The sequence below is a fragment of the Coenobita brevimanus genome, chromosome 48 (genome assembly GCF_032717465.1).
Source record: "Coenobita brevimanus isolate Jiangsu-jjx chromosome 48, ASM3271746v2, whole genome shotgun sequence".
NCBI classification, from domain to species: domain Eukaryota; kingdom Metazoa; phylum Arthropoda; class Malacostraca; order Decapoda; family Coenobitidae; genus Coenobita; species Coenobita brevimanus.
The window spans coordinates 12,512,853-12,657,031 of record NC_137001.1 but is presented as its reverse complement, the minus strand read 5'-3'; positions in this window follow the sequence as shown (position 1 = coordinate 12,657,031).

The following is a 144,179-nucleotide window of genomic DNA, read 5'->3' as shown; positions in this document are numbered from 1 at the left end:
GAGAGATGGCCGTGTTTGCCGGAAGTAGGGCATGGCCTAACTTCAACGGTCAACGGAAAGAAAGTGAACGATATAGGCTCACAATAAATCACTCAGTGAAAGCACTAATGTCGTGGATAAGAATGATCATTTGTGAAACAGTGAGAAATGTTCTGAAAACCATCCCGATCGGAGTGAATACGAGGACGGTTGAACTGAGTGATGCCCAGTGGGAATTCCACTAGAATTCGTGGTTTTCTCACTAAAGTACAATGTCACGAATTTATAAATACGCTCGTGCGAATTCATGACATTACGCCCCATCAAAATCAAATTTTTCTTCAGAAAAATTTTTGATATACATACATATAAATCCTAACTCAGTCACACAAGATTCACACTGTCGTGTATGTACTATCCTGGTACAGGGGAAAATCACAGTCGCCCATGAGAGTAAAACCCTCATATTTACGTTAATAGAAGCAAGCTTGAGGGAAAAACTCCGTGATGACGGTGAAATATTCTGTACTCAGATCAAACTGAGCGAAAACTTCGCTACATTTACATTAACAACTAATTGTTATGTAATGTGATGTATACACAGTGTAGGTGTGACAGTTGTGGTGTAACTGTGCCTACGTGTAAAATTATATAATACAAATCAATAGTAAATAGAGACGACGAGGCAGAAGAGAAGAGGTGGTAGCATGTGGAAGAGACGATCAGATGATCTGCTCGACAAAATTGCTACACCTGCCAGCTGCACCTGCAAAAGCAATCAAGGTGGAACATCAAAAGTGTCAGTGTGACATACAATTTTTAATAAATTACAATTTCTCTCTGCCATATAGTCAGTACTTAAGTTACAAACAGTACACTATTATTTTGTTAATGGATACATTATTAACTAGGAAACGTAGTCCTTGGATTGCTCAAATCTTTGAGGACCCCTGTAGTTTACTAGTTAAACCTACATTGTTAACCAGGAAACGTGCTAGTCCTTGGATTGCCCAAATCTCTCAGAACGGGCAGTTTACTGGTTAACCTACATTATTAACCAGGAAACGTGCTAGTCCCTGAATTGCCCAAATCTCTGAGAATGGGCAGTTTACTGGATAACCTAACTCTACACTTACAAATAATAATGGCAAGCTGAGAATCCCTACGCAGTCTAGGACAGGTCACATTTTAACACCCAACATTGGTGTGAACACTCATGTGGATAATGTGCATTCTCCGGGAATCCTCAGACAGGCCCACAGCTCGAGATACTCCACAAGGTAATTCAGACACAGTCTCGGATTGTTTCTATGGGGGTCTCGAACTTCCCCTTAACCTACGGTACACATGGATATACAGGTCCTGGACATAATGTGTCCTTTGTGGCCAACGGGCGACATGTCAGGTCTGCACCCACATCACCACTGCCCTCTCTTTCAACTGACTCTGAGATTATGGGCGTGGATTCAAATGGCACAGGAAGGATACATCCCTGACTGGTGGTAGGTTGACACACATTGCAGGAACGCACAAACTCATCTATTTCCGGTCCCATTCCTGGCCAGAAAAAGTCAGCACGGATATGGCCCTGGGTTTTCCTTTTGCCCATGTGACCTCCTGAGGCTGAACAACAACCCCATTCTAACACTGCTTGGCAGTACTTAGCGGGAACGACGAGCTGCAGTCGAACCTCGCCCTGGGGTGTTCGTGACTCACGGTACAGCCGTCCTTGTTTACGAAGGAACTTGGCTTGACCTCCCCGTGAATACTTAATCACTCTACCTTTCTGTTTCTTCCGCAGGGCAGCAAGTGTCGGGTCAGAATGTTGTCCTTGGACAACATCTTGGCTATAAAGCAGATCTTGCAGTGATGCAATGGTCACAGGGGTGACACACTTCGAAGCCTCGGCCGTGGCTCATGTTACTGCAGCCGAAGTCTGAGTAGCGTCATCTATGGTGCAACTATACTTGGCACCGGATATGTTGCCTATAATAAGGTCAAGTAAAGGTTCTGGCATGACAACAGCTAGTGTCGTATCAGTGTGAAATGGAGATGCCACCTGGATACGTGTCTCAGGGAACAATCTCACTGATCCATCAATAAGCCGAGCTTGGATCTGTCGACCTGTGTACTCCTCAGGCTGAACTAGACTCTGCCTGACAGAACAACCTGAGGAACCATTGTCTCTCAGGACCTTTACAGAAATGCCTCCCACAAACCCTGGCTGAACAAGGAAGGCACTGTTACCTGTGGGAGGGCCTGTGGAGGAAGCAGCCAGCTACTGATGAGGCTGCTGAATAAATGATGCAGCAAACATGGTGCCCTGAGAATTTGATACCTGAGGGGTCGTACTCACTGTCTGGGGAGATGGACCGTTGACCACCTGTGGAGGAGGGTTCACTGTCACTTGGGGACTAGTGAACTGTGGGGAAGTACCTGTGCTGCTGGGGACGACACCACCATACTGTTGTTGAAGAATGAAGGCTGTGTTCGCCTCCTGCCTCCGATACACTGGTGCTGTCGCTGAAAAGGATTGTCCTGACTGTCAATTACTTGGCTGATATTGCTGCTGGTTAGGGTACTGCTTGTCTTACCATTTCCACTCAGGTTTCTGGGTGTTTATCCCCTGGTCCTTCTTCTGCGGTTTGTTTGGACCTTGACCATTATTCTGAGAACGACCTTGATGCTGGGGTTCAGTCTGAGATGGTTTCCCAGATTTGTCAGCTTTCCTGTTCCAGGTGTGTTGTTTACGAGTTTGATACCTGTATGCAGTGAAGAATGCATCAGCCTTCTCCACCATTTGGCTTGCATCCCTTACCTGGCAGATCTTAAGCTGAGCCATAAGCTCAGCAGGCAACGACTTTTCTAGCTGAGTGCGCAGCATAAGGTCAATTATCCCCTCTTGCGTGGGAGGAGTTTCATCTTTCTCCATCCACTCATCTAAGTATGCAGTAAGCCGATCGAGGAACTGAACAGCAGTCTCCTTTTCAAGGAGACGCACCCTTATAATCTGACTCCTGGCATCGTCAACTGTGAGACCGTACGCTTTGATGAGTGCGGTCTTCATCATCTCATATGTGAGATTATCTTCACGAATTCTGTGGAGAATATCGATGGCAGGGCCCTCAAACAAGCTAAGAAACTGGAGCCGCTTAGCTGCCTCATCCAGCTGGTACAGCTGAGCCATGTCTTCAAAACGAGCTATGAATGGCTCGATTCGCTCGCCTTCCTTGTATGAATGAAGCTTGATGTGTGGGGTCGCCAGGACATGTGCAGGGAGAGCGCCTGTGGAGCTTGGGTTAGCTGCACCAGATGTGTCTGAAGCCAAGGAGTCTCATTTGAGCTTCAACATCTAAAGTTCATGTTTCTCACGTGCCTTGTGCTCAGCACGTTCATGTTCTTGTTCTCTCTCTCGTTGTTCTAGCTCGTATTCACGTTCTCTCTCTCGTTGTTCTCGATCGTATTAACGTTCTCTTTCACGTTGTTCTTGTTCGTGTTCACGTTGTTCTCACTCGTGTTCACGTTCTCTCTCGTGTTCCTCACGCTGAATTCGATGCTCTTCACGAGCATCATTCTCACGTTGCTGCTCGTAACTAAACCGAGAGAGGATATATTCCTTTATTTGTTCGGGGTCAGTAAGCCCCATATCTTTGGCTTCCTGTACATATATATTAGTAGTCATAATGCTAACTCAACTAAGGCTGAGTAGACTAAAGACTGAGTACTGACTGCTATTTTGCAGACAAATGCCAATAATCAAAAGTAAAGAATATAGGCACGGGTTGGTGGTGACCAGTTTTATCTAGTTAAAGTGGTAAAGAAAGAAAATTAAAAAAAATGCAACTGACTGGGAAAACTATTACGTAAAATTAATAGAAATGAATCATAAACCACCAGTAAGATAGTGCCTATAGACTTTAATGATAAATACCTAGGTGTGAGTGAGTGAGTATTATCTCGTTAAGAACTTTAGAGCTAGGAGTTAATATCCTAGAATGAGGTCGCCAGATGTCACGGGGTGATGTGAAATTATGAATTATAAATGCTGGATGTTACTTGAAAATAGAGACAAGGAATTAACTTGTGAAAATCAAGCAGTAAGTTTTACTTTATGCTCGCTTACTTCGCCAATTCTCTAAAGACGAGAATTTATAAAGTTTGTTAACAGTACACAGCAGAGAATAATTACTCACGCATGCTGTTTGTTAGTACTGTTAGCCTCTTGAAAAAGTGACTCCACCCCAGACAATCAATAACTAATGCTAATAATAATAAACAGGTTCTTGCCGGTGCTTAACTCCTGGCTGGCACAACGGATTTAAGTTTGATACAAAAGAACTGGCCTAAGTACCAGTTATGAATACTGTAAAGAGTTCGTGCAAACTAGGAGCAGCAACTAAAATAAGCTTAATGTGGAGAAATAAAACACAATTCTAATTACATTAAGCTCAAAGAAAAAAACTGTAAATTTATTGATTATAATAAAATAAATTTACGTTACATGAATTTCAAAATGAATTCAAAAGAATACAGTAACTTGCTCATCCAAAAGCTAATCGAGCTTAAGCCTAGAAAAATGAACAGAAATACTAGTCAGTGGAGGGGAACCAAATGAAAAGACTGGGCGCCTGTGATGAACATCAAACGCTGCAATTTGCTGCAAGCCCTCTTCGCTAATTCACCGTCTAGGTGGAGATTCAGGAACTTGCTGTACAATGGAGGTGCTGCTCTACACTGGGCACAAACGGTCCTACCCTCAAGGTGATTCAAAGCTGAATGACTTCAAACTATGAAAGGGGGCGAGAGATGGCTTTGTTCGCCGGAAGTAGGGCGTGGTCTAACTTCAACGGTCAACGGAAAGAAAGTGAACAATATAGGCTCACAATAAATCACTCAGTGAAAGCACTAATGTCGTGGAAAAGAATGATCATTTGTGAAACAGTGAGAAATGTTCTGAAAACCATCCCGATCGGAGTGAATACGAGGACGGTTGAACTGAGTGATGCCCAGTGGGAATTCCACTAGAATTCGTGGTTTTCTCACTAAAGTACAATGTCACGAATTTATAAATACGCTCGCACGAATTCGTGCCAGAAGCATGTGTAAGGGTTAATGGGCATCTATGTGAGTGGTTCACGATCGGTGTGGGCGTGCGACAAGGTTGTGTGACGTCCTCATGGTTGTTCAATATATATATGGATGGGGTGATGTGAGAAGTAAAAACACGAGTAACAGAGAGTGGGATGGCTTTGGTAATGAATGGTGATAGATGGAATATCTAAAATTTGTTGTATGCTGATGATGCAGAACTGCTTGCAAGTACCAGACAAGAACTTGATAGACTAGTGCAGAGTTTTGCTGATGTCTGTGAGCGTCGTGCCTTGAGAGTAAATGTAGTGAAGAGTAAAGTGATGGTTATTGAGAGAGAAAGTGACTCCCAGTGTGATGTCACAGTGAAAGGAGACTGGAATTGGTGAGAGAGTTCAAATACTTGGGTACAGTGATAGAAAAGAGAGGAAAATGTGCAAAGGAAGTTGATAGTAGAGTGAAACAAGGAAGAAAAGTGGCTGATGCAATGAAGGCCTTGATAAGAAACAGAGGCTTGAGTGTCACAGTTGCACGAGGCTTACATGAAGGAGTGTTAGTGTCAACCCTAACATATGAGTGTGAGACTTTGGTGTGGCATGAAAATGAGAAGTCAAGAGTAAGAGCAGTGGAGATGGGACTGCTGAGGAATGTATGTGGTGTACAGTGGATGGATAGGATACGAAATAATGTGATTCGTGAAAGGTCTGGGGTGAGGAACTAAGTGGACATCAGAATCAGAGTGTCCTGAGATGGTATGGTCATGTGGAAGGAAAGGAAAACAACAGAGTGGAGAAAAAGGTATTCCTGAGCGAATTTGAAGGAGGGAGGAGGCGATGTAGGCCAAGGAGAAGGTGGAAAGATATGGTGGATGAGTGTGTGAGGAAGAGTGGTTTGGAAGTCGGTGAAGCTAGGGAACTGACAAGAGATCGAGCTGGCTGGATGAATTTCGTGAGGAGAAGTGCATGATCAGGGATTTTGGCACCCCTTGTGAGCATGGTAGCATCTGGATTGACTCAATCGGATACGTTTGTGTGAAGCTGCAGAATGTGGTGAATGTTTCTGGCATATCCAGTAGAGCCAGGATTCCAGGAGCTTGAATAATGAGTGAATGGAAGTGTGGCCTATTTGGATTGGGCAAGTTTGTGCTGTCTGGACACTGCTTCTCCTCACCATGCCCTTGGGTGGGAAAGGAGGTCCGGATGATGATGATGATGATGATGATATAGCAAGAATAAGGGGTAACCAATGGAGTAAGAGGCTGACGGTCTGGACACCAAGAGAATGTAAGCTTACCAGAAAAAGGCCAGACAGGAGATGGAGGGATGAGATAGAGAAATTTCCAGGGAAAACGTGGCAAAGACTGGCTCAGTCAAGGAATTCGTGGAAAAGTTTGGGGGAGGCCTTTGTTCAGCAGTGGACTAGTTATGGCTGATGATGATGATGATGATGATGATGATATATATATATATATATATATATATATATATATATATATATATATATATATATATATATATATATATATATATTGTTACGGAACAGAGAAAGATAATGTACACTTTAAGTGAGAATACTAAAAATCACTACTGTCCCGTAAAGTTCCAGGTTCAAAACAAAAGAGTTAGGTAAAATTACAAGTTAAAGTTTAATGCTCAAACTAACAACAAAACATTCAGGACTCATAAGGATAATGTAATGGCAAATAAACAGGTTAAATATATGGTTAACTGCAATAGCCTCTGTTAACACGAAATTAGCGAGAGTAAGTTTATCTAAGTCAGCCCTGATAAAATGAAAATACACCAGGTAATGCTCAGTTAATGCAAGATAAATTATTACAGATACAAACTATTATCAAAAATGACTGACATAAAACCCAACATTAATCAAAAACCTCACTAGGCCTAAGAATTAACCTTATGCTACACAGTACAAGAAAAAATACAACAGTTATAATCAAATTACACACAGCTGCTAAATGTTTGAAGATTTCTTGAGCACACACAATAATAATATCTGTACAGGGGAGGACAGAGATGTGAACAAAATGAGGAGCAGATCTAAGTGGCAATGATGCAGAGACTGAGCTCATTATATAGGGGCCAGGAGAGCTTGATACAACTTGTAAGAAGGACGCGCAAATGAAGCCAACGGGACAGAAAGCTGAAAATCCCGCTCTGAATAACAGAGAGAACGACTTACTCTGCTATAACGGTAGAAGGGGGGGACTGAGGCAGAACACGCTCGTGATCAAACATGCAGCATACTGTGCGTTAAAATTACACAAAGGATGATGAAATCATAGGCTATGTAACACCTCCCCACAAAGAAAAAGAAATTTACAAAGGAAATTTCTTATTACTCTAAAACAATCTGTCTAAAATCTAGATAAGCAATCTGCAATAACATTTTCTTTCCCCTTGACATGTTGTATGTCTAATGAATACTCCTGAAGAAGTAGACTCCATCTTGTCAATCTCTGATTTTTATCTTTAAACTTACTAAGGAATTTCAGTGGGTTATGATCGGTATAAATGACTATGGGGTCAAAACCAGAACACAAATAAAATGAAAAATGCTGTAAACCCAAAATCAAGGCCAAAAGCTCTTTCTCAATAGTTGAGTAGTTCTTTTGAGGTGGAGTGAACTTCTTACTGTAATAAGATACAGGATGTTCAATACCCTGATCATCCTCTTGCAGCAAAACAGCTCCAGCTCCTGTATCACTTGCATCAACAGACATCTTAAAAGGCTTAGCAAAATTTGGAGTAGCGAGCACTGGCTGACTTAATAGAATAGCTTTAAGTTTGTTGAAAGAGGATTCACAGTTATCGGTCCAGACTAATTTAACTCCTTTTTCAGTAGGTCTGTAAGTGGTGATACGAGAATAGAAAAGTTAAGAACAAATCTCCTGTAATAACCTACCATTCCCAAAAATCTTTGTAGCTCTTTCCTACTTTTAGGTCTGGGAAGATCACTTATAACCTGAACCTTAGCTCCTGGTGGTGCAACATGTCCATCACCAATTACATACCCAAGGTACTGAACTTTAGCTTGACCAAACTAACACTTTGATAAATTAGCTACAAGATTAGCCTGAACTAAACGGTCAAGAAATTTACTGACATGGCATAGGTGATCTTTCCAGTTGTCACTGAAGATTAATACATCATCAATATAAACAACACACCCTGCCAAACCCTCTGTTACAACATTCATGAGCTTCTGAAATGTGGCTGGTGCATTCTTCATACCATACGGCATTACAGAACATGCAAAAGCCTTTCCTAGTGTTACAAAACATGAGATCTCCCTAGCACGTTCAGTCATAGGTACTTGCCAGTATCCCTTTAACAAATCAAACTTACTTATGTACCTAGCCTTTCCGATCTTGTCTATGCAATCTTCCACACGAGGGAGAGGGTAAGTGTCTGTTTTAGTTATCTGATTAACACGTCTGTAGTCGATGCAAAACCTCTGTGACCCACCTGGCTTAGGGACTAGAGTGACAGGAGAACTCCACTCGCTCTGACAGGGCTCAATCATCTTGTGGTCCAACAGGTAACCAAGCTCCTTCTGGATGAGAGGAACTTTCACTGGGTTCACACGGTAAGGAGGCAGTTTAATTGGCTTTGCGTCTCCAACCTCGACATCATGCATCAACACAGTAGTTCTTCCTGGAGTGGCACGGAACACTTGCGGGTACTCCTGCAGTAATGCCGAAAACTCCTGCCTTTCCTCGGGAGGTAGATGAGAAAGCTTAGTCTGGAGATCATTCATGATATCAGGATTCTTCCCCAAACTATCACTCAGGTTCATACTGCATGGGAGAGCTTCACTTGCAGACTCTGGTGGAACAGCTACAGTGCAGACTGGGTTATTTTCGTCCCGCCTGTGATACAACTTTAGCATGTTGATGTGACATAGTTGCTTGTTCTTTCTACGATCTGGTGTGGCGATGACATAGTTGACATCACTGAGTTTCTTCTCCACGAAATAAGGACCACTAAACTTGGCTTGAAGAGGTTGCCCATGAACTGGTAGCAGAATCAAAACCTGATCTCCCGGCTGAAAGTGGCGTAACCTGGACTTCTTATCATACCAAGTCTTCATCTTCTCCTGAGCAGCTCCTACATTCTCTCTCGCCAGCTGTAAAGCAGTGGACAGCCGTTCTTTGAACTTCATCACATACTCCATCAGGTTGACGTCATCTTCCTCCGACAGCCAGCATTCCTTGAGTAACTTAAGGGGTCCTCTTACTTCATGGCCAAACAGTAGTTCAAAAGGTGAGAAGCCCAGTGATTCATTTGGAGATTCTCTTGCAGCAAACACAACGAATGGAAGACCTTTATCCCAGTCTTTCTGATGTTCCAAACAGTATTTCTTGAGCATCGATTTGAGTGTTTGATGATATCTCTCCAACGCTCCTTGGGTCTGGGGATGGTAAGCTGAAGACGTGATCTGGGTGATGCCCAACTCTTTCAGAGACTGCTTGAAAACGTTTGACATGAAATTACTTCCCCGGTCTGACTGTACCTCCTTGGGCAGACCAAACTTTGTGAAGCACCCTAGCATTTCCTTAACCACGTTCTTTGCTGAGATGTTTCTAAGTGGAATGGCTTCAGGATAGCGAGTAGCCATATCAATCATGGTCAACACATAAGAAAATCCTGAAGAAGTCTTAGGAAGAGGGCCCACAATATCCACCAACACACGGGTGAAAGGCGCCTCAAAAGGGGGAATGGGAACTAGAGGTGCAACCTTTTCAGTCTGATTACACTTCCCCACAACTTGACAGGTGTGACAAGACTTACAATACCAGGAAACATCCCTGAAGATATCTGGCCAGTAGAAGTGTTTCAAAATGCGTGCCATAGTCTTCCTCACTCCAAGGTGTCCTGCCAAACTGGAATCATGAGCCACTCTAATGATATCCTGCCTACAAACACGAGGGATGACAACTTGATGTACAACCTCCCATTCACAGTCGGCTGATGCTGTTGGGGGTCTCCACTTCCTCATAAGTACTCCTGACTTTACATAATAACAAGTAGAAGCACCGGCTGACTCTTCTTCACTGTAAGCAGAGTTAGCTAGACCTTTCAACTCAGGGTCAGCAACCTGCAACTCAACCAACTCTTCACGAGACAAATTATCAACACTACGGGGTACTGCCTCATCTGGTGAGTGGTCCAAATTAGCAAGAAAAGTGTCAGCTAGGATAACATCATCATTATCCTTTAAATCAACAGTAACTTTAGACTTAGCCCTAGTGACAGCACATGCAGGAAACACATCAGGGACATCACAATCCTGGGACACAGCCACTGGCTCACTAGACAACTGAGGAGCTGGACACACTTGACTTCCACCAATATCATTTCCAAGTAAGAAAGTTACACCTGACATTGGGAGTGTCTCAACCAACCCAACCATAACAGAACCATTAACAAAACCAGACTCTAAATTCACTCTGCACAGAGGGACAGAGAAGTAATTATTCCCTACACCTTGTAAGATTACAGTTTCATCAGAGGAATTAACATTAGAGCCTAGAACACTGGTCAGCATAAGGGATTGGCAAGCACCTGTATCACGATATATTTTAACTGATTTCCTGTCATTACTGTCCAGAGGACTGACAAAACCATCAGACAGGAAATTAGCACATGAACTCTTGAGAGTGTTACCCACGTTACTGCTCAAAAGAGGAGCTCCATCATGAGAATTTAAGTTACCTCTCAAAGCAGGTTCAGTTAACTCAGTTAAAGAATTCTGGGAACTCTCAAGAGTGGACACTAGACCAATTGACTGAATATTTAAAGACTCCTTTTTGTTCACATCACGCTGTCTCCTGAAACATTTCTCCTTAGTATGACCAAGCTTACTACAATAAGTACATTTACTTTTCCGAAATCTAGAGGTGAAGCTGGTATTTACTTCCTGAGAAACATCATCCTTATTCTCTTTTCCTGTTACCTGTACTCTGAGTAGAGGCAACGTACTTACTCTCAGCTTTCCCTTTTTCTCTAGAATATCTCTTGTGAGTGAGAACATACTCATCAGCTAAAACTGCAGCATCAGACAAATTATCTATTCTTTTCTCATCAAGATATAGGCTTACATCTTTACTAATACACCTTTTGAAGTCCTCCAGCAAAATCATCTGCTTAAATTTGTCAAAATCAGAACCCACATTCTTAGAATTTAACCACTGCTCTAACAAATCTTCTTTGATTTTTGCATACTCAACATGGGATTGCTTATCTTGCTTGTAAGTTGTCCTAAATTTTACTCTATAAGCTTCAGGAACAAGCTCATAGGCCTTAAGAATCAAGCTCTTAACTACATCATAATTATCAGACTGATCCTGAGGCAAAGATGCATAAGTTACTTGAGCTTTACCGGTGAGAACAGTTTGAAGGAGTACTGACCAATACTCCTTAGGCCAATTAAAACCTGTAGCTACCCTCTCAAACAACTGAAAATACTTTGTCAAATCAGATTCATTAAAAGGAGGGACAAGTTTAACATTTTTAGCCACATCAAAATCATCAGAGCTAGATGATCCAGTTCCACCTTGTTTCATGTGATACTCATGGTCTGCCTGAATCCTAGCAATTTCAACTTGTGCCTGAGCCTGTACCTGTGCCTCTTGGATACGAGCATTTGCCTGAAATTCAGCCTCCTTAGCTTTTGCCTCCTGCGGGGCTAGCTGTAACTTAGCTAATTCAATCTGCGTTTGCTCATTTGGAGGAGTTACATTAAACAAGCTTTCATTAATCATGTCAACAATTTGATCTTTAGAATGATGAGAGTGAACTGCAATTCCCAATTGTTGAGCAACAAGCTTAAGTTCATTCTTTGTTCTGTTTTCTACATCCAACATTGTTTGCACATTTGACAAAAAATCTTTGGCTTCATCAAGTGTAGTAATAGTAGACATCATGAAAAAGTAACAGTCACAAAATATCAAGCAATATCCTTATGAAAATATCCTGAATATCCTGATAAGAGGTCGCCAAATTTATATTACGGAACAGAGAAAGATAACGTACACTTTAAGTGAGAATACTAAGAGTCACTACTGTCCCGTAAAGTTCCAGGTTCAAAACAAAAGAGTTAGGTAAAATTACAAGTTAAAGTTTAATGCTCAAACTAACAACAAAACATTCAGGACTCATAAGGATAATGTAATGGCAAATAAACAGGTTAAATATATGGTTAACTGCAATAGCCTCTGTTAACACGAAATTAGCGAGAGTAAATTTATCTAAGTCAGCCCTGATAAAATGAAAATACACCAGGTAATGCTCAGTTAATGCAAGATAAATTATTACAGATACAAACTATTATCAAAAATGACTGACATAAAACCCAACATTAATCAAAAACCTCACTAGGCCTAAGAATTAACCTTATGCTACACAGTACAAGAAAAAATACAACAGTTATACTCAAATTACACACAGCTGCTAGATGTTTGGAGATTTCTTGAGCACACACAATAATAATATCTGTACAGGGGAGGACAGAGATGTGAACAAAATGAGGAGCAGATCTAAGTGGCAATGATGCAGAGACTGAGCTCATTATATAGGGGCCAGGAAAGCTTGATACAACTTGTAAGAAGAACGTGCAAATGAAGCCATGGGGAAAAAAAGCTGAAAATCCCGCTCTGAATAACATAGAGAACGACTTACTCTACTATAACGGTAGAAGGGGGGGACTGAGGCAGAACACGCTCGTGATCAAACATGCAGCATACTGTGCGTTAAAATTACACAAAGGATGATGAAATCATAGGCTATGTAACAATATATATATATATATATACAGAGAGAGAGAGAGAGAGAGAGAGAGAGAGAGAGAGAGAGAGCCTCTGTGGTACAGTGGTGGAGTGTGTGTTTCGCACGCTGATGGACGCGGGTTCGCCTCCCACCAGGGTTGTAAAAACTTTGTGAAGCGTTCACTGAGCCACTGACCGCTTTGGCGGACACAAGGGGTGCTGTGGTTGAACGAGTGTCGCATACTAGTATACTTGCACCCAGTCGGCTTAAGGTGGGCCGATTACACTTGGTTCACAGACTACACAGATCCAAAGCCACTCAACATTACAATTACACTCACAAGCAATTCTCACCCTACATACAGTCTCTACCAGATGGCCTAAGCCACTGGGTAGAGATACATTGGCTGTATCGTTCCTGATTTGGAAGGGATAGACTGGTCCTGCAGTGGACCTCAACGGCTGATGATGATGATGATAATGATGATATATATATATATATATATATATATATATATATATATATATATATATATATATATATATTTATATATATAGATAGATAGATAGATAGATAGATATACAGTGTATATATACTCTGCATGCTCCAACAGCAGTAGTTCAGTAAAGGAAGGATGTTGCCCAGTGACTTGTTCTTATGGTCAGCCTTTTGGTGTACAACAACAAGACCAACTCAGGTGCGGTAAATAAACACTGGGTAGTAGTAGTATTAGTTGTTCCCTAGGCAGTCTGGCCGAAGAGCCCCGAGTCCCTTAGGAAGGCCATGGCCGAGACCGGGCTTTCCCACAGAGCTCTCAAAGAGTGTATGTTGTGTTGTTGGCGTAGGTGACTGTGTTCAATGCAGTGTTCCATAATGTGCTTAATAGTATGGGGTGCTGTGTTGCATCCTGAACAGGCATCAGCGACGGAGTCATCCAGCCTCTTCTGGTAGCTTAAGAAGACTGGATGCTGCCCACATCTCAGCCTGGCCAGGTGGACCCTGTCCTCACGAGGAAAATAGGATTCAGAAGGGTGGATGTCAGGAGGCCGTGTATGCAGCTGTGTGTTGTCTTTAAGTGACTGAATGGAGCGGCGAGTGATCTGAGTGTAGATATGCTTTTGGAAGCTGGTCTGAGGTGATCGAGGGGGGAGAGATGGCAGTATTTGTGTATGGTATCGTGTGCTGGGTGTTGTTTTGATGTTCCTTGGTGTGGGTGGATGTGCTGCCATGTACTGTAGTGGATGTTGTCGGTTTGTGGAGGCTGCAGCAAGAAACTGGGTGCCTCTCATGTCTAGGTGATCCTTGACTTTGAGGACTTTGGTTTCTTGATGTAGGTGATCTGTGGGTGTAGTAGCTGTGCAGCCTGTGATTATTTTTAGGGCCTTGTTCTGTATGGTCTGTAGAGTGTTGTAGTGTGTTTTGGTCAGGTTAAAAGCCAAGGCAGGGCTTGCATAATTCATCACTGAACGTATGTATTGCTTGTATACTGTGATGGTGGTTTCTTTGTTGTGTCCGAATGTTGTATGGGCAAGTGACCTCAAGGCATTGAGTCTTGGTGTTATTTTATTTTTAATGTTTGTGATGTGTTGTTTAAATGACATTGATGTATTGTATGTTGCAACAAGGATTTTGTGTGTGTGTGTGTGTGTGTGTGTGTGTGTGTGTGTGTGTGTGTGTGTGTGTGTGGTAGGGGAGTGTTGTTTATGGTGAGGTGTGGGATGTGACTGTGTTCTGCTGTCCAGTTTGTGAGAAGAGTCACTGTAGATTTGACGGGCTATTTTGAGCCTGTTTGTGGTGAACCATTCGTGTAGTGTGTTGAGGTAAGGTTGAATGATGTGTGCAGCTGTGTTTGCATTTTGGTGCATACATGTAAGTGTTATATCATCTGCATAGGAAGCTATGTGTATCTGTGGTCTGTGGGGTGTGGGTACATCGTGCATGTATAGGTTAAAGAGTGTAGGGGACAAAACAGATCCTTGGGGGACGCCGTTTGTGAAGTTTCTGATGTTAGAAGACTGACCGGCAAATGTTACGTGTGCACATCTGCCTGCTAAGTAGTTTGCCAGCCATCTTTTTGTGTTATTGTGCAAGTTTGTGTTGAGTATTTTGTTTGTGAGGTTGTGGCGGGGGATGGCATCAAAAGCTTTGCTAATGTCTAGTGTGATTAGGATTGTTCTGTGTGGTGGCCTAGCTGAATTTATGCCATCGAAAACTCTCTGTGTAAGGTCTGTAAGAAGGGTGTTTGTGGAGTTTAGTGGCCTAAAACCATGTTGTGACTGGGCTAAAGGAATGTGAGGTGTGACTAGTTGTAGTACCAGTCGTTCAGTGACTTTAGAGGGGGTGCAGAGGAGTGTGATGGGGCGATGTGAGGAGGGTAACGTGGGGTCTTTGTTGGGTTTAGGGATAGTGATGATATTGCCATACTTCCAGATGTTGGCTATTATGTTGTGTGAGTAGCTGTAGTTTCATATGTTGGTGAGTGCTTGGATGCCTTGTAGTCCTAGGTGTTTAACGTGAATGTTGCTTATGTTGTCTGGTCCACAGGCAGATGAGTGCTTGAGGTTGTTAATGATGTGCTTCGTCTGGTTGTAAGTGAAAGGTGTGTAATCTGGGTCTGTGGGGAACTGTCTCTTACGTCGGATGATACGTCGGTCTTCGGGATGGGGGTTTAGATGGCTGACTTTTGAAAAATGATTGATGAGAGTGTTTGCTTGTTGTTTGTTTGAAGGAATGGTGTCTGTTGTTGTGATGGCAGCGTGTGATTGTGTGGTGTTGCTGTTGGAAAGTGTGATGCTGTTTAGTGTTTTGTAGAGTTTTTGATGTTTGTTTTGTGGTCAAATGTTTGGAGGTAATTTTTCCAGTTTCGTGTTTGCTGATCTGATATTTTATTGTTTATTTGAGTGTTGAGTTCTTGTATTTGTTGTATGGTGTCTTGTGTATGGGGTGTTGGGGAGTGTCGTAGTGTGTCCCGTTGTCTGATGAGGCCTTTAATTTCTGGTGTGAAGTTGGGGTTGTGTCTCTTTCTGTTGCCTCTAGGGATGTGTCTTTTGTTTTTCGTTTTGTATAATTGTATTGAAAGTGTTCACAGCGGTGTTGATGTTTGTGATGGTTGTACTGTTTAGTGTTTCGAGATGTTGTTGTTTCAGTTACAAAGGCCTCCCAGTTGGCTCTCTTATAGTTAGTGTATGTGTGTTTGTGGCCAGCTGGGGTGATTCTGGTTTTGGTAGTGATGATGATTGGGAGGTGATCAGAACCTAGGGTTTTGACCACTCTCCATGATTTTTTTTTTTTTTTTTATGCGAGGAAGAAGGAACCAAAGGCCATGAGCCCGCAGTAACAGTTCCCTCCAAGAGAAAAAACAAAATACAATAGAGAGCCAAATTCAAGATCCGATCATTTTAAGATGCCTGGACACACTACGTTTGAAAGACTGGAGATCATAGGCAGCAGGAAATAAAGACAGAGGGAGACAGTTCCAGAGCTGACCTGTTGCATAAATGAAAGACTGGGAGTAACGGTTAACTCTTGCATTAGAGAGTTGGACAGAAAAGGGATGAGAGTTTGCTGCCAGACGGGTGCTACGTGCCCGTCGTAGAGGTGGAGGAATGCAAGCAGACAGTTCAGAGGAGCAGTGACCATTAAAGTAGCGATAGAAAAGAGATAAAGATGCAACAGTGCGGCGAAGAGACAGAGGTTGAAGGGAGTCAGTAAGAGGAGGAGAGTTAATGAGACGAAAAGCCTTTGACTCCACCCTATTGAGAAGAGCTGTATGTGGGGAGCCTCCCCACAAATGAGAGTTGTACTCCACACAGGGGTGGATAAAACCCCTGTATAGAGTCAACAATTGTGCAGGGGTAAAGAAAGAGCGGAGTCAGCTTAGCACACCCAATCTCTTGGAAGCAGATTTTACAAGAGATGTAATATGATCTTTCCAAGACAAGTCCCGAGTAAATGAAACCCCAAGCATGTTCAAGGATGATGCAGGATTAAGCTGAATATTATTAAACATTAGTGGGTATACCTGTGGAAGACCTTGTCGGGTTGATAGGTGTAAGAACTGAGTCTTAGATGCATTAAAGACAACCATATTATTTTTACCCCAGTCATTGGGGGCGAGGTTTGATGTAGTGGGGGCGAAGTTTGGGGAGCAGAAGGTGATGTCTGGAGATGATGGGAGGAAGAGGGCTTGGTGTGGGATATGGGTATGTTGGTCTAGACTGTTTAGTATGAAAAGGTGATCTGTCTGGGATTGTAGCACCAGCCCTCTGTCTGTGTCAGGGTTGTTGACATGCCAGGCCGACGACTTGGCGTTGAAATCACCACCCAGGATGATGTTGGGTATGTTAGTGATGTGGTGTATCTGTGGAGAGTAATTGTGTGGTACTGTGGGGGACGACTGGGGGGAATGTATGTGTTAGAGATTGTTATGTGTAATTTGTTGCCAGTGCGTATTTTGATTGACTGTATTTCTGTTGTGGTGTCACGTGGGGGGAGAAGTGACTTTGTGTGTGCACTGGTACCTGTAAAGTTGATTGATTTATGCACCAGGGTGATGAGGCCACCGCCACCACCGTCGGCCCGGTCTTGTCGAATGGTGTTCGCTGTCTTTATTTTCAAAATACTGTAATTACACTTAATGCTTGCCAACTCTTCTACATTTCAAACAGAGCGATATAATCTGCACTGACACTGAACTGACACTGAACTAAACTCAAATTGAAATGAGATGGAACTGACTCCCTTAAGCTTTTCGGCCTCCTTATATAAGTCGCCTACTTACTAGATCCATCTACTACATTCGCGGAGAAGCATGTGTTACCAACTTGGAGACGTCCAAAATATCCAGAGTTTCTTACACTATGTGACACTTTAAATTTTTTTAGCATACAAACTGAGATAAAATGACGTACTTTAACAAACAATCATATAACTAAAACATTAGGAAGAAAGAGAGCACAAAAATTAATATACAAGTTACATAATACCTCCACTCACAAATAGCAGGCTAACTAGCAACTCTGACACGTAACTGAAAAAATTCAAGAAATACTGAGAACCTTCCAGTACTTCCTATCTAGCAAATCCCGCATCTCAAAACTATCCCCTCCCTACTCCTTTGTTGTCCCGACAAAAGTACACAATGTATAGAAGCATATCCTTAATCTAAACTAAGCATTTAATTATACACAAAAAAATCCTTCATATTATCAGGTCTTCTCCCATGCATCTTCCAACGATGTCGCTGCTCCTCCTCATAGTCCACTCCTGGAATGTCTTGGTACTTTTCCTGATGCACTTCTTCTCATGGGAAATTGTCACCATCTTCTTGTACTTCAGCTCCTTGGTCCTCTCCAACATCCTCTGCTGCGGGAGAGCACAATTCCTCGGAGACATCCGAGCTGTACTCTTCTGGCCCGTGATACTGCACAGACGATTTACGTGTACCACCATTGGGCGAGACTTCCTGCCTTCCCAGATCTGGTATGTTATGTCTGATAAGCGGTCCAACAGAGTGTAAGGCCCGTCCCATGGGCTCTGCAGCTTTGGTGACTGTCATTTTTCCCACTGGGGGTTTTATAACCAAACTTTGTCACCATCCTTGAAGCTCACCTCATTTGCCTTGGCATCATACTTGCATTTCATCACCTCTCCTGAAAACATAAGGGCTCCTCACACTTGATGATATACCTTAGCCAGCCTTTCCTGAAGATGTTTTGCAAAGATGGAGGTGTCTGTAGGCAGCTCTTCACCAGTGGGTCTTTCCTTTAACAAGCCAACAGGTAAACGTATCTCGTGGCCCAGCATCAGTTTTGCAGGAATGTAGCTAGCAGACTCATGGAATGCAGAACAATATGGCATCAGGAACACTGGTAATTTCTGGTCCCATTCCATCTGCCCCTGTATGCAGTACTTGGCCAGTTCTTGTCCCAGGGTCCAGCTGAGTTTCTTCACAATCCTATCTGACTTGGCCTTATTGGGGTCATCCTGATCTTCTTGATTCCCAGTAACTTGCAGCTCTCATGAACACAGCAGACTCGAACATTCTACCCTGGTCTAAATGTAGCCCTGGAGGCATTCCAAAAGGACAGAAAAACTGGTCAGCCAAGACCTGAGCAACAGTGGCAGCCTCTTGATCGGGGATGGCATAGGCTTCTGGCCACTTTGTAAAGTAGTCCATGGCAACACATAAATACTGGTTTCCTCTTTCAGTGAGTGGCAGAGGTCCAATAATATCCACTGCGACTCTTTCCATCAGTGCACCCACTTTGTACAGCTGTAGATGGGTGTAGCCATTTTTCTTGGGTCCCTTCTAGGCACAACATATGTCACGGGCCCAACACAACTCTTGAACATCATGACACATGCCAGTCCAGTATAACCACTGTCACAGCCAGCTAAGACTTTTCTTCACTCCCAGGTGCCCACTACTGATCTGGTTATGAGACTCATCCAAGATCCCAGAGCTCATTTTCTTTGGAATCACCAGTTGTCAATACTTGCTAAGGCCATCAAGTGTCTCCCATTGATGCTCCAGTAGTCCATTGTTCAAATGAAGAAGATCCCATAAGCTCAGTAGCTCTTAGTCGCAGGGCTGGACTTAGAAACCTCTTCCCAAGATGGTCACATTGTATTCCACTGTAGCCACACTAGTACTGGTTGTAAATCTGCATCCTCCATCTGCATCCTTTTCAGGTCTTCTCCATCTGACTCTGGCCCTGTCACAACAGTATGACAGCAATTCTTGCCAAGATCCCATTCCTAGTAGACTGCCTGCCGTCTGTTCTTCCGTCTTCTCACACACTATCAGTCAAGGTTCTCTTGCATTTCCTCAGTGGTGGGGTTTATTGGGAAAAACTGGCTGGTTGTTGCCTCTTGTCACCAGCCTTTACTAAGTTTTCCTCATCCTTCTCGTCTTCTGCAACCTTCTTCTTGCTGTTCTTCTCATTAGGACATTCATAGCTGAAGTGTCCCACCCCACCACATGTCCAACACTCATTTGTTGCAATCGTGGATTTCCTTGAATGTTCCGTTTTTGCTGTTTCTTCCATTTGAACAATCTACCTTCTTGTGTCCTGGCTTCCCACAGACCCAGCTACCTCTTCTGGTCGTCTCCTGTTCCCTCTTCCACTAGTAGCAGTCCTCTTTCCTATGTCCTGGTTATTCGCAGTACCAGCAACTACCTTCAAATTTTTTCCCCTTCACGGACACTCAACAAGAGTTCTGACTGGTCCACCTGGTTGCGGGATATGGCTAACTTGGCAACAGCTCGTGTTTGTGTGTTTGTGTGTACATGCCCGAAAATTTTTCGAATCGCCAAGGTTCATCCTATGTACCGTATTACATTATTATATGGCCATTGTATTATGCTGTGATATAAGCTAATAAATATTGTGTGATTGTTTGGGATAATGAACTGTGCACAATACAATTTAATTAGTCTGAGAAATATAAAATAATTCTTCTCTTGTACTGTAGCGTGAACCACGATACAGGTTGAGTTGTAGTTCAGAAACAGTGGGCAAGTTTACTCACAAATGGCACGATGTAGAGGGAAGGGGGGAATATGGGAGTGGGCAGGAGCTTGGCAGGTGAAGGAAAGCGGGGTGAGGATGGGTCACGCCATATACTCCAACAATTATAAATTCATGGCCATTACTGTATATTTATTAAGGTGTCAATGATATCCTGTATCCTAAATAATAATAGACCCATTTATTTTAATTATTTGCTTTTGTATAGACAAACGATTACACACTTCAAATTACACCAAACATAGGATACCCCGTCCCTTTTTAACGGGGCAACTTGCAGCCTGCTCCATCACCTCGACTCTCTCTCTCTCTCTCTCTCTCTCTCTCTCAACTCCTCAGCTGCCTATCAGCAGACACACACACAATATCAGCTTGTGCTAATGAGTAATGACGTTGCATATAATGTTTACCTACAATTTAATAATGTTGCAAAACACATGGACAATACATAACCAGCTCACAGTACTTTTTTTTTTATGCTAGGAAGAAGGAACCAAAGGCCACGTTAACCAATAAACAATACTTATTTGCATAGTCTACGTTTCGGTAATAGTCATAGAGTAGCCATATCCACAGTGATATTGTTAATGTTAGAGGTAATCCACAGTGATTCTGTCGATAATGTTAGGGGTAAGCATGTGTTCATTGGCAGATACCAGTTAGAGGGGAGGTGGCCGCTAACACCCCTAATCCCCATAGCTACATTGGTGCGTTATAGTGTCACCGGAGAGGTTCCTGTTTCTCCAATATTGTCAGTTAAATACCATTTCTTGTGAAAAACAGAAACAGCCTATTATGAACTGTAAAAATATATTATGGAGCATATTGTGGGAGCGTTGCAGCTCTCACGCACTAGTCACGGTCCTGGTCCGTTTGTTTCAGTATTTCCACGCTGAGGTGTACAGTGTTAATGAACATGGTATTAATGTTACAATTCTTTATGCTTATTTTCATTTGGATCAAGAGAATTCAAAGCAGGATTTCATTCACTACACAGAATGTCAAATACTCGTACAGTATGTGTGTCTGATAGGTGTGGTGGGGTTGGGAGGGAGTGTAGTGAGGATGTAGTGTGGGTGCATCATATGGTAATGTGGGTGTGTGCATACGTGGCTAAGGACGTCCACGACTGATATATGAAATCTTTGCCTTTAACACTTGATGACACACCCCTAACTGTTTATTGGGTTATGTTTATAAGTTTGTAGTATATTACATAATTGTATTGTATATGATTATGTTTTGGGGGTGGAACCTGAATCATCATATCAAGACAACCACTGATGTATTAGAAAAGTCCATTATTTGATGGCATAATACAGGAATGACAATTTTTCAGGAAGAAATATTACCGTATTATAATATCCATTTAACAAATAGTGTTGTAGATGCTGCGTTTCTTAACCATAGCTTATTGGATTTCCTCTCATCTGCATATTACGTTATACTATAGCTTTGAGTTAAGCAATATATAAGTGATGTCATGATGGCTCACCCAGTGGACGTTCACATAAAACTACATCGAACAGACAGCAAGTGCAGTTTTTAGTAGTTTACCGGTATTTGTTATTGATCACCCACTGATCAGCTTATTCCCTAGAGATTTTTTAAAATCTTTATCACGATTAGAAAACAGCAGCTTAGGCATGTCAGCGGCGGCAGGATATCTAGCGACTTGGTAAGATGTTTTGAGATTTGTCGTTGTCCCAATCAAGAAAACATCATATTTTATTAGAAAAAACGTGCCATTGTAACTGGAAGTTGCGTTAAGAAATGCACATAAACGTTCCTAATTCCTGTATAAGTGCCCCTTAATAAAAATCAGGTCAGTAAGCAAAATATACAAAATGGTGTTATATCAGTTATATTCTCAGATAAGTTATAGTAAGCTATTAAAGTTACTGTTAGGTTGTTATACTGCATGGAGTAATATCCATTATAATAAGAGGATAACATACACATAAGATTTGTATGGAACCCATTTATTGGTAGGAAGTCCACCCACCCTCTTTCTCGATCACCTCCCGCAGTCTGTATGGCATAAAGGCGACGTGGTTCTGTATGAGCTGCTGCCGGTCTGTGAAGAGTTCCCATTGGGAATGGATGTGGGCCAGTAGTTCATCTGGTGTCTGTTCCCTCTCAGGCTCTCAACAGTTAAGCATATTCTCCCATATATTTTTGATTGGGTTCATGTCTGCTCCCTTACTGGACCAGCCGAGCAGCTGCAGGTCCACTCTATCTCTGAACCATTCCGAGACTCTTCTAGTCGTGTGGATGGGGCAGCGGTCCTGAACAAAAATAATAGGACCGAGAGGAAACAGATAGTTTCGCTCCTGAACTGAGGGGAGGAAAAAATCCTTCAAAATTTCAATGTATTTTTCATCAGCAAACCTATCCTAACGACGTCACCCATACCGTGGAAGCACCCCCTCCCCCAGACATTGACGGTGGTGTCTACTTTAGGCTACTCTCTCACTCTCTCTCTCTCTCTCAGAGAGAGAGAGAGAGAGAGAGAACTGATTGAAAAGCGTGGAAGAGCAGTAGGTAGATAAAAGCCAGAGTTGAGAGCTGGGTTGATCGTGTGCCTGACACTTCTCTATATGATCGTTACCAGATATTTTGTATTAATAAAATTTAATGTCAGAGAAAAGATTCTTTGGTGGCAATAACACTCAAATACATATGTATAAAATTACTGATGATATGTATAACATAAACATATTTCTATACTGTATCACTAAACCTTTTTAAAGTTATAAAATATATGCATATCAACTGATATTCATACTAATAATACGTGACGATGAAAGGATATTACAAAAACTTGAACGGATATTATCAAAACTTGCACCACTGTTTCTTAAGCCTTACGATCCCCATAAATTATACCATACAAATAGTGGATAATCAACCATAACCTGATAAATGAAGGCTTTTCCCAGTGCGTCAAAGATATTAGAAACGAAACTATATGAACGATGTGTTAATATTATATTCACGTTCAGATACCACCGTAGGAACATCTACGAGGACACTAGAAGTGAACACCACCGTCAATGTCTGGGGATGGGTGTGCAGCCACGGCACGGGTGACGTCACCAGGATAGAGGGGAGGGTCACTACTCAAAAATACATTGAAATTTTGAAGGATTTTTTCCTTCCCTCAGTTCAGGAGCGGAACTATCTGTTTCCTCTCGGTCCTATTATTTTTGTTCAGGACCGCTGCCCCATCCACACGACTGGAAGAGTCTTGGAATAGTTCAGAGATCGAGTGGACCTGCAGCTGCTCGACTGGTCCAGTAAGGGAGCAGACATGAACCCAATCAAAAATATATGGGAGAATATGCTTAACTGTTGAGAGCCTGAGAGGGAACAGACACCAGATGAACTACTGGCCCACATCCATTCCCAATGGGAACTCTTCACAGACCGGCAGCAGCTCATACAGAACCACGTCGCCTTTATGCCATACAGACTGCGGGAGGTGATCGAGAAAGAGGGTGGGTGGACTTCCTACCAATAAATGGGTTCCATACAAATCTTATGTGTATGTTATCCTCTTATTATAATGGATATTACTCCATGCAGTATAACAACCTAACAGTAACTTTAATAGCTTACTATAACTTATCTGAGAATATAACTGATATAACACTATTTTGTATATTTTGCTTACTGACCTGATTTTTATTAAGGGGCACTTATACAGGAATTAGGTACGTTTATGTGCATTTCTTAACGCAACTTCCAGTTACAATGGCACGTTTTTTCCATTAAAATATGATGTTCTCTTGATTGGGACAATGACATATCTCTAGACATCTTGACAACTCGTTAAACATCCTGCCGCCGGTGACATGCCAAAGGTGCTGTTTTCTAATCATGATAAAGATTTTAAAAACTCTCTAAGGAATAAGTTGATCAGTGGGTGATCAATAACAAGTACCGGTAAACTACTAAATACTGCACTTGCTGTCTGTTCGATGTAGTTTTATGTGAACGTCCACTTATATATTACTTAACTCAAAGCTATAATATAACGTAATATGCAGATGAGAGGAAATCCAATAAGCTATGGTTAAGAAACGCAGCATCTACAACACTATTTGTTAAATGGATATTATAATACGGTAATATTTCTTCCTGAAATATTCTCATTCATGTATTATGCCATCAAATAATGGACTTTTCTAATACATCAGTGGTTGTCTTGATATGATGATTCAGGTTCCACCCCCAAAACATAATCATATACAATACAATTATGTAATATACTACAAACTTATAAACATAACCCAATAAACAGTTAGGGGTGTGTCATCAAGTGTTAAAGGCAAAGGTTTCATATATCAGTCGTGGACATCCTTAGCCACGTATGCACACACCCACATTACCATATGATGCACCCACACTACATCCTCACTACACTCCCTCCCAACCCCACCACACCTTTCAGACACACATACTGTACGAGTATTTGACATTCAGTGTAGTGAATGATATCCTGCTTTGAATTCTCTTGATCCAAATGAAAATAAGCATAAAGAATTGTAACATTAATACCATGTTCATTAACACTGTACACCTCAGCGTGGAAATACTGAAACAAACGGACCAGGACCGTGACTAGTGCGTGAGAGCTGCAACGCTCCCACAATATGCTCCATAATATATTTTGAGAGTTCATATAAGGCAGTTTGTATTTTCCCAAAGAAATGGTTGTTCCTCAGTATGTTAACTAAAATAATTGACAAAAATGAAGGAACAGGAACCTCTACAGTGACACTATAATGCACCAGTGTAGCTATGGGGATTGGAGTGTTAATGGCCACCTCCCCTCTAAGTGGTATCCGCCATTGAACACATGATTACCCCTAACATTAACGACAATATCACCATGGATTACCTCTAACATTAATAGTATCACTGTGGATATGGCTACCCCATGACTATTACTGATATGCAGACCATACAAATAAGTAATGTTTATAGGTTATCATAACCTATAATATGAGCTGGTTATGTATTGCCCTTGTATTTTGCCACAGTATTAAACTGCAGGTACACATATATGCAACGTCATTGCTCATTAGCACAAGCCGATAATGTGTGTAAGCCTACTGATAGGCAGCTAAGGAGTTGAGAGAGAGAGAGTCGAGGTGGTGGAGCAGGCTGCATGTTGTCCGTTAATGAGGGATGGGGTATCCTATGTTTTGTGTAATTTAACCCACCGCCTGCCAGCTATTTTTAGCCCTGAAGGTCAACTCCGTGCAGACCGTTTTTTTCGACCTTTTTTTTATTTTGTTAAAGTGATAGATTTTGATGTGAAAACGATGAATTTCACCATTAAAATGCTCACTGATGCTCGGAAATGGGTTTTATTGAGTCCTGCATACTCGTATACAGGTATATCCGCTCTCTTACGCTCACCACGTAGGTGAGAGAAAGTCGTTTTCTATGTAAGGTATACTTAGGTATTTATGCTGGGAAGGTATAGCAATATTCAGTACACTTTTCTGATTACTTATTACTTCAACATCTATCACAGTTTGCATGTCTTTCTCACTGTGAATGCATTATCTTTCCTTTACTTGAAGATAGGTACAACCTGACTTCAATACATACAGTCCTGGCACTTACAAGAAGGTATTTACAACTTGACTTCACTATATGGTCCTTACATTTACAAGAAAATAATTACAACTTACATTTACGTGAAAATATTTACAAAATGCCTTCACTATGTACAGCACTGGGTGAGGAATATAGGGAGTGAGGCAGAGCAAGCATGAGGAGGGGAGTGAGTGAGTGTATGGCCTTGACAGCCTGGGGGATGGTATAAGAACAGTTACCATACATGCCTGCCAATTTTTACCCGCGAATCTTGAAAAATGTGATCACAGTGATTTTTTTTATTTTATACCATTTTAAAACAGCACTGGCATTGGCCGAAGAATTATGTCAGATCGTTTTAAAACGGCACTGGCACGCGGCGGGTAAAAGAATGTAATCAGTTGTCTATAAAAACAATGATAATATATGGGTTTATTATTACTTAGGATATCACTGACACCTTAACAAATTTACTGTAATGGCTAAGAATGCATAACTGTTGGAGTAAAAGACGTTACCCCATCTCAGCCCCCTTTACCTGCCAAGCTCCTGCTCACTCCCATACTCTTCCCTTCCGCCTACATCGTGCCATTTGTGGGTGAACTTGCCCACTGTTTCTGAACTACAACTCAACCTGTGCCGTGGTTCATGCTACAGGACAGGAGAAGAATTGCTTTATGCAACTCAGACTTTATGAATAGTATTGAGCACAGCTCATCTCAAACAATTGCAGAATATTTATTAGCCTATATTATAGCATAATACAATGGCCACATAATAATATAATACGGTACAGAGGATGAAGCTTGGCGATTTGAAAAACTGTCGGGCATGTACACTCAAACACACTCACATGTGCTGTTGCCACGTTAGCCACATCCTGCAACCAGGTGGACCAATCAGAACTCTTGTTCAGTGTACAGTACCTGCCCCTTTCTTGACTTAAAGCCTGCACTACAACCTTACTGAAAATTGGATATGCTGGATCTTATGTAAGACTCAAATTCCAGAGCCCTGGCTAGCACTTCTGGCATGTTCCTGGGTTGTGCTTGCTTCACTTGCACTTTCAGCTCTGCACTGTCAAGGGCATAGATGAACTGGTCCCTCAGAAAAATAGCTAACTAGTTCGGTGCTGCTGCAATGTACGCCTTGTGTGCCATACTCTCCAGGTCATGAGTAAGGTGCTGTAGGGATTTGACTCAGGACCACACACAGGTCCGGAATCTTGCCCTGTAAACCTCAGTCCGGTACATGGTCCCATACCTGTGCTCCAACACTTTTACTAGGCACTCATAACTGTTCCTCGCCTCCACTGACATTTGCTCAAGAATCTCAATTGTGGCACCCTTGTGGCTAAGAGCAAGCTGCACTGCCCTCTGCCTATATCATCCCAACCATTCTGATCAACAAGTTACTCAAACTGTACATGGTAAGCTTCCCAAGATGCTCAACCTTAAAATTCCTGAGGTTTCTTTCTTATTTGGACCCACATTATAACCATGCACTTCACTGGTTTTGGTGCCTAAAAACTGGGGCATCATAATTAAGCCCAGGATTACATTCTGATTATTCAACCCTGTAATGCTACCTTTAGATGCTTGGGATTCACCAAGATTCACCATACAATGTCCTTTTTTTTTTCATATGCTCCCTGTACACTAATCTCAGGCTTAGCAGTGCAAGATTTCTCTACAGCCTCATTTCTCTCCCTAATTATCTTTAGCTGGTCGTCTACATGATGTCTGCACTCCATCACGTTTTCGCATACCTCACATTTCTGCTGCTGCAGCTCAGGATATACTTCTTCCTTCAACTGTTGCCGTTCTTCCTTCATTTTCCCCATGAAAGCATCTAGCTGTCCTTTCATCCTCAGTTGTAACTCACTCTGTTGCTCCTGTTATGCATTTAGCTGTTCGCTTTGTGCTTGTAATAATTGTTCTTTGATTTCCATCCTGAGACCTTTAAGTTCTTTACTTTGGGCCTGTAATTGTACACTTTGTGGTTGTTGTACACTTTGTGCTTGTAACATCATAATAATTGCAGCCAGTGATGCCTCCTCTTGCCAAGCTTGGCACATTCTGCCTCTATGTCTGAGGTTTGACTCGCTGCAGCACTTTTCTAATGATCCAAACTCCTGACACCATTGTTTCGTCCCAGTCCCACACAGCTACAGGCTCCAACAGCAGTTGGAGATTTCAATGTTTACCACCACCTTTGGCTCACCTCTCCTTTAACTGATCCACCTGGTGAACAAGCCTGCATCATTTCTGTCCTTAACCCCTACACCGCGGGCATGTTTACCGATGTTTTGCGTGTGCCACGGGGTTATTCGGGCTCCGACAGACTGTCAAAAAATATTAGCCAAAAATCAGTTATTAGTCCTAGAATATTAAAATTACATATGCTTATGGCACATACCTTCAGCTTTCTCATGGAATGTTTGTTGAGCCTTCGTCAGTTACCGTAGGACTTGTGAAGACCTCTGAAGTTGGGTAACGAAGTCTCCACTTTACACTTCCCGACAACCCGTAATATGATTACCACAGCCAGATATTAACACTATAAACACTACTCTATGATTTTCAAGTAGTTTGGGATCCATACTCCAAAAAAAAACCCACTGTGAAAGCAATGAAAATTACGAGCGTCTGACCGTCGCACTTGCGCTAGTTCTCTCTTGGTACTCTGTCATTTATTATTCATAAAACCCCTCACACTTTATATTTCTATTACTATATAACACTTATATATATCTACAGTCTTTATCCATAAGTTTCCTTCAGTAGTACTGAGTTAATTGTCACTGTAGGGATTCAATTTCTTTCAGTAAAATACGTAGCATTCACTTTCTCGTCCTGTATACTAGCATTGAGAGTGAATGTCACTTTCATCTTCACTCTCATAACTCATATTATTCAGACATGCTAGAGTGAAACTTTCACTTTCATTACTCCTAGGGTATATACTCGTATTCTTATAATACTACTCATTTACATTTCTATTTACGTTCTCTATTTTATTTACGTTATTTACATTTCTATTTTATTTACACTGTGTTATGCACTGTCACTTGAAGTAACTTATAAAACTATTTTCCATTTTTCATGTATATTTACATTCATTACTTTCACTTGCTGTTTACACATTATTTACACATTATTTACAAGTCCACTTGCACTGTTTTACTCAATAGAAAGATCGTAGTCACTCCTTTATCAATTGTCAACCCATTACCTCTTTCCACACGAGGTTTAGTAGGGGGTAAAGGTCACAGGGCCCTTTGCATGGGCGTGAAAAAGTCCCTGAAGGCAGCAAGAAGAAACAGACGTACCTTCATGACGGGAGATGAGAGTAAACTGATAACAGAGGGCCGGGGTAGAGGCCTACTTAGGGGATATTCAGTGCTACCAATGTTAGCTCTTGAAACAGCTATGTATAGCACTGAAATGATTGGCAGAAAATCTAGACAATACATTATAAATTAGGTAGTTCCAGGTGAATGTAAATATCACTTAGGCTTCTCCCTTCCCTCCTTACATGTATATTTATTACGAAAATAGATTATACGGCATATTTCAAGGGGAAAAAAACAGCGAAAATTAGCGAACGAGTGCACGTGAGGTGTTGTCAGGTGATAATTAGCCAATTCCAGGTGTATGGCACTCTCACTTACCTTATTTCTTTCTTGTATATATTATTTGGTATAAGAATAGGGCATAGGGCTTATTTCAATGGATGAAATCAGTGAAAAATTCCAGGGAAGATTTACTTAGCATAGCACGACCGGACAGGTGAGAGGATAGTGTAATGGAGGGGGGGGAGGGAGGGGAGTCAAGAACGGGGAGAAATGACTAAATTGTCAACAATGGATGGGAGTACAGATGAGATTAGGAGTGTTGACTAGTGTTGGACATTGGCAGTACTTATAGATGATACAAGCCCCCACTTGGAAGCCCGGGTGAATTCAAAATAACACAGAATCACAAAAGCGACGCCCCGCGGTATGATCCTTTGCACCCAAGCATCACGAAAGTGACGCCCCGTGGTTAAGGGGTTAATGAGCTAGAGTAACTTCTACTGCACCCTACCCGTATCCCTGACCACCTTGGAGTGTTCCAACATACTTGACTCTTCATTACAACTAATCCTGCTTATGCGGTTAATCTTTTCTCTCCATTGGGCTCCTCCAATCGCAACCTTATCACCTTAACCTGTCCTAGCACTCCACCACGGTTGTGGATCCTTCAAAGAAAGGTCAGTTGTGGCACTTTGGAGCTGCTGTCTGAGAGGGCCTCAGGCAGTACTTTTTTTATTTTCCTTGGAATGATTATTGCTTCCATGGCTGAGAGCCATCTGAGTGTGCCATGTGCATTATAGAGGTTATTCACTAGGGAGGCGGTGGCTCAATCAGTAAAGAGGTGGCCTGCAGTCCTAACGGGCCCAGGTTCGAATCCCGGCTGGGGCAGGGAACAGTTTAAGGATTTGAATTTCATTAAATCAGGCTTTACTGATCTACCGGAAGATCCGCCAACATGTCGTAAAAATACCCCCGCTAATACCAATACACCAGTCCTGTATGAGACAGCCCTAGCATGTATTCAATATGGACTGTGGGTGTTAGCACCGAAGTGGTGACATGTAGAGGTGTATGGTATGTAGGAGGACTGCTGGGCCTTGATAGCAGGCTGGGAAGCCTATGCCCAGAGTCGGACACATAAAAAAAAAAAAAATACATTATTTTCTCATCGTCTCACTAATGCAAAAAAAAAAAAAGAAAAAAAAAAAAAACTTGATTTAATCACGGTTGTTCTAATGCTGTCCACAACAAGGAGAAGGCCTACAAAAGGTAGCGTAACCAACCCCCTCCTGAATGTCATCTCTTTTATGTTTCTGCTTGGAATCGTGCTAAATCTGTTTTTCGCTCTGTTAAAAATACTGTTGTTTCATCCATATTAAATGCTCTGAACTGTCCAACTCAAATTCTTCCCACTCCTTCTGGCACCTTGTCAAAAACCTTTCTAACATTATTATTTCATCATTCTTCTCTCCTCTTTTCCATCCTGATGGCTTTATAGCTAATTCTTTTACTGATGAAGCAGAACTCTTTGCTCAGACTTTCTCCTCCAATTCCACCTTAGATGATTCCGGCACAGTCCTTCCATCACTTCTCCCCTCTGCCTTCCTCATGGCTGACATTAAAATATCTTCAAATGATGTTTTCTCTGCCATCACTGGCCTCAATACTAGGAAGGTATATGGGCTTGATGGCGTCCCTCCTGTTGTCCTCAAGAACTGTACTCTTGAGCTTACACCCTGCCTAGGTAAACTATTCCGTCTATGTCTATCAACTTGTACCTTTCCTTCTTGCTGGAATTTCACTATCATTCAGCCTGTCCCAAAGAAGGATGACCATTCCCAGCCCACTGACTCTCCCCAATTGCTTTAACCCCTACACCGCGGGCTTGTTTACCAATGACTTGCGTGTCCCGCGTGGTTATTTGGGCTCTGACAGACTCTAAAAAAATATTTGCCAAAAATCAGTTATTAGTCCTAGAAAAATAAAATTAAATATGCTTATGGCACATACCTTCAGCTTTCTCCTGGAATGATTGTTGAGCCTTCGTCGGTTACCGTTGGACTTGTGGAGACCTCTGAAGTAGGGTAACGAAGTCTCCACTTTACACTTCCCGACAACCCATAATATGATTACCACAGCCAGATACAAACACTATAAACACTATTCTACAATTTTCAAGTAGTTTGGGATCCATACTCAAAAAAAAAAAAACACTGTGAAAGCAATGGAAATTACGAGCGCGTCTGATCGTCACACTGGCACTAGTTCGCTCTTGGTACTCTGTCATTTATTATTCATAAAACCCCTCACACTTTATATTTCTATTACTATATAAGACTTATATATATCTATAGCCTTTATCCATAAGTTTCCTTCAGTAGTATTAGTTTATTGTCACTGTAGGGATTCAATTTCTTTCAGTAAAATACGTAGCATTCACTTTCTCGTCCTGTATACTAGCATTGAGAGTGAATGTCACTTTCATCTTCACTCTCATAACTCATAGCATTCAGACATGCTAGAGTGAAACTTTCACTTTCATTACTCCTAGGGTATATACTCGTATTCTTATAATACTACTCATTTACATTTCTATTTACGTTCTCTATTATACATTTCTATTTTATTTACACTGTGTTATGCACTGTCACTTGAAGTAACTTATAAAACTATTTTCCATTGTTCACGTATATTTACATTCATTACTTTCACTTGCTGTTTACACATTATTTACAATTCCACTTGCACTGTTTTACTCAATAGAAAGATCGTAGTCACTCTTTTATCAATTGTCAGCCCTTTACCTCTTTCCACACAAGGTTTAGTAGGGGGTAAAGGTCACAGGGCCCTTTGCATGGGGGTGAAAAAGTCCTTGAAGTCAGCAAGAAGAAACATACGTACCCTCAGTTCGGAAGATGAGAGTAAACTGATAACAGAGGGTCGGGGTGGAGGCCTACTTAGGGGATATTCAGAGCTACCAATGTTAGCTCTTGAAAAAGCTATGTCTAGCACTGAAATGATTGGCAGGAAATCTAGACAATACATTATAAGTTAGGTAGTTCCAGGTGAATGTAAATATCACTTAGGCTTCTCCCTTCCCTCCTTACATGTATATTTATTACGAAAATAGATTATGCGGCATATTTCAAGGGGGAAAAAACAGCGAAAATTAGCGAACGAGTGCACGTGAGGTGTTGTCAGGTGATAATTAGCCAATTCCAGGTGTATGGCACTCTCACTTACCTTATTTCTTTCTTGTATATATTATTTTGTATAAGAATAGGACATAGGGCTTATTTCAATTGATGAAATCAGTGAAAAATTCCAGGGAAGATTTACTTAGCGTAGCACGGCCGGGCAGGCGAGAGGATAGGGTAATGGATGGGGGGTAGGGAGGGGAGTCAAGAATGGGGAGAAATGGCTAAATTGTCAACAATGGATGGGAGTACAGATGAGATTAGGAGTGCTGACTAGTGTTGGACATTGGCAGTACTGATAGATGATACAAGCCCCCACTTGGAAGCTAGGGTGAATTCAAAATAATACAGAATCACAAAAACGACGCCCCGCGGTATGATCCCTTGCTCCCAAGCGTCACGAAAGTGACGCCCCGTGGTTAAGGGGTTAACATTCTGTATTTCAAAATTTTTTGAGTCTTTTCTTAACAAAAATTTTTAAAGCATTTTTCTTGAGAGTACCTTCTTTCCGATCATCAGTATGGGTTCTGCCAGGGACAATCTTTTCACCTACCTTTCAGACTGGTTATTCCCCTTTCGGGACTTTGGCGAAAGTTTTGCCATTGCACTTGACGTCTGAAAGGCTTTTGATTGAGTCCGGCATAAATCTTTAATTTCCAAACTGCCCTCTAATGGTTTCTGTCCTATCTGCGTCTATATTTCTAACTTCCTTTCTGGTCATTTTATAGCTGTTGCTCTAGACGGCCACCTTTCTTCTCCTAGAGTTATCAATAGTGTTGTTCCTCATTGTTCTCTCCCATCACCAACTCTCTTTCTTTTGCTCACCAATTATCTAAGCTGTACATCTAAACGTATCCACTCATACGCTGATGACTCCATCCTTCACCTTTCCATTCGCTTCCCACAGCATCCATTTCAGCAGTTACATCAACAAACAAAGGATGGGGCTATGGCACACTTAAGGTCTGACTTGGCTCATATCTCTAATTTGGGGTAAAAGTAATCTCGTTTTTAATGCATCATAAACTCAGCTCTTACATGTATCAATCCTTAAAAATTTTAAACAGAGGTACCCTCTAATTTTTAACAATATCCAAATTTATCCTGCTTCATCTTAAAACATACTTGGGGTTTCATTCTCTCGGGATTCATCTTGGAAAAAACATATTACCTCTCTCATAAAATCTGCTTCCAAGAGATTAGGTGTGCTACGTCAACTCTATGCCTTCTTTATCCCCACACAGCTGTTGACTTTATTCATGGGTTTTATTCGCCCCTGTGTAGAGTACAACTCTCATGTGTGGGGAGGCTCTCACATACACGTGTTCTCAACAATGTTGAGTCAAAGGCTTTTCGTCTCATCAATTCTCCTCCTCTTACTTGCTCCCTTCAACCATTGTATCTTCGCTATACTGTTGCACCTTAGGCCTTCGTGTATGCAACAGGTTGACTCTAGGACTGTCTCCCTTGGGGAAACTAATTTCGGGCTCCTGGCCTTAAAAAAAAATAGAAAAAAAAATCAAGAATAGGAAGGATGTTGCCCAGTGAGTGGTTGTTCTTATGGTCAACCTTTTGGTGTGCAAAAACAAGATCACCTTAGGCGTGGTAAATAAACACTAGCTTCTAATGTTCACAGTCTATATTTTCCAAATAATTACCTTTTAATGCTTGCCAACTACACTTCACTGTTTTCAAGAAGTACCGGAGCTATACAATCTGCTCTGACACAGAAGTGACTCTGAACTAAACTCAAATTGAACTGAAACGAAACTGACTCCACCAGGCTCTTCCACGTCCTTGTATAAGCTCTCTATTTACTAGAATGATCTACTACATTTGTGGAGAAGCAACCGTTACCAGCTTGGAGACATCCAAAATATCTGCGGTTTCCTTACATTGTTTTTTTAGTTAGTTGTTTTCCGGGGAGGGGCACTAGCCCTCCGCCAATGAGCTAGTAATCATAGGGGCATTTGTCTTCTTAGTATAATAGGAAAATTGTATGGTAGGATACTTATTGACAGAGTTAGAGAAAGAACAGAGAGATTAGTTGGAAAAGAACAGGGAGGCTTTAGGAAGGGAAGAGGTTATGTAGATCAGATATTCATTCTTAGATCTTTAGTGGAAAAGTTTCTAGAGAAGGGAAAGAAGTTGTATGCGGCTTTCATGGATTTGGAGAAAGCATATGGCAGGGTGGATAGACAAGGATTGTGGAAAGTGTAAAGAATATATGGAGTAGATGGGAAGTTGCTGAATGCTGTGAAGAGTAAGTACGATGGTGCGAAGGCTGCAGTGGGTGTGGATGGTGAACTAAGTGAATTTTTCTCTTTGAAAGTTGGGTTGAAACAGGGATGTGTCATGTCTCCATGGTTGTTCAATCTTTACATGGATGGGGTAATAAAAGAGGTACAAGGTAGGGTAGTGGATGTTGGAGTGGCCCTAGTGAGAGAGGATAGTGTTTGGAAACTCCGTGTACTGTTGTTTGCAGATGATACTGTGTTGTTGAGTGAAGACGAACGGGCGCTGCAAGGCTTGGTGGATGAGTTTGGGAGAGTGTGTAAGAAACGGAATCTAAAGGTGAATGTAGGGAAGAGTAAAGTGATGGTCTTTGAGAGAGGTGAAGTCAGTGAATGTACAGCGAGGTTGGATGGTGAGGAATTGGAAAATGTGAGTACATTTAAGTACTTGGGTAGTGTGATGAGTAAGGATGGAGGTTTGGAGGGTGAAGTGCGTGGAAGGGTACAGCAGGGAAGAAAGGTTGCTGGTTCTTTGAAAGCAGTGATAAGAAACAGGGAAGTGAGCATGGAATCGAAAAAGTTACTACATGACAGTACTGTGATACCAACTCTAACGTACGGAAGTCAAGCTTGGACGTTGTTGGAAGGACACAAGTCAAGAGTGAGAGCAGTGGAAATGAGTTATTTAAGAGGAGCCTCTGGAGTCACATGGAGATACAGGCTGACGAATGAGGATATAAAGGAGCGTTGTGGTGTGGATGTGGATGTGGATGTGATAGGAAGCGTTATGAGGAACACACTGAGGTGGATTGGCCATGTGGAGGGGATGGAGGGTGAAAGACTGACGAAGAGAGTGTATGTGAGTGAGGTGGAGGGGGGAAGAGGGAGGGGGAGGCCGAGGATGAGATGGAGGGATGGGGTGGAGAGGTGTATGATATAGGGGGGGTGTGAGTTGGGAGCAGGACAGTGAGATGGCGAGGGACGGGGCGATGTGGAGGCGATTTGTTTGTGGCCACCCCAAACGGGATTGAGGCGTCTTGCAATAGATAGATAGATCCTTACACTGCGTAACACTCCAAATTAATTACCATACAAATTGAGATAAAATTACTTAGTTTAACAATCACATAATTAAATAATTATGGACAAAGAGAACACAAAAATTTATGTACAACTTACAAAATATCTTCACTCACAAATACCACTCTGACATGTAACTGGAAAATACGAGAAATACTGAGAACCTTCCAGTACTTCCTATCTAGCAAATCCCGCTTCTCAACAGTATGTATATGTATAGGTATACATATATGTATGAGATGGAGGGATGGAGTGCAAGGGTATATGAGAGGGTGTGTGTGAGCTGGGAGCAAGACTGTGAAGTTGCATTGGATAGGGCGACATGGAGGCAAATTGTTAGTGGCCACCCCTTACGGGATAGAGGCGTTTGGCAATAGATAGATAGATATGTATACAGATAGACAGATAAATAGACAGATGTTGCAACTGGCAGTAGCTACCTGTGTGTACGTCACTGGTTTTACATGTTCTTATGACACGGGATTTTATAAAAGATTAGCTACCTCTGTGTAGGACTTTGGTTTTAATTGTATTTATGACAAGGGATTCTGTAAAAGAGTATTCTGTACATAATGTATAGTTGTGAACTCACATAATCACAGGGTGATATATAATTGTACCTCTAGATCTGAATACCTAAAATCTCCATTAACAATTGACATAGAACTCTATTATTTGTCAGTATATCTCATGTGTTTACTTCCCTGAGAGTAAGTGTATAGATATAATTTATTATTCCCATCCATTTAATTCAGAAACATATGGAAAAAAAATTCCTTCCTGAGGATCTTTAGAGCCCTGAGAAGTTATCACTGGAGAATAATTTTCCATCTTGTCTATTATGACCTGAGAGGTATATTTCATAAAGGAAAACTAATTCTACATTACTTTTTACATTACATACAATCACAGTTAAAGAAAACTGTCATAGAATGAAGAAGCAATTTGAACTGACATTTTATGTTGAAGAAGAGGAAATAAAACTTACTATCGGAAAATTGTGAAGAGTATATCACAAGAGTTAGGGAATCAACAGAGGAATTAGTTGGAAAAGAACAGAGGAGCTTCGGAATGGAAGTGGATATTCATATGAAAGTGTTTGGTGTTAAAGATTTTGGAGAAAGGAAAAAAGTTTTATGCTGCCTTCATGGATTTGAGAGAGCATATGACCGAGTCGACAAACAAGGAATGTGGAAAATATTAAAAATATATGGATTTAATGGGAAGCTGCTGAATGCCGTGATGGGTATGTATGAAGGCACTAGGACTGTAGTACATGTGGATGGCGAGCTGTGGATGGTGAACTGAGTGAATGTTGGATTGAAACAGGGATGTATCGTGTCTCCATGGTTGTTTAATTTGTATATGGATGGAATTATAAAAAGAGATACAAAGTAGAGCATTGGATGTTGGAGATGCCGTAATGAGACGGGGCAGCGTTTGGAAGCTTCCTGTTCATTTGTTTGCAGTTGATACTCTGTTAAGTGAAGGCGAAGGGGAACTACAAGACTTGGTGAATAAGAATGGTAGAGTATGGAAGAAACTGAGTCTAGAGGTGAATGTAGAGAAGAGTAAACTTGGGATCCTCGAGGGAAATGATGTCACTGAATGGACAATGCGGCTGGATAGTGAGGAAATGGAAACTGCGAGTCGATTTTGGGTAGTGTGGTGAGTAAGGATTGGAGTTTGGAGGATGAAGTGCTTGAAAGGGTACTGCAGCTAAGAAAGGTTGATGGTCCATTGAAAGCGGTGATAAGAAGTAGGGAAGTGAGCATGAAAGTAAAAAAAAAAAAAAAAAAAAAAAAAACAGTTGCTGCATGACAGTATGACCTACACTCTAACGTAGTGAATCGAAGCTTGAACCTGGTTAGAAGGACACATATCAAGGGTGAAAGCAGCGGAAATGAATTATCTTAGAGTGGCATGTGGATTTATAAAGACAGAATGACAAATGAGGAATTGAAGGAACGTTATGGTGTTGATGTGTTAGAAGGCATCATGAGTTATACAACGAGGTGGTTTGGCCAAGTGGAGAGGATGGAGGGTGAGAGATTAAACAGAAGAGTGCATGTCAGTGAGGTGGAGACGGGGAGAAGGAGGGGGAGACCGAAGATGAGATGATGGGATGAAGTAGACAGGTATATGAGAGAGGTGGGATTAAGTTGGGGGAGGGCAGCGAAACTGAAGGGGACAGGGCGACATGGAGGCGATTTGTTTGTGGCCACCTCTTATTCTTTAAGTTGTCTGGCTATAGTTAAATAGGTAGAGTGATGTTTTGCCAACACTTTTTAATTCCTTCCTCGTCTTTCATCATCAACTTACATCCGTCTTTCCTTCAATAACCCAATATTTTGAACCCATACCACTCCTCTATGATGTGCTGACAGAACGGACATAAAACAGCACTGGTAGTTGGGTCAACTTTACCGATTGCGACTGTATAATGCATAGAAGCTCTTCTTGCAAGTGGCATGAAGTCATTTAAAACGAAATGGTTTCCAAGGTCAATTGGTTAAGAAGTCGAAATGCAAAACTTATAAAAGTTTGAAATACACTTGAAAACCTATTAATGTACAGAGTAAATCTTGGTGAATATAAAACAGAAAATGAACAACCAATAAAAACAGGGTGATACTATAAGTTCTAAACAACGTCCTTGTTAAAGTGGTGTTATTTACAGCTGACAGACGTGCTTTGGTGCGTGACTGTGATGGTCCTGAGTGACGACCCCTACTTTCTGTCCACTTTCGCTGAGTCCTCCTTCAAGAGTCACCTGCTAATGATTCAGACAACCAGACTGCTTGCCTTAACTCACCTTCCTCTCCACCACCTGCACAACCTTCGCCACCTTCACAAGACATTCTCTTGCACTGACTCACTCATCGCCATTATCAACGATGATCTGACAACATTCAGGTAATCCTTTAAATCCGATATTAACTCCTCCACTACAGGGATTTTTAGGTCTGACTGCCTTGTTTCAAGAAAATTTCTTTGTTAGTATTTCAGAAGCCACCTTTTACCTTTGAAAGTTTGAGAACATTGAACTGATTAAGAAAATGTACTGCCATACCTCGGACAGGAGTTTTCTTGGTGTCTGTGACGTTTTAGTACTTCTTCTGAATTAACTGTTACTGCTACAGTATTTCAAGGAAGTTATAATGATTTTGATGTATAACTACCATAAACTCACAGTAATTACGAAATAATCATGAGAATCCTTTAAAAGCTTCTCCTGTCATGATTTCATTATAATATGGAAGGGGTGAAGCTTGTAAATTACTTGTATGTGCTTGCAGAATGAAAAAAGGATTGCCTTATTTACCCCCACCCATTGGGGGTCGGTCGGAACCAACATGGTACAGATTGAGAGAGCCTATCAGGTGTCAGTAGGAACCGCAGACACATTCCCGCCACACTTTGAAGTGGCAGGCACTTGATCTTGTCACCAAAGCATAGGGAGAGATTCCCAGCACCTCATGAAAGCATACCTTCATATTCTCTGTGGCTTAGCCAGGTGCTGAACTTTGTTTTATGAGACTTCCCATCTGACTCCATTCCCCCCCTCACTTGGACCCCTTGCCTCAATCATGCCTGCCCAGTCTCATTCCAAGGATGCTACAAAAGGGCTCAGTGATAGTGCTATTGGGTGTGCCTTGAATGCTGATGTTGAAAGCAAAGCTAAAGTCGGGGCTGTGCACCCACACACGAACACATCCTGCTTTGAGTGGCAAAAGTCAATCATCTTCTTCATGCCATTACTCATCAATATGACCACCTGCAGACCTGGGGATGCTTTCATTCGAAAGAAGAAGACTTGATGATTAATATGGTCTTAATTTGTTTCCCTAACTCCTAAACTTTCCCGGATAGGAAAGTTTGAAATAAGGCTGTTTTGGGAAATGTTGCAGTACTGAGAGGGCACCTGCACCTAAAATTTGCCTGCGCTTAGGGGTTATGGAACAATGAATAGCAGAGAGTAATGAAGAATGCTAATGCATCAAGTCAATGTGTATATTACGTCAAGTTCAGCCTTAATTCGATGAAAGTGGTACTCATCACTGCGGATACATATCGTTCTGATATATTGTAGATGAAGAGAGGGACGGATTTGGGGATCAGCTAGGTAGAACGATCACCAAAAAGTTATGAGGTGTTTGTGACAGGCGACTTAAATGAAAGAGCACAAAATGGCCCTGTGAAAATAATGTACTTGGTTGTTCTGGGGTGGAAGGAGAGACGGGGAGTGGAAAGCGACTGATGGATGTATATTAGGTTTAATAGAGGTTAAATTATGTTCAGTATAAAGAATTACACAAATATATGTGATACAGTGGGATTGGTAAGAATGACTGAAGGAGCCTGACTCAATACAGACAGAAGATGCTTGGAAATACTGTTGCCATGAGAGTAGGGAAAGAACAGTGTGAGGTTTGTCTGTTCGTGTGATTCTTCAATAGTTAGAAAAACTGAGAAGTGGGTGGTAGATTTTTTTTTTTTTTTTTAATAACAGAACAGAGGAAGGAAAAACAAATGAATAAAAAAAAAATCAATGCACCAGATTACTGGTGTCCCCTGTTCATAAAATATCTGTAACAGTTAGACTTGAACAGCTGTAGGTTGAAGTTTGGAGGGAAACAACTCTGGGGAAGCGAGTTCCAGAGAGATACAGTTCGGGGAATGAAAGAATTCTGATAGGCAGAAGTTCTACAGAATGGCTGAGTGACATTCCAGTCATGAACGCTGTCATGAGGGAAGGCATGAAGAGGTGGCACCATGGACGTAACTTCGTCTGAGCATTTGCTGTAGATATATCTGTAAAATAACCCAAGGGAGGCAACATTCCTTCTTACTTGTAGGGGAGGTAGTTTATTAGTAATAGCAGGGTTGTTAATAATTCTAGCAGCTTTGTTCTGAATCTTGTCTACTTGTTTTAATGTAACCTCTCCACATCCGCTCCAAAAGGGTGAGCAGTATTCAAGCTGAGAGTGCACATGACTTATAAATTATAGCTAACTGCTCGTCAGTGAAGAAGTTACGGACTCTGTACAATAATCCAAGTTTCTTTGAGGCGGTTTTAGCAAGTGATCTAACATGAGAGGTTCAGCTGAGGGCATTGTTAAGCGGGACGCCGAGAATTTCAATACTTTTGGAAATAGGGATATTTGTAGCATTGAATGTAATATACGATTCTAGCAATACCTGCCTATTAGTAAACTGTATATATTTAGTGTTACTAGCATTAAATGGGACATGGTTGTTTTGTCCCCATTCACTGATCGTGGATAAATCTTGATTTAAAGAGATGGCTGTACTGAGGTGAGAGTTAGAGATATCGGACTTTGCAAATGGATGTCTGAGTGTGAATGAATTATGAAGTGTTGAGTCATCTGCATATGAATGGATGGGATTGTGGGTGACAGATAAGAGATCATTAATATGAACAAGGAACAGGGTTGGTGCCAGAACTGATCCCTGCAGCACGCTGGCGTTACTTGAGTGGAAAGTGGAATATACATCATCAACTTTTACTCTTATTTTTCTATTGCTGAGATATAAGGAAATCAAAGGAACAAAAGAGTTTAGTCCATACCAAGGGAGTTTGGACAACAGGGAATGCTGCAAGACTCTGTTGAAAGCTTTAGAAATATCCAGGGCTACTGCATGAGTTTCACCATGTAGGTCAACTGACTGATGGATGATATGAGTCAGGAGATTGAGTATGTCAATGGTGGATCTTTCTTGGCGAAAACCATATTGTCTATCACTAATTAAGTTGTTGGTTTCAAGATGTTTAACTATGTGCTTAATTACAGTTTCAAAAACCTTACCAAGAGAAGATGTGACTGCTATTTGTCTGTAATCAGAGGGGTCAGAGGAACTTCCTTTCTTTGGAAGGAGGAGTACTCTTAACGAATAACTAAGAGTGAAGAAGTTGAGTAAGAAATCAATGTTCATGATCATTATCACTGTCATCACTATCACCTTTGCGGCTATTTTCGCTTTTTATTTTTTTAAGGCGTTGGTTTTGTTGATGATTTCAGAGTGAACCTTTACTCGTCGTTGCCGTACAGTGATTCATCTACTCTGCCAGAACGATTGGCAACCTGGACTGCTGACAGAGGCCTGATTCTTGCCCCCAGCAGCCATCTCTTCCCTTCAAAGTTTATGAAGTAAGTGATTTATCCTGAGGTTTGTCATGTACGTGATGTATACCTGTGGAAAGAGAAAATTTACTTATCCAATGCACTATTTAACCAATATGAAGAAATACTTTACATATACAAAACATTATATTATCAATTACACTTTTACCTACACAAATATTTTACCTATTAGTGTAATAATTTACCTATACAAAACAATCATGTAGTTACACAAAGCATAAATGTACCTTGACATAGCCAGGTTCTTGCCCCCAGCAGCCATCTCTTCCCTTCAAAGTTTATGAAGTAAGTGATTTATCCTGAGGTTTGTCATGAACGTGATGTATACCTGTGGAAAGAGAAAATTTACTTATCCAGTGCACTATTTAACCAATATGAAGAAATACTTTACATATACAAAACATTACATTATCAATTAAACTTTTACCTACACAAATATTTTACCTATTAGAGTAATAATTTACCTATACAAAACAATTATGTAGTTACACAAAGCATAAATGTACCTTGACATAGCATTATACTCCCTATCTATTGCCAAATGCCTTAATTTCTAAGAGGTTGGCACAAACAAATCGCCTCCACGTCGACCTGTCCATTGCCATTTACCAACCATCCATCCAGTTCATCCCCTCTCTCTCTATGTCTCCGTTAATAATAATAAAAGAAACTGAAATGAAATGACAACACCATAAAACCTATAAGCTAAATATCATAAAGTATGTCACAATCTGATAAAAATTTCGCAACCTTAAAAATATCTGTAGAAGTACCTAAAATGTCAGAGACATTGAGGATGTCAAAACCCACAGTGCCCCGGGGAATGAGAAATTTTCTGCAATGAACATACATGCTCCACCGTTACAGAGACGTGGCAAAACTCACAAACGGGAGCGGTGTGTTAACAGTGTATGACCAATACGAAGTCTGGTCAGAACAACATCTACACACCTGCTCGGAGTGCTGTCCGACATCGGCCAAACCTGCACAGAAGGATGTATTGCTTTAGTTTATTGTTTTTGACAGTGGGGGATGACCATCTCTTCTGCCACTTCCTCCTGATGAATTCGGATACATGTCACTTAAGATCGACAAAAGGGACAGGAAAGTTACCCAGAGTACCATGAACGGCTTCCTTAGCCACGGCATCTGTCTCCTTATTGCCTGGCACACCCACATGAGCAGAAATCCAGCAAAAATGAAGTCTCATGCAACGAAACAGCCACGCCTGAATTAGCTGCACCATAGGGTGAATGCTGGAAAAAATCTGAACTGCCGTAAGGGCACTCAGCAAGTCAGAGTATAGGGTAAACTGGCTGTCCCTACTGTCATACGCTAATTTTAACACATGAGCAATAGCATTAAGTTCAGAGGTAAAATCTGAAGCATCACTGTGGAGTCTCACCTGATGCACAGTATCCTCAAGGATGACTGCGCAGCCAATGCCAGAATCCAATTTTGATCCATCTGTGTAAATTTTAGTGGTTGAGTCACGAATCTGGGAATGCTCAAGAAACAGGGCTCTAACTTCAGCTGATAATCTCGACTGCTTAGTACAGGCAGATTTGCAAACATAGACCCCTGGAAAAATCTAAAGGGGGACCTGAGAATAAGAGATTTGCCGTACTTGGACGTTATGGAAAAAGGTGTCCTGTAAAAACACATGCATACGGAGATGAAGGGGCCTTGGAAAACTCTTACGTTCCTCATACTTCCGTGCCAAACGAAAGTCCTTCATCAGATGGACTAGACAAGAAGGTTTGAGTCGTAAACAAAATCCTCAAACTAAGATCCACTCTGCGAAGACCTAAGGGTAGCTCACCTGCCATAAATACAGACTCTCTGCAGGGGCAGTACAAAAGGCTCCCGTGCAGATGCTCATTGCTGAGTTATGAACAGGGTCTAGAAGCTTGAGGGTAGACTTGGCTGCTGAGGAGTATATCTGGCAACCATACTCCAATTTGGAACAACATAGGGCATCATATAGTCGGAGAAGTGCAGGTCTGTCAGCACCCCAAAATTTCTCACTAAGAACCTTAAGGATATCGAGAGACCACGTGACAGTGGCTTTTAGCTGTAGGATATGGTCCTTCCATGTAAGTCTACTGTCAAGAGTAAGCCCCAAGAAACGTACCTTATCTTCATAGGGCAAGATGTTATCTCCCAGGAGTAGGTGAGGAGCTGCTGCCGAATTCCTCCTCGAGAACTCGATAGCCACAGTTTTGGGGGGAGAGAAGCGAAAGCCCCACTCCTCACCCCACGTTTCTACTGCATTGATGGCATTTTGCAACCACAGTCTTGCAGTATGAGGGTCGGCTGCAGTACAGTATGTGGCAAAGTCATCAACAAAGTGCGAACTTTGGATCATAGCTTCATTCTCAACTCTCTCGGCTACTCCATTGATGGCCATGATGACACATGTGATGCTTAAAACGTTCCCTTGGGGTACCACTTCAGGTTGCAGAACTCTGGGGGAGACTGTGTGACCAATTTGGGCTCAGATATAATGCGTGAGAAGGAAACTCTGCAGGAACTGGAACATGGTCCCACACAAACCTTTAGATTGTAAGCTGGACAATACACCCATATGCCATGTTGTATCATATACTTTCCCCAAGTCAAAAAAAAAAAAAAATAGAGTATGTTTGTTAATGACGAAACCATTCTGAATATCTGTTGTCAGGCACAAAAGAGGGTCCATGGTGGACCGAAAACCAAACTGCACTGGGGAAATGTGGCCTCAATTCTCCAGCCACCAAACTAACCTATTGTTAACCATTTTTTCAAATAATTTTGCACAAACAACTGGTAAATGCTATAGGTCTGTAACTTGTTGGAAGAGTGGTATCTTTTCCTGGCTTAGGAATGGCAATAATGACTGACGTCCTCCAGCTCTCGGGAAGAGTGGCAGAAAACCATAATTGCATTGTATATGTCTAACAAAAGCTCCAGATACTCGTGTGGAATGTGGCAATTCATGTCATAATGTATGCCATCTTCGCTGAGGGCAGAAGACCCTGCGGCTCGTAGAGCTTGAGTCAATTCCAGTGGCTTATTATATACTTCCTGGCCCGACACAGCAGAACCCAATGGGGGGGGCCGATGGATGCCCCACTGAGCTGGAACTACTTGCTTGGTCCGGCACTGCAAAGCCCAAAGGAGGTGCTGATTGGCCCCCTGCTGAATCTGAAATTCTGGCAAAATAGTCTACAAGGATGTTAGACACCTCTTCTGGGTCTGAAACCACAGCTCCGTCCACCTTCAAACAAGGAGGTGGGTGGGGAGCAAATTTACCGGAGAGCTTCCTCACTTTAGCCCAGACTCTCCCTATGAGTGTTTTAGACATAACGCTTTTTATATACTTGTGCCACGAATTAAGTTTAGCCCAATTAAAATATTTACGTTTTTTTGGTAGTCCTCTACAATATATTAAATAATTTCCCTGGAAAGCATTGTGCTTATAATGTCTCTAACAAGACCATGTAGTGTGTCTCAAGATAGTACATGTTTTATCCCATCAAAGGACAGCTGGATGACGAAAATTGCCAGAAGCACTGGGGATAGAAACCCGACCGCTCTCTAAGACCTGAGCAACGAAGTAATCATACGCTTGGATATGGGTCTCATAAGATGAGAAATCAACGGAACAATTGAAGGCAACAGAAAACTTCCCAGTCAGCTTTATCCACACACCACTTTGGAGGCGCTAATAGAGGCAACCCGTTAAGGATGTCAGTTATGATTGTGAAATGGTCGCTACCATGCAGACATTGTGACACAGACCAATTAAGAGATAGCAATAAATTGGAGGAAAAAATACTTAGATCAAAGGAAGAGTAGGGAGTTAGAGTCCAATGTGTGGTGTGTAGGAGCACCATCGTTAGGTAATGATAGATTATTAAGCAGGAGTAATGATTCAGCCATAGTGCCACGCTCATCAGTAGAGTTCCCACCCAACAGAATGTTATGGACATTGAAATCCTCGAGTAACAAAACAGGAGTTTGCAGCATCTCCACCAGATCCTGGAGATCATCCAGCTGTACCGCTTCATCAGGTGGGAGATACAGTGAAAAAACAGTACATTTTATCCAGTAATACCCGCACAGCACAGGCCTTCAGGTGAGTTGGAAGATCCACTCAAGTATGATAAATGCTCTTTTTAACGATAATGGCTGCCACACCTTTTGCCCGAAGACCTGGGTTGAATGGATGATAACCCATCTTCGTTTCTTGCAGGCAAAGGACATCCCAGTCATATGTGATCTTGAAGATAGTAATTTCGTTACAATTAGCACGTAAACCTCTACAATTCCACTGAATAATTTTAGGCATAGTATGTTGAAGAGGATATGAGCTGTACCTACCGGGACTCAACATGCAAGGATGCTGCAATTTCCATATGAAGTTCTGGATGGTCACCTTCTACGAATAATCGTTTACGGTCCAACCTGTTTAAGGAACCACCTCGATGATTCATTTGCACTTCTTCCTGGTGTGTTGTTCCAGGATGGCGAGGGCAATGTTCCCTAGACCGAGAAAGGCGTTCCTGGACGTTTCTACCATCACATGTAATGTTAAAGCCCAACTTTGATTTCTTTTGAGTAGGAGAGGTGGTGAGTAGTGAAGACTTATTTTTCAGACGTAGACACTCCACTCCCTCTATATTGTCATCATTACATTGGGGACTGATCTTTCTCTTCTTGTCTTTCTCTGCCTCAGAGACTGGTGGCTGTCAGATGTAGGTGCTGCTACCGCCATTGAGCAAAGCACAAGCCCCAGAAACAGTTGATGACAAAGGCTGATGATTAAAGTGTTTGTGATACCCTTTTACAGGGCCCTTGGTACTTGCTAGGGTACTCTTCAGAGATCTGCTATGGTGCGCATTCCAGTCAGGGCCCTTCTGGACGCCAGACCGAGACAGAGACTTAACTTTTTCCCCCACATGAGAATTGGTCGCTGCAGGATGGTTGTCAATCCTTAGGTGTCACAGAATTCTCTGCTGCAGAGCTAATTAGTGTCATGGTAGATACCTGAGTGCCATTACTCCCTCCCAAGGAGGGAGCTGCTTTCCCTGTAGTAGAAACTGAGGAAGCAAAGGAGTGTCTTGTAAGTTTCCGTCTGTAGGCTACCTCCCATCTAGCACTTCCAAAGCTAATACACTGGGTGTTTGCCAAAACCACTATGTCATGCTCTAATTTGTAGATATCACACTGACGGGATGATGGAGAATGGGAGCCCTGACAGTGAAAACAATAAGGCCCAGAGTCACATTCTGAGGGGTCATGTGCCTCTAATTAGGAGCAGTGACTGCAGAGGGCCCCGTTCTTACAAAACTTCTTTAGACGTCCATATTCTAAACAATTATAAAATTGCATAGACCTGTCATGAAAAGACTTCACTCTAAGCCGTAAGGGGACGACGTCAACATGGTCTGGTAAGCGGGATCCATAGAAAGTATCACCAATTTCTGCTTTAATTTGCAAACGGAAGACACACTGTCAGGATACATACCCATAATCTCCAAATCAGAAAAGTTATGCAGGTCCCCACAAAAGACTACCGCCTCAGAGTAATTAAGGACCTAGTGGGGCTGTACTGTTGTGAATGGACAGTCAGAGGGGCAAGGCATGTATTGCAACATCCTCCCCTGAATAACATTCTTAGCACGGAGTAAAACCCCCTTGCCATAGAGCTTGATATTTTCCTTTGGGATGGAACCCACCTCCTTCTGGAGGTACTGATATGCACGGATAAGGTTGGAGTTGTTCCCTTTATAATAAGCCACAAACCACTTAGGGGTTGGGGAAACCCTCTGTTTATCCTTCTGGAACACATAATCCATAAACATGTTAGGTACGTAATCTTCAGCATCATCAATGACATTCTCCAACTGCATCAAGGAGGTCAACACATCAAGACCCCCAAAGACAAATCAGGTGTCGCAGCATGTGCAGCTGTTGCCGCGGAAGCGTCCAGGAATGTCACGTAGCAGTTATTGAGGGTGCCAGTTGTGTCTACAGTGTGTAATCTAATATGGAAAACAACTCCAAACTCTTTGAAAAGCCAATGGATTGAGTTGTACATTAAAGAACTGGGTATATTCCTCAGTACAACCGTGTCTGCAGCAGAACTGTGCAGGGGTGCATGTTCACATTCCATATAAATAATTAAGGAACTTCACTCCCCCACCCTTCCACCCACCACGGAACCCAACAAGGGGAGGCCGTGTGCCAGGGATACCACTGGCGACCCCAGAGGTGGTGAGAGAGTATATGCGGGTAACCACTGGGGGACCTAGGCAAGGGTGACTCCAGGACGATAGGAGCCACCAGGGCCCCCCGTGCTTACTTGTCCCTAGCCAACGCATGACCAGTCGATTCACTGGTCGGGCCCAAACAGACCGCCTGTCTAGCCACAATAAGGGACCAAAGAGGTGTATTGCAAGCTGCAGGGCGCACCGTGCAGCATCGCTCAACGTCCAGGATCAGTGATGTAGGGGATGCTTGGTCCACTAGGCCAACAAATGCCGAACCCTACAAAGGTAGGTGCACCTCCAAAGTAGGTGACATTGCTAGCCACGCTTCAAGCCTTGCCACTATGTCAAGGTGACCCCCTGCAGCAGGGATCTTATTCTTGGTCATCCAGTCCATGGTCAATCTCTCATTCTCCATCCTCTCCACATAGCCCCAAAAAATTTAAGGATAGTAGAAACAGATGAGCATGACACTACACCATCAGTACAGCTGTGATTCGGCACGAGATCGTGGACATAGTTGTGATTCAGTACCAGATTGCGAACAGCCGTGATTCTGCACCAGATCGTTCACAACTGCGATTGGGCTCCTTACCTCGTAAAGGATGCTGATATACGATTAGCTATCAACTGATGAACAATTAGACTTCAACTGATACACAAACAGTCGTTAACTCGTATATGATTTGGGTTCAGCTTCTAAACAATTTTGCTTCAACTGATAGATGGATAGGCTTCAGCTGAAATATGATTAGGCTCCAAAATAATATCCGACTAAGCTTCAACTTATACATTTAACATTTATTAATATACAGTTAAGATTCAGCTGCTATATGATTAAAATGAAATGATGAACGATTAAGCTTCATTTGATAATCAGTTAGAATTCAACTGATATTTAATTAGGAGGATTCAACTAATATACGATTAGGTTTCAGCCATTTATACAGCAGGGGTTTCCTCATGTGAATAAGTCATTGGATGATATCCATAGTGATATAATAAATAAGACCGTATACCCTCTTGGAGTTCTGGAACACGGAAAAATATATGTCAGTGATAGAAAGGAAAATACTCGACCACTCTCATCTATGCTGTAGCTGATTCTCATTCAATGTACCATTTTTGCATATTTTCTTATCCACGAAAGTCTAGGTTAGGCTAGGCTTGTTTTCTCAGAACTAGGTTAGGTTAGCTTGTTAGTCATTGTGGTTAATCTGTTACATTAGGGAAGGGTAAGTCACGTTAGGTAAAAAAAAAAAAAAAAACTACCATGCCCTTCAACTTTATACAGGGTGCCTTAGGAAATGTCTGTCAAATTTCTGGTTTCTCTAGGGATACTATTGAGTTGAAAAGGTTGAACCAATGCAGATACAATTCTCAGTCCACAGCATATGAGGGTATAGTAGCTGATGACCATATCGGTAATATTGTCCTTTGTCTGACTCCTACCACTTTCTGTCTTTTCACTGCACTGATGTGTCTTTATCTCCTTTCTGTTGATATTCAGTGGTCACTGCTTCTCTGAACCGTCTGTTAGGTTCAGAGAAGGAATGACTACAACGACGATTGTGCAGCATCCGTTTAACATCAGACTCACCTTTTTGCTGTCCAGTTTTCAAATGCAAAAGGTAACCAATACTCCCAGTCCTTCATGTATGCAGCAAGCCAACTCTGGAACTGCCTGACTATGACCTCAAGTATTTTAAGCACGTGTCCAGGCATCATAAAATGAACGGATGTCGACTTTGGCTCTCTTTATTTTTTTCTTACAGGAAACAATATTGTGGGCTTGTAGCCATTGACTCCTTTGAAGAAAAAAAAAAAAAAAAAAGGAGCTCCAATATGGTTGAGAATTGGACCCATGTTGCTATAGCTTTTTAAACTCAAAATTAGCCCCAAAATAACCTCTTGAGGTTTGACAGACATTTCTACAGACACCCTGTATAATGACCTCTATTATGATATACCGTTGATAAGGTTAAAGTTAAATAATTATAAAGTTACGACGATTTCTGGTGTTCAGATTTTGTCCTTGGAATTATCAGTATAAGGTGTGCACTTTGCTCAGAGACTTCCTATGTTCACTGTTTCTAGAAAAGCACACAGCATCACTCATTCCTCTTGTATTTCATTCCACGTAACGTAGACATTCCCTTTTCCTGTCCTTTGTGGTAACTGGACTCGTAAGTTAATGTAGGGTAGATGGGTCATGTGTAAATGGTGACTGGAATTCACTCTGTTTACTGGTGGCAAGAATCCCATTTTATGATTGTTAAAGGTGACCCTACCCAAGGATACAGATCTTATTCATTGTTAACCTCCAAATGGCCATCGGTGTTGAATGATGCTTTACCGTAGCATGGCAGTCGGCACTGATGCAGCGCAATCTGTAAAAAAACTGCAGTCAGTTTTGGGAAGAGAATGAAGGTCTGGGAAATGTTGACATTGACCTACTCTACCCTCTAAACCACTGTCAGTACAGGGTGTGAATCAGTTATGAGCTGACATCAGTCTTTCACTTCCCTTAAGGCCATCACCCTCACGCACCGCTGCCGTCCACGCTCGTGCCAGGGCCTTACAAGCCATGAAGTTAGGGCTGAACTCTTCCTCAGTGATGGGGAGAGCGATGATGACAGATTGGCTTAGAAGACGAGTGAAGAAGCAGCACTGATGACCCCTCAGATGATGATACAGACGAGTGGAACCAGACACCAAATGAGAAGGACTCTGATGATGACTCTGATGACACAGACGATGCTCCACCTCATTCTCGCCATGAGATTGTTGTGCCACCAGGAAGGTGGCAAAGTAATTATTTGCTGCAAAAGATGAGAAGAAGGCAAGCACGTCCCACGAACAATTGCAGCAGGTGCACAGAGCGAGTTCCTCGTCCCTCATTCCACCGTCACCACCACTTCCCTCCACCTCATGCGGCCTCTCACCATGCTGTGCAGTTTCTCCACTTGAGCTGCAAGAACAAAAGTTCACCACCTGGCAGTGTCACGGATATCAGGTGGCTCTCTGCGCTTCCTGTCTCCCTGAGTACCACACCATTGTAAAATACTAAGTATGAAAAGAAAACTTGTAAATACTGACAAAAAAATGTGTAAGGAACTATTTATTGAACTACGTATATGTCTGTGATGATGTAAATATGACTAAGGAAGTGAGATAGGGTAAGACTGACTATGGGAATAAGTGTTAGTGTGAGTGAAAATTAGAAAGTAAATCAAGAAAAGAGAGAAAGTGTGTTTTCCAGACATTGACTAGTTATCAAAATTTACTGTTGACTTGGAAAGGGATGGTAGAGAGACAGGCATCCCTCGCCCTTGCCACCAACTCTACAAGTCACAACCTACAACCCTGCAAGCATAAAAGGTGAGCCGTTTTTCTTTATCTTTCAGTCATTAGTTCTTGTATTTTTGTCCTCTAATGTTTTTCTTGTATTTGCAGGAAAAACCGTCATATTCCTTGTTTATTATAATCTTATATACTATAGCACTAGCCATGTGTCTGTGTGTGTATATTGGGCAGCCGAAACTACACATTCAAATCGCACCAAAATTGGCACATAAATCGCAAAAAAAATCGCTGATGAGAAGAAACTTGGTCCCATCACGATTGAAAAACTTATACTATAATTATTGAGCAATCAATTTTTGACCAAAAAACGCCGCTCCCGGTGCCCGGTCGTTTGCCGTGGCAGAGTGGTTAATATCTCGGACTTGCGTGCAAACAACTTGGGTTCCATTCCCGAAGCTGCAAATAAGACGATCAGTTGGTTAGCTGCAAAAGAATCCAAGTGACACATAAACGGACCATCATGGGTCCTTCCATGTCACCTTCACGGCCGATAGTGACAATGTTTGACTTGAACAGCACAGAAACGTGACTCGGATTACCTGAAATGATCGCAACAGGCGCGAGAAGCGTGAGGTAACGAGTGAGAAGCACGAGAAAGCGAGCGTGCAGCGCGAAAGCCCTCTGCAGGAGCAAGTGCGAGAGGGCCTGAAGGGCCCACGGGCACTTGTAACTACTATAACTTACACCCTAACCATTCCCTATCCATCCTTCCCCAGCCCACCATGCTAAACTCTGGCCTTATCATTTACTGACCGCGAACGTTGTCCCTAAGCAAACACAGCTGCATCCATTATCTTTAAACAAACTAAAAATATTATCTTTCGTCATGCACTATACCTCCTGGAGTAGGAAAAAAAATCCTTAAAGGTATACACATTATACATACGAAAAGGGGAAAAAAAAAAAATAATGATAAGTTCACATATTATGTACTGAATTTTATCATGTTACATATTTCTTGTTTGGCATAAGTATTTCAACAATATTTGAGATGCTCTCATGGTGAATACATGGATGTAAATCCTTTCCTCACCTTGATGCTAATCCTCTCGTGTGAGGTGCTAATCGTGGGTTGCATTGAATTTAGGCCACTACTCAGCCTATAGACACAAAAGAGCACCCTCACATGGTTAGAGACTAAAAATACCATCTCTCACCACTCTAGACCCACACCACACTATCCAGAATACTTAACTAGATACATGCATTAATACAGTAAACATCAAAAAATGCGAAAACCCCCTTTTTTTTTAACCTCCCATAATATGTACTGATTTTGTTTGTATTGTATATATTATCTAGCCATTTCAGACTATCTTGTGAATATATGAATATTCCTTAGTGCGATGTTTTGTCATACCTTTGCCTAATTTTCAACGGCGTGTATGCGGTTATTTTGCGAATTTCCCCTGGTTCAATACAAATCACAGGCTGGGTTTAGGAAGCTAAATTATATGTTGCCCGGTGCGCAAGACGATTTTCTTCACTTGGGTAAAGAAAAAATAGTTTCTGAAACCTCGAAAAATGGTCCAGTGCCAGATAGGAGGAGCCCATCAATTTCCGAAGGCAAGACCACGGACGGGTTAATACAGGTGCTGTGATTATAATAATTTTGCTGTCACATTGGCCATAAATTGCTATCTCTCCATCTTGACTGCCAAGCTGTACCGACAGGTTAGGACTTAAGTATGGCACTAGTCACGAAGAGTTGTTATGGAAAAGATGTAGAACCATAGTGTGGTCTTACGTTGCCTTTGGACCATGTGGAAGAAGTTGAAAATGGTTGAGAAACTGGAGTACTCAGTGTAAAAAACCCATAGGAATACTATATTTGTTTCATAACTCCATGTAATGTGAAGCACTATAATCCAACAGGGAAAGCTAAAGGTACCATTCCATCCTAGGTTCCCTCACCTGCCTCATCTGGTGGTATCACAAGAAGAATTTCCCACACAAGTAGCAATGATGGTGGACGACCCCACAGCGCCGGGGGGTAAGCGGCTCACCTTTAAGGGACCTATACATAATGTTGTGGAGTTCCTCGCAAAAAGGATTAATTTCACGTAGGTCAACATGCCAGTCTAGTTTAACCTACTTAAGCTGAAAATTATCCTTCTTGTTATATATCCTTGCCCTCTCCCGAATATTTTATTCTTCTTAGGAAAGACATTTTGAACTACATGGTTTAGACCTAACTTTAAGAAACGTCTTCAGCATCAGAGGCCTTTCCTAAGTTGTCTAAAATCATGTGGTTACAGTAAGAAAAAACTAAATAAGGACATCACCCGGATTCAAGGAGTTCAAGAATTTAGTAACGAATTCGTCTGTTTCTTATCTTTTTTTTCAAGTTGGTAAGTAAAATATATTTAAGGAGACAGGTACACTTTCATTAATGTGCACAACATTAATATTTCTGTTGTAAATAATAACATTCATATATGACTATATTTTGTAATCTGTACTATATCCTTTAGAAATATAACATTACCGTACCTGGAAATGATACATAAATATAATGATTAAACTACACAAAATTCCTAAAACAGTTATCTTAGGTCTGTCCTTTTAGCCTCTTTTGATCATATGATGGGGCAGATCAGGCTGATAATAAATAAATAAATAAATTAATTAATTAATTAATTAAACATGAGATTGAACCCCGCCTGCGAGAGGGAACAGATGGGGACTCGAGTTAATGGATCATCCACAAACTAGGTCTGGCATAAATAATACTTATACTATTACAGTCGCTTGGCGAACATCGAATCTTCTTACAATGACGTATATCACATCTCTGCACATACGAGCTACACCTTCCCTTTGAGATCAGAAACAAAAGAATCCATGAAATGCAACATGACCAAAGAGTCATGAGTTATTCATGAAGGGGAGACATTCAGCCGGAAAGGTTTTTCACTTAAAGTTGTCATCCTTCTCACTGAAAGTCTAGGACTCAAAACCAGTCCACCTCAGGCACCGTCTCTAAGTAGCCAAGTCATAAGGCAGAATGTAGTGCATCCTTGTTAGTGCTGGCCGTCTTGTTGTATACGACTGAAAACAGTAGATGGATGACCAAGGAAAACATTAGGGCTCCTGGTTAATTGTGTCAAGCATCTCATGAACCTGGCTGGCCATTCTCTCTCTCTCTCTCTCTCTCTCCTTCCTGTGTCTTGGTGAACTGGTGGTCCTCAGATGTTGATGTAACACGTGACCACACTATTCTCATCACCATCGGTGTCCAATACCTCCCAACGAATAACAAGTGTGAATTGTTTAATTTTTTACACTTTGGAGGCATACTGTGCCTCCTTAGACTGATAACCTTCACTATCCGATACTGAACAACCACAGGAATATCACAAATCCCTGTCTCACTGCAATACCGATATGGAACCACTCAATCAAATACCCATGTACAAGTACTCTTCAACAAGACTTGCAACTTTCATGGAAATTCAATGACATTTATTAATTTTCTCTCAACTCAAGCGAAACATCTTCATTAGAATTAATATTATATCAACTAAAGTAACAAAGAAGTGCCGCAATAATCGGCCATTCTAATAACTTCAGGTACTCGTATGTGAGGCCAGACGACAGGGAGTGGGGCATGCGTTCGAAGGATGGCTCCTGGTCTGGAATGTTAGGCCAGTTGTTCAGGGAGGTAAGTGTTTCAAAATATAATTTAACCCATTATACGATACGTATATGGGAAATAATCTGTTGATGCAATCTCCCTTCAAAAGCTCCATCCCTACCCCCTTCCGTTCAGTAACTCATAACTCATCAGTAGTCTCTGTGATGCTGAATACAGCCACCAGTCTGTCTAGTTTGTTAAACAGTTCGATTTTATAAGTCGTTAGTTTTAACAATCCTAACTAATACAACGTTATAAGTTAAAGTAAGACTGGAAGAGGCTTGGAGCTTTTTTTTTTTTTTTTTTTTTTTTTTTTTTACAACAGTATAGTAGTTGTGAGGGGCATGTTGGGGTGAAAATATTTTATTGTTCGCATCCAACAAGAAACCCTGTGAGATGAAGGGCAGTAAATCTAGTGTCACGAGAAATGAATGTCAGTTACCCACATGTAAAAATGCTTGAGTAAAGTGACGTAGCTTCAGGACCCTTCATCTTTCAAAGTACATGGTGTATGGAACTGACTACTACTGATTAACACCACATATAGACAATCGAAATCACCATAAAAACTGTCCCATATTTAGTAATTTACATCAACCCAGTAATACTTAATACACTGTAGAGTTGCTGCCTATTCACCTTATCAGGTCATTTTTCCAGACCTACTAATACCATACATTGGTTATTCATTAAACACCCAGTTCCTTATTTACAATTATTATGGTAAGTGACATCCTCTTGCAGCCATTATTATCGCAAACCCATTAACAACAGTCACGAGACTTATTTTGCAATGGGTTGATTGACTGATTATTAAATATAATATAAAGCTGCCAGCACATCTGCCAGGGTCATATGCTGCCGGGCAACCATGTAAATGACGCAAAAAAATAATAATAATACTGACAACAATGTTAACCTTTTGTTGCATATATTAGATACTTAAAATGACAAAAATAATATTAAAAACCAATTAACTGTAAAATATGTAAGAAGCCAGACTCTTGACGTAAACTAAAAACATCAGTAAAATCACCGTAGGCTCCACCAAGCTCAAGACTTCAATGTCACACTGCCATATTACATATAGCAGAGCTTCTGCCTGTCAGAAATCTTTTATTCCCTGAACCGCATCTCTTTGGAACTCGCTTCCCCAGAGTTGTTTCCACCTAAACCTCAACCTACAACTGTTCAAGTCCAACGGTTACAGACTTTTTATGAATGCAGGACACCAGTAATCTGGTGTAAGGATTATAATTTGTTTAATACATTTCTTTTTCCTTCCTCTGTTCTTTTATATATATATATATATATATATATATATATATATATATATATATATATATATATATATATATATATATATATATATGTATATATATATATATGTATATATATATATATATATATATATATATATATATATATATATATATATATATATATATATATATATATATATATATATATATATATATATATATATATATATATATAATGCACCCTCTATCCCCTTATGCCTGTGGAGGAATCTCTGACATAGGTCCCCCAGAACTGGACACTCGACCAGCAAGTGACGGACAGTAAAGGGAACAAGGCAATCAGCACAATATGGCTGGGTCCTATTACACATCAGGAACCAAGGCATAAACTGTGAGTGCCTAATGCATTGCTTGGTAAGAGCCACCTACAATCGCCGAAGCATGGAGGGCAGAACCCTCCGAACAACCACTCTTTGAAAAAGTTCTTTTAACTTATTATGAGTAACACCATCACACTATCCCCAAAAGTACGAATCACTTACTTCAAGTAAAGTGTCATATCAGAAGCAGGAAGCTGGTAGTTGGTAGGGGACCATTGAGAAGATGCAGTTTTAGCCCTCTGCCCTCCACACCAACATGTACAGGAACCCAGCATAAGTCCACACGATGGCCAAAGAGAGAAAAACAAAAAAAAACTCAAAAATTGGTAAAACCAATAGAAGGAATGAATTAAAAGACTCCACTGCAGACAAGGTACTGTTACATATTAAATCACAGTCAATTCCGCCATATATACTGAAGCAATACTACGAAGGCTACCATACTGACTGAAGGAACGGAAGACGTTCCTGACTGAAGGAAGGGAAGACGACACCAAACCCTATTCCATTATCAGTCTTAGATCCGTTAATATAGACAGGGACATAGCCCTCATGAGTTGAGGCATGTTCTAAAATGGGAGAGGGACACCTGTGCGGGAAGTGACCTCCTTTTACCAACAACAAACCTTCATAATGTCACAGGAGGGAGTAGCCAAAAACCCACCCTCAGGATTAGTTGTGGACAAACTAACGATCTTGGAACAGAGAGGCCTAACGTAACAGACCGGACCCTGTAACCAAAGGGCTTCTGGAAACTAGAACGACTGTCTTAAACAGAAGATCGGGAATCCTGGGGGACCCTGGCGCAAGAAACGGAGTCTGGAAGGCAGTGAAAAAGATATCAACACCTCATCATCAATGACTGGCAATGTAAATCCAAATGGAGGGCATCAGCATCCACCAACACACTCGAAGTCGGGGATAACCTGAATGCCCTAGTTGCCAGACGTACACCAGGACGATGCACTGAATTTAACATCTGAAGATGGGCAGCTGTTGCAGAGGAGTGGATCTCACACCCATATTCAAGTTTAGGAAGGATAAGAGACCTATGCAAGAGGAGGAGGGTCTGATAGTCAGAGGTATGAGCCAAAACTCCCAAAAGACTCAAAGCTTTAACACAAGCTGCACTGACAGAACAAGTAGGGTAACCTGAGTTGGTCGTCTATCAAAGAGAAGGTCCGGAAACCGAGTCTTTTCCATGCAGGATATTCTCAGACCATAATGATGCACGTCAGGGTATGGGCGAACCCCTTGAAGATAACAAAAATGCCTAGTCAATGTCTTAGTTAAAAATTATGAAAACCACGAGACTCACCCAACACAGATTTTATATAATGAGACAGCTGCAACTTCCACTTTATCGGAGACATTCTAGATGCAGTGACAGAGATTGAGAGGTCATCTACATACATTATAATGAGCCTTGTACACCATCAGGAAGTACATTGGTTACACTGTTGATGGCCATCTTCAAGTGCCAGTCATTAGAAAGCACTCTTCCCACTGCAACCCTAAAAAAAGGTTAGATAAGAACTGCTGAATAAAAATAGGCAAGCGCCCATGAAGATCAAACTCATGAAGAGAAAGTAAAATGCCATGAAGCCAGGCAGTGTCACATGCCTTCAGATTGAAGAAGACCGTAAACTGGTGTTGGTTAGTGGAAAAAGCCTTACAACCAGAACATTCCAAGGGCAGGAGGGCATTGGAAGTAAATCGCATTTTATGAAAACCATACTGCATAGAGGATAAGAAGTCACCTCTCTCCAAAAACCATGCAAACCTAACAGTGGCCATCTACTTTATACCAAGACATTACACATACAAGAAGTCAGAGATATAGGCCATTAATTTGTGGCCTGTAGGTGGTCTCTATCTGGCTTGGGGATGGGGATAACTATTGCAACACTCCATCAAGCCAGAAACTCACCAGTACATCAGTTCTTGTTAAACAATGACAGTAACAATGCAAGGGACACATCTGACAGATGGTGTAAAAAGGCATAAGGAATATCATCACAGCCAAGAGAGGAATCCTGGCACCGCATCAGAACCGCATGGAGTTCATAAAGAGAAAAGTGGACATTATAAGACTCTTCCCCAGCAGATGCAAAACTAAGACCACGAGACTCTAAGTGATGATGGTGGCGACATTTCATCATACGACGTTTCATCACCTGACTTTCCTGACAGTTCGTCACCTCTCGCTTCTTGCTTTTATCCACTTCTTTAATAGCGTGGTTTGGAGCTCGAAGCATTCATCCATTCCTTGCACCAGTGAATGCTTTAAGGTGAGCTCATTCCTAGTGGTTCAAGATTACTATCTCGGCCAGTGTTGAGAACGCTGTGGTTTAACAAGCGTCACTATCCAAGGCTTTAGGAAGGGCAGAAGTTGTGTAGATCAGATATTCATTCTTAGATCTTTAGTGGAAAAGTTTCTAGAGAAGGGAAAGAAGTTGTATGCAGCTTTCATGGATTTGGAGAAAGCATATGAGTGGATAGACAAGGATTGTGGAAAGTATTAAGAATATATGAAGTAGATGGGAAGCTGTTGAATGCTGTGAAGAGTATGTATGATGGTGCTAAGGCTGCAGTGCGTGTGGATGGTGAACTAAGTGAATTTTTCTCTTTGAAGGTTGGGTTGAAACAGGGATGTCATGTCTCCATGGTTGTTCAATCTGTACATGGATGGGGTAATAAAAGAGGTACAAGGTAGAGTAGTGGATGTTGGAGTGGCCCTGGTGAGAGAGGATAGTGTTTGGAAACTCCCTGTACTGTTGTTTGCAGATGATACTGTGTTGTTGAGTGAAGACGAAGGGGAGCTGCAAGGTTTGGTGGATGAGTTTGGTAGAGTGTGAAAGAAACGGAATCTAAAGGTGAATGTAGGGAAGAGTAAAGTGATGGTCTTTGAGAGAGGTGAAGTCAGTGAATGTACAGCGAGGTTGAATGGTGAGGAATTGGAAAATGTGAGTACGTTTAAGTACTTGGGTAGTGTGATGAGTAAGGATGGAGGTTTGGAGGGTGAAGTGTGTGAAAGGGTATAGCAGGGAAGAAAGGTTGCTGGTTCTTTGAAAGCAGTGATAAGAAACAGGGAAGTGAGCATGGAAGTGAAAAAGTTACTACATGACAATATTGTGATACCAACTCTAACGTATGGAAGTGAAGCTTGGACATTGTTGGAAGGACACAAGTCAAGAGTGAGAGCAGTGGAAATGAGTTATTTAAGAGGAGCCTGTGGAGTCACGTGGAGAGACAGGCTGACGAATGAGGATATAAAGGAGCGTTGTGGTGTTGATGTGGATGTGATAGGAAGCAATATGAGGAACACACTGAGGTGGTTTGGCCATGTGGAGAGGACAGAGGGTGAAAGACTGACGAAAAGAGTGTATGTGAGTGAGGTGGAGGAGGGAAGAGGGAGGGGGAGGCCGAGGATGAGATGGAGGGATGGGGTGGAGAGGTATATGAGAGAGGGGGGTGTTAGCTGGGAGCAGGGCAGTGAAATGGCGGGGGACAGGGCGATGTGGAGGCGATTTGTTTGTGGCCATCCCAAACGGGATTAAGGCGTCTGGCAATAGATAGAGAGATAGACTATTCAAGATGGAATATATGTGCTATTTTGGTAAAACATCTAAGGGAAATGACACCGTCTCTTATAAACAGTTTGAGTATTATAAGCATAGAGAAAATAGCGATGGAACCACCCGGTGGTGGTGCAGGGAATATCAGTGAAAAAAGTGTAAAGCTGGAATTAATACATCAGGTAGTCATGTTACCAGCAGGATCCCTGAGCATACTTACTTCCCCGATGGCGATAGCACTGAAGCAAGGGCCGCAGTAGCAGAGATGAAAAAGATGATAGCCGGGGTCGGAGTAACACCACTGGCAGATATTGGTGCTCAATGTCAATCTTTGTTAAGCGCCACCATGATGAGGCTGCCAAATAAAACAAGTCTTCAGCGCACCCTACAACGAGCTGCAAAAAATTCAGAAGCCCTAGGTCCTCCACCTACATCATTAGATTTCGAAGTCCCCGGGAAGTTTAAATAAGCCTTCTGCACGACTCCGGTGTTGATGACCTGGAACGGTTCCTGTTGTTTGGAGACCATGACATGGCAGCTGCTTTAGCACGTGCAGTTTACTGGCTGGCAGTTCCAACTTTCAAGGAAGCACCTTTTATATTTTATCAATTGTACACGATTCATTTTCAGTTCAGGGAAGGACGCAATCCAGCTGCAATATACGCACTTTTGCCCAACAAAACAAGGAACATATACAGAAGAATGCTTTCTGCTGTGCAAACATTAACTCCAGAAGCCGATCCCAAGCAAACACTATTGGACTTCGAAACAGCACCCATGAGTGAATTTCAAGACGCATTTCCCAACTCCGAAGTGAAAGGTTGTTTCTTTCACCTCTCCCAGAGCGTGTATCGGAAAGCTCATGAATTAGGGATGAAGGCTGAGATGGAAGCAAATAAGGAGTTGTCCACGCTAGTACTTTGTTTGCCGGCCCTAGCTCTTGTTCCAGCCGAGTCAGTGGCAGATTCATTTGATATTCTAGCAGATTCCATCCCGGAACAAGAACACATGGATGAACTACCATCATATTTTGAACACATACATTCGTGGCAGGGGCAGACGAAATTCAGCACCTGGGTGTCCCTTATTTCCAGGAGACAAATGGAACCATTTTCACACAGCAGTGGACGGAGCGGCCCGAACCACGAACGCAGTGGAAGGTTGGCATTTCGCACTTCAGTCGATATTTCAGTGTAGCCACCCAACTCTTTGGACTTTCTTGGATGGCTTGATTAAAGATATTGCCCTTCAGTGTATGACTTTAATGCAAGGGGTTGCTGGTGCCACTTTGCCACCAGTGTGTAAATATCTGATTGTTATGAAAAATGTGCAAAAAATTGTCAACCAGTTCGGGCAAATAGATGTTTTAACGTATCTTAAGGCAGTGCAGTATTCGGCTTGTAAATAATAACATTTTATAAGTGAACAGACTCATTTTAATCACCTTTTCTAACCTTTGCTTTTAGTTTCTCTTGGTTAGCAATTTCTGCAGTATTCGGCTTGTAAATAATTAAAATTTAAAGTGAACAGACTCATTTTAATCACCTTTTCTATCCTTTACTTGTAGTTTCTCTTGGTAAGCAATTTGTGTTTTGCAAGTGTTCTCTTTCTTATATTTTTTTTTTTAGGTCGGTGATGAAATGTCGGGTGATGAAATGACGAGTGATGAAATGACGAGTGATGAAATGTCGAGTGATGAAATGTCACCTAACCAACATGTACACATTGCTTGCTAATATGAGAGTAACAGTCACATATATAAATGAAGACATGCTGAGAAATATAAGAACATCATTCATCAGACCAACCCTGGAGTATGCTTCAGTAGTCTGGAATCCCCATCTCAAAAAACACATAGATAAGACTGAAAAAGTACAAAAGGCAGCTACAAGGTGGGTACCAAGCTTAAGGGATCTAAGTTTCGAAGAAAAACTAGAAAAATTTAATCTACCAACACTACAAGATAGAAAGAAAAGAGAAGACATGATTATGCTATATAACTGCATCTCAGGGAAAGAGAAAATAAACATAAGGGAATATATAACCTATGGGGAAGCATCAGCAAGAGAACACTGCAAAAAACTACGTAAAAAGTGAGACGATCAAGACGTAAGGAAATTCAGTTTCCCAAATAGGGCAATTGATCAGTGGAATGTACTGCTGAATGAAATAGTGTGCCAAAACTATTTACAAATTTAAGGATATGTATGATAAAAGTGGCTTAATGCACGGGACAGTACGATCTTGACTCATTCCTGTAAAGATAAAATCAGGTAAGAACACTCTCTCTCTCTCTCTCTCTCTCTCTCTCTCTCTCTTATCTACCCCAAACTTTAGGCCTAGTCGGTGGGCCTTCCATCGTCATCTTTCCTTTATATGTACTGAATGAAGGCAGTATTTATTACACCTAGTGATGGCAAGTATATGGAAGAAGTTTAAAAAAAAATGTTTTGCTCATTATTTGCCGAATTTAAACGAAGAGGTTTATACCATTATCTGTAAGTAAATATGTTATTTCGGCCTTTCCACTTACATAAATTGAGTAATATGGCTTATAACACACACACGCATGCACGCGACTAACACTTTCCAAATAGTAAGGGACAGCAGTAGTAGGGGTAAGAAAAGAGAGAGAGAGAGAGAGAGAGAGAGAGAGAGAGAGAGAGATACTGTCTTAACACAACTGACAGTGAGGCACTGTGAGAGAGTGACTGTGAGTGAGAATGAGTATGAGTGTATGGGAGTGAGTTGTGAGTGAGTGTGAGTGAATGAAAGTGTGAGTGAGTGAGTGTGAGTGAATGAGTGTGTGAGAGTGAATGAATGAGAGAGAAAGGGTGAGTGAGTAACAATGAGCAAATGGGTAAGTGAATGATTGAGCAAATGAGCGAGTGAGTGAATGAGTCAGTGAATGAATGAGTGAATGGGTGAGTGAGTATGGATGCGTTACCAAATGAGTAACAGTAAGCGACTGAGAGAGAGAGAGAGAGAGAGAGAGAGAGAGAGAGAGAATGTGTGTAAGACTGTATGAGAACGTGTGTGTGCGTATGAGTGGGCATATGAGAGAGTGAATGTGTGAGTGAGTATGAATGAATGTGAGAGAGGGTGAGAGAGTACGAGTGTGTGAGTGAGGATGATAGGGAGTGTGACTGGAAATGAGAGTGTGAGCGATTGACTGTGACTTAGTGAGAGAGTGTGTGAATGAGTGATAATGGGAGTGAGTTGTGAGAGTGAGTGTGAGTTAGGGCGAATGAGTGTACGTGAGTGCAAGGGTGAGTGAGTCTGAGTGATTGAGTGTGCTTGAGTGCGGTAGAGTGAGTGTAAGTGCCAGTGAGTGTAAGTGTGAGAGTGTGAGTGTTTGTGTGTGTGTGTGTGTGTGTGTGTGTGAATGTGAGTCAGTGAGTGTCAGTGAGTGTAAGTCAATGAATGAATGTGAATGAGTGAGTGTGAGTGAGTGACTGAATGTGAGTGGATAAGTGAGTGTGAGTGAATGAGTGTGAGTGAAAGTGGGTGAGTGAGTGTGTATGAATGTAAGTGAATGTCAGAGTGACTATGAGTGAGAGAGAGAGAGAGAGAGAGAGAGAGAGAGAGAGAGAGAGAGAGAGAGAGATGCTGGGGGAAGGGAGAAAACGAGCATTACAACCCAGAATCATGGATTACATTGTTATTTAACCCACTGCATCCCAGCAAATTTTTGACCAATGACCTCCCACCCCCCGTGCCCAATCCCGGCAGATTTTCAAACAGTTTTTTTTTTTGTTGGCTAAAACCTCCGTTTTTTATGAGAAACATCGAAAATTCAGAAAGTGCTCAGCTGAGTTTAGAAATACGGTACAGGTAACAGTATCTTCACCTTGGTACCATGTTCTCTCATGCCAGGCTCCAGAGAGAACGTTTCTGTGGGAGGGGTAACTATTCCATATCACTCATTCTGGTTAGATATTTATTTGGTACGAATTTATATGTAATACAAGACTATATTGGTTTTCTGACAATAATATAGGTGATATAAGCATTGTTCACTCACAAACATATGAACATTCCTCACCTTCCTTTACAATGTTACCGCCTCATCACTTCTGCTTCTTTCCTCCTCTGGTTTGTTTCTTCCTTTGTGCTCCACCTAGGGAATTATTTTCGCCTTGAATTTCGTCATTGGAGAGACCGTGGCACGACATGTCTTTACCAGACAGGTTACTGTTGCCAAGAAAATGGCATGTGGGCGTAGAAGAGGGGGTCAGGCAGAGCCAGGCAGTTCCCCTGCCTGACAAGGGGTAGAAGAAGGTCTCCCACATATGCCTACCAAAAATCACCCACGAAACTTGAAAAATGTGCAAATGATGGACCTCGCAATTGCAAAACGTATGGATACGTCATTGGGTGTCATTGTGACAAAACGTGGGAACATATCCATGCGTCATCAGGATGCGTTGGGTTAATGTTGCCCTCAATTTAAACCTGCAATTAAATATTAATTTAATGTTTAATATGATGCAAATCTTTGCTGTTGACAGCGTGTGCGATAAAAGTTTAGTCATGATATACATGACTTGAGAAAATTTGTGGCTAGACACCAACTGGCAACTGGAGAATGAAGGTGGCGAAACTGGGAAGTTGAAACTGGGGTAGCCCTGGTCCCAATAAATACACTAGGGTATGGGTTTGAGGGAAGACGAAAGCCCTGAGCAGAAATTAGTATGCGTGAGTGTAAGAGCGTCCGTGAAACTCTTCCAACAAGTACTGTATGCATGGGCGGTGCGAATACTGAAATCACACTGAACTAACTGTTTCCTTGATGCACTTACATCAAATTCAAATTTCAAATTCAATTCAAATTCAGATTCTTTATTTTGCCCATAAACAATTACAGAGTACAATATTAATATAAGTATACATTATTTAAAAGGCTGAGCTAATTAAATTTTAAATATTTTCTATGAGCTTAATAAATAGTAGGCTAGTACATGAAAAGTCAAGGGAAAACACTGCACCATACAAAATGAAAGCTCACTATATAATTTTACATTGAGTAATTAAAAGAAAACTATTTTCTTAGATATTTGTATGATATGTATAATTATTATTATCGAAGTGATATAAAATTTACATAAATTGTATCAGTATCGGTTTATAAGAATACTCTCCCAGTATGCCTGCTTGTCCTATGAGGTGACTTAAAGTGTTGGTGGTGGGTTAGTGCCCTACCCCGTAAAAAGAACTAACTAAACAAGCAAATAAAGCGCCTCGGGCCAGGACGGACCATACGTTGATGACTAAGGAAGGACAAAGGACATTCTGAGGGTGGGGACATGGAATGTGAGGGGAGTGAATGATGAAGTGAAAGAAAAAGAGATTGTTCAGGTGCTTGAGGATGCAAGAGTGGATATATGTGGACTGACTGAAACTAAATGGTAGGTGAAAGGGTGAGAGAATGGGAATATGGTTCAGGAATATGTGCAGGAGTTAATGAGAAAGAGAGGGCAAGACAGGGAGTATGTCTGATGATAAGCAAGAAGTGGAAGGAGAATAAAGTATGGAACAGTGGGTGCAAGGATTGTATGCGTGAGGATGAAAGTAGGTATACAAGCGTGGGCGATTGTAGATGCTTATGCACCAACAGACAACCGAGTGGCAAGAGTGAAAAATGAGTTTTGGGCAAGTGTAGAAGAATGTATGGACAAGTTTGAGAGGAGTGAGAGATTGTTTTTGATTGGAGACATGAATGACACAGTAGGGAATGTATGAGTGGATGGAGTGGTTGGTCAGTGGGGTGTGTCAGCTGAAGTAGATGGGTAGTAGTGTTTTGGTGGACATCGGTGCTGGTAAGGGGTTGGCAATAGCCAACACCTACGTTTGGCATAAGATGATCCATAGGTATACATGGAGAGTCATGAGGAGGATGGATGGTGAGTTTGTGGAACGAAAGGCAGTGATAGACTATGCGTGTGTGGATGTGTGAATGAGAAGACAAGTGTTGGATGCAAGAGTGTGGAGAGGGTGGGGAAATGGAATCTCAGACCATCACTTAGTGATGGCCAAGGTAAGGCTGCAAGGAAAGTGGGTGAGGAGACGAAGGGGAAGACAGGAGGAAACAGCTCCTGTGAGAAGAGTGAAGAAGTTGCAAGATAGTGAGGAAATCGCAGAGTATAAGAGCATAGTGGAAGAAAGATTGGGAAGGTATGAGTTAGAGCAGATGTAAGGGGTGGAAGACGTATGTAAGATATGCACGGAAGAGATAGGTGCGGGGTGTGAGGTGGTTTGTGGAGTGAGCATGAAATGCCAGGGTGTGCAAGGGACAGCATGGTGAAATGATGAGGTGAAATAAGCTGTGGAAGTAAAGAAGAAGGCATATAGTGAATGGCTAGCGAGTAGAGGTAGGGGAGAAGATGAGAGAGAGAAGAGAGAGGTATATGTGGGCAGGAGAAGGGAGGTGAAGAGATTCGTGAAGGAGAGTAAGAAGAAAGTGGATGAAGAGTTTGGGAGGAATCTGGGTGTGAAGGAGGTAAAGAAAGTAAGGCAATGTGAAAGGGGAAATAGTACGGGAGTGAAAGATAGGAATAATAGATTGTTTGTGGAGAAGGGAGAGAAATTGAGGAGATGGAAGGAGCACTTTGAGGATTTGTTGAATGTAGAGAGTGAGAGCAATGCGAGTATAAGTGGTTGGGGAATGGCTGGGAGAAGAAGAGATGAGAGGAGGGAGGAAGAGATCAGTAGGGCGGAAGTAGTGGAAGCAATGAAGATCAAGATGGGAAAGGCCCCAGGAATTGATGACGTGTGTGGTGAAATGCTGAAGTATGGGGGTGAGATTGTTGTGGAGTGGATATGGAAGTTGTGTAGATTGGCTTGGGAAGAGGGAAGGGTTCCAGAGGAGTGGAAATCAGGTATAATTGTTCCTTTATACAAAGGGAAAGGGGAGGGAGAAGTATGTGGTAACCATAGGGGTATTTGCCTTCTTAGATGGTAGAATACTCACTGATAAGGTTAGGTATATAACGGAGGAGCTAGTTGGAGAAGAACAAGGGGGATTTAAGAAGGGAAGAGGGTGTGTAGATCAAATATTGGTTCTAAGATATTTAGTGGAGAAGTATCTTGAGAAGGGAAAGAAAGTGTATGCTGCCTTCATGAACTTGGAGAAGGCTTATGACAGAATAGATAGGCAAGGTATATGGAAGGTATTAAGAGTATATGGAGCAGAGGGGAAACTGTTGAGTGTTCTGAAGAGATGAACGAGGGAGCTAGGGCTACAGTGCGAGTGGATGGTGAGCTGAGTGAGTTCTTTGATCTCAATGTGGGACTGAAACAGGGTTGTGTGATGTCTCCATTGCTGTTTAATACATACATGGATGGGGTTGTAAAGGAGGTGCAAGGTAGGGCAGTGGATGTGGGGGTGGCTCTGATGAATGAGGGTGAGATGTGGAAGATTCCGGTGTTGCTGTCTGCTGATGATACAGTATTGTTGAGTGAAGATGGATGGGAGTTGCAAGGTTTGGTGAATGAATTTGGGAGAGTGTGTAGGAGGAGGAAGCTGAAAGTTAATGTAAACAAGAGTAAGGTTATCGTGTTTGAGAGGAATGAAGTCACAGAATGTACAGTAAGGTTGGATGGTGAGGATATGGAGAATGTGAGTGCATTCAAGTACTTGGGTAGTGTGATGAGTAAGGATGGAACTTTGGGGGATGAAGAGCGTGAAAGGGTACAGCAGGGAAGGAAGATTGTTGGTTCATTGAAAGCAGTGATGAGGAATAGGGAGGTGAGTATGGAAGTTAAGAAGTCACTGCATGATAGTATTGTGATCCCTACCCTGACGTATGGAAGCGAGGAGTGGGCCCTGCAAGAGGGGAACAAGTCAAGAGTGAGAGCAGTAGAAATGAGTTACTTGAGAGGAGCATGTGGAGTGACATGGAGGGACAGTTTGGCGAATGAAGAAGTGAAGGAACGTTGTGGGGTGGATGTGGTTGAGAAGATTAGGAGAAATACACTGAGGTGGTTCGGACATGTGGAGAGAATGGAGAATGAAAGACAGACTAAGAGGGTGTATGTAGGTGAGTTGGAGGGAGGGAGAGGGAGGGTAGACCGAGGATGAGGTGGAGGGATGGAGTTGAGAGGTATATGAAGGAGGGGGGGGTGAGTTGGGGGGAGGGTAGTCAAATGGTGGGTGACAGAGCGATTTGGAGGCGTTTTGTCTGCGGCCAGCCTTTGCGGGATTAGGGCGTCGGGTTATAGATAGATAGATAGATAGTTGTTTCATTATGAGATATCTGCATCAACTCAGTAATAACTCTCCATTTAGCTTTACCATTGCCAAAGGCTAATTGCAATTTAGTTTTGTAGTATTTCTGTTTTGCATTGTTTAATGTTAACTATATTTCTGTATTTTCTATATTGTTCACCATAGATTACAGGTTTCTTTGTATATTTCTCATAAAGAATATGCCTAGTTTTAACTATCTCTGTGAGTTCATTTGTTACCCAAGGTTTACGAATCTTTTCACTGGAACTCGGAGAGTCATCATGGGAAGATGCATCTTAATTGCTTGCATATTATAGTTAATAAAATGTGTATTTTATTCACATCATTATCCAGCTGATTATGGCAAAACAACAGAGTGGCACACAGATCGGTTTTCCTAAGGTTTTTGTAATTTCTGTATATGATATTTTTGTGACTATGTGTATTTTTAAATTATTCAGAGCACATTATGAATGGAGAAAAGTGATCAGTGGCATCAGTAATTAAAATTCCACATTTCATGAAACTAATACAATCGTTGGTCCGGATATGATCAATAAGAGGAGCGCACTGTGTCCCCACTCTAGTTGGTTTATAAATGCAAGAGAAAAAGCCATGTCAATAATGTCACAGAAATCTTTTATATACTTATTGGAGTCATATTTAAGTAAATTTATATTAATATCTCCCTAAACATGGCAGTCTTTTCTAGTTAACGCTGCTTTATGCAACAAGTCATTATAACGTTTATTTCAGAACTGGGCCGCCTAAAAATAACACCAATGACATAATATTTGTACCATCGCCAACTACAGTCGTGTCATCTCTCTTGCTTTTCTGCCTATGGTCTCTGAGAATTAGTCTCTTGAATCTGAAGCAAATGACACAGATGATACTGACCAATGGCCAGATAAAGTTGCCAGTGTCAGTTGCTGTAGAAGCACCAGACTGATTTTTAAAACCCATGGAGAGAGAAGTGGGAGAGGCAACAGGACTTTTGTTGTTGAGTGTACATATATTAAGGAGACACTGTTTTCACTCCCAATTAACCCGCCCGTCCCGGAGACGTGAATTCACGTCCTCACATGATGTGCACTCATATCCCGGAGACGTAAATTAACGCGGCAACATTGCAAGGACTCATTGCAAGGTCCCTAATTTACACAATTTTCAATTTTTGCGAGTGATTTTTGGCACGTATATGCGGGACACCTTCCTCTACAAGATGCCAGGCAGGGACAATGCCTTACCCAGCATGACCTCCTCCCCTCCCCTGCATGACCTTTTCTCAGCAATTCACCTGTTATCAGTGACCTGGCCAGTAAAGCCATGTCATGCCACAGTACGAAATTTAGGGCCAGAGTAATTCCTCAATCGATGACAATGTGGAGGACAAACATTAGAGGAAGAAACAGTCAGAAATGATGATCAGGTAATGTGGCAAAAAAAGGTCAAGAATGGTGATGAGTTAGTGAGTGAAACAATGCTTATAATGCCTATATTACCGTTTGAAAACCAATATACTCTCGTACTACATATAAATTCGTACAAATAAATAAATAAATACCGTTTATGAATGTTGTAGAATAGTTATCCTCCCATAGAACTCGTTTTCTTTGCAGCCAGCCTGATAGAAAACCCTGTAAGGTAAGGAGGTACTCCTAGCTGGATAAGGAGGTACTCCTAGCTCGATCGAGTATTTTAAACCTCAGGTGAGCGATTTCTCTATGAATTTTCAATGTTTCTCACCAAAAGCGGATGTTTGATACAAAAAAAAAAAAAAAAAGAGGTCCAAAAATGTCGGGACTGGGGCGTACCACTGCCCAGAAAACGTCGGGATGGGGCGGGTTAACTAATATTCATTTTTCTTTCATTCAAATGTACACCTACTAATGTTTTTTTTTCTTTTATATCAGTCAGCACAACAATTATAAAGATCAATGCTTAGACAGTACACTATACGCAAAATAAAACTGTTTTAGTTTCAATTCCTGATAAACAGAGTATTTACCAATGATCACATTTTGGAGATTATGTTTGTTCACACCCAGCCATTTTATTGAAAAATCTGAATATTTCAATAAAATACCGGGTAACCTGTAAACTGCACTCCACTAAACTCACATGGCGGTATTTATGTGTTCCAGGAATGATCTAATCGACTAGTGTAGGCGCGGTTGAGGTAGCAGGAGTAAGAAATAAATAATTGATGCAGGGTAGATACTGATAACGCTCACTAAGCTATCCGCACAACACATGAGTGTCACATGGCTGAGAGGATGTGGAATATTATGTCTTGACCAGCCCGTATGTTCAGCTAACTGCACTTTTCCTCAATAACTTTACTGTGTTTCAGGAGGCTGATATCAGTGGTGGGCCACATCCCATCACAGACGACAGGAAGAAGTATTTGCACTGCAGTCCTTGTTTGTTTATGATGGAATATAAGATTTTCGCTGCCCGTGGTCGCCCTGAGGTGGATCCGTGGGGATTCCTGCTGCCTCTGTCACCGCTAGTGTGGCTGGCTGTGGGGGCAGCACTGCTGGTTGTGATCACTGTCATGCTACTCCTTCCTTCCTGCCTTCCCCCACACACTAACCACCCACCCAGACAAGAGACCAACGTATTCAACTGTATTCGCATCCTCCTCCAAGAAGGTAACGTGAAGTCCCAAGTGAAACTTGTTCCATTTTTAAATATGCCTGCTTTAGATATTAATACATTAATTGCTTTTGCTCTAAACAGACGTGTCAATGCCGTCTGGGTGGTGGTGGTGGGAACGTGTGGTGCAAGGGGTGTGGATGCTGATGATGATGGTGTTAACACAAAGCTACGTTGGTAACCTCATGTCCCTCCTGGCTGTCAGACACATCAGTCATCCCTACCAAACTCTCAGAGATGTCATTGACGACCCTAATATCAAAATACTTCTCACTTCTTTCGTCCCACAAATGGCATTCTTTAAGGTAATTACCACACCATCATATTTACAGTTAACAGTTAAACTATAGTTATTGACATTGCTATACTTTTTTACCTTAACTTGGTTCAGATATTCATCCTTTTTTCAGTTGAGATCACAGAGTTTAGCAAAAGAGAGAGAAAGGTCTAGTACATCCTTTCCATAGCACTTCTTCGTGACTAGTACCATATTACAGCTTTAATTTATTGTTACAATTAGGCACTGGCGATAAAGAGATGGCAGTTTTAGGCCAAAGTAGAGTAAAAATGAATTGAGTTAATATTTACTTTCTGGGCACCTCTGTTTCGGTGGGTCTCCTCCTTCTGACCACATTGTTTTTATCCTATGTGGTATGATTTGATGCAGCGGATTGTTCAGAAACAGGCTTTGATATATTAAACTGCCCTAATCAATCCCTGCATAGAATAAAGGGGATATTTTTTTTTCTATGTGTCCGACTCTGGGCATAGACTTCACAGCCCGTTATCAAGGCCCAGTAGTCCTACGTTCGTACACCTCCACATGGTGAGGGATGGGTGACAGTTGTGCAAGGCAAAGTAGTGCCATATGAATACTCTATCCCTTTTGGTTTGGTGAGATGAGGTTAGGTTTATGTTAGAAATAAAAAGATACAGCTTTCCAACAACCTTCAACATCAAATCAGACACATACAGGACAAAAACAAGTTGGTGAAAAAGACAAAACCACCAAAACAATGGAGAATGTAAAGTAAATATTGACCAAGAATTCTTTCAGTTGGTCCATCTAAGTCAACAAACTGTAATCCCGGAAAAGGATGGTAACAAATGAATCGCTTCATTATCATCCTGTCCTCCTCCACTCATACACTCTTTACTAATATACCGTTCCACTCCTACCACTCTAGTTCATCACCAGGTAAATAAGTATGTATGTATGTTTGTAAGTACAACTGCAGCCATAAATTCGTGGTACAGTGTAATCTGCCACTGGAGGTCAGGTTAATCGCACATGTCTACCCTCTACCTCCCCCTCCTTACCCCCACCAAAACACTCATTTGTCAGGCGGATGGATCAAAGATGTGAAGCTTCGCTCACTCTCACGTCTTTCCGCATGTAATGTTACTTTCATTTATCTTACTATTTGGTTTATTATCAAGTGCATCTTTAGTTCCATGAGAAGTAACTATATCGAAGTTTTGGCACATTTCAATACTGTGACCCTAATGTAGAGAGTCTGGTTTTCAAGTATTTATCCAATGTGTTCTAAGTGATAGACTAAAATCCAAGTAACACTAATGACAAGTTATATGGCCACATAAGTCCCTCTTCTACCTTGTCATCTGAACAACCACATATCCACCCAACTTCTCATTCACCTAACCACTCAACCCATCCAACACAATCTACCGACCTCACCCTGGCCACTCACCTTGCCCAACTACCTGGGTGAGCCAACCAGCGCACAGATCCCTGCCATCTACCCTGCTAACACACGAATGCCAGCCACGAAGCTCACCCAACAATGCCACTCAACACATTCATTCATATCTCCACCCTGAACCCATCCAGTCACCCAACACAACTACCCACCCAGAGCATTCCTAACCACGCAATTGTATCAGCCACCCTGGCGACCCACCGTGCCCTTTCACCCTGGCGACCCACCGTGCCCACTCACCCTGGCGACCCACTCTGCCCATACATCCTGACAACCTGTCTTGCCCACCGACCCCTACCACCCAAACTTCCCACCCATGAATTCCACCCACCCTGCACACTCAACAATGTCATCCATCGCTTCCACCCACACAACCCTCCCACCTCTTCCTGAACACTCACCCCCCCTGCCCACACACCTCACCCTGCCCATCCACCCATCCTGTCCACCCACTCCTCCCACCGAGCTACCTGCCCATCTACATGCCTACCCACTCTTCTTAACTAACTCCATTCACTCCACCATCCCATTCACCCATTCGAACCCAACTCATCCACTAAACTCATCGTATCCAAACATAACTTACCGACCCCTCCCCAACCACCCATATATCCAAACACTTACCCACACGGCCCACCAAACATCCACTCACTAACCCATTTACCCCTACAAACTACCAAATGCATCCCCTCACTAACCCATCTACCACTACAGCCCATCCAAAGCCATTCCACACAAAATACCCAACAACCGACACACACACACACACACACACACACACACACACACACACACACACACACACACACACACACACACACACACACACACACACAGAAAGCACACCATTGAGGATGATTAGTGAGTGAAGTCACTGTGATATAGTGTGTGTGTGTGTGTGTGTGTGTGTGTGTGTGTGTGTGTGTATGTGTATGTGTTCTTACCTAATTGTATCTTTACAGGAATGAGTCAAGCTCGTACTGTCCCGTGTCTTAAACCATATTTATCGTACATATCCTTAAATTTGTGAATTGTTTTGGCACACACTATTTCATTCGGTAGTGCATTCTATTGATCAATTGCTCTGTTTGGGAAACTGAATTTCCTTACGTCTTTATCACCTCTCTTCTTATGCAGTTTTTTGCAACAGTGTCCTCTTGCTGATGCTTCTCCATATGTTAAGTAATCATTTATGTCTATTTTCTCCTTCCCTGATATGCACTTATATAGCATTATCATGTCACCTCTTTTCCTTCTCTCCTGTAGTGTTGGTAGATTCAGTTTATTTAGTCTTTCTTCGTAGCTTAGGTCCCTTAAGCTTGGTACCCATCTTGTAGCGGCCCTTTGAACTTTTTCAATCTTGTCTGTGTTTTTTGAGATGAGGACTCCAGACTACTGATGCATATTCCAGGGTTGGTCTAATGAATGATGTTATTATCCTTCTTAGCATGTCTTCATTTATGTATGTGAATGCTATTCTCATATTTGCAAGCAGTGTATACATGTTCCGTACCTTCTCGCTGATGTGGTCAGCCTGAGATATTCTGTTATTCATAATCACACCTAGGTCTTTCTCTCTTTCTGATGTGTATAGGGTTTTATTTCCTAACTTATAATCCCAATCAGGTCTTTTTCCACTTTTACCAAACTTGATTACATGACACTTGTCCACATTGAATTCCATTTGCCATGTAATACTCCATTCATGAAGTTTATTTAATTCTTCTTGTAGCTCTTTACAAGAGTCTGTGTTAGTAATTCTCATTTGTATTTTTGCATCATCTGCAAACATATTCAGATAGCTCTCATTTCCAGTGTTACTGTTTATATCATTTATATACACTAAAAACATGATTGGTGCCAACACTGAACCCTGTGGTACTCCACTAGTCACTTCATTCCATGATGAGTAGTTTCCTCTTAGTTCTGTTCTCATTTCTCTTTTTATGAGAAAGTCTTGCATCCAGCAAAACAGTTTGCCTCGAATTCCTCCTTGATGGTACAGTTTCCATAAAAGTCTTTGGTGTGGTACTGTCAAAAGCTTTCTTGATATCTAAATAGATACTGTCCACCCATCCTTCCCTTTCCTGTATTGTGTTTGTTACCCTGTCATAGTAGCTCAACAAATTAGTATTACATGATTTTCCTTTTCTGAAACCGAACTGTCTTTCTGTTATCATACTGTGTTCTTCTAGATGATTTACCCAAGCTTTTCTTATAAGCTTTTCTAATACCTTGCTTACAACACTGGTCAGTGATAATGGTCGGTGGTTGAGTGGATTTTGTCTATTTCCTTTCTTGAATAAGGGGACAATATTTGCTTTTTTCCAAATATCAGGTAGTTTACCTTGACTCAAGGATTTCTTGAAAATTAAAAATAATGGTTTACTTAACTCCTTTGCACATTCTCGTAGTACCCAACATGAAATTTCATCAGGACCACTTGCTTTTCCTCTGTCTAATCTACTTAACTCCTCGTGTATTACTTTTTCTGCTATTTGTATATCTGGTAGTATGTGTGGACATGCATGTTCCACATAGTCCCTCTGAAAATTGTTTTCTTCTGTAAAAACTAATTGGAAATTCTTATTTAGTGCTTCACAAATATCTTTCTCTTGTGTATAAGTGATTCCCTTGTCCGTAATGGACTGTATTATATCTTTTACTTTGGTTTTGCTTCTGATGTAGCTGTAAAACAGCTTTGGTTGATCACTACTTTTATTTATTATATCCTCCTCAAACTGTTTTTGGGCTTCCCTCCTTATTCTTGTATAATTGTTTCTTGCCTGTTTGTAATTATTATACGCCCTTTCACTATTGTGTCTTCTGTATCTATTCCACAACAAATCTCTTCTTTCTTTTGATTTTTTAAATTCTGTATTGAACCATTTCCGTATTTTCTTATCTGCTTCTTTGTGCTTTGGGATGTACTTCTGGACTCCTATTTCATAAAATTCACAGAATTTTTTATATACAGCATTTAAATTTGTCCTCTAAGCTCATTTTCCCAATCAACTTCTAAAAAATACTTCTTTAGGTCTTGATAATTTCCCTTTTTATAGTTTAGGCTCTTTTTGTAACTGTCATTGCTGTTAACTATGTCATATGCTATCCTGAAGTTATAATTTAGTACTGCATGATCGCTTTTGCCGAGTGAAGGGTGATATATTAAACTGTCAATATCATTTTCTTGCCTAGTAAATATTAGATCTAGCACTGGTGTGTGTGTGTGTGACTTGGCTGGGTGGGTGCGGTCAATGAGGTTGAGTTGGTGGGTGTGGTAGTTCGGTGCATCGCCAGAGTGGGTGGACAGTGGTAAAGGTGGGAGGGGGGGTGGTCGTTTGGCGTTTTGTGTGAAGTGGCTTTGGATGGGCTGTAGGTGTGGATGGGTTAGCGAGTGGATGCGTTTGTTGGGCTGTGTGGATGAGTGGCTGGAATGAATGAATGAATAAATGAAAATGTGCCATGGCGGCGCAACAGCAGAGGTCATATGGCGCCGAACAGAAACATTAAAAGGAAGTCAAAAAATAAATGAATAAATAAATAAATAAAATGATGCATAAAACAAAAAGACAAAATCAAAGAAACAACCAATACTAAAACCTGGTGGAAAGATTGAGGTTAAACGAGAACAGAATAAAACACAAACTAAAATATGGTAAAGTCCTGCAGTTTGTGGAGAAGGCCGGAACTTAACACAAAGGAGAAGGTGCCTCCTCCCATAGCACAAGCCTCTTCCCCAAGTACCGAAGAGAGAAGATAAGGTCCGTTGTTGGCTCGGCACCTGGAAAGGTACTGCCGATGAAGGTCCTCAAGACTTGGGAATTCCAAAAGAAGATGCTGCACAGTCAAAGGAACAAGACAGTCATCACAATAGGGAGAGGGCGCCTTCTCCATTAAAAAACCATGAGTCAGCCTAGTGTGGCCAATCCAGAGACAGGCCAAAGCTGTTTCCCACTGTCGGGATAGTCCCACATACCCTCCATCGCCCAGGTTCTGACGAATGCTGTGGAGTTTGTTCACCCCTACTGCATCCCACCTTCTCTGCCAACAGAGACGGACAGCTTCTATAGTGCTTGTACATAAATCCTCAGATGGGACACGGTAATGGGGAGAGGAAGGGCGAGAGGCAGCGGCTCTCGCCACAGAGTCAGCACGCTCATTGCCTACGACCCTACATGAGCAGGGACCCAACACATCTGTACAGAAAATCTGCGTCTGTGTAATAAGAAGAGCCACTCCAAGATAGACAGGACTAGAGGGTGTGATGAGAAGCCACAAGACAAAGCTTGCAAGGCACTGGCTGAGTCACTAAAAATGGTGAAAGAAGCAAGGGGGGAAACTAAAAATCAACTCAACTGCAACTAAAATAGTTGTAAGTTCAGCAGTAAAAACTGAGGCGGAAGGAGGAAGATTCCCACCACAGCTAAAATCATGGAAAACTACACCAAAGCCTGTCCCAACGCAGGACTTGGAACCATCAGTATATACAGGGATCGAGCCATTGTGGGCAGAGGCGTGTTAAAAAAAATAAGACAGAGCTACCTGTGTGGAAAGAGAGGCCTTCCTCTCAGGGAAGTAATCACACGGCTGTACTTCTGGGAGGAGCCAGGGAGCCACTCGGGGAACACGCACAGGGCAAACAGGAAAAGGCTGAAGACCTAACTCCTCCATGGCAGCCCTCACTCTGTACCGAAACGGTTGTGGATAGCGAGGGTGGGTGTTATAAAAGGGGAAAAGAGTGACCTCGGAGACAGCCATACAACTTGGTGAGGAAGGTAGACGGTGAAGGTGGTGCCAACACTGCACCAGTAAGGACTGGCGACGGAGATCTAGTGGCGGTTCATTCGCGTCTACTAATAGACTAGGAATTGGAGAAGACTGGAAAGCTCCAGTTGACAGATGGATCCCAGCATGATGGATTGAACTGAGAGGCTACAGCCGTGCCTCAGTAGCAGAAGAGTATACCTCACACCCATAGTCCAATTTGCTCCGTACCAAGGCACGGTAAAGGTAGAGCAGGGTGGCTCTATCAGAGCCCCAAGACAGGTGAGATAGAGTCCATAGGAGAGACAGGGCATGGTGGCAGGATAAACGTAATGCACGGATGTGGGGAACCCATGTCAGTCGTCTGTCGAGAACAAGACCAAGAAACCTTGCTTCATCCACACATCGGACCCTGTGGCCATGTAACTTGAGATTGGGGTCAGGGTGGACACCTCTCAAGCGGGAGAAATGTAAGGCCACTGTTTTTGTTAGGGAGAAACAGAAACCATGCATTGTGACCCAATGAGATACGTGGTCTAAGGTAAGCTGCATGCGACGTTCAGCCACGGGCATCCGGAAGGCAGCATACCATATAGCTAAATCATCGACATACAGTGAGGCAGACACCCCCTCTGGAATAGAGGACAGAATACCATCTAATGCTATAGCAAAAAAGGTCGTGCTAAGGACACTTCCTTGGGGCAAGCCTTCTTCCTGAGGGTACGAAGGAGACAGTGTCACCAATTCGAACCCTGAATGAATGGTCACGCAGAAAGTCTAATATAAATAGGGGCAGCCTACCACGTAAACCTAAAGAGTGAAGCTGCTTAATGATACCAAACCGCCATGTAGTACCATATGCCTTTTCTAAGTCAAAGAAGATGAACACCAGATGCTGCTTCCTGGTAAAAGCATCACATGCTGCAGCTTCTAGGTGGACAAGTGCATCTGTCGTCGAACGATATTTGCGAAAATCAGACTGACATCAAGAGAGACAGTCATTCCTTTCGAGGAAATACATTAAGCGTGAATTGACCATCTTTTCAAACAGTTTACACAAGCATGATGTAAGGGCAATTGGTCGATATTCTAGAGGACTGGATCCTGTCTTCCTTGGCTTCTGGAATGGCAGGACAACAGCTTTGCGCCAAGAGGTAGGAAGAGAAGAGTCTCTCCAGATTCTATTAAAAAGCTTGAGGAGAAAAGACTGCATCATCACCCAGGTGCCGAAGCATTGCATAGAGAATACCATCTGACCCTGGTGAGGTGTCATGACAAAGGGAAAGAGCAGATTGGAGTTCATGGGAAGAGAAAGAGAGGTTGTAAGACTCCCCCCTCCCAGAATGGAAGTTCAATACCCTAGCCTCTTCTACGTCCCTGTGTCTGGCAAAAACTGGAGTGCTAGCATCTCTACAGTTGACCACTGCAACGGCAGAAGCAAAAATATCGGCCACAGCCGCAGAGTCACCAACAGGCTCACCATTTGACAGCAGCACAGGGGACCTGCCTTGCGGGAATTTTCCAGAAATATTTTGTACCCTCTTCCACACCTGAGACACTGGTGTTTTAGAGTTTATGGAAGACACATAAGCCATCCAAGAGTCTCGTCGGGCTTGTTTGAGGACTCGGCGTGCCCTAGCATGTGCCCTCCTAAATTCGACAAGATAATGCTCTGTTTTGTATAGACGAAAATGTGAAAATGCTGTATTTTTGGCACCTACAGCAATACTACAATCCTCATTCCACCATGGGACAGGGAGATAGTTATATGTGCCAGAGGTTCTTGGAACAGCATGGAGGGCAGCAGAATGGATAATAGACGTATAGAACGAAACAGCTTCATCTATAAGTGGAAAGTCTTCTATGTAAACACCAATAGAAGTCAAGGAAGAAAAAAGGGACCAGTCCGCCTTATCTAACCTCCACTTCGGGAGACGGGAACAGGGGCTAGATATTGCTGCAGTAAGGAGGATAGGAAAGTGATCACTCCCATGCAGACCCCTCAGAACCTCCCAGGTGAAATCCAGGAGGCAGTCAGAACAGACAGAGAGGTCAATTGCGGTAAATGTATTCGTCTGAGGATGAAAATGCATAAACTCGCCAGTATTCAGCTAGGAGAGATCTTCGTCCTCCAATAATGATGCCAAAAAATGCCCACGTTGGTTAATTAGACAGTCACCCCACAAAGGGTGGCGACTGTTAAAGTCCCCCAGGAGGAGAAATGGCTTGTCTGAGGAGGTCTTCAAGGTCTGCTTTACTAACTACTGCACTGGGTGGTAAATAAATGCAACAAACAGTATACCAGCGGAGGGCATACAACCGCACAGCAACACACTGGAGATCAGACTGGAGGTGAACCTGTTGATGAGGGACATTAGCCCTCACCAAAACAGCACCACCTCCAACAGGATCCTGGGTTGGAGCTGAGTAAAAAGCATCATACCCAGGTGGTGCATGAGGAGTGGCAAGCCCTACAAGAGTTTCTTGGAGACACACGCACAAAGGGGAATAAGCCAGGAGGGTCCGCAGCTCCTCCCAATTACCACGCAGCCCTTGACAATTCCATTGTAATATACTGGCTGAGAATGCCATAGTACCCACAGTGAAGGAAGAATTAGGTTGAGGGGCGAGACAACCTTGCCCCTGGCAAGCAACCAGATTTAGGTTGCTGCTTAGAACTGCCCTTAGAAAGGGACTGCCTGGCACCGTTATGGTGTACAGTGTGCCGCCCAGCTGAAGATAACCTGGAGGAAGAAGAAGAGGGCCAGACGATGGTTTTCTTCTTTGGCGGGGCAAGAGATGGTTTGGCAGGTGGACCGCAAACTGCCCTAGCCGGAATAGAGCAGGCAGTGCCACCATGAGAAGGAGCACAATCAGTAGCGCATCCCACAGTACTGGAATCCTGAGAGGGCAAGGCCTCATGGAGCTGAGCAGGTGCATCAACTACCAGAGAACCACCACTATCTGGCGGTGGCTGGGTCATCAGCGAGACACCATCCCCAGCCTGCACTTGCTCTGACCCCTGAGCATCCCGAGGAGGAGGAGTAGTGGGCTCCACTGCAGAGATCTTTGGTAGCAGCGTTTCGCTTTCTGAGCACTCCGAGGAGCCACGGCGACGCTTACCTTGCACAGCACAGGAAGGACATCGGGAGTTTTGGATGTGTCAAAGCAAGATGTAGCATCGACACGGGTGTTTGTCACAGGAGGAACTGGAGGAACTGGGATGGGGGAGGCACTCCCAGATGCTGGTAGCACCACCACAGACGGGACACCCCCAGAGACAGGGGGCACCTCCCCAGAAGAAGCACAACTACTTCCAGGTTGCACTCCCTCGGTGGAACCCCCCGGCCGAGAAGGCCAGGAAGTAGAAACCTGAGAATTTGATGGGGCATTGTGTGATGGCAGGGGCACCTGCCGAGTAGCCTTAGGGCGAGACAACGCAGCAGCAAAGATAACTCCAGGGCGAATGAACCGCTCCCTAACTTTGGCCTTTGCCTCGGAAAAGAAAATTTTCTCCTTCGTTTGGACGGAAATAATCTATCCCTTGAGGAGGCTGCATGTGCTCCTCCACAGTTCAAACATTAAGGGGGTTGAGAACAATCATCCATACCATGAGAAATTCCACCACAATTTCCACAGACCTCAGGAAGGCCAGACGCTTCCCGCCTGCAAGAACGGCGGACATGACCAAATCTTTGACAATAATAGCATCTTCTAGGTCGGGGAACATAAGGTTTAACCTTTAGCTTCCACCATGCAGCAGTGATAACCTCCGGCAAGGTAAGACTGTCAAATGTCAAGATAAGAGTGGGCGTGGGGGTTAAAACCCCATCAACTTTCTTCATAATTCTCTGTACTCCTACAACACCCTGAGGAGCCAGCCCCTCTAAGAGGGAAGACACAGAATATGAGATCAAGTCACGAGAATACACAACCCCTTGGGACTGATTTAGGACCAAGTGACGAGAGGCAGATACAGGATAACCGGCGACCACAGTTAGAGACTAGATGCATGAACTCTCCTCTTCATTCCTGGCTTCTAACAATAGAGAACCATCGCCCTGCAAAGAGACCTTGGGGTTAAATCCACATGCTGTAACTAGACCACTGTGAATCTGAAAACAGTTCAGGTTCCGGCAGGAAGTACCATCATCCGTCTCAAGGACTATATATTTGTGTAAGAATGTTTCACAAAGACACCAGGTAAAAACTTGATACAGGGAACATCAAAACTCGCGGTTTTGGCAGATGACCCGGAGGGTACAGGGTCATCGGCCAGAGAGTGACCAGTTGATGCTGACTCGTGCGGCTGGTCACCAACCACACGAGTGGATAAAGAATTGTTTAATGTATCCATATACATGTTGGTGAATATGGATTGGCACCAGGAGCCAAGGAAAACCGCCTACCAGGGAGTGAGGAGACCGAGCGCTGTCTGATGGGAGCGGGGTACCTCGTCCCCAGAGGGTGTCCCAAAAAGGGCACCCCGTGCTTTGAAAGTTTGCTCCCACCAGTGCAAAGGCCCCCTTCCCCAACACCTCCCAGCCCAGACACCCAACCAACCAACTCAGGACAGCACCAAAGCGATCCCTCTGGAGGGCGGCACCGATGACCCATACGGGTAACCTACGTTTTGGGCAGCGCTTAGTCAGACCCCTCACCCACAACCCTACCCACATGGGGGACCCTGCCAGATGTTGCTACATCCACGGGCAGGCTTGTGGGATCACAGGGGCACGCAAGCCCCCCCACCACGACAAGGTGGCTGCACACGGGGGGGATGAGTGACTGGATATATGGGTGGTTGGGGAGGAGTCAGTAAGTTATGTTTGGATACGATGAGTTTGTTGGTTGAGTCGGGTTCGAATGGGTGAATGGGATGGCGGAGTGAATGAAGTTGGGTAAGAAGGGTGGGTGGGCATGTGGATGGACGGGTGGATCGGTGGGATGAGTGTGTGGACAGGATGGGTGGGTGGGCAGGGTGGGTGAGTGTTCAGGGAGAGGTGGAAGGGTTGTGTGGGTGGATGCGATGGATGACACTGTTGGGTGAGCAGGGTGGATGGAATTCGTGGGTGGGAATTTTGGGTGGTAGGGGTCGGTGGGCAAGACAGGTTGTCGGGACGTGTGGGCAGAGTGGGTCAACAGGATGAGTGGGCTCGGTGGGTCGCCAGCATGAGTGGGCACGGTGGGTCGCCAGGGTGGCTGATACAATTGCGTGGTTGGGATGCTCTGGGTGGGTAGTTGGGTTGGGTGGTTGGATGGATTCAGGGTGGAGATGTGAATGGGTGAATGTGCTGAGTGGCATTGTTGGGTGAGCTTCGTGACTGGCATACATGGGTTAGCAGGGTAGATGACAGGGATCGGTGGGCTGGACGTCTCACCCAGGTAGTTGGGCAGGGTGAGTGGCCGGGGTTAGGCCGGTGGATTATGTTAAGTGGGTTGAGTGGTTAGGTGAATCAGATGGGTGGAGATGTGGCTGTCGAGATGACAAGGCAGGAGAGGGACTTATGTGACCATATAACCTGCCAGTGTTACTTGGATTTTAGTCTATCGCTTAGAACACCCTACATTAGGGTCACAGTATTGAAATTTGCTACAACTTCGATATAATTACATCTCATGGAACTAAAGATGAATCTATGGACTTAATAATACACCTAATAGTAAGATAAATGAAAGCAACATTACATGCGGAAAGGCGTGAATGAGCGAGGCTTCATACCTCTGATCCTTCTGCCTAACAAATCAGTGTTTTGTTGGGGGTAAGGAGATGGAGTTAGAGGGAGTAGACTTGTGTGATTAACCAGACCTGTAGTGGCAAATTACCCTGTACCACGAATTTCTGACTGAAGTTGCACGTATATATGTATTTTTTTTTTTTTATGTGCACGAGTCTGGGCGTAGGAAAACATCTCAATCCCTGAGGCCCAGCAGTCCTCCCACGAATCATGCACATGTGTGAGAAATTTTTGCACTCTTTTACGAGTATGACGAATGTTTGTCCAACAACAACAAATAATAAGTTTAAATACTAGAAGTATCTTAGGAAATTAGGGTATAATTAGTACTCTGACTTAACAGTACTTATCTCCTTATATCCTAGCTAGTCCCCCCGATATGGCCAACCGTCTCTTTATCAGCAACACCATGTAAATCATCCATATAGAAAGCCCGCCCTATTTCTGGGCGTCTGGTATATTCAAAATGGTGCTTCAAAATGATGCCTAGTAGGAAAGGACTAGCACAAGAGCCAAAAAGCATCGATTGGCAACAGTAAGTTTTGAAAAGACTATCCTCATTTTGAGGGTCTTGAGGCCGGAGGAATTTATAAACTTCCTGTACACTTCTCTCATTCCAATTCTGAGAAAAGTCTCATTAACTTCTTCTGTATAAGCACAAGGTAAATATTCCCCAACTTTTCTGTTAGTGTATGTCCACAGTATAGGCAATCGTTGAAGCTAGCTGATCCTTTGGACGCTATAATACTACAGTTAAAAACTATCCTTATTGGGGTTGTTACTGAATCCTTGCTTACAGCATTATGTAGTAAATACTGTCCATCTTCATGGTTAACATGGAATTCTATCTCTTCTGTAAATTTATTCTTCAGTTGATCTGTTTATAATATTATCATATACTGTTAGATGTTTTAGTTGAACTCTCAATTTCTTAGAAGAGAATTTAACTGAGCATTAGCTGCCTGGTAATCTGCTTGTAACTCCGAGTGGTTTAGTTCCATGGTTATCCAACTCAATACTGTCCATCTTTAAAATCCACAGACTGACCATACAAAAGCAAAGTTATTTTTTCTTCAGGGGTTGGTTCTTCAGAGTGTATTCGTACACTATTTAGGTCTCTTAATTTGTATAGTTTTTTTTTTTTTTTCAACCAGCAAGTCATTTCTCTGAGGAGGTTCAAATTCTGTACTTATTCTGGCTAGCTAGCATCAAAAGACCATATGGAGGTAACAAAGACTGAGTCTGCCAATTTGGCCTTTCCCTTGGCTTGCTTCGGAAAAGTCAATTGACCCATAATAAGGCTACCTCCTGGACTCCTGAACTGCTGTACTTTATTCTTCTTGAAAGTTCCGTGTAGGACTCTTCCACAGTAATCTGACCCGATGACCATTTTTATGGGGTCCACAATATCAAATTTCACATTCGGTTTTGCCAACCTTATCCCTCAGCTCTGTAGATGATCAGAGGTTTCCTTCAGGCCATATACTGTATATATATATATATATATATATATATATATATATATATATATATATATATATAATATATATATATATATATATATATATATATATATATATATATATATATCATTTCCATCTTATCCAGTACAGCTGCAGTTATGCAGCATTTATATTAGCCAAGTTGTATTAAAGGGCTAACTAAATGAAAGGATCGGGCTTCCTTAGTAGTTAGGAATCCTGTTATGGCTACATTCAATTTGCCGATTACAGGTAACCTTAATTTCTCCAGAATGTCTGCAGAAATGAAGGTTTTCTGTGCACCAGTATCAAAAAGGGTACATGTTGATATACTTCTGTTTTCTATCATTCCTTTCACATCTGCAATTGGAACTGCAGCCAGCATTGCTACTGGGGAATTTGTTTTCGTGTTTTCGCAACCGTCATATTAACACTTGCGGGTATAGGAACCTCAAACTTGATCATCTTTAGGCACAAAGCACTGTGATGATTATCTCTGTTGCACTTGAAATAAAGATTTAATTTGCTTTACAGTCCATGGAAATGTGTCCTGAATTCATGCAAATCATATAACACCCCAATTCCTTTAGCCTCACTGTTCTAGAAGTGTAATCAGGATAACTGACAAGATACCTGGGAATGTTGTTCACTACAAAACACATAAACCTTCCTGTCCTTCACCATATAAGTTTTTACCTCCATATTTTTATCATCAGCTTGTCCATTCACTTCCTTTAATATTTTTTCCTCAGATTATAAGGGGCTAAGACAAATGCCAACCTCGTCTTTAGTTACAGGCTTAACAGTCCATGACGTAAGTTTCGCAGCCAGTTGGTTTGTCGTTCTTTTCCTTATATCAGCCTTTTGTTTACTTTCAGCAGGCTTCACTGTTCCTTGCAAATGTTTGTAGAGTTGCATTAAGCCCTCGTCAATTTCCTCACAAGAAGAATGATCCTTTTGGTACCTACCATACATGGCATCCTTGGTTCCAGGTGGCAGCTTTAAGGATACAACTCCAGAAAGCACCCAATCTGCTGTTTTTACATCATAAGTATCTCAAACTTTTAAATTACAACTCACTACAATCTTTAAATTTCGTAATCAAAATCATGTATAGGCGTGGATAATTCAATTAGAGCCTTCAGTAACTGGGAAATGGCCTGCTCCTTATCTTCATAGTTCTGTCCATGGAGAGTCAATGCTGCCTCATAATTATTTTCTTCAATAGGTAATTACCTTGTCAACTTGTAAGGCATGCCTTTGATCTGTTCTAACAGAGAGGAGAGTTTACTTACATTGGAGAGGTCTGTTTTGTCGTGGACTAAGTATTTAAACTGATCCCCAAAGGATCTCCAATTTTGCTTCCCATCAAACTCTGGGACTGTAGTTTCTGGTAGTGCAGCATTTCTCCGCAGCTATACGCACCTAATACCACCGCACAAATTCGAGTTTCTGCGGTGGTATTAGCAATTTTGCCTCAGTCAGTTTCAAGATCGTTATATATTCCTCTAAGCTACTCTTTTATTAGGTAGTCTCCGACTCCAACAGACCTTTATTCTCTTCATTCACCAAGCTGCTTCTAAATTAAAGTAGCTTTCTTCATACTTAGTCCATCTGTCTCTTAATATGTTCAAAAGACTACTTATTTTCTCCCTTTAATGAGGTATTTCCTCTAATACTTTCTTGCAATCATTTATAGCTCTCATTGCCCATCATGCCATACCAACTGTTAACTTCTTTAACATGCAGGCAGACATTTTAGATGATTTCTCATTTACACTTTCAATTCCAATAATTGCATTTTAAATTCTTATAATTGTAGGGAAGGATTTTTCTTTTTGAACCTCTTTTTCTGGGTTGTTAAACCATTTGGAGTATTCCTTTGACCCCACCAACAAATTTAACTGAGTCCAGAAGCAGTCGATGATATTAAGTTTTGACGGTCGTAGGGTAAGGTTTATCCCTTTGACCTATTCATCTGGGCTGTTAAACCACTTAGGTTATATCTTTGTTCCCACAATCATACTTCTAAATTAACTAAATTGCCCTGAGCTCAGAACCACTTGGTATTTTAATACAGCACTGGACCACTCACAACCTGTACAACGGGGAAGTCTCCCTTCTTTTGTTCTACATAGTTTGCAAATTTCGGCATCACCGCCTTTCCGCCTTGGTGATTCCAGTGAACACCGTCGGCCTTTAGAGTTGCCTGGAAGGGTTTAGCATTAAAGTGGAAAAAGTCCCTTCCTTTACATACTCTCTGCAACTTCCTATTTACAGCCCTGCTAACTAATTTATATGTGCCGTAACAAACTGGTGCACCATATGACAGGTTTCTAGGCTCAAGGAGGGTTAAAGGTTAAGAGGATTTACATGAACCTTCAATTGCTCCTACCACGGCCAAACTATTTTCAACAAATTCACTGACTTCCATTTCTTCATAAATGTTATTTCCTCCCAGGAAAAGAATAGTACGATCGTGCTCCCAGTCCAACACAGCATTTAGCTGCTCATCATCAGAGAAGGAACTTGCCTTTCCACAAGGAGCCCTTAAGATACGTATTTCTATTTTCAGTACCTCTACGGAACGAGGAAGTACACTGTGTCCCACAAACCCGATCTTGAACTCGTTTAACGCTTCTGCACACATTTGTATCCTCACTCAGGGTGCCAAAACGTCAGGAATTTTTGCACTCTTTTCTGATGAGTGTTAGTCTAACAACAACAATTATAAAATTTAAATGCTAGAAGTCTCTTAGGAAATTAGGGTGTCATTAATACTCTAACTCACCAGTAATTACCTCCTTATATCCTAGCTAGTCCCCCTAATTTGGCTAAATCATAAAGGTTACATAGCTAGACAGAGTCAGAATAAAAGATGAGGACGCGGATGAATTATCGGTCGGTTTTCCTGGGCCTTTCCAACCGTCTTTGGTGCTGCATTTTACAACGTGTGGCTCAAACGAGCTTGAGGAGCAGCATGATAAATGGCGAGTCTCTCTCCCCAGCATAGGATCAGTGATGCTAAATATTTTTTCAGTTACAATTATCTAAGTATAGTGAATTACATCATGAAATTTACAAGGAATATCCAACTTAACAAGTTACTCTTAGTCTACATAAAAGTAAAGCCAAATATTCACTTTATCTATGTCAAGATATGTTAGACATTCCTCCATTTTCCCGTCAGGATACCACGTCATCCTACCACACAGGCACAGTCATGACAAGGGAAACTTCCTAAGAATTTACATATTTACAATATGGTTGTCCACAAACGTTAAACAGTGTAGCATTTATTTTATTAATAAGAATAATTATTAACGAGAACTAGAACTAAATCTCAGGGTTAATAAACCGCTCCAATTAGTAATTAACGTTCTCTGGGATTTTCCTCTGCTTTCAACAGGGACACTTATTCTAATATGGAAAGAGTGCAAAGACTGCTCTGGGGAAAAATATTTCCCACACCATGCACTTCACTTACTTCCGCACCAACACCCACCGTCGATATTCAACACATGCTTGGGCTGTCTCATAGAGGACAGGTGTATTGGTACTTGCGTTTTGTTTAATATGTTGAGGGTTTTAATGGTTGAATATTATATACAATACAAAACTGGCAGCGCAACTGCCTGGAACATATGCCGTTGAACATGAAGGTGAAAGAGACATTTTTTTTTTTTTGCATACTCAAAACGAAGTGATTACTCTTCTGTTTAAATGAAATATCAATTACATATAACAGTGGTAGGAAGCAAGCCTCCTAAAGAAAACTAAAATCATCAGTAAAAGCGCCATAGGCTCCTCCAAGCATCGAGGACAGTCGGTAGACACCCTAATGCCTATGGAGGAATGTCTGATGTAAGGCTCCCCAGACTCGTCTAGCAAGTGACGGAAAGTTAGGGGATCAAGGCAATCATCACAAACGGTAGACTCCCACCACACATCCAGAACCCATGCGTAAGCAGTGAGTGTCCAGTGCAAAGCGAGGCAAGAGTCACCTGCAATCGCTTAGACATGGAGGGCAGAACCCTCAGCAGAATGACTCTCTGATAAATGTTTTTGAATTTATTTTGAGTGACAGCATCCCTGTCTCTACCAAAAAGTACGAATCACATACTTCAAGGAAGGTGTCACATAGGAAGCAGGAATTGGGTAGCTGGTAGAGGGCCGTCAAGAAGACGCAGTTATAGCTAATGTATCTGCCCTCTCAATGCCCTCCAGACTAACATGCATGGGAATCCAGCAGAAGTCATCATGGTGGCCACAATGGCCAGGGAGAAAAGGTCACTCTAAAATTGATAAAACCAGTGGGTGGGATGAATTAAAAGACTGCAGCACTTCTGGACTCACTGAAGAAAAATAGATTGGGGAGGGTAAAACTAATTTGATGAGTATATAAAATCGTAGCCATTTCAGCCATTTCGAATGAAATAATACCAGGAAGGCAACTGCCCCTATTGAATGAAGGGAAGACACCAAAGTCTACCCCAGTCTCAGTCTTAGATCCGTCAGATATGACCAGGACAAAGCCCTCATGAGCTATGTTCTAAAAAGAAAGAGAGGGACACATGAGTGGAAAGCGAGCTCTATTTATGAACAATGAACACAAAATGTCACACGAGGATGTCGCCAAAAATTCCCCCACTTGGTCAGGTGTGGACAAACTGCTAATCTTGGAACAAGAACGGATGACATAATAGACCAAACCATGTAACCAAAGGGCCTCAGGATGTCAGGACTCCATATTATAATAATACAACTCATAGATAGATAGATAGATAGAAGCACCAAGCCAGGGTGTGAGATAGGAAGTGTGTCAGTGAGAATTGACCAAAAGGAAATGAGTTCAACAAATACTTAATGAACAGTATGCCAGTAGGCACTGGAAGCACTACATACACACAGGCATACAGAGTTCTAGAAGCTTCCACGACAATGTAGCCCACGTGACATGACCCCTTCTAAACGAAAGTGTAGGAACCAGAGATCAGAAAGGGGCTAGCCATAGAACTGACAGGTAGTGGAGAGAGGAAATAAGAAGAGGGCTTCAACGAAACTTAGTAAATTACGTTCCTGTGTAATACATACTCTGCTCAACTTAGACTTTCCTTGAAGATAATAAATCAAGATCAACTCCCTGTATTCATCTTTAACTTCTCCTGTCTTCAACTAGCACAATAACTTTAACCAAATCTCAAGATTTACATATTACAAGACCAAAGAGTCACAGGGAAACTAGGATGGATGTCATAAACAGAAGACCGGGAATCCCTGGAGACCTTGGCACATGAAATTGAGTCCAGAAGGTGGTAAAGACGATACCAACACCTCATCATCAATGACTAATCCAAAATAAGGGCATCAGCATTCACCAACAAACTCAAAATAAGGGAGGACATGAATGCCCCAGTTGCCAGACATTCACAAGCATAATATACAGAATCTACCATCCTGAGATGGGCATCTATTGCAGAGGAGCAGATCTCACACTCATAATGAATTTTAGAAAGGGCAAGAGAAACGTGGAAGAGGAGGAGGATCTGACAGTCAGCTCCCCAAGAAGTATGAACCAAAACCCTCAGAAGACTCAGAGCTTTAATACAAGCCAACTTAACAGAACGAATATGAGGAACCCAAGTTAATAATCTATGAAGCAAACGACCTAGAAACTGAGTCTCTTCCGTGCAGGATATTCTCCAACCATAGAGATACAAGTCAGATCTGGGTGAACCCCCGAAGACGATAAAAATGCATAGCCCCGGTCTTTGTAAAGAAAAACGGAAACCACGAAACTCTGCACACACAGAAATTGTAGTAAGAGCAAGATGCAACTTCCCTTCTATAAGATACAATCTAGGTGCAGTGACGGAAATTGAAAGGTCATCAACACACCATCAGGAAGTACACCAATCAGAGCTGATGGCCACAGCAAACAGAGTAACACTAAGGATACTCCCCTGCGGTGCCCCATCTTTAAGTGCACGGGCATAAGAAAGCACTCTTTTCACTCGGACACTTAAGGAATGGTTAGAAAAAACTGGTGAATAAAAAAAGCAAACGTCAATGAAGACCATACTCATGAGGAGTGAGCAAAATGCCATGACTGTGGGCAGTGTCATATATCTTCTCCAGATTGAAGAAGACTGTAACCAGGTGTTGGTTTGTGGAGAAGGCCTCACAGACAGAATATGCAAAAAACAGTAGATCATATGTACTGTAGAACGCATTTTATGAAAACCATGCAGGACAGGGGAGAAGAAGACACCTCTCTCCAAAAACCACTCAAGCCTAACATTGTCCATCTTTTCCAAGACCTTACACATAGAAAGTAAGAAAAATGGGCCAATAAATCATTGCCTATAGGTGGCCGTTACCTGGCTTGGGAATGGGGATAACCCTAACAAGCTGGAAACTCAGCAGTACACCAGATCTTATTAAACAATGACAGCAACAATGAAAGGGATTTATGAGATAGATGATGTAAAAATGCATAAGGAATATTATCACAGCCAGTAGAGGAATCATGGCAGTGCGACAGAGCCACCTGGAGTTCACAAATAGAAAAGATAACAGAAGACTTTCACCCATACGAGGTAAAACTGAGAACACGAGACTATTGACGCCAATGGTGTTTCTCTGACACACTAGCAAAATGATGAATAAGCATCTTTGTAACAGTGAATGGAACAGCCAGAGTTCCACATGCTGCAGGTAAAGCAGGAAGGGAGGGAATAGCAAATTTTCCTAAAATTTTCCTCACCCAGTTCTATACGTGAATAAAGTCCCTGAAGTGATGGAGGAAACATAACCCTTCCTGGATGAATGCCTGGCCTCCTTTAAAACCTGCCTCACGTGAGCTCGCACCCACTGATACGCCACAAAATACTGAAGATCCCCACAATGATGATGAAGCCGATGGAACGCAACTCATTTGGCTTTCTCAGCAGAAATGCACTCAGGGTTTCACTAAGGAACCGGACGTTTAGGAAACTGACTTCTCGCTCTTGGAATATATAACAGGGTCGCTCAGTGAAAGATGTCAGTGAAATAAGATACTATCTCAGTAAGGCAAACTCAATGACAAAATTAGCTCACTGATTATTTAATAAAATAAAAGGCTGGCGGTGAAACTGAAAGGATTATGCGCCACCGGACAACCATGTAAAGGACATAAAAAGAAAATCATACTCAAAATAAAGTTAATATTCTTTGGTACAAATAAAATACAAAAATGCCAACAAAAATCTTTAGAAAGTCAATTACCAATAAAATTGGTAGGAAGCCCGCCTCCTGAAGAAAACAAAAAACATAAGTAAATCGCTATAGGCTCCTCCAAGCACAGAGGACAGATAGTAGGCACCATCCAACCCCTCATGACTATGAAGGAATCTCTGAAGAAGGTCCCCCTGACTTGGACTTTCGGTCAGCAAGCGACAGACAGTAAGGGGAACAATGCAATCATTGCATTACAGCTGAGTCCCACCACACATCAGGAACCCATGTATAAGCTATGAGTGCCCAGTGCGAAGACAGGCAGGAGCCACTTCCAATTGCCGACACCTGGAGGGGAGAACCCTACACACGACCACCCTCTAAGAAATTTCTTGTAATTTATTATGAACACCAGCATCCTATTGTCTCTGCCAACAAATGCGATTTGCATACTTCAAAGAAGGCATCATATCGGAGTAGGGAAGCAGGTAGTTGCCAGGGGACTATCGACAAATCGCATATTTAGGTAATATCTCTACTCTCTCATTGCCCTCCACATCAACATGTGGTGGAACCCAGCAGAAGTCCACATGATGGCCACGACGACCAAGGAGAAAAAGCCACTCTAAAATTAATGAAACCAGTGAATGGGAAGCATTAAGAGACTCTAGTGCAGACAGAGAACTGCAAGAAACCATAAAAATCACAAAAACAGAATGGCAGCGAGTAAAAATGATTTAGAGAAATTGCAGTCAGCTTCGCCATATACACTGATGCAATACCAGGAAGACTACCGCCCCAGCTGAAGGAAGGGAAGATACGCCAAGACCTACTACAATATCAGTCTTAGATCTGACAGTATAGACAGAAAAAGACCTCCCATGAATTGAAGCATGTTCTAAAAAGAGAGCGAGGGACACTTGAGAGAGAAGTGAGCTCTGTTTACAAGCAACGGACTCTCAAAATGTCACATGCTGGAGCAGCCAAGAACATATTCTCGAGATCGGATGTGGACAGTCAGTCTGGGAACAGAGAGGGATAATGTAACAGACCAGATCCAGTAATGAAAGGGCAGAAGATTGGGATTCCTGGGAGACCAAGGCACAAGGAGCTGAGTGTGGAAGGCAGAACAGAGGATACCAACACATCACCATAAACGACTGGCAACGTAAATTCAAAGGAACAGCATCAGAATCCATCAACAAACTCAAAATCGGTGATGACCTGAATGCCCCAGTTGCCAGACATACACCAACATGATGCACGGAATCTAACATCCGAAGATGAGCATCTGTTGCAGAGTAGTAGATCTCACACCCATATTTACGTTTGGGAAGAACAAGGGACCTAAGCATGAGGAAGAGGGTGTAATGGCCAGAACCCCAAGATGTATGAACCAAAATCCTCAGAAGACTGAAAGTTTTAATACAAGCTGCAATAAAAGAACGAATATCAGGAACTCAAGTTAGTTGTCTATCAAACAGAAGACCTAGAAACCGTGTCCTTTTCATGCAGGATATTTTCCGACCATAGATATACAAGTCAGGGTCTGGGTATACCTCCCTAAAGTAGACAGAAATGGTTAGTCACTGTCTTTTTTTAATAAAAAAAACGGAAGGCACAAAACTCTGACCTCATAGGAATTCTATTAAGAGCCAGCTGCAACTTCCTCTTTATCAGAGTCACTCTAAATGCGGTAACAGAAACTGAAAGACCATTTACAAATAGTGAGCCATGTTCACCATCAGGAAGTACACTGATTACTCAAATGATGGACACAGCAAAAAGAGTAACACTGAAGATATTCCCCTGTGGCACCCCATCTTCAAGTGCATGGGCATTAGAAAGCACTCCTCCCTCTCGGACCCTTAAAAAACGGTGAGATAAAAACTGTTGAATAAAAATAGGCAAGCGCCCACGAAGACCAAACTCATCAAGAGAAGTAAAATGCCATGATGTCAGGCAGTACTCTACAGGTATGCCTTCTCCAGACTGAAGAAGCCCGTAACCGGGTATTCTTTGTGGAGAAGCGTGACAAGATTCCAAAGACAGCAGGGCACCAGAGATATGTCGCATATTACGACAACTGTACTGGACAGGGGATAAGAAGTCACCTCTCTCCAAAAACCACACAAACCCAACATTGACCATCTTTTCGAACACCTTACACACACAAGAAGTCAGAAAAATGGGTCGATAAATTGTCACCTGTAGGTGGACCTTACCTAGCTTGGGGATCCGGATAACGAGAGCGATACCCAAACAAGCCGAAATATCACCAATAAATCAGATCTCATTAAACAATGACAGCAAAAATGAGAAGAACTTCTCAGATAGATGATGTAAAACAGCATGAGGAATATCAAGACAACCAGGAAAGGGATTATGGCACTGCAACAGAGCCACCTGGAATTCAGAAATAGAAACGGGAATATAAGGCTCCCCCACATGATCCAGAAATGAGACAATGAGACTCTACGTGCCAATGGTGGCAAACGAATAGCAAATATGTATCCTTCTGTGACACATTGGCAAAAGGTTCAACAAGCAACTCTGCGACAATGAAAGGATCAACCACAGTTCCACCCACTGCAGGTAAAACAGGAAAGTGGGGAATAGCAAATATTCCTGAAATTTTCCTTAGCTGGTTCCACACCTGAGTGAGGAGGTCCTGGAACTGATGAAGGGAACATAACCCTTCCTGGATGAATGCCTGGCCTCCTTTAAAACCTGCCTCATATGAGCTCGCTCCCTCAGGTATGCCACCGAATACTGAGGATCCCCATGATGAAGTCGAGAGAAGGTGCATCATATGGCTCTCTGTGGAACTACATTCAGGGTTCCAACAAGGAACTGGACGTTTAGGAAACTGACACCTCGTTCTTGGAATAGATAACAAGGCTGGTGAGTGGAACACTCAGTAAAATAAAACACCACCTCTGTAAGACATCCAAACTTATTGACAGAAAGGTCAATGGATGTTAATTCCCCGAATGCTGGTCAGCCAGCCTAACCCACATGCCAACAAGGAAGACGTGACTGAGGTCCACTCTCAACAGCAGTTTAAAGTAATTGGAAAATGGTCACTGTTGTACAGGTCTGGCAACACATTGCAGTTAAAATCTAAGACAGCATCGGCTGAGCACAAGGACAAACCAATAGCTGTAAAAGTTCTAGTCTGATTATGGAAATTAATTATATCATTCGAGTTTAAAACAGCCAACTCCTATTCCACTAAGGAAGCCCGCATAACACTACAAGGGTTCACCTCACTGTCACCCCAAAAATGATGATGATGACCATTCATATCTCCTACAAAGGGAGAAGGAAGGCCATAAATAAGGCCCTCCAGACCTGCCATTTCGACAGTAACACTAGGAGCATGTGTGATGGATGTGTATAAATACCTGGACAGTAACAGTTTGCAGAAGAGTGGAAATGTCCACAGGAACAGATGGAATATCCTGGCAAAGGGAGATAGCCGCACCTCCATGTTGACCTTGGCCTGGCATAGAATCAAAATAATAGGCAAGGTAGCCAGATGAACCAGAAGGAACAAAATCACCAACCATGGTCTCCTGGATACACATGAACGAAGGGAAGACTCATGCAAAAAGATGACACAGTTCCTCAGAGCTGGCATGTAAACCCCAACAGTTCCACTGAATGATATGCCTTGCAGTGAAGGGTGGATCAGGATTAGGTGTGGGACTACAATATACGACTCCTGACAAGCGAGCGGGTTGGGGGGACTGTACAACTCCTGACAAGCAAGTGGGTTTGGGGGACTGTACAACTCCTGACAAGTGAGCAGGTGTGGGGGATTGTAGAACTCTTGACAAGCGAGTGGCTTTGGGATGATGCTTAGGAAGGTCTTTAGGAAGAGCCCACACAGCACCAGAAACCTGCATCCTATGCCGAACATCCAAAGGTAAATGTGAGGACGAGGAAATTGAAAGTTTAACAACACTCCTCCTCTGAGCTGGAACAAGAGCTTGCTTGGAAGGTCTCTTGGAGCTGCCCTGACTGATGCTGTAGAGCCAGTGCCACTACCGGAAACCTCTGAGTCCACAGGACCAGAACCTTTGAGAATGATTTGGTATGCAGCATAACTGAAGTGCCAACGGTCTGTGCAACACCATCCCCAGGTGGAAACTGGACCAAAGTGACCTTAGCAGGATGATCTTCAGGTTCAGAGGACTCTGAAGAACAATGGTGGCTTTCTCCAGGTTTAGACTGAACTTCAGGCATGCTGGACAAGGCAAGACATGGAGACACATGAACATGAACATCTGCCACCACCATGGAAGTGAGTAAACCCCCAGTCACCTACGTGGGGACAGAAACAGTTGGAGTAGAGGGCGGGCAAAAATCAGTCACATAAACAATACTAACCCTGGGGACTGCAACTAGCAAAGTATATATTGGAAGAGTGGGCACTGGAATGGCTAAGACAACTTCTGAGACATAGTGTGTTGCACTGGCATTCCAGAAAGGACAGCAGCATAAGTAACTCTAGGCTGGAAGAAGCGACCCTGGGTTCTTTTCTTAGCCACAGGAAATGAAACCTTTTTGAAACCTTCTCATGTTTACAAATGGAGCAAATCTCCTTCTCCAGGAAGTAACAAGGGAAACAAATAAATGAATGAACATGTGGCATGGCGGCGCAACAGCAGTGGTCATATGCCACCGAACAAACATTAAAAGCAAGTCAAAATATATAAAAACCATAAAAAGCAAGGGGAAAACAATGCATAAAACAAACCACCAGTATAAAAGAAACAACCAAAACTAAAACGTAGTGGAAAGATTGAGGTTAAATGACAAAACTTCCATTATACCACAGACTAAAATATAGTAAAGCCCTACAGCCTGTAGAGAAGGCCAGAGTTCAACACAAAGGAGAAGGTGCCTCCTCCCATAGCACAAGCTTCTTTCCCAAGTACCAAGGAGAGGAGGTATGATCTGTTGCTGGCTCGGCACCCGGAAAGGTACTAACGACGAAGGTTCCCAAGACTGGGGCATTCCACAAGAAGATGCCGCACAGTCAAGGAAACCAGACAGTCATCACAATAGGGAGGGGGTGCCCTCTCCTTTAAAAAAACATGAGTCAGCCTAGTGTGACCAATCCAGAGACAGGCCAAAGCTGTTTCCCACTGTCGGGACAGTCCCACATACCCTCCATCGCCCAGGTTCCGACGAATGCTGCGGAGGTTGTTTGCCCCTGCTGCATCCCACCTCCTCTGCCAGCAGAAACGGACAGCCCCCACAGTGGCTGTACATAAATCCTCGGATGGGACACGATAATGAAGAAAGGAGGGGCGAGATGCAGGGACCCACATGTGCAGGGACCCAACACAGTTGTACAGAGTATCCTCGTCTACAGAATAAGTAAAGCCACTCCAGGACAGATAGGACTAGGGGATATGATGGGCAGCCATGAGACAAAGCTTGTAGGGCACTGGCTGAGTCACTAAAAATGGTAAAATAACCTGAAGGAAAGCTAAAAATCAATTCAACTGCAACTAAATGTCAGTAAGTTCAGAGGTAAAAACAGATGCAGATGGAGGAAGACTCCCACCACGGCTAAAATCACGAAAAATGACACCAAAGCCTGTCCCCACACGAGATTTGGAGCCATCAGTATATTTAGGGATCAAGTCACTGTGAGCAGAGGCATGTTCTAAATTAAGCCAAGGCTGCCTGTGAGGAAAGAGAGGTCTTTCTCTCAAGAAAGTAATCGCATGGTTGTATCTCTGGGAGAAGCCAGGGAGCCACTTGGGGGACATGCATAGGGCAAACAGGGGAGGGCTGGACACCCAACTCCCTCATGGCAGCCCTCGCTCTGTACCAAAACGGGTGTGGATAGCGAGGGTGAGTGTCATAAAAGGAGAGAAGACCGACCTCAGAGACGGCCTTACAACTAAGTGAGGCCGGAAGACGGTGAAGATGGTACCAACACTGCACCATCAAGGACTGCCGGTGGAAATCCAGTGGTGGTACGTTTGCATCAACCAGCAGACTTTCAATTCGGGAAGACCGGAAAGCTCCAGTCAACAGACGAATCCCAGCATGGTGGAATGAATTTAGTGGCCGCAGCAGTGCCTCAGTAGCAGAAGAGTATATCACACACCCATAGTCCAACTTGCTCCTTACTAAGGCACAGTAGAGTCGGAGCAGGATGGTTCTGTCAGTGCCCTAAGACAAGTGAGATAGGGTCCGTAGGAGAGACAGGGCACTGAGACATGACACTCGTACTGAATGTATATGAGGTACCCACGTCAATTTCTTATCAAAAGTAAGGCCAAGAAACCTTGTCTCATCCACACATCGCACCCTGTGGCCATATAACTGAAGGTCTGGGTCAGAGTGAGTGCCTCTCAAGCGGTAGAAATGCTTGGCCACAGTCTTTGTTGGGGAGAAACGGAAGCCATGCATGGTGGCCCACAAAGAGACCATGTTTAGAGTGAGCTGCATGCGACATTCAGCCATGGACATTTGGGAAGCAGCATACCATAGGGCCAAATCATCGACAAACAGTAAGGCTGACACCTTGTCTGGAATAGAGGACACAATACCATTCAGTGCTATAGCAAAAAGGGTCACACTGAGGATACTTCCTTGAGGCACCCCTTCCTCCTGAGGGTACGAAAGAGACAGGGTGACACCAACCCTAACCCTGAATGAACGGTCATGCAGAAAATTTTATAAAAATAGGGGTAGCCTGCCATATAAACCGAAAGAAATGGAGTTGTTGGAAGATGCCAAACCGCCATGTAGTATCATATGCCTTTTCAAGGTCAAAGAAAACACACACCAGATGCTGCTGCCTTGCAAAAGCATCACATGCTGCTGCCTCAAGATGGACTAGTGCATCTGTTGTTGAGCATCCTGCAAAGCACTAGATGATGAAGTGGGCACTGGGCTGGGTTGAGGCTTTCTCGGAGATATAGGGCGATGCACTGGCTTTCCAAAAAGGACAGAAGCATAGGTAACACCAGGCTGGAAGAAGCAAGTCTGGACTCTCTTAGCCTCAGAAAATGAAACCTTCTCAAGTGTTCTAATTGACAAAATCTCCTTTTCTAAGCAGTAGCGAGGACAACTTTTAGAAGATACAGCATGAGAGCCCCCACAATGGTAACATTTAAGGGGTCCTGGACAGTCACCGGTATGACTTGGTCTGCCACAAGAGATACAGACACCAGGGAGGCCAGCCTGTGCACGGTGACAAAAATGGCTAACATGTCCATACCCCTGGCAGTGGAAGCATCACTTTGGGGTTGGAACATACGGCTTCACAGGAATCGATAACCATGCTAGTTTCACAGATCTAGGCAATGCCAATTTGTCGAACGTCAAGAACAATGTTGCAATCAGGGTCAGAATCCCATCTATCTTTTTCTGAAGGTGCTCAACCTTCACCACACCAAACGGCCGCAGCTCCTCCAACAGTCTCTCCTCTGAGTATTGGAGGATGTCCTGAGAGAAAATGACTCCCTTAGTTTGGTTAAATGTTCCATGAGGAACACAGGTAGCTGGAGAGCCAGCTACAGAGGTCAGAGACATTAGGCGAGAGCTCTCTTCCAGGGAGGACACCTCAGTTAGAATACTTCCATCCCCCTGGGATGAGATCTTGGGCTCTCCTCCAAGGGATGAGACAATGGCATGGTGTAATTCAAAGATATCAATATCTAGGACTGACCCTCCTATGGTGGATTTCATCACCAGATATTTTGCATATGATGCAGGCACAGGCTCTTTTGTGCTCAGCCCCAGAGCTGTACTTACCCAATGTGACCTCCTCCCATTCCCAGTTGAATGCTGAAGCAAAGGAGGACATTCACCAGAGGCCTGGTAAGGCTCTAAGGTGGCAATAAGGGAGTTTCCATGGACAGAGCTAGAATCATCAAAGAAAGTTTGTTTAATGGCAGCCATATGCATGTACAAAAAATTTCATTCCCCCACCCTTCCACCCACCATGGAGCCCAATAAAGGGAGGTCTTATGCCAGGGACAACACCACTGGCAACCCCAGAGGTAGCAGGAGAGTATACACGGATAACCACTGGGGGACCTGGGCAAGGGTGATTCCAGGACGATAGGAGCCACAAGATCCCCCAGTGCTCACTTGATCCTAGCCAAGGCATTACCAGCCGATTGACCTGGTTGAGCCCAACCAGGCCACCCATCTAGTCAGAATAAGGGACCAAGGAGGTGTTTTGCTAGCTGCAGGGCACATCATGCAGCATCACTCAACCCCCAGGACTCCCGTCTCCCAGCATTACGGAACGCCACACATGGCAAACACATGGGGAGGCAACGGTCTCACCCTAGATGGCAGATGGGCAGGGACTAACATCACCAGCAGGCTTCCTCCACCAGTGATGTAGGGGGTCCTTGGTCCATGTGGTTGACAAATACTGAACACTACAAAGGAGGGCATGCCTCCCGAGCAGGTGGCACTGCCAGGCACTCTTCAAGCCCCACCACTGAGTCAAGGTGACCCCCCTCAGTGGGAAAGTAACAATGGCAGTTTCTAGAACTTACAGCATGAACACCACCAAAGTGATTGTATTTAACCCTTCCGAGGCCGTGGTTCTGGAATTTTCTGTACATCCCAGGCAAACACCGGGCCATTTTCTGAAGTTTCGAAAATTGATTTTTTTTTCTTTTCATATTGAAGAGAAAGTTCAGACACACCTAACAGTGCAAATCCCAGCTTCCTAGACCCATTCTATGGCTTGCAATGGAGTGTGAAAGTTGCAGAAATATCGACAACCGATATTTGCCGCCAAGAGGTGCTGCTGCAGTGCAACTTCGCAGGTATTGTTTTAATTTTTTTTTACCTCCAAAACAATGTGAACAGAGCTGAAATGTTGTGCATATATGAGATATGATGATATCGAATGATTTCTGTACATAATATGTTAGGAATGGCTGGAAAATATTATGAATATTTTTTCACCTTTTTGATATATGTTTATGGTAGTTTTGAGTTAATTTTTATGTTATCATTGTGCCCATGCTTGGAAAAGGGAGTGAAAGGGTTGAATTTTCAATCCTCAATGAGAAAATTGCATCCCCCGAGGCTAGGGTCTCCAGCGGGAGATGAAAGTGGAGGGTGAGATCCGATTAGCAATAGGAAGTTGAGTCGCAACTTGCCACTCCCAGACCATGTACATGGCTAAAAATAGAATCGTAGTACAGTTTCAAAACTATGAATAAGTCTAATTATTACGAATACGGATACAAAGCAGATATAAATACCCATTCTATGGCTTGCAATGGAGCGTAAAAGTTGCAGAAATATCGGCAACCGATATTTGCCGCCGAGAGGCGACGCCAGTGCAACTGGGAGAAAATGTAAATTTTCTGAAATAACATTTTCACCTTTCTCTGTCATTTTACCTTGTTATTTTGGCAATATATGTTGCTGCATGTCCGTCGTGAATGTGGGAAAGTATGATATTTTCTGTCTGGGTCGAGATAATGGATGTAACTATGTGTGTTTATGCTTAGCCGCGGTCGAAAATATTGTACATCCACTCGTCATGAAAGCAGGTGGTGAACTGACATGAGATGTGAGAGGTGAAATGAAGGCCAGTCTCATGTCTCAGACGAAAGTTTTTACAATTTTCTACAAGTCGCATTGCATCGAATGATCCAAATCATTACAATAAACCTGAGGAAATAGGTAAAGATACCAAGATAATAATGAATATGTCTTTTATTTTCATGTCTCTTTTGTTTATGCCCGTGTTTATTTATAATCTTAAACCGGGTGGTTGTGTGTGTTTTGCAAGGGAGAAAAAAGATGATATTTTCTGTCCAGGTCGAGATAATGGGTATAACTATGTGTGTTTAGGCATAGCCACGAGCAAAAAAATTGTACATCCACTCGTCATGGCAGCAGGTGGTGAACTGACTGAAGAGATGTGAGAGCGTGAAGTGAAGGTCAGTCTCAGGTCCCAGATGTTCGTGCACTTCCCGAAAGTTTTCACAGTTTTCTACAAATTGCACTGCATCAAATGAACCAAATCATTACAACAAACCTGAGTAAATACGTAAAGATACCAAGACAAACATTTATTTTTCTCTTATCATGTCTTTTTTGTTTGTCCTTGTATTACCTCATGATCGTAAACAGATGGTTTTGTGTTTTGCAAGAGAGGACAAAAATGATATTTTCTGCCTGGGTCAAGATAATGGTGAAGTTGTGCTTGTTTAGGCATAGCCAGGAGTGAAAAAATAAAAAAATCCACTCATCACAGCAGCAGGCTCTGAACCTTGATGAGATGTATGGGAGCGTAGTGTAGGTCAGTCTGAAGACGTTCAACACGATCGTTCACTTCCCCAAAATTTTTGCAGTTGTTTATAGGCCGTGCTGAAACGACGCCTGTGGCCATTTTTCGGTTAAACGTCATTCCACACTGGCGGCCAAGGAGGGTTTGAAGGGTCCTGGACAGTCAGTGGTATGACTTTGTCCACCTCAGGAGACACAGACACCAGGAAGGCACGCCTGTGTATGGCAACAATATTGGCTGACATTCCATACCCCTGACACTTTAGGAGTAGGCACGTATGGCTTCACAAGAAGTAACAGTCAAACCACTTTCACAGATCATTCAACTGCCATGTTTCTGAGTATCAGAGGTCACGGCCCTTTCATCGGTTAAAGCTGGCATGGGGAATGCATGTGTCATGAATGACTTTGGTCATAAAAGACTGTGTAGGTTCCTTTGTGGTTGAGTTATATATATATTTTAGATTTATGGACGAGCGGTTTTTATATCTTGGAGTAGCTTCCCATTTGTCACGTAGTGACAGGAGAGGTAAAGAATAGTATGGGACTATTTTTATTTGTCTTGGAAATATTAACAAGTCTCTCACACGGAACGAAGTATAAGTCCCGGGTAGCTACCTCCCTGTCTCGCTATCTGTCTCTCTCTCTCAAATTGCCAAGCCCTTCTCCCCGTGACCTGTCTCCTCTGAGGCCTGTCTCCTTCTCCACCTCTCTGTTCTATAGCTAACCTCCGTCTGCCGCTCTCTTTCCTAAATTCTGGTGTAGCAGGGGTGTGTCACGTGTGTTCCTCGTGGATGGAAAGTTCTAGCAGCCTGTGTGTATGTGTGTGTATGGTCACTAGGCGCTGTCGTGTGCCTATCAAGCATTCCTTGCGTTAAGAGTGTGTAAGCATGTTTAGCATTGCTCGATTCTTGCAGACACAATACCTTCTCATCATCTGACTCCCTGCTTCTATCTGTCTCTCTATCTATCTATTTATTATGATTTGCAATTATAATATGGAGTCCTACCACACTGCTCGGCCGCGCGAAAATGGCGTACCATCGACAGTTAATAGTCCTAACATATTAATACACATTATATACACATTATAATGAACTTATAAGCTAATTAAGTGAAATATATAATATTGTAAAAGTAACATAATTGTATGAATATTGTATACATATAATATTCATAGTAAATAGTGATTATTCAGTAATATTACATTTTAAACAAGTTGTATACATATTTGAATAAATGCAATGGTTGTTGTATAACACTTTGTAAGACGTGCATGTACATCAGACGTATGCATAGCCTATAATTGTGCAATGGTAATACTGCTAGGTTATACATTACATAGAGTTATCACTTTAGTAATGTCTAAATTTCACCTAACTTGTATGATGATACTGTTAATACAGAATTGTGCTATAATTGTATGACATAATATTGTACTAACATTGTGGTACTACATAATTGTAACATTTTATGAATTGTTACAAAATATTGTGTTAATGCATAATTGTGTTGGCCTTATAATTGTAGTTACATTTTGTTAATGCAATTGTTATAAGTGTCTTGGCCTTATAATTGTAGTTAAAGTTACATAAAAGTTACATCTTGTTAATGCAACTGTTTTGTCATTACATAATTGTTACATATCGTTTGTAGTTACATAATTGTAGTTAAAGTTACATAAAAGTTACATCTTGTTAATGCAACTGTCACATAAATTGGTACATATTGTTTGTAGTATTGTTTGTAGTTACATAATTGTAGTTAAGGTTACATAAAAGTTACATCTTGCTAATGCAACTGTCACATAAATTGGTACATATTGTTTGTAGTTACATAATTGTAGCAAGTGTAACCTAATGTAATCGTTTGTTGTTACATAATTATAATATGGAGTTACATAATTGTAATAATTGCAGTCCTAACATATGCCGCGGTCGATGATAGTGATAATGTGCCATGCCACTTGTTTGTGGAGACAATTTGCTTTTTTGTTTGTAGTTTATGTGGTATTTTGACATATGTAGTAACACTTACACTTATTTTCATTTGTTTGTTATGTGATCTTACTCTATTTCTCTTTTTTCTGTTTTACTTTCTTTCTTTCTTTTCTTTTTTTTTTTTTTTTGTATGTATTGATTTTCTATAGTTTGTTTTTCTTCGCTTGTGTACGCTTTTTCCATGTTGTTCATGGTTGCATAATTACTGGCTAATTTCCTTGGTATACTTTTTTTAAAGTTTAGTTTATATTGCACAGGTATTACTGAAAATGATATTATATAGTCCCATATTTTGTTATTTTATATAAAAAATATATATACATATATACAGTATTAACTATATACACTGATTTGTTGTTCACTTGTACCTATCGTGGGCAATATATGTGTCAGCACTGTGTGGAAATCTTTGTCTGCACGGTTGTGTTGAGGATGTTCACTCTTGCTAACGTCATTTGTATTGGCCTTTTTTTTTTTTTTTTCTAGTTTACCTTGTAACTTAATTTATTTGTTTCCACTAGGTAGCATTAATTAATAAATGTTTAATACAGTTCTTTTAATTGCTCACTGAGTAACTGTGATGGTATATTTTCTTTATCACTTTGTAGAGGTAATAATGTATAGTTGTATATATGAAACACGTATTTTATGTAGGTATAAATGGTAACACTCGTTGGTAGTAAATAAATGTTATAATAAATGAATGAATATAGACAGTGTAGAATATTTATTGTTGGTGATTATTTAGTGTTTGAATTATGCAGATAACTGAAGTAAGTATGTGTATTTAAGCTGTAACTATACAGCACGTTTTATGTTTGTGCAGAAGCTTATTGTCTATCACTGTGTATTGTATAAATGAAGGAACTATGTAAGTCACTAATTTTTACCATGGAGGAAATGGTGTGAGTGGTGTTGCACGTGGTGATAGCATTGTTCTTCAAGGGTTGATTGGCGTTTGTCGTCTCAGCACATGGTGACGTCGGCTTCCCACACTGGTAGCTGTGGTGAATACTGAGTAGCGATGCTTAACCCCTTAACCGCGGGGCGTCACTTTCGTGACGCTTGAGAGCAAGGGATCATACCGCAGGGCGTCGCTTTTGTGATTCTGTGTTATTTTGAATTCACCCGGGCTTCCAAGTGGGGGCTTGTATCATCTATCAGTACTGCCAATGTCCAACACTAGTCAGCACTCCTAATCTCATCTGTACTCCCATCCATTGTTGACAATTTAGCCATTTCTCCCCGTTCTTGACTCCCCTCCCTACCCCCCCTCCATTACCCTATCCTCTCGCCTGCCCGGCCATGCTACGCTAAGTAAATCTTCCCTGGAATTTTTCACTGATTTCATCCATTGAAATAAGCCCTATGTCCTATTCTTATACCAAATAATATATACAAGAAAGAAATAAGGTAAGTGAGAGTGCCATACACCTGGAATTGGCTAATTATCACCTGACAACACCTCACGTGCACTCGTTCGCTAATTTTCGCTGTTTTTTCCCCCTTGAAATATGCCGTATAATCTATTTTTGTAATAAATATACATGTAAGGAGGGAAGGGAGAAGCCTAAGTGATATTTACATTCACCTGGAACTACCAAATTTATAATGTATTGTCTAGATTTCCTGCCAATCATATCAGTGCTAGACTTAGCTGTTTCAAGAACCAATATTGGTAACTCTGAATAACCCCTAAACAGGCCTCCAGGCTGGCCCTGCGTTATCAGTTTACTCTCATCTTCCGAAGTGAGGGGACGTATGTTTCTTCTTGCTGACTTCAAGGCCTTTTTTCACCCCCATGCAAATGGCTCTGTGACCTTTACCCCCTACTAAACCTCGTGTGGAAAGAGGTAAAGGGCTGACAATTGATAAAAGAGTGACTACGATCTTTCTATTGAATAAAACAGTGCAAGTGGAATTGTAAATAATGTGTAAATAATGTGTAAACAGCAAGTGAAAGTAATGAATGTAAATATATGTGAACAATGGAAAATAGTTTTATAAGTTATTTCAAGTGACAGTGCACAACACAGTGTAAATAAAATAGAAATGTAAATAACGTAAATAAAATAGAGAACGTAAATAGAAATGTAAATGAGTAGTATTATAAGAATACGAGTATATACCCTAGGAGTAATGAAAGTGAAAGTTTCACTCTAGCATGTCTGAATGCTATGAGTTATGAGAGTGAAGATGAAAGTGACATTCACTCTCAATGCCAGTATACAGGACGAGAAAGTGAATGCTACGTATTTTACTGAAAGAAATTGAATCCCTACAGTGACAATAAACTAATACTACTGAAGGAAACTTATGGATAAAGACTGTAGATATATATAAGTGTTATATAGTAATAGAAATATAAAGTGTGAGGGGTTTTATGAATAATAAATGGCAGAGTAACAAAAGCGAACTAGTGCCAGTGTGAAGATCAGACGCGCTCGTAATTTCCATTGCTTTCACAGTGTTTTTTTTTTTTTGAGTATGGATCCCAAACTACTTGAAAATTGTAGAATAGTGTTTATAGTGTTTGTATCTGGCTGTGGTAATCATATTACGGGTTGTCGGGAAGTGTGAAGTGGAGACTTCGTTACCCTATTTCAGAGGTCTCCACAAGTCCTATGGTAACCGACGAAGGCTCAACAATCATTCCAGGAGAAAGCTGAAGGTATGTGCCATAAGCATATGTAATTTTATTATTTTAGGACTAATAACTGATTTTGGGCAAATATTTTTTGAGAGTCTGTCGGAGCCCAAATAACCCCGCGGCACACGCAAGTCATTGGTAAACAAGCCCGCGGTGTAGGGGATAAGCTGGGTGAAGACGGGTGAGTAAGATGAGTTGTGAATATGGACTTGGTGTTTTGCTGCGTGTCTTGACCTCTGCGTCAGGCGGGAGAGAGTGGTGGGGGCTTGTGTGCTTGTTGCTTCGGTGTTTCCTCTTCTTTACTTGCTTTGTTTTATATTCTTCTTGTTGCTGCTTGAAGTTACGTGAAGATTATAGAGTTGTTTCGTAGACTTGTAGACTATTTGCATTGTAGGCTGTATTTTGTAGGGATTCACTGTAGACTGAAGCTAATCTTGTAGAGTTTCGCCTGCTTTTGTAGAAATTTGCTTTTAATTCGGAGACGATGTCCGTAGATTCGCTGGTTCGTCATAGAAATTGCAAGATCGTATCAATGTTTTGTTAAACTACTTGCAAGGCGTCCTGTGATCCCTTCACCTCTGCATCAGCATGATGATCTGGGAGACGGTGGGGGCTGGTTGGAGATAATACTGTCAGGAGCTGGTTGTGATGTTGGTTGAGAGAGATATTCTTTTTGTTTTCAATCTTGATATTTTGTAGGAATTCAATGTTGATTCGTAGACGAGGTTCGTATACGTTCAGTGCTACCAAATGTCATAAATGGCTTTGTGTCATAAAAGACTGTGTACAGTAGGTTCCTTTGTGGTTGAGTTATATATATATTTTAGATTTATGGACGAGCGGTTTTTATATCTTGGAGTAGCTTCCCATTTGTCACGTAGTGACAGGAGAGGTAAAGAATAGTATGGGACTATTTTTATTTGTCTTGGAAATATTAACAAGTCTCTCACACAGAACGAAGTATAAGTCCCGGGTAGCTACCTCCCTGTCTCGCTATCTGTCTCTCTCTCTCAAATTGCCAAGCCCTTCTCCCCGTGACCTGTCTCCTCTGAGGCCTGTCTCCTTCTCCACCTCTCTGTTCTATAGCTAACCTCCGTCTGCCGCTCTCTTTCCTAAATTCTGGTGTAGCAGGGGTGTGTCACGTGTGTTCCTTGTGATGGAAAGTTCTAGCAGCCTGTGTGTATGTGTGTGTATGGTCACTAGGCGCTGTCGTGTGCCTATCAAGCATTCCTTGCGTTAAGAGTGTGTAAGCATGTTTAGCATTGCTCGATTCTTGCAGACACAATACCTTCTCATCATCTGACTCCCTGCTTCTATCTGTCTCTCTATCTATCTATTTATCTATCTATTTATTATGATTTGCAATTATAATATGGAGTCCTACCACACATGAAAGGTCTGAGGCAGAAACAGGGGTCAAAGCTAGTAATTGGGAGCTCTCTTCTGGGGAAAACACCTCGACAAGGATGCTTCCATCCCCCTGGGAAGAGATTTTAGGTTCTCTTCCAAAACCCGACACCGCGGCATGATTTATATGACACTGACCTACCCACAATAAATGTTACTACTAGATGTTTTGTGTAGGACACAGGCACTGTCTTCTCTGGCCCCAACCCCTGAGCTGACCCAGCCCAACGTGAATGCCTTCTAGACTCCGCTAAACGCCGGGGAAGAGGAGGATGTTGCACAGGTGCCTGGTAAGGCTCCAGACCGGCAATGAAGAATTTTGAGTCTGATACACCAGGGACAGATGTGTGGTCGTCAACATTATTAAAATTCAAATAAACCCTACACAGCAAGAAACTACTTGATTCTCTCACCCCTCCACCCACCACGGAGCCCAACAAGGGGAGGTTATATGCCACGGAAAACACCACTGTCAACCCTAGAGGTAGTGAGGGAGTATATGCAGGTAACCAACGGGGGACCCAGCCAAAGATGACTCGAGGATGATACGAACCACAAGGCCCCCCAGTGCCCACTTGACCTTCCAACGATTGCCCAGTTGAATGACCTAGCGTGGCCCAACCAGGCCACCCGTTTAGGCAGAATAGGGAACCAAAGAGGTGTCTTGCTAACTGTAGGGTGCATCATGCAACATCAATGAACCCCCAGGACTCCCATTTCCCAGCATTAGGGCACCATGCACAACAAACGCAGTGAGACAAAAACGCTACCTAAGATGGAAAACGAGAAGGGATGAGAAATACCACCAACAGGCCTCCTCTACCAGTGATGTATGGCGGGGGGAGGGTTCTTAGTCTACAAGGCTGAAAATGCCGAACCCTACAAAAGTACCCATGCCTCCAGAGTAGGTGGTACTGCCAGCCATGCTTAAAGCCAGGCCAGCACGTCAAGATGACCCCTTTCAACGAGGGATTGACAGAAACAAATGGAACTTAATGACATGAAAAGCAGCTCATCAGCCTTATTCAGACACCAGCAAGGAAGATGAGGCTGAGGTCCAATCTCACCAGCAGTTAAATGTAATGGGAAATGGTCACTGCCATAAAGGTCTGGCAACACATCCCATTTAAAATCTAAAACAGCATCAGTTGAGCACAATGGCAAATCAATAGCTGTAAAAGTTCCAGTCCAGCTGTGGAAATGTCATCTCATTTGAGCTGAAAACAGCCAATGCCTCCTCTTCACTAAGGAGGCAAGAATAACACTCCAAGGATTGGCCTTACTGTCACCGTACAGTGGATGATGACCATTCATATCTCCTAGTAACAAAACGGGAAAAGAAAGGCAATGAACGAGGTCCCACAGATGCACCTATTCAACAGAAGCACTAAGAGGAAGATAAAAGACTAAAGTTGTGTAGCAACAGCGTAAAAACACCTGGACAGCAACAGCCTTCAGAGGAGTGGAAATGTCCAGATGAGTGAATGGAATGTACTGGCAAAGGAAGGTAGCAGCATGTCCATGACGACCTTGGCCTGGCACAGGATCAGAATAAAAGGCGTGGTAACCAGAAGGACCGGAAGGAACAGCATCACAAACCATGGTCTCGTGGATGCATATGTATAGGGGTGAAAATTGTGCAAGAATATGACACAGTTCCCCCAGCTGTCTCGTAAATCTCAACAGTTTCACTGGATGATAGAATCCATGATGGAGGATCAGGATTCGGTGCAGGGCCGTACAACTACTAACAAGTGAGAGGGTTTGGATTGCTTCTGAAGAAAGCCTTTAGGAAGACACTGCCCAGCACTAGGAACCTGGACTCTATGCCGAACATCCAAAGACAAAGGTGAAGACGAGGAATAAGATAGTTTTACAGCACTCCATTTCTGATCTGAAATGACAGTTTGCTTGTATTGTGGCTTGAAGGCCACCTTGGGTGATGTAGGATGGCCAGTGATATTACCAGCAGCACCAGAAATACAAAGTTTAACAGAGTCCACAGTACCAGAATCCTGTGAGGTTGGTATCCTGAGCGACAGAAAAGAAGCACCAACGGTCTGTGCAACACCATCCACAGATGGAGACCAGACTACAAGCGCACCATGAACTTCTGCCTACACCTGACTACACCCCACAACCTCCATGGCAGAGGGAACAAGAGAGGTCGACACAAGATTCCACATCAGAGACCTTAGGTGGACGGTCTTTGAGCTCAGAGGTCTATGAAGAGCCATGGTATCATTTGCCAGGTACAGATGGTACTTCGGGCATGCTGGACAAAGCAGGACATAAAGACACGTCAATGTGGACATCTGTCACCACCATGGAAGTGAGCAAACCCCCAGCCATCGAAGGGGGGACAGAAACAATCGGTGTAGAGGGTGGGTGAATACCAGTCTTATATGCAGTACTATTCTCTTGGACAACATCTGGCAAATCAGCAGATGAAGAAGTGATCAGTGGAATGGGTCAAGCCAGCTACTGGGACAGAGGGCGGCACACAGGCATTCCAGAAAGGACAGCAGGATAAGTAAGTTCAGGCTGGAAGAAACGAGTCTGGGCTATCCTGTTTGCTTCAGGAAACGAAACCCTCTCACATGTACAAATGGACAAAATCTCCTTCTCCAAGTAGTATCGAGGACATTTTCTATAGGACACAGCATGAGGACCCCGACAGTGGTAGCATTTAAGGGGTCCTGGACAGTCACTGGTTTGACTCAGTCCGCCACAGGAGGCACACCAGAAGACCGCAGTTCTTCAAAAACCATGCCTCTGTGTACCAGAGGAGTTCACGGGAAAAATGACATCTTTACATTGATTAAAGTAGCATGAAGAGCAAACAAAGGTAGCATGAGGAACACAGGTAACATCTGCACCAGAAACAGAAATAAGAGCCAATAATTGGGAGCTTTTCTCTGGGGATGACAACTCAACAAGGATGCTTCTATCGTGTTGTGGAGAGATTTTAGATTCTCTCTCACAAATAGAGGCAATGGCAAGGTGGAAATAAAAAAAAAAATATCAGTACCTAGTATTGACCTGCCCACTGAGCATTTCATTACTAGATTTGTATTTATGGCTATTGTCCTATCTCGTCTTGGCCCAACCTCAGGGCTGAACCAACCTGATGTTAACACCTCCCAGTCCCAGTTAGCCACTGGAGGAATGGAGGGTATTAATAAGAGGTTGAGTATAAGAACAGCCAGGGATAGATGCACTGTTGTCAACAGATTTCCTATTAACCTGCCGCATCCTGTTGACATACATAGGCGCCTGAATGTTTTGTCACTGTGACTCCCATTGACGTTTGTAAATGTGCCGCAATTGCAAGGTCTGTCATTTGCACATTTGTCAAATTTTGTGCATGATTTTTGGTACGTACACACGGGACACCTTCCTTTACCTAAGGCCAGGCGGGGACAATGCCTTACCCCATGTGAACTCCCCTCTCCTGCACGCCATTGTCTTGGCAACTCACACGTTACCAGTGACCTGGCCAGTAAAGACATATCGCACCATGGTACAAAGTTCAAGGCCATAGTGATTCCCCAGTTGATGACAATGTGGAGGACAAAGTATACCTAACATCAGAGGAAGAAACAGTCAGAACTGATGAACAGGTGATGTCACCAAAAAAGGTGCGGTATGTTGATGTGTTTGGTGAGTGAAACAATGCTTATATCACCTATATTATTGTGTGAAAACCAATATACTCTTGTACTACATATAAATTTGCACCAAATAAATAACTTCCTACTACGAGTGGTTTGGAATAGTTACCTCTCCCATAGAAAACGTTTTCTCTGGAGCCAGGCCCCATAGAAAACACAGCCAGGTGATGTACCGGCATTTTAAAGCTCAGGTGAGTGATTCCTCTATGAATTTTCAATGTTTCTCATAAAAAGCAGAGGTTTTAGCAAAAAAAAAAAAAAAAAAAAAAAAATCGAAAATCGCCAGGATGGGGGAAGATAGTTGGTCAAAAATCTGCCAGGATGGGGCGAGTTAAATAATGCCATGTACAGCAAAAAGTATTTCATTCCCTCACTCGTCCACCCACCACTGAGCCCAACATCCGGAGGTAACATGGCAGGAGTAACACCGTTGGCGACCCCAGAGATAATGAGGGAGTATACTTAAGTTACCACCGGGAAAGCCAGACACAGTAGCATATATATGGGGGGGGGGGCACTCGGCCATGGCCCCCCCCTTTTGTCCCGGTAGGCCTACAGATCTAAATACGTATACAAAACATTTGCCCATATGGCATAGGCCCACGTGAATTGGTTGGTATAAAAACTATAAACTTCCCTTATTGATTGTTATAAAAGGATGGTTGTACCTAATTAACAGCCTGCATTTTTAAAGCCAAATTGAAGGGGGTTTACTGTTTTTATTTGTCATTCGCCCGGCAAGGAAGTTTGACAGCAGTTGGCCGTCATCGGCAGCGAGAGAGGAGCAACATCATACGCATTAAGCAATTATATAAATCTTCTAGTTCTTCAATCACTGGCTATTATAAGTACCATTTGATTCTGATCATAATTAGTATTATAGTAGTTTAAAAATTCACTACTTTACCTAAGTAATCTCTAATACAGTTTTACTGGGAGTGGGAGACTTCCTAATAATTATTTGTCAGGTTGGGGACCGTTGGTCGTGTCCAGAACGTGAGAGTTATGACTGAGAGTGGGTGTAGTGTACTAGTGTCCTGCTCCTGCAAGATAATAACTTGTAATCTGTGGATCCGATGTGGTCACTGGTCAGTATCACATTCTACCGTCAGACGGATCGTGTGTTCAGCTCTGTGGCTTGTGTAGTTACGAGTTTCATTATTCAGGAATGTGTCAGGACTCGGGCTTAGGCAAGCTAATTATAATTTCTTTATGTGGCTGGCAAAGACCTTTATAGAAAAAGCAAAATTATAAATAGACATAAGTGCGAACCCATCACAGAAGAAAAGTGTCTTAGAATTGGCTAAACTATCGGAAAAACATGTTTTGAATTGTCAGTGATTACGGGTAACCGGTAAATAAAATTATACCAAAGTTTCTTAGTCTATTGCTGATATTAATAGTATATATATATATATATATATATATATATATATATATATATATATTTAGCAGGTTATATTTTTCACAAATAATGACAAGTTGATAAATAGGAGGAGAAACTTGAAACGCCAAAAAACACTAGAGTGTTATTTTCTACAAAGTTCACATAAGAAACAAGAAGTTTGCTAGTCACCGGACCCTTCTACCGGTACAAGCCAGACAACTGCAGAATCAAGGTCATGCAAAGTTCCTGTGAGTTCAGTCGAGACTATATTTCTAATATATTTCACACCTATGCATTATACATTATTAAATTAATTATGTATAATGCACATTAATTAAATTAATGTGCGTTTGTGTGTGAGTGTTGGTGTGACTGTGTAGGTTATAATTGCATTAAGTTACTTGTTACTTTTACGGACACCAGCGACTGATACAAAGTATTATTTATAATAATATTGTATTTGTATTAGGCCTAAGCCTAACCTAATCTAACAGCCGATAATACAACTGGGCTAAATTACCTAACCCAGCCTAACCTAACTTCATTATAGTCTAGTTTTTTAGGCTGGAAAGAAATTGCATTGCTCTCATATTAATTACTGAGATACTATAGCGTTTTTATAACCAAATATGCAGCTAATTATGAAAACTTGTCAATATGATAGGGAGAGGTACCGTAGGTACGGTTGTAGTTTTTCATTACTCTATCAGACATAGAGAAGTGAGCTGTTAAAACTTAAGGGGGAAGAATTATCGCCAAGTTAAAAAAAAAAATGGAGTAAAGACTAGCTTAGTAGTCTATAGCCTAGGTCTGGTTGCAAGGTTACCTAATGTACCATTGGCATTTCTTCTTATAATTTTTTTATGTCCATTATCCCATCTTATACATTTCAGCCAGTTATATATATACTGTATATATATATATATATATATATATATATATATATATATGTGTGTGTGTGTGTGTGTGTGTCAAGTGGGGTTGGTGAAGGATTAGTGCCCCTCCCTGTAAAACAATTAACTCTAAGCCCTTGGCCACCCCGTCTGGGATGCATGGCGTCTGGCAATGAATGAATATATATATATATATATATATATATATATATATATATATATATATATATATATATATATATATATATATATATATATATATATATATTCACAACAGGGATGTGGGTCCTCTGACTCTCCCAGTTCCAGTGAACAGCAGCTCGTGAAGTTGCTATCCATTCCCGAAGATAGACCTGTTGCTCCTCCCACCAGTGCTACCACGTCATATATTTCCTGTCGTGATGACGTTGGTTTAGCGTTGGATAATCTCTCAGAGCTAACAGATGACGACCGCTTACACTTGCTAAATAATCCCTGGAAGCCTCTCAAAGACTTTTCTTGGCCATACACTGAGTGCAAAGATGGCAATAAGATAAGGAAAAAGTAGGCTACTTGGGCCTACAGCATTTAACAGGGTGTTATGGCTGTTTTGACTATTCTCGCACAAAAAACGTTTTTTTTTTTTTTTTTTTTTTTTTTTTGTACCTTTTGCGTATTATTTGGAAGTGACAGCTGGTGGCAACAAACTAGGCAAATTGGTAAAGGAACCATTGAAGTCATTTAGTCATTTAACTGGTAGAGATGGATATTTAACTGAACATATGAGGAAGTCATTTCATGAAGTCAACCTATGTAATGCAAATAACTTTAGACAGGTTATGGCATCTGGCAGTAATATTGCCACACACTTGCAGTCAGAGAACGAGAAAATGAGACGCAAGAATCGTGCAGCGCTAATTCACATAATTAAAGCGATTGAATTTCATGGGAGGTTAGGGTTGCCTTTACGGGTGCATAGAGACAGCGGGCCTCTTGATGTACAAGGGAACTTTAGGGCTACTTTACAGCTCATGTGCACCTCTGGTGATTCTGTCCTGGCAGAACACATTTCCAGCACTAGAAAACGAGGGACGTACATCTCACCCTTTTCTCAAAATGGATTGATAGAAAACATAGCAACAGTGTTGACAAGAGATGTGATTTCAAAGCTGAATTATTCCAAGTTTTTCTCTCTTTTAGCAGATGAAACCACAGATATTAGCGGACAGGAACAACTTAGTGTTTGTGTGAAATTTGTTATGCCAACATGCTCAGTGCAGGAGAGGTTGCTTTGCTTCTCAGTAGTTTCAGATATGACAGGTAAAGGCTTAACTACTACACTGTTGAACATTCTTCGCAAATCTCACATAAATACTGAGTTCATGGTAGGACAAGGATATGATGGGGCAGCTGCCATGTCTGGTGAATTCCATGGTGTGCAAAAGTACATAACAGATGAATGTCCTGCTGCTACCTATGTACATTGTATGTCCCATTGCCTAAACCTTTGCCTAGAGAAAGCAGCAAATGTAAGAGAAATTCAGTTTGCAGTAACTGTTATGAGATTATCACATTCTTCAGGGACTCAAATAAACGTTCCTCTTATCTGCAAAGTAAAATACTAGAGGAGTGCCCTTCAGACTCTCATGACAGGCTGAAAAAGCACTGTCCGACTAGATGGGTCGAGTCTCAAGAATCAACACAAATATTTAGAGCACTGTGTCCAGCAATTCTGAAAACCCTAGATGATTTCTCCACCTCAGAAGATTCAAATTTGGTGGGCAAATCTCTAGCATTCTCAAAAAGTATGTCTTCAGATTCATTCATTGTTAGCATGGAGGTTCTCTCAGTTGTATTAAATGTTACCAGACCGCTTTCACAAAAACTGCAGGGTATTGAAATGGATCTAGTGCAAGCTCTTGACAGTGTGAAAGATTGTATAGACGTGTTGCAAATGTACAGGAATGATGATACATTCAAAAGATTGTTTGGGATTGCTGAACAAAAGTGTGGAAGAGAGATTCAAGCCCCAAGGAGTGTAGGAAGACAGCAGTACCGGTCTAATCCCCCCACTGAATCTGGTGATGCAGAAGCATACTCCTACTACAGACGAGCTGTTTTTTTTGCCTTACATTGATACAATATTACAGCAGCTGAATGAGCGCTTCACTTCAAAGCATTCTTCATGGCAGAAACTATGCTATCTCTTACCATCTCTTTGTGTAAATAAAGCATTCTCAGATGTACATGAAGCAGTTGTAATATACAATAAGTTCCTGAAAGGTAGCATAGAGGAGTTGGAAGCAGAATATTACAGATGGCAAAACACATGGAAGAATCGGGAGGAGAAAGACAGACCTAAATCTGTTATTGCCTCTCTGAATGTCTGCAAAGAATTTGGCAAGTATCCAAACATTGAAACACTGTTGCATATCTTTGCAACACTTCCGGTGACAACTGCTACAAGTGAGCGATCATTCAGCTGCTTAAAGTATCTGAAGTCATACCTGCGCTCCACTATGTCGGAGCGACGACTGAATGGATTAGCCTTACTTTTTGTACATAAGGATATTGAGTTGAATTATGATGAAGTAATCAATGAATTCAGCCGTAAAAATAGGCTGCTTGAGTTCAAATGATCAACTCTCACATGACTCTAGTAAGTAATCTCTCTCTCTCTCTCTCTCTCTCTCTCTCTCTCTCCCAGCTTCATTAATGTGAGTTCTAGTTTGATTTGCTTAACGTTTCATGTACAGTACAGACTCTCTCTCGCTCTCTCTCTCTCCCTCCCTCGTAAGTCATTAATCATGCGAAATTTAGTTTAATTTTTAGATATTTCATATAAAAATCAACATTCAAACTTCCAGGAATGAAGGAATCAGCAATAATTGTATATTATGATCTAGCATTTTTTTTTATATACATACTGGGTACTGTAGAATTTCCTAATTACATATTTTTCAAACAGGTCATTTTTGCTTTAGCCAATATACATAAGTTTCTTTATATTGGTTTGCCATTGAATATCAAATTAGTGCAATATATCGATCCTGAGGCTTCAAAATGCCCCTAAAAATGCTTCATTTAAAAAAAATATTCTGGAGGTCTTACAGCGACCCCCCAGACCCCCCAGCTGTAGAGGCTCGCTTCGCTCACCCACTCCTTCAAAAATCCTGGATTCACCCCTGTGGCCCCCCTCTCTCCATGGACGTATATACGCCACTGGCCAGACAAGGGTGGCTATAGGATGATAGGAGCCACCAGGTCCCCCCAGTATCCACTTGACCCAAGGCAGTAAGTGACAAATCGACTGACCTTGTTGGGCCCAACCAGTCCACACGTCTAACTTGAACAGAGGACCAAAGAGGTGTGTTGCTAGCTGTAGGGCTCATTGTGCAGCATCACTGAACCCCCAGGACTCCTGTTCCCAGCATCACGGGAAACACGTGGGGAAACAAAAACCCCACCCAAGATGGAAAATGGGCATGAACAAGCAACATCACCAGCACACCCCCTCTACCAATGTTATCGGGCGGGGGGTTACTGGGTCCACTAGGCCAACAAATGCTGAACCCCACAAAGGTAGGCAGGCTTCCAGAGTAGGTGGCACTGCCAGCTATGCTTCAAGCCCTGCCACCACGTCAAGGTGACCCCCCTCAAGGGGCGGTAAGTACAGAAGAAAAAAAATAAAAAAATAAATAAAAAAGGAACGAATCTAACACAAATAAAATATCATGAATATTACTTTAGACACTCATTTAAGCATGCTAAACTTTACCCAAAACTGCATTTGAGCATTTTCTGCTATTAGCATGGTACGGCATGGTGACTATTTTCATTAACTAAGCACAGGATGGGATAAGAAATTAAAATCTAACAGGCTTTTTGTTCTGCTGAATTTTATGCAGCATATTTAGAGACAAATTGTTCTAGGGAAATATAAGCAGCGCAATGAACGTATGAACAAGTGCATTTGCTGACCAAGTGACCAGCATGGCATCAAAGATGCATTCAAAATGGCGATTACAAAATGAGCGTGGAGAGCATAGAAATGCATGGGATCAGCTGAACATTTGGTGGACAGTGGAGCAGGGACAGGAGAGTATATCTTGTGAAGTAATCGGCATTGTCAACTCTATTTTCACATGATGCTTTTCTATTTTAAATGCAATCTGTGCCTAAACTACCAAATTTATTATTGGTCAAAATGTCAACTTTCTTGAAGCGCTCAAACTCGCTAGTGGTCAGTTGACTAGGCCTGGTGAGTTACTTTTCCTCTCAGTGTAAACAGTGCTCTGCTTAGCAAAGTCGTGCATCAGATAATCACTAATTTAAAAAAAAAAAAAAAAATCATGTGCAATAAAGTGCAGCATCCTATATGATATTTGAGAATTATAGACAATTACACAAACGTTTGTATTTGTTTGACAATTTTTTTTTTTTTTTTTTTTTACAAAACTAAGTCTTAAGATTACTAAAAATAACATTTTATTTTCTATTTTGGACAGTGGTTTATTTCTTTTCAGACTGTGGAATCTGGGATATACCGTGGGTTTGCAGACCTGTTTGATACAGAGCGAGTGACCATCTCCACGTACAGCAGCTTGGTGGCAGACATGAACAAGTTGACAAGGCTTGGCACTCACGTCGTCTTTAATATCGATAACAACTTCTGGAATTTCATGGCAGCAGATTTTTCTCTGACAGGTTTGAACTCACTATACCCATGTTTGCAGAGTGGGTGAGGGTGGTATGTTTTAAACGGTTTGTGTGTGTGTGTGTGTGTGTGTGTGTGTGTGTGTGTGTGTGCATTCTTACCTAATTGGTCATACCTAATTGTATCTTTACAGGAATGAGTCAAGCTTGTACTGTCCCGTGTCTTAACCAGCCCCGTCCCGTCGACGTATGGGTATTTTGCATTTGCATTTGCGCGTGATTTTTCGTATGTATACACGGGACACCTTCCTCTATTCCTCTACAAGATGCCAAGCAGGGACAATGCCTTACACCGCATAACCTCCCTCCCCCCCGCACGCCATTGTCTCGGCAATTCACCTGTTATCAGTGACCTGGCCAATAAAGACATTCAGGGCCAGAGTGATTCCCCAATCGATGACAATGTGGAGGACAAAGTTTACCTAGCATTAGAGGAAGAAACAGTCAGAAATGATGATCAGGTAATGTGGCAAAAGAAGGTCAGGTATGGTGATGAGTTAGTGAGTGAAACAATGCTTATAATGCCTATATTACTGTTTGAAAACCAATACACTCTCATACTACCTATAAATTCATGCCAAGTAAATAAATAAATACCGTTTATGAGTGGTGTGAAATAGTTACCCTCCCATAGAACTAATTTTCTTTGGTGCCAGCCTGTTAGAAAACCCAGCCAGGTAAGGAGGTACTGCTACCTGGATCAAGTATTTTAAACCTCAGGTGAGCGATTTCTCTATGAAATTTCGATGTTTCTCACCAAACGCGGAGGTTTTAGCCAAAAAAAAAAAAAAAATCGAAAATACCTTGGGATTGGGGGGTGTTGGAGGTGCGAAATAGCTCGGGATATGACAGGTTAAACCATTTTTATCGTACATACCGAATGAAACAGTGTGTTTTGGCACACACTGTTTCGTTTGGTAGTGCATTCCACTGATCAATTGCCCTATTCGGGAAACTAAATTTCCTTACGTCTTTATCGCCTCTCTTTTTATGCAGTTTTTTGCAGTGTCCTCATGCTGATGCATCCCCATAGGTTATGTAATCATTTATGTCTATTTTCTCCTTCCCTGAGATTTTTTTTTAATGCGAGGAAGAAGGAACCAAAGGCCATCAGCCCGTGATAACAGTACCCTCCAAGAGAAAAACAAAATACAATAGAGAGCCAAATTCAAGATCCGATCATTTCGAGATGCCTGGACACACTGCGTTTGAAAGACTGGAGATCATAGGCAGCAGGAAATACAGACAGGGGAGGTAGTTCCAGAGTTGACCTGTTGCATAAATGAAAGACTGGGAGTAACGGTTAACTCTTGCATTAGAGAGTTGAACAGAAAAGGGATGAGAGTTTGCTGCTAGATGTGTGCTACGCGCCCATAGTAGAGGTTGAGGAATGCATGCAGACAGTTCAGAGGAGCAGTGACCATTAAAGTACCAATAGAGAAAAGATAAAGCCACAGTGCGGCGAAGTGACAGAGGTTGAAGGGAGTCAGTTAGAGGTGGAGAGTTAATGAGACGAAAAGCCTTTGACTCCACCCTATTGAGAAGAGCTGCATGTGGGGAGCCTCCCCACACATGAGAGTTGTACTCCACACAGGGGCGGATGAAACCCCTGTATAGAGTCAACAATTATGAAGGGGTACAGAAAGAACAGAGTCAGCTTAGCACACCCAATCTCTTGGAAGCAGATTTTACAAGAGATGTAATATGATCTTTCCAAAATAAGTCCTGAGTAAATGAAACCCCAAGCATGTTCAAGGATCATGCAGGATTAAGCTGAATATTATTAAACATTAGAGGGTATACCTGTGGAAGATTCATCCATACTAAATGCTCTCAACTCTCCAACTCGAATTCTTCCCACTCCTTCTGGCACCTTGCCAAAAATCTTTCTAACAACTTTACCTTATCATCCTTCCCTCCTCTTTTCTACTCTGGTGATTCTGTAGCTATTTCTTCTACTGATAAAGCAGATCTCTTCGCACAGACTTTCTCCTCCAATTCCACCTTGGACGATTCCGGTGCTGTTCCTCCATCACTTCCTCCCTCTGACTTCCTCATGGCTGACATTAAAATTTCTTCAGTTGATTACATCATTTTCTGCCATCACTGGCCTCAGTACTAACAAGGCCTGATGGGGTCCTTCCTGTTGTTCTCAAGAACTGTGCTTCTGTGCTAACACACTGCCTAGGCAAACTCTTTCGCCTTTGTCTGTCAATTTGTACCTTTCCTTCTTGCTGGAAGTTTGCTCTCATTCTGCCAGTCCCAAAGAAGGGTGACCACTCCCAACCCTCCAACTATCGTCCAATTGCTTTAACGTCCTGTATTTCAAAAGTTTTCGAGTCAATTCTCAATAGAAATATTTTAAGGCATCTTTCCTATCGCAACCTTCTTTCCGATCGTCAGTACGGGTTCCATCAGGGACGCTCCACTGGCGATCTTCTCACCTACCTTTCAGACTCCTGGTCATTTTCCTTTAGGGACTTTGGTGAAAGCTTTGCCATTGCCCTTGACATCTCAAAGGCTTTCGATCGAGTCTGGCATAAATCTTTAATTTCCAAACGACCCTCCTACGGTTTCTATCCTTGTATCTGTGCCTTCATCGCTAGCTTCCTTTCTGGTCGTTCTATAGCCACTGTTGTAGACGGCCATCGTTCTTCTCCTAGATCTATCAACAGTGGTGTTCCTCAGGGCTCTGTCCTATCACCAACTCTCTTCCTTTTATTCATCAATGATCTTCTAAGCTGTACATCTAACCCTATCCACTCATACGCTGATGACTCCACCCTTCACCTTTCCATTCGGTTCCCACAACGCCCATCTCAACAGTTACTTCAACAAACAAGGGATGAGGCTATGGCACACCTAATGTCTGACTTGGCTCGTATCTCTGACTGGGGTAAAAATAATATGGTTGTTTTTAATGCATCTAAGACTCAGTTCTTACGCCTATCAACCCGACAAAATCTTCCACAGGTATACACACTAATGTTTAATAATATTCAGCTTAATCCTGCATCATCCTTGAACATGCTTGGGGTTTCATTTACTCGGGACTTATCTTGAAAAGATCATGTTACATCTCTTGTAAAATCTGCTTCCAAGAGATTGGGTGTGCTAAGCCAACTCCGCTCTTTCTTAACCCCTGCACAATTGTTGACTCTATACAGGGGTTTTAACCGCCCCTGTGTGGAGTACAATTCTCATGTGTGGGGAGGCTCCCCACATACAGCTCTTCTCAATAGGGTGGAGTCAAAGGCTTTTCGTCTCATTAACTCTCCTCCTCTTACTGACTCCCTTCAACCTCTGTCTCTTCGCCGCACTGTTGCATCTTTATCTCTTTTCTATCGCTACTTTAATGGTCACTGCTCCTCTGAACTGTCTGCTTGCATTCCTCCACCTCTACGACGGGCGCGTAGCACCCGTCTGGTAGAAAACTCTCATCCCTTTTCTGTCCAACTCTCTAATGCAAGAGTTAACCGTTACTCCCAGTCTTTCATTTATGCAACAGGTCAGCTCTGGAACTGTCTCCCTCTGTCTGTATTTCCTGCTGCCTGTGATCTCCAGCCTTTAAACGCAGTGTGTCCAGGCATCTCAAAATGATCGGATCTTGAATTTGGCTCTCTATTGTATTTTGTTTTTCTCTTGGAGGGAACTGTTACTGCGGGCTCATGGCCTTTGGTTCCTTCTTCCTTGCATAAAAAAAAAAAAGAACTGAGTCTTAGATGCATTAACCCTTTCATTACTGAAGCGCTCTGTTACTGTGGAGGAGGTACACAGCCTTCATTAACCCTTTCATTACTGAAGCACTCTGTTACTGTGGAGGAGGTACACAGCCTTCATTAACCCTTTCATTACTGAAGCACTCTATTATTGTGCAGGAGGTACACAGCCTTCATTAATGAAGGTTGTGTACCTACTCCTCAGTAACACAGCGCTTCGGTAATGAAAGGGCTAAAAACAACCAGATTATTTTTACCCCAGTCAGAGATACGAGCCAAGTCAGACATTAGGTGTGCCATAGCCTCATCCCTTGTTTGTTGAAGTAACTGCTGAGATGGGCGTTGCGGGAACCCAATGGAAAGGTGAAGGGTGGAGTCATCAGTGTATGAGTGGATAGGGTTAGATGTACAGCTTAGATCATTGATGAATAAAAGGAAGAGAGTTGGTGATATGACAGAGGCCTGAGGAACACCACTGTTGATAGATCTAGGAGAAGGACGATGGCCATCTACAACAGCGACTATAGAACGACCAGAAAGGAAGCTAGCGATGAAGGCACAGATAGAACGATAGAAACCGTAAGAGGGCAGTTTGGAAATTAAACATTTATGCCAGACTCGATCGAAAGCCTTTGAGATGTCAAGTGCAATGGCAAAGCTTTCGCCAAAGTCCCGAAAGGAAAATGACCAGGAGTCTGAAAGGTAGGTGAGAAGATCGCCAGTGGAGCATCCCCGACGAAACCCGTACTGACGATCAGAAAGAAGGTTGTCGTAGGAAAGATGTATTAAAATTTTTCTATTGAGAATTGACTCGAAAACTTTTGAAATACAGAACGTAAAGCAATTGGACGATAGTTGGAGGGTTGGGAGTGGTCACCCTTCTTTGGGACTGGCTGAATGAGAACAAACTTCCAGCAAGAAGGAAAGGTACAAGTTGACAGACAAAGGCGAAAGAGTTTGCCTAGGCAGGGTGTAAGCACAGAAGCACAGTTCATGAGAACAATAGGAGGGACCCCATCAGGCCCATATGCCTTGTTAGTATTGAGGCCAGTGATGGCAGAAAATACATCAGCTGAAGAAATTTTAATGTCAGCCATGAGGAAGTCAGAGAGAGGAAGTGATGGAGGAACAGCACCGGAATTGTCTAAGGTGGAATTGGAGGAGAAAGTCTGTGCGAAGAGATCTTCTTTACCAGTAAAAGAAATAGCTACAGAACCATCAGAGTAGAATAGAGGAGGGAAGGAGGATTAGGTAAAGTTATTAGAAAGGTTTTTGGCAAGGTGCCAGAAGGAGTGGGAAGAATTCGAGTTGGAGAGTTGAGAGCATCTTGTATGGATGAACTTATTTTTAGCAGAGCGAAGAACAGACTTAGCACGATTCCGGGCAGAAACGTGAAGATGTGATTCAGGGGTGGGTTGGCTCCGGTACCTTTTGTAGGCCCTCTCCTTGTTGCGGACAGCATTAAAACAAGCGTGATTAAACCAAGGCTTTCTTGTGTTAGTCAAAGGATATGAGAAAGGAATGTATGCTTCTATGCCCGAGAGAATAACCTCCGTAATGCGCAAGGCACACTCAGATGGCTCCCAGCCATGGAAGCAATAATCATTCCAGGGAAAATGAAAGAAGTACTGCCTGAGGGCCTCCTAATCCGCGGCTCCAAAATGCCACAGACAACATTTCCCTTGAGGTTCCACAGGCCGTACCGGAGTGATAGGACAGGTTAAGGTGATAAGGGTGTGATCAGAGGAGCCCAACGGAGAGAAGAGATTAACAGTGTAAGCGGAAGGATTAGTTGTAAGGAAGAGGTCAAGTATGTTGGAGCTCTCTCCAAGGCGGTCTTGGATATGGGTAGGGTGCTGTACAAGCTGCTCGAGGTCATTAAGGATAGAAAAAATGTAGGCTTGTTCACCAGGTGGATCATTAACAGGAGAGGAGAGCCAAAGGTGGTGGTGAACATTGAAATCTCCTAGAATGGAGATTTCAGAGAAAGGAGAAATGGATAGAATGTGTTCCATCGTAGATAGTCGAAGAATTTTTGATAGTCAGCAGAATTAGGGGATAAGTAAACAGCACAGATATATTTAGTCAGAGAATGACAGGAAAGCCGAAGCCAGAGTGTGGAGAATTCAGAAGAATCGAGTTCAGGAACGCGAGAGCAAGATAAGTCGTTGCGTATATATACACAACAGCCACCTTTGGCCTTGAAATGAGTATAGAGAAAGTAGGAGGATACAGAAAAGTGTTTGCTGTCAGTTGCCTCAGACAGCTGAGTCTCAGGTAGAAAAAGAAGGTGAGGTTTAGAGGAGGTGAGGTGGTGCATTTATATAGCATAATCATGTGTCCTCTTTTCCTTCTCTCCCGAAGTGTAGGTAGATTCAGTTTTTCTAGTCTTTCTTCGTAGCTTAGATCCCTTAAGCTTGGTAACCATCTTGTAGCGGCCCTTTGAACTTTTTCATTCTTATTTATGTGTTTTTTGAGATGAGGACTACAGACTACTGACGCATACACCAGGGTTGGTCTGATGCATGATGTTATTATCTTTCTTTGTATGTCTTCATTTATGTATGTGAATGTTATTCTCATATTTGCAAGCAGTGTATACAAGTTCTGTACCTTCTCACTGATGTGGTCAGCTGGAGATAGTCTGTTATTGATAATCACACCTAGGTCCTTCCCTTTTCCTGATGTGTGTAGGGTTTTACTTCCTAACTTATAATCACAGTCAGGTCTTTTTCCACTTTTACCAAACTTGATCACATGACACTTGTCCACATTGAATTACATTTGTCATATATTGCTTCATTCATTAAATTTATTTAATTCTTCTTGTAGCTCTATACAAGAGTCTGTGTTCGTAATTCTCCGTTGTATTTTTGCATCATCAGCAAACATATTTAGATAGCTTTCATTTCCAATATTGCTATCTGTATCATTTATATACACTAAAAACATAATTGGTGCCAGCACTAAGCCCTGTGGAACTCCGCTAGTCACTTCCCTGCATGATGAGTAATTTCCCCTTAGTACTGTTCTCATTTCTCTCTCTTTTTTTTTTTTTTTTTTAAATAGAAAATCTTGCATCCAACAATACAGTTTACCTCGGATTCCTCCTTGATGGTACAGTTTTCATAGAAGTCCATTGTGCGGTACTCTGTCAAATGCTTTCTTGAAATCTAAATAGATACAGTCCATCCATCCTTCTCTGTTCTGTAATGTTTCTGTTACTCTATCATAGTAGCTCAACAAATTAGTAACACATGATTTTCCCTTTCTGAAACCAAACTGTCTATCCGTTATCATATTGTGTTCTTCTAGATGATTTACCCAAACTTTTCTTATCAGCTTTTCAAATACCTTGCTTACAACACTGATTAGTGATACTGGTCGGTAGGTGAGTGAATTTTGTCTGTTCCCTTTCTTGAATAAGGGAACAATGTTTGCTTACTTCCAAAGATCAGGAAGTTTACCTTGTCCGAAGGATTCCTAGAAAATTAAAGATAATGGTTTACTTAGCTCCTTTGCCCATTCATGTAGCACTCAACATGAAATTTCATCAGGACCATTTGTTTTCCTTTGTCTAATTTACTTCGCTCCTCCTGTATTTCTTTTTCTGATATTTATATATCTGGTAGTATGTGTGGGCATGCATGTTCCATATAATCCTGCTCAAATTTTTTTTCTTCTGTAAAAACTGATTGGAAATTCTTATTTAGTGCTTCACATTTATCCTTCTCTTGTGTGTAGGTGATCCCCTAATCTGTAATGGATTGTATTTTATCTTTTACTCTGGTTTTGCTTCTGATTTAGCTGTAAAATAGCTTCGGTTGAACACTACTTTTATTACGATATCCTCCTCAAACTGTTTTTGGCCTTCCCTCCTTATTCTTGTATAATCGTTTCTTCCCTGTTTATAGTTGTTATATGCCCTTTCACTATTGTGTCCTCTGTATCTACTCCACAACAAATCCCTTTTATCTATTGATTTTTTACATTCTGTATTAAGCCATTTCTTTACATTCTTTTCTGCTTCTTTGTGCTGTGGGATGTACTTCTGGACTCCTTTTTCATAAAGTTCACAGAATTTCTCTCTCTCTCTCTCTCTAACGTTGAAATCTTGTCCTCCAAGCTCTTTTTCCCAATCTATTTCTATGAAGTATTTCTTTAGGTCATGATAGTTGCCCTTTTTGTAGTTAAGGCTCTTGTTGTAACTTTCATACTATTAACTATGTCATATGCAATCCTGAAGTTGTAATTTAATACTGCGTGGTCACTTTTGCCAAATGGAGGGTGATACATTATATTGTCAATATCATTTTCTTGCCTAGTAAATATAAGATCTAGTACTGATGGTATGTCAAGTCCTCTTTTTCTGGTGCTTTCTTTTACATGTTGTGTTAGGAAAAACTTCTGCACAAGGTCCAGGAGTTTTTTGTCCCAGCAGCTTTCCTGGCATTTTATATCTAGAGTATTCCAATTTATATTTGTATTGAAATCTCCAGTTAGTATAATTCTTTCAGATTTCTCCTCCATTCTATGTTGTAATGCTCTTAAACTTTGAACTGTTTCCTCTGCCAGGTCTTCATATTCGCCTTTTTCCCAAATAATTGATTGTAGTAGAAACTGGCGGCGCAACTGCTAGGGTCATATGTCGCCGGACAACAAGCTAAAACACGCGGCAAATAAATAGTGCATAATCGAAATAAAGTTAATAACTTTTACTAAAAATAAAACACTGAAAATAATGAAAGAATAGTTAAAAGAAAAAACAAGTACTTATAAAAGTGGAAGGAGACCCGCCTCCTGAAGAAAACCAAAAACATCAGTAAAATCGCTATGGTCTCCACCAAGCATCAAGGAGAGACAGTAGGCACCATCTACCCCTCTGTGCTTATGGAGGAATCTCTGACGCAGGTCCCCCAAACTTGGACACTCAACCAGCAAGTGACGGACAGTAAGGGGAACAAAGCAATCATCACAGTATGGTTGAGTCTCACCACTCATCAGGAACCCATGTGCAAGCCGAGAGTGGCCAATGCGAAGCCTAGCAAGAGCTACCTCCAATCGCTGAGGCATGGAAGGGAGAACCCTTGGCACAACCACTCTCTGGAAGACCTCTTTCAGCTTATTATGAGCAACACCATCCCAGCATCTCTGCCAACACACATGAATTCTGTCCCGCAAGTAAGGTGTTAGATCAGATGCAGGAAGCGGATATTCTGTTGGGGGCTGTTGAGTAGCCGCAGCATTGGCCAATGCATCCGCCGTCTCATTGCCCACCACACCAACATGTGCGGGAACCCAGCAAAAATCCACTCTCTTCTCCCAGTGACGAATGAGGAACAGCCACTCCAAAATAGCTAAAACTAAGGGATGGAAAGAGTTAAAAGAGTCCAAGGCCAAAAGCGCCCCTTGAGAGTCGCTAAAAATAGTAAAATAATTGTCAGGATGAACAAACACCAACTTCACGGCTAAAATGATGGCTGACAACTCTGCAGTAAAAACTGAGGCAACCAAAGGAAGACTACCTCCACGGCTAAAATTGGGAAATACCACACCAAAACCAACACCTGATGCGGATTTAGAGCCATCAGTATACACAGGTACAGAACCACCATGACTAGAAGCATGTTCTAAAAATAACCATAAAGGACACAGGAGTGACAAAATCCTTTGAGCCAGCAAAAGGCCTGCAGAAAGTTACCCTGGGTAATATCCAAGGTGCAACCCTCAGGATCCGAACAGGACTGACAAATACTGCTAACAAACCAAACCCCTCCATTACATCCTGAACCCTATAGCCAAACAGACGAGGCATGTGATGGTGTCTACTATAACACAAAGACAAGACTGTTTCGTCACACACTCACAGACAAGTGAGTCTGGAGGCAACGAATCCGGAGCCAGCACCTTACTGCAACAGACTGATGCTGTAGATCTAAGGGAGGCACACCAGCTTCCACCAATAAACTGGGAATTGGAGAGGGCCGAGAAGCCCCAGTTGCAAGGCGAAGACCAGCATGATAGACAGCATCTAGAGTTTTTAGTCTTGATTCTGTGGCAGAGGAGTATACCTCACAGCCATATGACAGCTTAGAGGGTACAAATACTTGAAACAAATGCAAGAGCATCCTCCAATCAGCACCCCAAGAGGTATGGGACAGAACCCTCAATAGACTGAGAGCCTTCATACATGATGTTTTAAGATTTGCCAAGTGTGAGACCCATGTCAAACGGCAATCAAATGTCGTCTCTGTCACACAACGGAGTCTCCTGCCACAAAGCTGGAGATCAGGGTCCGGGTGTACCCTTCTCATCCTACAGAAGTGCATAGCCATAGTCTTTGAAGGGGAAAACCGAAAACCCTTGGAAGTGGCCCAGGCAGAAATCTTGTCCAAGGCAAGTTGCATACGCCGCTCAATTGCAGACATGCGGGAGCCAGAAAACCATATAGCTAAGTCATCCACATAAAGGGATGAGGATACCCCAGCAGGCACAGTGTCAATGATACCATTGATGGCCACTGCAAACAGGGAAACACTTAAGACACTCCCCTGTGGGACACCTTCCTCCTGGCACAGTGGCACAGAGAGGGTAGAACCCACACGGACCCGAAATATACGATCAGTCAAGAAGTCTCCAAGCAACACAGGCAGGCGACCATGTAAACCAAAGGCATGAAGTTGTTGGAGGATGCCATGGCGCCAGGCAGTGTCATAAGCTTTCTCAAGGTCAAAAAACACAGCCACAAGATGTTGCTTGGAGGCAAAAGCTTCACAGATTGACGCCTCGAGCCTGATAAGGTTGTCTGAAGTGCACCGTAATTTATGGAAATCACTCTGCAACAGAGAGAGAAAGCAACCCTTCTCCAGAAACCACATAAGCCTGACATTGACCATCTTTTCGAACAGCTTGCACACACATGATGTTAAAGTGATAGGGCGATAGCTGGAGACTTGGGAATGGTCTCTACCAGGCTTGGGAAAGGGGAGGACAATACCCAACTTCCAACTCCTCAGAATACAGCCCTCACCCCAAACCCTGTTAAAAAGGTCCAATAAAAACTGAAGTGAATCAGTCGGTAGATGACGCAGCACAGCATACAGAATATCGTCAGGCCCAGGAGCAGTGTCACCACACTCTGAAAGGGCAGCACGCAGCTCACGGAGACTGAAATCTAAATTATACGGCTCTCCGCCACGAGAGCGAAAGTCAAGACCCAGCCTCTCCTGATTCCTACGAAAGGTAGCAAATGGCTAAGGAGGATCCTTTGTAGAGACAGTGTAAAACTAATTTGCAAGAGCAGAGGCTACTGCATCTGGTGCAGACACAAGTTCTCCATGAATGAGCAACATTGGAGGGGAGGGGGGTGAGAACCTACCAGAAATCTTGTGCACCTTTTTCCACACCATAGACATTGAAGTTGAAGATGTAACTATAGAAACATACAACCTCCATGAGTTACTGTGAGCATTCTTCATAACCCATCTATAGTTAGCACGTGCTTTGTGAAACTAGATTTTTATAAAAACAACATTACGATTGGCAACATACCAACGGGCAGCTGCTTTGTAAGTTCCCTTTGCTATGGAGCAGTCATGATTCCACCATAGCACAGGTCTCCGGGAAAAAACACCAGAAGTCCATGGGATGGAATGAACTCCTGCTGAGAAAATGGTCTTAGTAAAATAACATTCGGCATCATCGACAGTTGAAAAATCACTAACCCTGTTGGCAAATACACATAGTTCCTCAAAGAGAGACCAATCAGCCCTGTCCAGACACCAGCCTCGCAGACGGGCTGCAGGAACAGAGCGAGTAGGCTGGACCACTACAGGATAATGGTCACTACCATGTAGATCATCCAAAACCTCCCAAGAAAAATCAAGAGCACAGTCAGGGGAGGAGATTGTAAGGTCAATGACAGAATACGTACCAGACTGAACATGAAAATGGGTCGCCCTCCCATCATTTACGACAACCAAATCTAAATTCCCAACAAAAGAGGCAAGAAGATCACCCCGGGAATTTGAAAGTGAGTCACCCCACAAAGGATGGCGGCATTAAGGTCACCAAGGTGTAGAAAAGGGGGTGAAAGTTGGCTAATAAGGGTTTCTAGATCAGCACGTATAACAGGAACGGAAGATGGAAGGTACAGACAATAGTTGGTATAGCACCTCCCAATGTGCATCTGTACTGCTAGAACTTGAAAGGGCGACTGAATCTCAAAGGAAATAAAGGGGACATCAGACCGGCACAAAATTGCACATCCACCACTGTGACCACCAGGAGGAGATGCATGGAAGGCCTCATACCCCCTAATAGAAGGGAACTGTCTGTTCCCCACCATTGTCTCCTGAAGACAGACACATAGTGGGTTCAGAGCAGAGAGTAATAACTGCAATTCTTCCCAATTTGCCATGGCACCTCTACAGTTCCATTGAAAACAGATTGGTACCAATTGAGCCATAGTGATAAGTATTTAATATTATGAACTTAGAAACACCAAAGCTATGTAGCAACCTCGTTGGAGAGTGAAAGCCCTTTTTCCTAGGCGTGGAGCTCTGCCTCACCAACCGAGAAGACAATGAAGATTTAGAGTTTCCATGGGTGGAAGTACCCTTACCCCGAGACATGTCCCGTCCATTGCCAGAATGAGTCCGAAACACAGAGACCTTCTTGGAAGACCCACTTGCCCTGTCCGCACACCCATGTGAAGGTTCAGCTGGCACCTTAGGGCCAGCCGAACCCCCCCCCAACCGAATCAACCAAAGGTTGGCCACTGGGTGACGGATCAGAGGAAGCAAGTGACTGAGCTCTTTGAGTATCTAAATACCCAGGCCCCACCACACCTGAACAAGAGGCAGGGACGGGAATCCTAGAAGAGCCATCATGAACACCCACAGACTTAGACGCCACCACTGGCTGTGTTGTCAAGTGAGGAGCCCCCTCAGAAGCCTCATGCGGTACAGAAGTTTGAACCTTAGAAGGAGGGGAGTCACCCAAAAACTCCTCACTCCTCACTCGTTTGAGGTTGGCAGATGCAATCTCCATCTCTGCACCAGAACTTAAAGCATTAGAAACTGTAGTACCACACTGTAAAGAAGAGTGAACAACAGTAGCGGAGAGGGTAGATGGTACAGGAGCAGCAGTCGGTACCAGAGTAGCAGCCGATACAGGAGTATGAGAGACGCTGTTTTTTTTGGATTTGTCAGGACAAGGATGCACAGGAAGGACATCGGGAGTTTTGGATGTGTCAAAGCAAGGTGTAGCATCGATACGGGTGTTTGTCACAGGAGGAACCAGAGGAACTGGGATGGGGGAGGCACTCCCAGACGCTGGAAGAACCACTGCAGAGGGGACACCCCCAGAGACAGGAGGCACCTCCCTGGAGGAAGCACAGCTGCTTCCAGGCTGCACTCCCTCAGTGGAACCCCCGGGTGAGAAGGCCGGGAAGTAGAACCCCAAGAATTTGATGGGGCATTGTGTGATGGCAGGGGCACCTGCCGGGTAGCTTTATGGCGAGACAACGCAGCAGCAAAGGTAACCCCAGGGCGAATGAACCACTCCCTTACCCTGGCCTTTGCCTCAGAAAAGGAAATTTTCTCCTTCGTTCGGACAGAAATAATCTCATATTCATACTTGTATACATTGCAATCCCTTGAGGAGGCTGCATGAGCTCCTCCACAGTTCAAACATTTAGAGGGTTGAGAACAATGATCCATACCATGAGAAATTCCACCACAATTTCCACAAACCTCAGGAAGGCCAGACGCTTCCCGCCTGCTAGAATGGCGAACATGACCAAACCTTTGACAGTAATACCACCTTCTAGGTCAGAGAACATAAGGTTTAACCTTAAGCTTCCACCATGCAGCGGTGATGACCTCTGGCAAAGTAAGACGATCAAATGTCAAGATAAGAGTGGGCGTGGGGGTTAAAATCCCATCAACTTTCTTCATTATTCTTTGTACTGCTACAACTCCCTGAGGAGCCAGCCCCTCTAAGAGGGAAGAATCAGAATAGGAGACCAAGTCACGAGAATATACAACCCCTCGGGACTGATTTAGGACCAAGTGACGAGAGGCAGATACAGGAAAACCAGCGACCATAGTAAGAGACTGGATGCGTGAACTCTCCTCTTCATTCCTGGCTTCTAGCAATAGAGAACCATCACCCTGCAAAGAGACCTTGGGGGTAAATCCACATGCTGTAACTAGACCACTGTGAATCTGAAAACAATTCAGGTTCCGGAAGGAAGTACCATTATCCATTTTGAGGACTATGTATTTTGTGTAAGAGTGTTTCACAAAAGCACCAGGTAACAGCTCCATAGAAAGGGTATCGTGATTCACAGTTTTGGCAGATGACCGGGAGGGTACAGGGTCGTCGGCCAGAGAGTGCCCAGTTGATGCTGACACATGAGGCTGGTCACCGACCACACGAGTGGTTAATGAATTGTTTAATGTATCCATATACACATTGATGAATATAAATTGGTACCAGGAGCCAAGGGAAACCGCCTTCTAGGGAGTGAGGGGACCGAGCGCGGTCTGATGGGAGCGGGGTACCTCGTCCCCAGAGAGTGTCCCAAAACAGACACCCCGTGCTACGAAAGTTTGCTTCCACCAGTGCAAAGACCCCCTTCCCCAACACCCCCCAGCCCAGACACCCAGCCAACCAACTCAGGACAGCACCGAGGCGATCCCTCTGGAGGGCGGCACCGATGACCCATATGGGTAACCTACGTTTTGGACAGCGCTTAGTCAGACCCTTGACCCACAACCCTACCCATGTGGGAGACCCTGCCAGATGTCGTTACATCCACGGGCAGGCTTGTGGGATCACAGGGGCATGCAAGCCCCTCCACCACGACAAGGTGGCTACCCACGGGGGAGGCCTTTTTCCCAAATGTTTGATCTGGGTGGCATGTACAAATTGGCTACAATTACTTTCCCTTCAGATGTGTTGATCTCTACTGCAATCATTTCTACTTGTGATGGTATATCTAGTTTTATTTCATTGACTTTTAGATTTTTCTTAGTTAATATTATAATTCCTCCTCCTTTTTTTAAATTTCTGTCTCTTCTCCATTTATTGTATTCCTCTAAGTTTAGTATGCCATTGGATATCCTTGGTGTTAATTTTGTGTCAGTTTGGCATATTATTTGTGGTTCGTTTTCTCTGACATAATCATTCATCTCTAGTAATTTAGATACCATTCCATCCACATTTGAGTACATCAACTTTATCATCTTGTTTATATACTTGTCATGACATGGTTTTACTGCCTTCCTCCTTTTTATTCCATCCTGTTTATGTACCACTTTCGTACCTGCAATCTTATTACTTTGTAAAAAAAATTTGTTCTTCTCCTCTTCTGATCTTCCCTCATTTTTTGTTTTTGCTTCCTCTCTCTTCTCTTTCAGTAATTCCAGTTCCTCTTGTGTTAGGCATCTTTTTATCCATACATTTTTGAACTCCTCTTTTTCCATAAGATTCTTTGCATTTTTTAGTATCTCTTCCACAGTGTTTACACTCTGGAAAGTCACCTTTAGAGGTCTTATCTTGCTTTTCTCATATTTCCCTAACCTTTTGTGTTCCTCTATGTCTTTACTACAGGTTTCCTCTGATACTTCTTTCAGTAAGCTCATTACATTTGCCATCTCCTTTTTGTCTCTTGTGATCGTGTTTTTTTTACTTCTTCCTCTTCTATACCAGTGATTACTATAGATTTGTTGATATCTATTGAATATCTGACTAACTTTGGATTGTTTTGGATTATTCTTTTCACTTCCTGTTTGATACTTTTTTCCTCCACTCTTGTTTCTAAGTCTTTATTTACTTTCACCATTTCAGCATACGTGGTTTCCACATCATTTTTGTAGCTTTGCACAGCTTCATTCACCTGTGTTATCTTCTCCTCAATATCACTGTTTTGGTCCATCAGACTGCTTACTTGCCTAATTGTCTCTGTATCATTTTTGAACTCTTCCATAACACTCTCGTGATTGACTACTGTACTTGCCATTTCACTCATTTTCTTCCTAAGTGTACTCAATTCCACTGTTAGTTCACTGATGGTTGTGTCTTTCTTGTTGGCCTCCCTTCCTAGTTTTTCTATTTCTTCCTTTTGCAAGTGCATCAGCTTCTTCGTTTCATCAATTTCATTTTTGAAAGCCATTTCTAGTTTGTGTACACGTTCAACCAGTCTATAATGCGTCTCCACTTCAACCAGTTCTTGGTAGAAATCATCATCTTGCTTTACTAAAGTATGTATCCATTTTGCAATACTAAAAGCACAGAGTACATGTACTTACATACCCCATGCAGCTGTAGTCTAAACAAACCTCAGCTGACTGAGCGCATTCTTTCGCCTCTTGGTTCTCTTTTCTGTCTGTACAAGTCTTGTTTAAACTTTTTTTTTTTCTTTTAATAATGGAAAATCATTTAGTCTAACCTGGTACAGAGCTTGACTCATATAAAGATACTAATTTAGGTAATGCCACTGGCCGTGCTGGTTCGGAGCCCCGAGGTCGCACGTCTGCTATCTGTGACTCCCACTGTGTGTGTGTGTGTGTGTGAACAAAGTACAGTATGTCAAATAGTTTTTATACAATGTTAACCAAATGTTTTGGAGGCATTCAAAACGTCCACGAAAAGACCTGTATTTTATTTATTTTTTTCAGTACCGTAGGTCAAATGTCAAGGTCACAGGGCTATGTTAAATGCTGACCTATCAAAGTCACCTTAGCCAGTTTTTATCCATTTCAGACAAAACTTGGAGAAAGGGTTGGGGGTAATTAATGAAGGAACTGGTCTGTTTCTGTGAACAATCAGTCAAAGGTCACGGTCACAAGGCAAGGTCAACATAATAGTTTTTATGGAATTTAGACCAAGCCTTCTGGAATGCCTACATATAAGGCAAAAAAAAATCATGTTAATCATAGTCTGTCAACCGTCTCGGTAACAGGGACAGGACAATTGCCAAGGTTACAAGTAAAGGTCAACTGAAGCATTTCTGATCTGATTAAAACCACACCACGGTGGAAGAGTTAAGGGCCAGGCAGGAACGATAGGATTCAATTTTGAGAACAATCAGCCAGAGGTCAAGGTCACAGGGCAAGGTCAAAATTTCGGTCCACATGACTGTCCATGAACAAAATTAACTACTGCTCTGAAAATTTAAATACAAGTCTTCATGTACTCTCTCTCTCTCTCTCTCTCTCTCTCTCTCTCTCTCTCTCTCTCTCTCTCTCTCTCTCTCTCTCTCTCTCTCCATTTTTTTTCCTAGCTCCAACACAATATATTTATTTTCCGGGATCTTCTTTCAGTGAAGTATTAAAATGCGGACTCGATTAAATGTATGAATGGCTACATTGTCAAAATCCATTTTAAAATCATTTCAAATCAAATCTATGAAAAAATGCCCTAATGATCATCAGTAACTCTAGATGGTTAAGGTTTGAATGTGGAACAATGTTAATACTGCATTTTTTGTTACGGATACCTTCATCTATAATTCTCCAATGTTAAGTCCTTTCCCCCTGAGACTGATTTCCACTTCATGTACCATTTTTTGCCCTCTGTGCTAAAATTTGATTTTCCCAGGATGATTACTCCTCCATTTTTTTCCTTTCACTCAAACCACACATGATGTATAATTACCTAACTAACAGACTAACTTCATTTGATACTCAGAAAACAAACCTATCCTAACCTAGACTTTCCTGCAAAGAAAAAGTGCAAAAATGGGACGAAGAAGGGAAAACATTATCCCGGAACACCTAGGCCCGTATTCTCGTTCGTTAAGGATCTCTAACACCTTTTCTGCAACTACTTACTTTGCTTTTTACACCTCACTTTTCTCCTCTGTTTTATATAAGTACTTATAACATTGTCTTTCTCCGCATAAACATTTTACAAATGGGTATTAATAATTATCATTATTTAAAAATAAATTGCTAAGGAAGAAGTGTCAGGGTGCTTACTGGACTGACGAGAATACGCACCCTTCTATATTTCTGTATCTCTTCATTCATTTCATTCATTCATTGCCAGACGCCATGTATCCCAGACGGGGTGGCCAAGGGCTTAGAGTAAATTGTTTTGCAGGGAGGGGCACTAATCCTCCACCAACCCCACTTGACACGTAGGGATGCCAACAGCATCTGGTGTTCCCACGTGGTCACCCATCCAAGTACTAACCAGACCCAACGTTGTATCTCTTCATAAAGTGTCATAATACTCACAGAACTCTTTGTGGGCAGGTCAGTGCGATTTCTACATTGGGCGGAGCACTTACCTACCACTACCAGTGTCAATAATGGCTCAGAAAAACAGTCCTATTTCTCCTGCTGTGGATAGGGGGTAAGTGTACTGAAGAGAATGATCAAAACTTGAAAATGAGAAGAATAACACTCATTACTCCCAGACATACATGGCAAAATAGGTTACACTTACGCAAACAGAGACTTGTGCTTTAAAAATAAAATATTTACTTGAGTAAAGTGGCATGGAAGACCAAGAAAAATGAGTATGGTTAATTATGTAGTAGTAGTAGTGGTGGTGGTGGTGGCGGTGGTAGTAGTAGTAGCAGTAGTAATAAAAGTAGTAGTAGCTGTTGTAGTAATAACAGTAATAACAGTGGTGGTGGAAGCAGTAGTTTTTTTTTTTTTTTTTTTTTTTATGTGTCCGACTCTGGGCAAAGGCTTCAGGGCCTATATCTTGGGGGCAGTAGCCTATCCCAAGGCCCAGTAGTCCTCCTACACCTCCACATGTCACCACTTCGGCACTAACACCCACCGTCCATATTGAATACATGCTAGGGCTGTCTCATACAGGACTGGTGTATTGGTATTAGCGGGGGTATTTTTACAACATGTCGGCGGGTCATCTGGTAGATCAGGAAAGTCTGCTTTTAGGAAATTCAAATCCTTAAACTGTCCCCTGCCCCAGCCAGGATTCGAACCTGGGTCCATCAGGACTGCAAGCCGCCTCTCTACCGATTCAGCCACCGCCTCCCCCTGTTGATAGTAGTAGTAGTAGCAGTAGTGGTGGTAGTAGTAGTAGTAGTAGTAGTAGCAACAGTTGTAGTACTAGTAGTAACAATATGGTGGTAGTAGTAGTAATGTTGGTGGTGGTGCTAGAGTAGTAGTACTGGTGACAGTAGGAATCGTAGTAGTACTTCAGTTCAGTTGAATTCAGTTAACTTTATTTAGCATTAATACACACACACACACACACACACACACACACACACACACACATATATATATATATATATATATATATATATATATATATATATATATATATATATATATATATATATATATATATATATATATATATATATATATATATATATATATATATCATTATCAGCAGTTTAGTGTCCACTGCAGGACCGGCCTATCCCTACCGAGGCAGGGACGATACAGCCAATGTATCTCTACCAAGTGGCTTGGGCTGTCTGATAGAGACTGTACGTTGTGTGAGAAATGCTTGTGAATGTAATTGTGGTGTTGGAGTGGCTTTGGATGTGTGTGTAGTCTGTGAACCAAGAGTAATTGGCCCACCTTAACCCGAATGGGTGCAACCATACTAGTATGCGACAAAGGATTAACCACAGCATCCCTTACGTCTGCCAAAGCGGTAAGTGGCTTGGTGAACACTACCCAAAGTTTTTACAACTCTGGTAGGAGGCGAACCCACGTCCACCAGCATATATATATATATATATATATATATATATATATATATATATATATATATATATATATATATATATATATATATATATATATATATATTACGGTGAAGCATTTTTACAATTTTTCCTATTTTTTGAGATGGGTAGTGCAGAAAAGTTGTCATTTCATGAGAAAAAATTGTGTTAAAACAATTTGTTCTAGGATGATATCTTTTACCGCCCCAAGCTGATTGAAATTTGAAAATTGACTCTCGAAAAATTGGCAACATACAGGTATGTGATATATCCCGAATTGATATTTTGGTGTATTTTCCTCTTGGGTGCTACTGAAATCTCTTGTTATACCTAGTAAATGATACATGCAAAGACATACTGATATATGATAATATCTTTTACTGCCCCAAGTCGTCTTAAGAAATGAAAAAAAAAAAATCAGTTTTTAAAAAATTCCTAAAATTCTAGTATGATGCATATAAGTTAGGGGTAGCTATAATATAAAAACTAAAAGCCGATATATCATTTGTGGAAAGGTACATCAATATAGCCTACAATAATGTCTTCCACTGCCCCAGTTAAAATCAATTTTACTTATTTCAGGAAGTTGGTCAAAAACTCTATAGTGTTCGGTCAGCAGCAACCCTGCAGTCTATGAGGACACATGTGCCGCACTGAGACAATAAGTACACAGAAGATTACAAGGCAAGGATTTGATTGCCCTGTTTTTGGTAAGCTTCCTCTATTGGACAGCCGATGCCTTCCTACTAACGAAGGCGTGATGAAACCTTGCTCTTGGGAAAGATAAGAGGGGAAAACATCATCTCAAGAACCTAAATGGAGTGACTGATGTCACTCCATCTGCTTATATTTGGAAGAAATATGGGGGTCGGCATCAGTTCCCACAGTCTCTTTCAACGAATGAAAGATATGTTAGACAGATATCACACAAAGTACAGAAACCTGTTGAAACCATACAACACCAGAAAGGACGACCCTGCTTATATTAAGAGAATTGATCTTTTCAGGGCAGATGGCCAGAAACTTTTCGACACTGCAACCAGCAAATGCTCCAGCAAATGTTGTTCATGTGGACGGATGAAAAAGGTACCACAGCAGGAGGTGAAGTTTCTTGCGGATTAGAGAGATCACAGGAAGATGGTAATTGGTTCTCTAGATAAAACAACACCTAGAAAGAATACCAAAAGGACTGAGAGAAGAGACGAAGAATTAGACCATGTAGCAAACCCTCAACCATCAACAAGTTGAACTATTCACATAGCTTCATCTACTATATATAGCAGCTCTAGCTCTACATCATCTACTGACGATTCCGATTTTGAGAGAATTCTGCCTGAAAAAGTGAAGAACACCACTCGGAAAAAATACAAACATCATGTCAAATTGCCTTCAGTACATTGCTTTGTGACTGGACAGTTGTATCTGATAGAACAACAGCATGTATCTCCAGTGCTGTTCTGAAAGATATTGGACTGATCAGTAAACAAGATGCATCTCAAGTCTCGCCTACAAATGCCTCGATTTGAAACTAAATAGCAATTTAGAACATCAATAGTTCCAGCAATGGTAGGGTGGATGGGCTGGAGGAGGACGGAACTCGAAATACAGCCACCTCCTTGCTGTGAGTTCTGGGTTATTTTTTCCTCAATATAAATGAGAAAAAATAAGCAAAGAGCTGTATATAAAATTCTGTTCAAGTAAATAATAGCTTAAAAACAGAAAATATATAGTCTGAGCTCTGGCAAGCAGTCATAGATGCAGTGTTTTTGACCAAGTTCCTGAAAATAAGTAATATTGATTTTCTTGAGGCAGTGGAAGATATTATTGTATATTGATGTACCTTTGCACAAATTATATTTAGGCTTTTAGTTTTCATATTATAGCTACCCCTAAATTATAGACGTCATGGTAGAATTTTAGGAATTATTTAATAATTACTGATTTTTTTTTTCATTTTTTCAGACGACTTGGGGCAGTAGCAGATATTATCAAATATCAATCTGTCTTTGCATGTGTCATTTACAAGGTATAACAATAGATTTCAGCGGTACCCAAAAAGAAATACACCAAAATATCAAATCCACATCACGTCTCATTAACTTTAATGAGATACGGACATCTGTTTGTTTTATATGGTTTTGGACCCACCATACTTTTACTATAATACATCTGTATCATTGTTATATAAGTTAGTACCATAAATTTATAAAGTAAGTTTCCTAGCTGTGTTGTATAGTGATCAGAGGTTATCGAAGTAAAACCTAGGCTAAATATACGGTAATGTTACTTTTCTTCTTAAAGCTTTTTAAAAACTTTGCTAGACTGTATAAAAGGTGATATTTTAAAAGTTGCTGAGCAGAATATTATTGTAACATTATGACAACTCACACAATGGGGAACACCAAATACTTTTTTTTTAACGAGTTTGAATATGCAGTCACAAATGTTTTAAAAATCCGAGAACTAAGGGTTTCTTTAACCCTTTGGCCGTGACCTATCTCTCTTTGGTCATTCCCCTGGATGCGGCTTAAGCCCTTAAAACATGAAAGTGCTAATTATAACCATGTTGCTACTTTTCTAATAGGAAATGACAGTGAAGTTCACAGTGAAGTTCCTCTTTTTTTACTCTGATAATGGTCCAATACTTTTTTCTACGACAAAATTGTGATTTTCTGAGATGAATGCGAAAATTAGTAAATTTAGTTTTTGTCTAATATTGCACTGATGATTAGATTATTTACTTTTAGCAAGGTTTTTCACTTGCATATATAGCCTACACTAGACACATGTACTCTGTCTGTTGTCATATAAAAGAAATCAAAACTTACCGTATTAGTAAAAAAAAAAAAAAAAAAAAAGTGTTTTTTCGCCTGTGGACTGTAGTCGCCTGACACGTCATGAGGAATAATTAACACGGTGACCACAGTCACCTAACACTGCCAAAAGGTTAATATCGTAGACAGATAATCCATAATCTGGCACACAATTCTGCTCCAAACAAAAACAGTAATGTTTCTGTGTTAACCTTCTTAAATTTTCCAAATATGGAGTAAAATTTTGCATAAAAGAATTTAATCTAAATTCAATGTCTTTTTGTCTGACAAGTTAAAAATTAGGTGGCCCAAATATTTATGATGTTCAACGACCTCATACTGATTTGTATTGAGGATACCGTGCATCAGACTCTGAGATGCCTCAAACACCATTAGTCTTGATCTATGTTTATTAATTATCACATAAAAGTATTTGTTCTTCAAATTTTTGGAATACCAAAAATAAACTGCCTTGTCATATGCCCATTATCACAATATATTGCTTCATAAAGCTAAAGCAACATCCAGTATTCATTTTTGACACCTTTTTGTAATTCCCCTAATACCCATTACACGGAATTCTAGCATGCTGATTTCTAAGCTAGTGCAATGTAAGTGCTATAAGATCGGGGGTAGTTCTCTATCGATTAAAATATTCCCTAACTTACATTATCAAAAGCTTTTGACATATCCATAAATGCAACATTTGCTTTTTTATTTTACCTGAGGTAAGGTCTGATAATTTTTAAAATAAAATGGGCATCACTAGTGGACATCTCTTTGTTAATACCAAACTGACTGAAAGTAAAATAAATATTTTCCTGTAAAATATCTAAAAAAATGCAACTGTAAAATCATTTAGAGACATGAAGAAACCATAACAGGTCTGTAATTAGCAATGTCTTGTATATTGCCTTTAACATCTTTCATAATAATAATGTAATGATACCTTTTACTAATTCTATTGGAATTAGGCAATGACTAAGACAAGTTTAAACTAAATAAAGTTTTCGCTAAACAATCATCAGTGCTATGTTTCAAGTGATGTGAATTAAGACCATCATGTCCCACTGCATTATTCAACCTTTTTATTGATTTTTTAACTCTATCCACGGAGTGTATTATATGACTCTTGCTTTGTACTGGCTGTACATCTTTAAATATATCAATCAAGTCTCTTTCATCTTCATCTGTTATCAAAACATCAGTGCCAAAGATTTTCCTATTAAATATTTCATTTACTTACTCTTCTCTTTCTTTCCCGTCAATAACCCTGGAAGATTCAGAATTATTGCGTTGCTTCTTGAAGTCCTTCCTGAAACTATTCATAATTTATCTTTGTTATGAAATTTTTCATGAACTGATCTAGAACACAATTTTGCATGAAATGATTTAGACCTTTCATTAACCCCATTTCTCACACAAGTAGCCAAAGCACATTTTAAAAATTTTCTACTCTCCTGCATTTTTCTAAAGCTTCAGTTTCTCTCTGTTTACCTTTTTCTAGCCCCCCCAAAATTATATATATATATATATATATATATATATATATATATATATATATATATATATATATATATATATATATATATAATTCTTCTTGTATGAAGTATGCAATATTTTAACATGTCGGTTCCATCCAGAAATAATTCTATATTTATTTACCTATTTTCTGCCAAATGAAAGTGGAGACTGATGTACTGCCTTTGTAATCTTTATGTAAGCCAGTTCTATATCAGAGAAATGGTTTCTGTTACGGCATTTATGTATATTACATTTTAATCCATTTAATATCAGAGAAATGGTTTTTATTACGGCATCCATGTATATTACATTTTAACCCATTCTATATCAGAGAAATTGTTTCTGTTATGGCATTTATGTGTATTACATTTTAACCCATTCTATATCAGAGAAATTGTTTTTGTTACGACATCTATGTATATGGATGTGTGTTTCTTGTGCTCTGTGGTTAAAGTATGTGGAAGAATTATGATTATTAATAGGAAATTGTGCTACAATAGGTAAATGATATGAACCATCATGTTGCACAGGACTTCAATATCAGCCGTTTTAGAGGAACTATTATTACTGCCAATTATACAGTCATGCCATCTTGTATAAACATCAAGATATACAATGAAAGTGAAGGTATTATTGTCCAACATGTTAACATCAATGTGCAAGTTAAATTATTCTCCATCATAAAATTGCTAAGGTATCTCCACGTCCTACCACAAATAGGGTCGCATTAAAATCACCTAAAGAATATTGTTATATCTACAGTTTGTTAAAATACACTCAGGTTTGCTAAGATTTTTTAAGTATAGCACTAGTATTCTGTTTTCCCATATATCACTTTTAT